Below are 144179 nucleotides of genomic sequence, written 5' to 3' on the forward strand. Positions count from 1 at the left end.
AGCAAATCATTTGTGACTCTAACGAGAGCTGTCTCGGTACTATGGTACGGTTTAAATCCTGACTGAAAATCCTCACAGATATCATTTATATCTAAAAAGGAACACAGTTGTGAAGATACTGCCTTTTCTAGTATTTTTGACAGAAAATGTAGATTCGAGTTCAGTCTATAATTGACAAATTCTTTAGGATCAAGTTGTGTTTTTAAAAAAAAGAGGTTTCATAATAGCCAGCTTAAAGTTTTCGGTACATATCCTAATGACAAAGATGAATTAATGATATTAAGAAAAGGATCTATGACTTCTGGAAGCATCTCTTTCAGTAGCTTAGTCGGTATAGGGTCTAACATGCATATTGTTGATTTTGATGATTTAGCAAGTTTAGACAATTCTTGATCTCCTTTAGCAAAGAATGAATGGAATTTTTCGGTAACACTTTATAATAACTCCACGCAATTAAGCATTAGTAAACAATTAATTCATCATTTATAAAGCATTAATAGACATTAAAGGCAGGGTAGGCAGGATTTTTCTAAAAAAAACTTTTTCCAAAATTTGTTTAAACTGTCTTTATATACCAATACATAATTAAAATGTAAGTACTCTGAAAAAGAGAGTATAAAAATCGAGTGTCTATAGTCCTCTCAGAACTGCAATAAACACAGCTACTTATTCCATTAACTCCACCCCCTCTCTTCTGGGCTCCTTCCAAAGCCACACCCCCAAAGCACATGAACGCGCGATGCCGACCGCTCAGCTGGAGGACGCGTTTGCCAGCGCCGAGCGGAGAGGAGCGCAGTGCATGTAGTGACATCATGTCAGAATCACATGTAATAAAATACCTAACTTTATCATTATGAATATAAACATGGCTGTTAGTACTCACTATCAAGCTAGCATATCCATACTGGTAAAGTTTAAAATATATTGAGTTTGATTCGGTAACGAGCTAGTAACATAAGGCAAAGCTAACAACAGGTTGCATTGATACTCGTTTTCCCATTACCATCAGTTACACTGTGATGAAGGTGAATGTCGTGTAAGATTCATAACATATACGGTGTTTTGCATGTAAGAGCTTCCACGATGAAAGCACTGTTGGCTCTGATGAGGAGGACTACACTGTATTGACTCTCGTCTGACTTCTTGCTTTATCCAAAGAATTTTGGCCATAGCCTTTTCGAATATTGTCTTCCTTTTTTTGCCTTGTTTGCCTTCGCTGACTGTATATGCAGGTACTGGGAATTTTGACTGCTCTTTCTCTGCCATAATTGTGATTCTTCCTAGCTTCCGTGCCTCTCTCCGTACCTCTTCCCCTCCTCGAGTCAAACGGGTGCGCGCATGTGGGCAGCTCCTGTAGCCGCGGGGGTGGTAGCCATGGTAGCGAGGGAGAGTGACAGTCGCCCAGCCAATCATTTCATTCGTTCTGAATGGAAATAAGTAGCTGTGTTTATTGCAGTCCTGAGAGGACTACAGACACTCAATTTTTATACTCTCCTTTTCAGAGTACTTACATTTTAATTATGTATTGGTATATAAAGACAGTTTAAACAAATTTGGGAAAAAGTTTTTTAGAAAAAACCTGCCTACCCTGCCTTTAAACACAGTTGTCTCTTCTGAAACTCAGCAGTGTTTACCTGGCCGCTGGTCCTCTTTGTAGCAGCATGAAAAATAGGCTAAAACTTTTATTCAAATTGTGAATAGCTAAATTAAATACAAAAAGCGAGATCCCTTTACTATAATCACTATAGCTTTCAATCAGATGCAGCGCGATTGGCTACAGCGTTCAGCGCTACAAATCGTGAACGGTCTTCAGGTCTTCAGACAGAGCATGAACACAAATAAGCACGGGACCATTTGAAAGCAGCTGTCAAATGCACCGAATTGAGCTGAAATAGTCTTGGTGATTGGACCCGAAATCCACCCGTGCCTACTGCGCATCCGACCCACAGCCGCACCGCACACATTATGCCACCTGTTGCATCAAATATTAGCGGGTCGCCCGACGAATACTCGCGGGTACCCGCCCGCATGCGGGACTCTGATCTAGACCCCTTGCATTCTTACTATCTTCGATTTACTTTACTTTACTTTACTGTTTATTTTTACAGGGACAATGCACAATTAAGAGTAATTGCACCAGAGTTAGCTAACAGCTAATTTAGATCTGCTGTCCCTGGGCAGGTAAAAAAAATAAAAATAACAATACACTATTATATATACACCACATAAAACATCACAATACATATGTCCAGGAATGTAAGATTTACAAAATCAGTATATAAAACAAAGAATTTACTACACAGTCATTAGTGGGTGCAGATTTGTTCTGATAGTAGCCAGTACTTAAGCTTGGTTTTAAAAACTGTGAAGCTATCAATAATTCTGGGTAAGGAATTCTATATCCCCACTACTCTAACCGAAAGAATCTGTTTGACCAAAGGCTGTTTTTCTATACTGCGGTACCAAATCTCCATTAGCAGATGCTCTAGTCCTACCGGCACTTCCGTTATGGGCCAAGCATCTCTTAAGAGTTTTGTACATCAGGCATACATCAGTGTAAAATACAAAATAGTAAATAAAAAAAAATAAATTTAACTTTTTCAAGATAGTACAATGATGATAGTCCCTTGGTTTAATTAAAGTTTGGATGCATGTCCATAGTTCTGAAATGATGAATGTGGCACAATGAAATGTGGCAGGCAGTGCAAGTGACAATAACAGGAGAAGATGACATGACTTATCGTGTTTGTTGACTGATCCAACTCACCACAGTTGTTTGACTGACTCATAAAAAAGTACATACGGTAAGCACGGATGGCAGGTTAACAGGCTAGCGAAATGCTAACATGCTAGCAATACTGATTTAGATTAAAAGCTAGCGATGTCAGATTAATGTTATAGGCAATATTAGACTATACCAGATATATGTTGATGAGTAAGTTATATTTAGCAATATAAATGACAAGGAATAATAGTAAATTGAGATTCAAAACAAAGCTATATGGAGCTACAAACAAGAACCACTCAGCAGTGAGGCAAGGGACCTTCTGTCACAGGTGATAAAGAAGTTGTGGGTTTCCTGAAGTCTAGTCCCTCAGCCAAGGTTGTCGAGACCATTTTAAACTATAGAGCTGTCTCCACGAGGAGACTTTATGCCTTACGCCCGGTTCACCCACACTTTCACTCTGCAGGAGAATGTGGTCCAGCAAAGCGCTCCAGGAGCGGACCGCATACAGAAGTGCAGTGATCGTGGAGCAGATGGGGAGTCGGACTGATGCTGGGGAGAGATCTGTGTCATTGTGGATATCAACCTACAGTCATCCAGAGGAGCAGTCCAGAGCTGCGGCCAGAGAATGGGCTTGGCTGTGGTGGGGGAAGAACTCTGTGGCTGGGACTGTCAGGACTGTCAAAAAGGAGATGGATGAGTTTCTTTATGCCCCAGTGAAACCAAAAGTCCTGTTCAGGGCTGCTGTTACAAATATGCATCACCAGTGTTCTAGTGTGGCCACGTAAGCGGAGATAATGTTTATACTAGCCACTGTTGTTATCATTTTCATATCCATGTCTGCCTTTATGTATATGTTCTGTTCTCTATCTGTAATTCAGTTCTCTAGAATCTATTTACTAGAAATAGAGCCGGCATTCTGGAAGAGGCAGCAGCAGCAATGTTTCTTTTGCTTGCTTTTAGTAATCTAAAGCATATGCTTTGTGCCGGCTGTTTTGGATAATTATTCCAGATCGTCTCATTGTGGAGTATATTGGACATTGTGGATTCCTTCCGAACAGTGCTGCATGGATTTAAGCTCTTAGACTCTCCATCCCTACCGGTGAGGTCGACCTGAACTCTCAGTTGTATATAGACATTGCGGCCACGCCACATGTTGGAAAGCCACACCGTATCCTGACAGAACACCAAGAAAGGATTATAAAAACAGAAATGGATGAAATTTGTGAGACAAGGTGTGTGAGCTGGCAACAATGTCCGTTGAGGAGGGAATCTTAGGGGAGTACGACAGCATGGAATGAAGCCCTGCCTATACTCCCGCTGCTGAGGCTGAGCTGTGCCAGGGCCCTATAAATGGTTTGATAAATGTTATCATTCCCCAAAGTCTGCCGCCGCTGATGGTTTCACCAAACTCCAAGTCTCCTTCGTCGCTGATGGCCCACCAAGCCTCCTTCTCCCGCCTCCTCTTCCAAAGCCATCCTGTTGCCCGGCCCTGCCTCCGCTGGCTGCATTCAGGCCTTCGGCTCCTCATTTGGCGGCTCCACTCTGCTGCTTAGATTTGCCTCGGGCCTTCCATTCTCCAGCTCCACTTTGGCCACAGAGTCCATTACTCCACCTTGGCCCATCAACCAGTCCGCTCCACCTTGGCTCCTCGCTCCCTCTGCACCTTCCGGCTCCACCTTGGCTCCTCGCTCCCTCGCTCTGCCTACGCCATGGACGTCCCGGCCTTCGGCTGCGCATCGTTATTATCGCTACTAATTATGGTTTCATTGATACTTATTCATTCAGTCATTAAAATGAGAGTAAAACCCTTGTTAATTTGTATAATTTCCTCATGCTACAAGTGGAGTGTTACAGTGTCACCTGCGCAAAAAAGGATAAAGGCTTTTGAAACCTGCCTCCCCAGAAAGTCTGTTGCTCATTAAAGGGGTTATATGTCCCAGAGACTGGTTTATGTTGGTAGATTTGAAAGATGCATATTTTCACATAGGCATCTAGCCATCACACAGGAACTTCCTCAGGCTTACCTATCAAGGGACAGCCTACACATTTTTGACTGTTCTTTTTGGCTTTCATTAGCCACAAGAGTGTTAAGCAAAAGTGCTGAAGCAGCCCTAACACTGAGAATTGCGGGTCTCAAAGTATCAGCTTATTTTGATTGCTCCTCTGCACTCAGTCACAGCAGCAAGTGAAGATGGATACAAAGGTTCTAGTGTCTCATTTAGGAGAGCTTAGGCTTCATAATAAACAAGACTAAAACACTGAAACATTTTGTGCAAACTGATTGTGTTTTCATTAATTATGGGCAATGCATATCTCAGGAATAATGAATGCTGGGATGGCTCCCCTGTCCAGTGGGAATCCTCTGTATGGAGATCGGACTCTCCATCCCAGGAGGTGAGCCAATTGTGGGAGAGATTTGGTTGAGCTGCCGTAGATTTCTTCGGCATAAGTTTTCTGCAGAAACTTATGGGGATTGTCACTAATTCTATTGGCCAAGACCCACTCGTACAAAGGTTTATGAGAGGTGCGCTGCATATGAACTGGGTTTCAAAGCCACTGATTTCACAGTGAGATTTGTCTGTGGGCCTGAACACGTTGTCTCAGCCTCTTTTTGAGCCTATAGACAGTATTGATTTAAAGCTCCTTTTGCTAAAGCTTATTGGAGCTTGGATTCATAACGCCTGAGGAGGTTCCCATAGTGAGATACCCCATTCATTTTATCAGAGAACCTAGTTTATGTAAGTAACCTAAAGTTTGTGTTCAGGAGGCAGATAAGAGGACAGATCCTGCATAAGACAAACAGCAGTTTCATTCCTCCTACTGTTGATGTTCATGTCAGTAAACAACAATTTAATAATATAGCCATAAAGTCTGAATTTGTTCACCATTTTATCTATTTAAGTAAGTAAATGTAAGTAAAGATCCCAGTCCTTTTTTTTTTTTTTTCATTTCTGTTCCATGACCACTGTCTTTTGATAACAGATCATTTTCTTTTTCAGTGAAATATGAATCTCTGTATTCTGATGTCTGTTTTGATACCTGCTGTTCATTGACTATATCTGTGTAAATTATTCAGGTTTAGTCTGATGATAAAGGGATGATATACGTTGCCATAAGGGGAGCAAAAGCTGAAGGCCATCGAGATCTTTTCTCATCCACCCAGATAAATATCAAAGAGCACAGTATTCAATTAACCATCACAACAATTTAACAAAATAATCCTTACATTTTCCAGTAATTCCCAGCATTTCTTTTTCCAGATAATTAATTGCATGCTACTACAGTATCATTTTTGATAATTTATTAAAATATAAATGGGTTCAAAAAATATAAAAATATAAAAGCTCAAACTTTCAAAATAAAAATATATATAAGCTATCCATTGCTAAGTAACCACAGCACTAGTTCATCCCATACTGAGAATATGAGATGCATTTTTGACACAAAAATAATGTTGGAAATGTCTTCATCACACAGTCATAATTTAACATAACAGAACTATAACAAGAACCAACAACCCCTTTAACCAATAATGCCGTGCAGTAACTTTTCGTTCGTGCAGTAAGTCGTGAATTACTGCTCAACCGTCTGGACAGCCAGAGATGACCACTGATTGAGAAAGTGTGGTCAAATTAAGGAAGTTTTGAGCATAACAGATTTCTCAACAGTAAAAAAAAAAAAAGAGGACCTGCAACAAGAAATAATATTGCAAATACTAGTCATTTACAAAATGTTCAGCACAAATGAATTTAACAGTAGTTACTTGAAACTCTTTTTAAGAAAAAAAAAATGGTGTCATTTGGGAACTTTGACTTAAAACATACTGTTATTTAATATATTTTTTACAAGCTATGAGAGTTTGCAGGTTGCTATATGTAAATGTACAAAGTGGAATAATGAGAAGTATGTAGTTGTATGCAGAAGTATGCAGTAGGTGGTAAAATGAGAACATTTACCGCAAACTTCACTTGAATTGCTCTGATGGTAGGAAAAGCCTTTTTCACAGAAAGTATGTACAGCTTGATTACATTAGATGCATAAACAATATATTTTTTATATAATTACATTAAAATAACAACTCTAATACTGCCACGGGACCAATCTTCAAATCAGTCACTTCAGCCAGTTTGATCCTGTTTTCTTTTGCATGTGGTGCAACTGCATTATATTGATACATTACGCATTATTTGAACCATTATTACAAATAATTTCATAAAAACATTTCATGCTGTAGAAATGAAGAAATATAGACTAGATTACATTTTTAAACATTTTATTTATAAACATACAGTATATTGTAAAGCCGTTGCGTTTGAACATCAAATTAATCTATTTTTGGATAGTATAGATTTGGGATTTGAATAACACAATAAATATACCTTAGATGTAATATATATTTTCCAAGGTAACTATTTCCCTCCTAAACAACATATAACTTGCCTGGCAAACGCCTCGGCCCTGTGTCAATCTAAAGTTATGATGAAATAAACATAAAATACATGACCAGACCCGAAGCACAGAAACACGGGCTAAATAAATCATGACAGAAGATTAAACAGCCAACATGGTCAAACTGTTTTCCACAATCATAAAAGCCTTCCTTTCACCCTTCTGTTCGGGTACACATTATGAATGTGCTAACATTGCTAGGCATAAAACTACAGAGCCACTAAAGGGACATGTATATTTAAATGCTTCTACGTTCTCTCGCAAATGTTTGTGTTCCAAATGTTTGAAACTCAAAAGTTTCTTGGGGCGACACAAACATTTGCAAGAGAACGAAAAAGCATTAACATTAAGTTTCCTCCCATCTCATATTCTTTCATCTCATGTCCCTTTAGAGGCTCCGTATAAAACACGTTACATTAGCCAGTGAGTGTGTTATGATAAACTAAAATAAGATAGTTATTTTATATACATATTTATGTGAGTTTTTCCAAAACCAGGCTTAGGTCTCTTTATAGCCAAAACACATTTTGGATTTAAGGGGGGAAAAAAATTCAGAAAAGGATTGTAGTTTTGGCCATACATTTAAATTTTGCATAATACTATTGCTAGGAAAAAAGATGTACAATGTGCTGTGAAAAGGGCAAAACTGAGATATTTAGGCAAACACTCCATTATTTCAAAGAGCAAGGTGCAACTTGATCCATAAGATCATAAATGAGCAAAAATATATTCCATTTTTCATATGAGCGTAGAAACAGTCTTTGCATCAAACACTTTCTCGTAGACGTCGCATCTCTCCTAAGGCACAACTTCCCAAACATCAATGTATGAATATGTCTGTTGTCTTAACCAGCAGTCAGTTCACATGCATTTGCATTTTTATCAGCTCAAATTTACTTTTTATGTATAAAAATACATAATTTCCTCCATATAGTTCATAGAATGATTACAGTTACTGTGTTCCCATGATTACAGGCTTTCTTTTATCATGAGGCACTATGAATGCTAACATGTTATGTTTTGAAAATGAAGACAATATAACTTGCAGACAGGAATTCTTGTGATAGTTTGGACAGATTTTGGTGTTTTAATCCACACAGAAAAATAACTATTAAAAAGCCATCACTCTGAATGTTCAGCTGTAGTTGAAGAGCAAATCAAGCCAGATTTAATAGAATACTCTGATGTAAGAAACATTTTAAAACTAGATGCGTTTACAGCATGAGGATGAATGGATTCAGACAAATTTAAAGCGAAGTGGAGTCATAGCAGGAATTCCTCATTAGTGTTAATGATCTATAGGTGACTCCAACCGTCCACATGTCATCAAGAGAACGCTCTTTTCAGCTAAAACACTGTCAGTTCAGCCAGAAGCGTGGTTTTCACTGCAGCCGTGTTGGACTTGAAGAAGTTGAAGTGGTTTGATTTTAAATGTGCTTGTATTCACATACGTGAAGATTGTGAAGATTGTGGGCGAGAGAATTATGGGTAGATTTATTTTGCTCCTACAATCAATGACTTCATAGAGTGGTGGGCTGACCAGCAGCTAAAAGACAAGAGGAAGACAAAACGATAATGAGACATTAACAATGATCTGAACTCTGAATTCAATACATCATACATTTATCATGTATTTGAGGATATGCCATGACTTTTCCTCATCTGCTACCCTGAAGGAATGTCAGAATGGATAGAGAGAAAGAGTGAAGCGAGCGTGTGTAACTCACAGCGGGAGCGGATATAGCACTGATGGCAGTTGAGCAGACCGTTCCTGATCCGCACATCTGTTCCTGTGCTGGTGTCGCCCAGCTGGCCCTTACAGATCCCACACTGACAGAGAGAGAAAAACACTTCAGAGGATGAAAACACACACAAACACTGTAAAGAAAATGTTCTCATTGCTTCAACCTGCTCCATCCAGCAATCTGTTATTTTCAACCTTCAAATGTCATCACTTCCTTCATAAAGGAATACATTGAGAATGATTTCTGAAGGATCATGTGACACTGAAGACTGGAGTAAGGATGCTGAAAATTCAGCTTTGATCACAGGAATAAATTACACTTTACTATATATTCACATAGAAAATGTCTCAGTTACGTATGGTAACCCTCGTTCCCTGAAGCAGACATACAGCAGACATACGTCGGAGGAGACCGACAGAAATGGGATCTTCACAGAGAGACCAATCTACTTTGAGTGTAACGAAACAAGCCAATGCACATCGGCATACGATAATTGCGCCAGCTGCTTCTATCACGTAGTGTGGGTATATAATGAGCAGCAGGTGCAACGCATCTTCAGTTTTCGCTGAGGATCCGAGACAGAGACCCGGCCGCCAAACGGTGGTACAGCAACATGAGGCGTACGTCTCAGTTCCCTCCTTCAGGGAACAAGGGTTACCATACATAACAGAGACCTTCCCTTTCAGTCGGTATCTCCTACGTACGCCGGAGGAGACCGACAGAAATGGGATCCCTACTCAAAATGCCATGCTCTTGGCCCTTCCAGTGCCCTGCATAAGCCTCACTCTCCCTCTGTTGGGGGCAGAAGCTTATGCGGGGAGTATCAACCACTGATGTTCCCTATGACCCACTCAGTGAGAACATTGGATAACACTGGGAAAGCGTGCCATTCCCAGGGGAAGGGGAACACTGCGGACACCACATCCTGCCCGGAGGGAGGTAACATGTGGAGAATACACAAATGGATTAGCCAAGCAGGGTAGTACAACATATGGAAGTCTCTGGGGTGGTTCCAGCCTAAGTCTAGGGGGGAAGCGGACCGACAGAGAAGGTAGCCGTACCGTGTAAGAAAACACATATGGGGTCACCGCAGGGACCGCTACATATGGGACCCAGCCTAACAAAGGTTCCTCAATGCATGTGAGTGTTAGGCCTGGCGTCAGACGCTCCACAACGTCTGACTGCCGCAGGGGTGACGAAGGAACTCAACAGGGTTAGCCGTTTCCGGGTAACTTGCTGGAGCAATAAACGCATGTATCTGGCCCACCAGGCGAGAATGGCATAATAAGCATAATAGCATAATGGCATAATAACCCCCCCCCCCCCCCCCCCCCCCAAATAATTTAAATTAGGTTAAAAATAGAGCAAAGGTATTTAAAATCCACTGCATGGAAGGCTGATTGAAGACATTTGATGGGAGAAATCAAGGAAATCACATGTAATATCATGATGTCACCACTAGATGCCTGTATAGCCCTATATTAATATACATACAGGGCTGTGTATTGCATTTGGAGATGTACTGTATTCAGACAATTCAGATAAAGTAGTACATTTTAAAAATGTCAAAACATAACATTTTCGGTCTAAAATGACCAAAGACCACCAGAGGATTCAGTGAAATTGATCATTTATTTGAAAGATTAACACATATTCAGTTACTGTTCTTTTAGTAAACCTAGTTAGTCGTCTACCTAGATGGCATCTGAAGTAATCGCAGGCTCACTCTCGACACAAAGCCTTTTCCAGCCAGTTAAGATCTTATTTTGGCTCAATTCCTTAACTGAGAAAGTAATCCCATAATGCACTGGGACAAGCTCAGTGAATAAAATAATCCAAGATGGAAATAGTTCTATTCCATTCACATTTATTAATATACCCATAAAAAATGCATATCTGATTAAAATGAACGGATGGAACAAGTACTGATATTTTGTATATTAGTTTTGCTAGTTTAGCAACACGTAAAATTCAAACTGTGTACTTCAACCAGAATAGACAGAAACTTGGACAACACATCTACAGACTCAAAATGTTGATATTAAATGCACTGTAGTAAGATATTTTAAATAACTAATTTAATAACAAAATAATAATAATATGTTATCCACATTTTACTGTGAAATTTCCTCCCATTTAAAAACAAAAGAAAAGACATTGTGTCGTCCTCAGAGTGTCATCATTCAGCCTTTCTAAACGAGTCCTCAGCGAGACGAGACTCACCCTGAAGAGACTGCAGTGGCTCCCCTCGTCCTCGTCCTCTCGGACCCACCGACACACAGCCTGGCTGAGGAGAACTGCTGTGGAAACATACAGAAAACAAGATCTTTAGGTATTATGATGAGTTTGAAAAAGTTTTAAAATGTTTAAGTTCACTCAAAAATTCTTCATGTTGTTCCAAACCCATATACTGTTATTTTCCATGCAACACAAACTCTTCATGTGGCTCTTTTCCATTAAAGGTCACATGTTATGCCCCTTTTCACAAAACGTAATATAAATCTATGGTGTCCCCAGAATGTGTCTGTGAAATTTCATATAGCTCATTTATTATAGCTTGTCAAATTTGCCCCTTTTTTGGGTGTGAGCAAAAAGGCTCAGATTTTGTGTTTGTCCCTTTAAATGCAAATGAGCTGCAGCTCCGCCTCCGTTCAGAAGAGGGCGGAGTCTTTACACGAGCTTCAGATACTCTGGCAATAACAAAACACACCAGTGCAGCCTTACGGAGAGACTCGGGAAGAGTTTCACTTTTAGGGGCCGTTCACGTATCACGTTTAAAAATGTGTGGAAGGTGCAGCTATGCTTCTGTCTCCTTCTTTCCAAAGCGCTTGTGCTCCCGTGGCGTCTGCCATTGCTATGCAACCATGAACAGCGACGAGGAAGTTTCTGTAATGGATTTCCACCCCCGAAAAACTCTTGCTGTAGCTCTGCTACAAGATTTATTTACAGAGAAGAGAAAAAAACCCTGTAATGTTTGGGTGAACCCCATCCTTCCTGTTGACTGAGCTTTTAAAGGAGAAGTTCACTTTCAAAAAAACTTTTGCTGATAATTTACTCACCCCCATGTCATCCAAGATGTCCATGTCTTTCTTTCTTCAGTCGCAAAGAAATTAAGGTTTTTGATGAAAACATTCCAGGATTTCCCCCCATGTAATGGATTCTATTGGGACCCAAACGGTAGAAGGTCCAAATGACAGTTTAAGTGCAGCTGCAAAGGGCTTTAAACGATACCAGACGATGAATAAGGGTCTTATCTAGCGAAACGATCGGTCATTTCCAAAATAAATAAAAAAGTTTAAGTTTTATAAGCACAAATGTTCGCCTTGCTCTGTTCTGTGATGCGCGTTCGTGACGTCACGTAATACGCAATTACGTTGAAAAGGTCACGCTTGAAAAATTTCTGTCCTGAAGAAAATGTTCTTTTTGGCTTTTTAATATTAAAACACCCAGGATACGCACACGAAATGGGCATTTTAAACGATAAACTGACACAAATACATTTGAAAATGTGTATATGGTCCTCCTTCTGCACATTTGTAAACACGTCAAGCGTGACCTTTTCAACGTAATTGCGTATTACGTGACGTCACGAACGCGCATCACAGAACAGAGCAAGGCGAGCGTTTGTGCTTATAAAACTTAAACTTTTTTATTTATTTTGGAAATGACCGATCGTTTCGCTAGATAAGACCCTTATTCATCGTCTGGTATCGTTTAAAGCCCTTTGAAGCTGCACTTAAACTGTCATTTGGACCTTCTACCGTTTGGGTCCCAATAGAATCCATTACATGGGGGGAAATCCTGGAATGTTTTCATCAAAAACCTTAATTTCTTTGCGACTGAAGAAAGAAAGACATGGACATCTTGGATGACATGGGGGTGAGTAAATTATCAGCAAAAGTTTTTTTGAAAGTGAACTTCTCCTTTAATGTTGTTACTGAAAGGGTGAAGCTGATTGGTTGGTTCTTGTCACATGACTGGCGGCAAACTGAAACCAAACATTTTCAATAAAACATCAATATCTAAAGCTCTGTTAATTCTCAATAAGAACTTCTGCAGATGAATGGCAGAAATAAAGTCAGTCAGGTCATTAATAAGTGAAGCTGGTAATGCTGTTTGTGGAGTTGTTTAATCCTCCTCTGCTGAGATCTTCACAGATGTAATGTCTTCTTTTATCTTCAGTTGATGTAATCTAAGGCTGGTTGAAGTCAGTTGTAGTTCTTGAGTTTCTCTTTTTCTGTTCTTGTTGTTTCTCTTTCCTTCAGTGATTCTGCTTGTTAACAGCAGGTGTTCATCACTAATGCTCAATCATCACTTAATTAATCTCTTAATTATCATTAACTTTAACTCTGATCAGAGTTACTTTAACACTCTTTAGAGTGGGACCATATGTACTCTGAGCAGAGTTAATTTAACTCTTTGCTGTGTAGAAAAAAGTAACAGCTTGAAAGTGTGGAATGACAAATAATGGCAGAATTCAAATTTTTGAGTGAACTTTTCCTTCTAGTTGACTGCTGGAGTTGTTGTCCCAGACCTTACTGTCATCTGTAAACTCTGTGTGTGTGTCTGCGCTGCTTCAGCGATGCCGTTTTCCCTTTGTCTGCAGTTCTCAGAGCTCTGCTGGAGGAGAACACAGTCAGTGTCGTCTACACACACATTAAGCTCTTCATTTAACGTCATTCATTGAAGTCTCACCGTCTGGTTCTCCACTGTTCCCAGCCTGTGTTCCCGCTCGGGCTGCGAGTGCAAAGTGTTTTGTGTTTTGGGAAGGACTGGCGGTGCCGTCGGTGAGTGATGATGAATGGCAGGTGGAGGGGTCAGGGGGGTCAGCGGGGTCAGCGGGGTCAGGGGGGTCAGCGGGGTCAGCGGGGTCAGGGGGGTCAGCGGGGTCACAGGGGTCAGGGGGGTCAGAGGAGTCATAGGGGTCACGGTCTCCTCCAGAATCTTCCTCTACTGTATCGACCACACAAACACAATCAGTGGCAAAGCTTCTATGAGCAAACAAGTAGCGAAACTTTTCACATTTCAGTGGTGTGATGATCTGTAAAGTATCTTACAACGATTTACCATGGTAAGCATGCTTTCACACTGTTTGAGGATCTCAGATTCATGTATTGGTCTACTCTGCTCTGATTGGTCAGATGACCCAGTCTGTTGTGATTGGTCTACTCTGCTCTGATTGGTCAGATGACCCAGTTTGTTGTGATTGGTCTACTCTGCTCTGATTGGTCAGATGGTCCAGTCTGTTGTGATTGGTCTACTCTGCTCTGATTGGTCAGATGACCCAGTTTGTTGTGATTGGTCTACTCTGCTCTGATTGGTCAGATGGTCCAGTCTGTTGTGATTGGTCTACTCTGCTCTGATTGGTCAGATGGTCCAGTCTGTTGTGATTGTCTACTCTGCTCTGATTGGTCAGATGACCCAGTTTGTTGTGATTGGTCTACTCTTCTCTGATTGGTCAGATGGTCCAGTCTGTTGTGATTGTCTACTCTGCTCTGATTGGTCAGATGGTCCAGTCTGTTGTGATTGTCTACTCTGCTCTGATTGGTCAGATGGTCCAGTCTGTTGTGATTGGTCTACTCTGCTCTGATTGGTCATATGACCCAGTCTGTTGTGATTGTCTACTCTGCTCTGATTGGTCAGATGGTCCAGTCTTTGTGATTGGTCTACTCTGCTCTGATTGGTCAGATGACCCAGTTTGTTGTGATTGGTCTACTCTTCTCTGATTGGTCAGATGGTCCAGTCTGTTGTGATTGTCTACTCTGCTCTGATTGGTCAGATGGTCCAGTCTGTTGTGATTGTCTACTCTGCTCTGATTGGTCAGATGGTCCAGTCTGTTGTGATTGGTCTACTCTGCTCTGATTGGTCAGATGGCTCAGTCTGTTGTGATTGGTCTACTCTTCTCTGATTGGTCAGATGGTCCAGTCTGTTGTGATTGGTCTACTCTGCTCTGATTGGTCAGATGGTCCAGTCTGTTGTGATTGTCTACTCTGCTCTGATTGGTCAGATGGTCCAGTCTGTTGTGATTGGTCTACTCTGCTCTGATTGGTCATATGACCCAGTCTGTTGTGATTGGTCTACTCTGCTCTGATTGGTCAGATGGTCCAGTCTGTTGTGATTGTCTACTCTGCTCTGATTGGTCAGATGGTCCAGTCTGTTGTGATTGGTCTACTCTTCTCTGATTGGTCAGATGGTCCAGTCTGTTGTGATTGGTCTACTCTGCTCTGATTGGTCAGATGGTCCAGTCTGTTGTGATTGTCTACTCTGCTCTGATTGGTCAGATGGTCCAGTCTGTTGTGATTGGTCTACTCTGCTCTGATTGGTCAGATGACCCAGTCTGCTATGATTGGTCTACTCTGCTCTGATTGGTCAGATGGTCCAGTCTGCTATGATTGGTCTACTCTGCTCTGATTGGTCAGATGGTCCAGTCTGTTGTGATTGTCTACTCTGCTCTGATTGGTCAGATGGTCCAGTCTGTTGTGATTGGTCTACTCTGCTCTGATTGGTCAGATGGTCCAGTCTGTTGTGATTGTCTACTCTGCTCTGATTGGTCAGATGGTCCAGTCTGTTGTGATTGTCTACTCTGCTCTGATTGGTCAGATGGTCCAGTCTGTTGTGATTGGTCTACTCTGCTCTGATTGGTCAGATGACCCAGTCTGCTATGATTGGTCTACTCTGCTCTGATTGGTCAGATGGTCCAGTCTGTTGTGATTGTCTACTCTGCTCTGATTGGTCAGATGGTCCAGTCTGTTGTGATTGGTCTACTCTGCTCTGATTGGTCAGATGGCCCAGTCTGTTGTAATTGGTCTACTCTGCTCTGATTGGTCAGATGTCTGAGTATCGGCGCGTCCCTAGCAGGAAGTAAGGCTGGAATTACTGATGACACGTTTCAGACAGTTCAGAATCATTTTTTTCTTTTGGGAGGCAATAACTTTATTTATCTGAACTTTTATCTTTAAAACTTTACAGACCTTTTACATTCACAAACAGCTCTATGACACACTGCATGAAAGGTCATATCTGAGAAAGCATAATAGGTGCGCTTTAAGTATGTGAAAAAAAGTATGGAAGAAAACCAATATCTATTCAGTATGCAAATATTACAATGCCGTCAGAGCTATCGTTTACATTTTGAATGGTGGTAAATATTGTAACGATGTCAGTCAATGGGAGATGTGTAAACTTCAAGACCTGCAAAGAGAGAAACTTCACCTCCTCATGGTAGCGCCTCTCCTCCTCTTCCACTTCCTTCTGCGCCTGCTCCCATTCCTGCTTCAACTTCTCCTGTTCACGCCGATATTTCTCCTGTCATCACACACATGCATTTCATCCATTAATGCAGAATACACAAATGCCTTTAGGAGACCCTCTAACACTTGAAACTCCAAATGGCTCTTTAAAGCTACAATATGTATTTTTTCGCCGCTAGGGGTCGCTAACCTCTTACAATAACAAAGGCGTAGGCTGATGACGCAGTGATAAGCGGAATTATGCATCTTGTCGTCATGCTGAAGGATCTAATAATGTTTATGTATGAGTGAATACATTGTTGTTTTTAACATGACTGTGGAATGAAGCAGAGCGCGAGTGCTAATGGTAGACAGATATCAGCGCCACACGCGAGTCCCGCGGATATAAAGGAATGAGGACATTTGATTCTACCGAAATAACTTACCCGCAAGTGCTGAATAAAACTCACACAGGCCAGTTTATCAGACGAATGAAACTTGTGAGGTAACGCAGCGCTGCTTCTCTTGCTCTACACTATCACACTAAACTGCATTTGAGTGTGTTGAAAGTTATAATGTTATTCTATGTGTTAGTTTGTCTGTATGAGACTAGCAGTGAGCTAGATCAACATTAGAATAACATACTGATCATGTTATAACATTTCATCATGTTGAGCTATATAACATTGATTAGTTTTATGTATATTTGCTCACCTGTCTAATAAAGCACATGCAAGAGCGGCGTCTCTGTCGAGTCGAAGTTAGCCGCGGACGCTAGCTCTCGGCATCTCGAAAACGCTACGCTGATATTGATCCTCGTTTTAGTTCTCCTTTTGTCCCAAAGTCTGCTTGCCATGGTCCATAATGTCTGAACGAAACTACAACAGCGTGAGCGTGCCGCTAGACGTAATGCAGTTGTCCACGTCTGTCGCCATGGTTACTATGGCAGTACGAGCGGAAACCAGGGATAACGTGGATATTACGTCATTGACAGGCGACACTGAACATGGACGAGCCATTATTTAAAATTGTGAATTTTCTGAATTTACAAATTCTTGGAAACATTTAGGATAATGTAAGAACACAACTGAAAGAAATATATAACTCTGTGCAAGTGGTTTTTGGATATTTTGATACAAAATTCTTACATATTGTACTACCTTTAATAGCCGTGTCTTCTTTATATCATTAAGCTCTTTTACATAGGTATAGAGTAAACAAGGTTAAGGCAAAGTGCTACTTTTTTTACTTTGTTTGAAAAGATTGACAAGACAGCAACATTTTGACACCCAAAAAATATGTACCACTTGAAAAAATGATCTCTATTTAAAAAACAACAACAACATTCTAAGCAGTAATATATATCTGTGTGATTGTGCGTTCAAATATCTTGGCATCTGCAGTGAAAAGCTATTTTCTCAAACAGGCAATCATTCCCCCTGTACACACTCACTCACGCATGCACACACACGCACACACTCTCTCTCTCTCTCTCTCTCTCTCACACACACACGCAGGGGTGTCTTTATCTTAAGCAGCGACTCGTGTATCATGCTGGGTTTTAGTTATGCTTTGTGTTTTGCTGCTGTTGGAAACTTTTACTTCGTCAAAGCAGAGACCAGGAGACGTTGGGATATCTTTCAACAGAAGTTACTCTTTATTGAGAACTCGTTGTGTGTTACTGTAGTCATCAAGTCAAGTCTAACTCAAACAGTATACATTGTAGTTTATATACATTCCAAGGGGGAGGGATTTACATAAAGGGGGCATGTAAATGAAATAGCCTACATGAGTCAGCTCGTTTACAGAGATCTCATCAGCATAACAAATGACATCTCACGGCAGTTCGTGATGTGGTCACGTAATTTAATCTATTTATTCGTGGCAGGGACACGTTAATTTCGTTATTTTCGTAACTCCAGCACGTTTTTTAAACTAATGCATTTCAACTGGATGAATCTTTCGTGCAACAGCACGATTCTTTCTGCCAATCGGGCTGGAGCACAGAAGCTGTTTAATCAACATTTATTCACGAGATCTTATCACGGTTTATATATTAATTATGTATCATTATTTCGGTCTTTTTCGGTTATTATTTCAAAGCTGGATTGCTTTGCTGTTTATTTATTTAACTTATGTTTATTGATATTTATAAAACTATAACGCTACATCTATCAACATTTATTTAGATGTCACCATTGTATTCATTAATTTCTTTATTTTAATAATATTATTTCGGTCTTGAAATATTACAGTAAGCCAGAACACGGGCCGAGCGTTTTAAAGAAAAGTGTGCACTTTGCTCATGCGATCAAAGGGTTTATTTCTTGCAAGTGAAGACATTAGGACAAAAGTATTGTAATTTTCCTATAGTGTAATGTAAAATATACTTTTGAAATATTAATGTTCATTTATTAGGCTATATGGATTTTATATAGGAATAATTATATAAATCATTATTATATTATTATACTAATTGTTTGGCATACTAAAACACCAGTGATAATGTAGACTGAAACTCTATATCATAACTAAAAAATATGTTTGAGCAGTGGTGGACAGTAACGAAGTAAATGTAATTCGTTATTGTACTTAAGTAGCTTTTTTGCGTATCTGTACTTTACTGAAGTATTTCAATTTGGGGAGACTTTTACTTTAACTCCACTACATTTCAAGGTCAAATATCTTACTTTTTACTCTATTACATTTTCAAAATCAGTCGTTCCTTTTTATTTATGAGTGGATAAAAACGTAACTGGTCAAACGAGCCACCAATCACAGCACGCGTTTAGTTTTGAACTTGTTTTACTTGCCCCTGTTGGCGCCTTGGCAACAGCGCGAATATAGGGTTCAACGTGAGTGACGTGACATCACATCAATGCAACAGGCATAACATTGAGCGCCAGTGTCTTGATAAATGATGGAAGAAACTAACGTTACTGACTCTAACATGCCACAACACCCATGGCCTTATTTACGCACTTTTTTTGAAGTTATTGAAAAGAAGAACGAGTCCTTCATTTTTAAGTGCCTTCTCTGCCTGCCTCGGCCCTGTACAATTTCGTCATACAAGAATTCTCCTTCCAATCTAAGGAAACACGTAGAGGTAAGCCATTTTTTTTTTTAACAAGAAATCTAACAATAGCTTGCAGAAAACCGTTTCATTGTGTATGTTAAAATTATAGACTATGTGACGTCACGTCACCATGAACATTGTACACGTCGTCAGCCAAGTTAGCTGTTTCACCGTATTTCATAGTATTTGTTTTTGAAACTTTTCAAGCTGAGGGCTCTGATATTGTGAAATAGCAATCAATCGATGTTAACATGTTATGTTGGAATATAAATTCTATTTTGAATAGTTTTACATGCAGCGTATTCAATTCCATTTATTTGTATTAGCATTTTTCACAATACATATAGTTTCAAAGTACCTTTACATAAAGTATGTGTCTACATTACAATTTAGAGTGATCTGTTATCAGAGGTGACTGTGTCCAAGTTATCTATGTCAGAAATTTACAGTTCTAAGATAATAAAAATCATGCTGTTATTAGCTAACATCTTATTTTAATTTAAAGTAAACAATGAGCTAATTAAAGTAATTATTACAAGTTGGGAACATAATGATTACATTATACGAAGATTTAGCATTGGTGCATGTATGATGCTAAAACAGTTGACTGGTGGAGTGCTCCTTATTAACAGTGATTGTTATTTTCAAAAGTTCAGCTTCCAAAGACTGTGATCTAACTAAGCCTATTCTGAAAATAATGTACACTGTAGCATACATCTATGACATGCTAAAAGCACATGAAATGCTTATTTTATTTAATCAAAGAGAGGAGACTGATCTCTGGTTTAACTTAATGTTTTGAATGTTTCCTTTTTGCAGAGAAAACATGGTAGCCACATGCAGAGATATATTGCCCTAACAGCGCCAAGGAAAAGAGAAATGGAGAGCGAGGAGGCTCCTTCAACCTCCAGACAGTTGAAGTTGAGAGAAACCAAGCTAGTCACACAGAAGAATGTTGATCATGCAGTGTTGAATTTTGTGACCCAGACTCTACAACCCTTTAGTGTGGTGGACCAGCCATCATTTCAAGCTTTAGAATAGAATAGAATAGAATCTGGCATTTATATAGCGCTTTCATATGTACTACTGTACACCCAAAGCGCTTTACAATCATATCAGGGGATCTCTCCTCGACCACCAAGCTTTCTTGCATGAACTTCAGCCTAACGCCTCTCTCATGTCAAGGACCACTCTGCGACGTAAGATGGATGAGGCAGTACTTGAAATGAAGAAAAATCTAAAAAGAGCAATGTCAGGGATCGATTTCATAGCAACGACAACAGATTGTTGGAGTTCAAGGAGAAGAGGTTTCATCGGTGTCACTGGCCACTGGGTTGATCCTAACAGTCTGGAGAGGTGCTCAGTAGCACTAGCATGCAGGCAGCTCAAAGGTTCGCACACTTTTGATGTTTTGGCTTGCACACTAAATGACATACATTCTGAATTCGGCATACAGAATAAGGTTGTTCGAACTACTACGGACAATGGGTCAAATTTTTTAAAGGCATTTCGTATATATGGACAGCAAGATGAGAACAATAACTCTGCTTCAGGTGAGGCTGAAGATGATGAGATCAATGACGAGATGTGTGGTGATGATGAGGACGTGGATGGTGTTGAGGTGGACTTTGTAGAGGTCACAGCTGTTTTAGATGAAGATGATGGCTTACAATTCCAACTTCCGAAACATCATCGATGTGCCTGCCATTTATTAAACTTGGTTTCCACAGTGGATGCAGCAAAAGCCTGTTCAAATGAAGCCTACAAGAAGCTGTCCCGATCAGCATTCGCTAAGTGTCATGCACTATGGAATAAGTGTGGCAGATCTGCTGCTGCTTCAGAGATTATAGAAGACACTTGCAAAATTCAGCTGATCCGCCCCAACGCAACAAGGTGGAATTCCTTATTTCTCGCCATTGAGAGAATTCTTCGAATAATTAAAGATCAGGGAGAGGGGGCTATCAGAACCGTCTGCACTTCATTCAAGTTGCCAATGTAAGTGCTGTTGTTTTTTCTTCTATTTCTTTAAATTCATGTTCCAGTAATGATAATGGTAAACACCATGTTTGTTTTTTTAAACGCATTACTTTGAATAGTTGTTTGACTACTCCATGCTCAGTAAGGATTGGATAGGAGTAGATACTGGGAGAAGTACAAGAATTTATGACTCTTGAGGGCCTAGTAATTCCACTGTTTGTAAAATGACACACACACACACACACACTTAAAATTGTAATGACATGAAATTATTAATTGTTGTTGTTTCAATGTGTGATAGGCTGAGTCCAGTTGAAATGGCCTTTCCGGAGGAGTATGCCAGGACCATGAGCCCCGTTGCCAAAGCCCTCAACATTCTTCAGGCTGAAATCGATGTTCAGATGGGATGGCTTCTGCCTACTCTGACCCTCCTCATCTCGAAACTTGACCGAACTGGCATTACCTCCAGGTACTGCAAACCTCTGGTTGGTGCCCTACAACAGTGGTTCCCAAACCTGTCCTGAAGGACCCCCAACACTGCACGTTTTCTTTGTCTCCCTAATCAAACACACCTGATTCAACTCATCAGCTCATTATCACATGGGTTAATGAGCTGATGAGTTGAATCAGGTGTGTTTGATTAGGGAGACAAAGAAAACGTGCAGTGTTGGGGGTCCTTCAGGACAGGTTTGGGAACCACTGCCCTACAAGAAGGCCTGCAGCAGCGGTTTGGAAACATGCTGGTAGAGCCAGAGTTTATTGCGGCTGCAATACTTGTCCCGAAATTTAAAACATCCTGGACATCGGATGAAAACATTGTCAAACTAGGTAAGATTATTTTATTTTTATTTTTAAAAGTGTCATTAGTTAAAGATTCAGAGAAACTGAGCCAAATGTTTTTTTTTTAAGATATCCAACTAAAATTTTATCTTGACATTCTCAATTTGTTTAGGTTTGTTTAAATACTGTTCTTTTGATATTTTAATCTGGAGAAATGTGTGATTATAGTAAAGTTTTGATTCTTAGCATCTATGCAAATGTCCATTTCAGGCCTGGACTACATCAAGGAGCATCTGGAGGAAGAGACTTTGAATCAGCCGCCAGCTGATGGTTCCAGTGGCTCTGAGGAAGAGGACTTCTTTGCGAGCATGAAGCCTACTCATGGTCAGGAAGGTATCAAGCAGTTAGATGGCGACCTTGCCTGCAAAGCTGATGACAAAGACATTCTCAAGTCCTTCCCATCAGTCTGTAAGTTGTCTTTGAAGCTCAACACTGCTTTACCCGCCTCTGCAGCTTGTGAACGTCTTTTCAGCACAGCAGGGCTTATTTTCAGTCCCAGGAGGGCAAGAATGGACTCACACAACTTTGAGAATCAGCTCCTCCTCAAGCTGAATAAAAGATATTGCCACTTTAGTTAGATCATCAGTGCCATACTGTACTAGCATGCTCACCAAAAGTACACTTAATGGAATGCTGATTAATAATGTTTACTGCCACAACTATTGTTCATTGCCATTTGAGGCTTGTTATTTTAGTATGTCACTTGTGATGACAGGTTATGTCATTTGTTTTGAGATTTTCACACTATGCTGAGGTCACCTTAGTTGATATATTTTATTCATTTATTTAATTGAATTTTTTTACCAAGTATCACCAGGTTTCATGTGAAGCAGTATAGAGTTAATAATACACAAATACTGACAATTACATGTAAAAGCATTACTAAATATTGTTCCTGACTGTGTGGGGAAATTCATAACTGAAATAGTATTATATACACCTACTGTATGCAGTTGTGACTGGCAAGTGCGTTTCTTCTGATCACAAACACTAGTTCCTATTACAGTGAATCTGATATGGCCAGTTTATATTTATACACAGAGACATTCAGATATGATAAAGTAAAGGAAAACTCATGTGAACCTGTGTTTTGCAAGTTTAAGTTTAAATAAAAACTTGGATAACTGTTACAAATAAATGTTAAACTGAAACTACCTGCTCTCAAGTCCTGTTATTTCATTTAGTTCTAAAGGAATTTTTTGTGCTTATGAATTTTTTTTATAGACATCAGTGTCTGACTAATTAATGTCATTTTATTAATAGATTGGTGTGCCAAGAGTGACATTAGAGTCTTTATGTAGACTGAGTTAAGGAAGAGTCTTGTGACAAAAATGATAATAGGACATTATAGCCATAAAAAAAGCATTGTACTTGGATACTTAAGTACATTTGAAGGCAAATACTTTTGTACTTTTACTCAAGTGAATGTTTAAAGGCAGCACTTCTACTTTTACTTGAGTAATATTTTACCTTGGGTATCTATACTTTAACTCAAGTACATGGTATGTGTACTTCGTCCACCACTGTGTTTGAGCCACCTTCAATGTCATACAAGTCAATGTTTTTTCTTTGTGCACAGTTCATGGGTTGAAGCCCGTTGAAGCTCTTAATTTTGAGCTCTCAAAGAGCACCAGATTGATGCATTTAACCTTAAAATGTACAAAATTTTCTTGCGGGGGAGCATGCCCCCGAACCCCCTAGAGGGACAGAGGTCCACTCATCATAGTTTTACAAAATCCTATGGGAAAGAATGATCATTTATGAACTTTACTCCAGCATAGTACAACAAAGATCCTTTTAAGTCAGTAAACTAAAACTGTTAATGCAAAATTAAAATGTCCTTGGACAAACTATACATTTGGCATGCCTAAGGGGGGGCCTACAAGACATTAATTTTCAAACCCTGGTTACGGCCTTTATATATATATATATATATATATATATATATATATATATATATGTGTGTGTGTGTGTGTGTGTGTGTGTGTGTGTATGTATATATATAGGCAAATTTTACACAAAATTTGTTTATATATATTCATTGTAAACTTTGATAATCATAATTAATAAATCGCAATTACAATTCGAAGGGAATAATCGGCAATTATGATTTTTGTCATAATCGTGCAGCCCTAACTTAGGTGAAGAAACCTGTTTATTGTTTATTCATTTGATTTTGCAACTGTTCACTGAAATAGCTGGTTTCAATAAAACTACTTGTGACATGTCATGTTTGGCTTTGACTGAACATTTGCTCTCACTTTGCGGAAAAAATATCGGGATATATATCGTATATCGATATTCAGCCTAAATATATCGGGATATGACTTTTGGTCCATAGGAAGGCTCCGATGTATCGGAGATCGATGGAAGTTTAAAAAACAAATGGAGATGGGCTTGGCTTGGCTCAGCGAAATGGGGGGATAATGGCAAGCCTTTTAGTTCGTGGACTAAAAAAATCAAACAGCCAGGTACGTGTCTTTGCACAGTATGTCACAGGAGACTTCAAATATGGCAATAATGGCAAAAAAGTGCTAGGTCACCATCAATCAGAAGCTAGTCACAATTAATGCTGCCGTTCGTGCTCTACAGTAGCCTACATGCTCCCTGCCTGGTTTTCATAGATTAAAATAGCTTTTAAAATACGCCTACTGGCAATATTAAAGCGGTTTAAAACGTCTCCCCTTAAAACGCTATTGGTCTCGACTATGTAAAAAGTTAAAGGAATATGACTTGTCCTAAAAAAAAATTTCAGTCAGAAGAATTTTTTTCACTTTAATCCCCGGCGCGGATGACAGTTCACCTCTGGGTCTCTCCCAAATGGAACGGACAAGGGGGGGGAACGGGGGATCCATATAGTTATCTAAGTCAGTCACACCTCAACTTTCTTCCAAATAACGCACATTTCATTCAGAATATTATAAATATTATAAATACAGGCCTCTATATTTTAGAGGAAATCTGTTGATTGTCGATGTCGAGTGCCAAATAAGAGATGGACAAGAAAGGTCAAAGCCATCAGGTGCCCAATTTAGAAACGAGCGAAAGATAAAGGTATGCAACTATGTTTTCTCTGTATGATTACGGTATCCATGTCATGAATGAAGGGGCAATATTAATTGGTGGGTATAACTCTTATTTGTTAGCCTTTTTGCTATGATTCTTGCTATGCTTAACAATAATTCGGTTTTAACTCAAACACGAGATCTAATTTCACCATAATATTGTGCTTTGCAACAAAACTGTTACAAGTTCAGTTATTACACTGCAAAAAATGCTTTTCTTACTTAGTATTTTTGTCTTGTTTCCAGTCCAAATATCAAACATTTCTTAAATAAAGATGCATAACGTTATTTTACTAAAGTAGTAAAATGACATAAGATATTAAGTATAAAAATTGAGTTTGGATTGGGGGGCGCTCGAATGGGGTCTCGCCCAGGGTGTAATTCAATGTAGAACCGCCACTGGGAATGCATAGCTGATATAAAAAATTGGATGACTCGTAATTTCCTACTACTAAACTCTGAAAAAACAGAGATTCTAACTATTGGACAAAAAACTTCCTCACGTAATAATCTAGAATACTGTCTAACACTTGATGGCTGCTCTGTCAAGTCCTCGTCGTCAGTTAGGAACCTGTGTGTGTGTGTGTGTGTGTGTGTGTGTGTGTGCTCTTTGATACCAATCTTTCATTTGAAAGCCACATTTCTAGCATCTGTAAAACTGCATTCTTCTATCTTAAAAATATATCTAAACTATGAGATATGCTTTCAATGACAAATGCAGAAAAGTAAGTTCATGCGTTCATGACCTCAAGGCTGATTATTGTAATGCTCTACTGGCTGGTTGCCCTGCACGCTTAATAAATAAACTGCTCAATTCATATGGATTAGTTTTACGATCTCTTTATGAACCTTTTGAAGCATCAAAGTGTCAGTTGCATAGATGTCTATGAAGGGACAGAAATCTCTCAGATTTCATCAAAAAGATCTTCATTTGTGTTCAGAAGATGAACGGAAGTCTTACGGGTTTGGAGCGACATGAGGGTGAGTAATTAATTTTTGGGTGAACTAACCCTTTAACGATAACTGCATGTGAATGAGGAACAGATGTGACATCCCAACAGTCTTGGATTTTAGCAGAATATATTAAATATATCTGATATATATATATAAATAAAATAAAAAGGCTGAGATGAATTTTGACAATTTAGTGGAATAATGACAGACAAAATCAAAAAGTCATCAAAAGACTGATAAAAATCAAGCAGTCAAAAAGATTTACATTCACATCTGTTAATTATAAACAGGCCTATAGCTTTAACTGAAGTATGTCATAAGCAATAGATTATGAATTCAGAGTAACAATGTTACAGTGTCCTTTTTATACATTTTACATGTACTTACAATCTATCTCTCATTTTCTCTCCCTCTCTTTATATATCATTTTACATAACTTTTAATAATTCAGTTTAAAGCAGTCTATGCCTTTAAAATTCCTATCTATAAAAATTCATATATTTATAGTTGCCAAGAGGGTGGTTCAATCAGTATTATTTACATCACTATGTCTTCTGGGTGTCCTGACCTCTTCTTCTATTATCTGTGAATAAAAGCACACCGTTATATCAAACCTCTCATATAGTATCATGTGGTAAGAAGACTGATTAACTCTTGAATATATTTCAGATGGTGTATATGTGACTTTCTGATCACAGATGTTGTAAAGAGTCTCAAATCTCACCAGCTCTCCTTTCACAGATGATCCATAGGAGAATAACAGTAGGAGTAGTTAATACTGCGATCTCAATGATAAGTATAATCACTACAGCAAAGAGACAGACTCATTCAGATAGAGGTTACAGCACAAGACAATAAACAAACTCAATCCATGAAACTGTAAATGATGATAAATGAAACAACAATGACAACAAATGTTCTCAGTATAATGCACTGCAATGTGTTAAAGACATTTCATACCTCTGAGTGATAATCCAGCTAAAGTCTTGTTGTCTGGTGAATAGATTAAGAGGAATAAACAGTTGCATCAGACACAGAGATGGAATAATATAATAATAGTATCACAAGATAAATATGATTATAGTCAAAGTAACTGACGAACTGATCTCTTCAGAACAGCATTATTTATATTTACAGACTTATAGAGGAATATTCATACAGAATGTCCAGCATTGAGCTGAATATTGACATTGGCAGACATTTAGTTTTCTTACCCAAGTACGTGACAGTATATCTGACTGAGGTCTTGACTTCAGTTCCTTTAGTAATCTCACATCTCCACTCAGTGTTGTTGTCTTCATTGAGGAGTGTTGTAGTCAGAGAACTGGTACAGTGTTTAGGAGAGAATGAGATCTGATATCTGGAGTCTGACTGCAGATCCACATCAGTCTTATTCTTCCAGACCAGCTTAATTCCCTCTTTATAGAAGAGATCATCACAACTATATACAGCATGTACATACAACTGACAGGAGAGAGTGAACGAGCGTCCAGGTCTAATCTCAGTCTGTGTGGATGATGGAGAGACTGAAACAGAAATCACACAGACATATATTTCAGTAAACGTGTGAGTTTACAGAGAGAATTATGTTCTTTTATCATATAATGAACAGAAACACTGACCATGAAGAACATGCAGAAGAACATTGTTAACATCATATCTCTGTGTATTCTGTTGTTGCCAGCAGGTGTAATGTCCATGATCTTCAGTTGTGGCTTTATAGATGTTCAGAGAGCAGTCAGACCCCAGACTCAGTCTCTCTATATCTTTCTTCTTTATCTCTTCTTCAGATAATACAACTGTCCCTGAAGTAATTTCTCTGTTATATATCCATGTAGTTGATTTGCAGTCAGTAAGAGCATTTCTACAGGGCAGACTGACGTTCTCACCATCACTGCTGAACACACTGAGATGTGTGTTCTTCCCACTGGTACCTGAGACAGAGAAGATGTGTGTTCATATAGGGCTTTATATTAAATATTTACATTATCAGTGATTAAAAATGATCCACAATCATTATTTTGGCATAATCTATTCCCTATATTTTAAATATATCGCCTACTGATATGAAGTACATTTTCTGAGCTGTATTTTATTTCTTCTGATTTAATTTTAAATGTATGATTTCTACATTGCTCTGTCATTTTCTGAAGAGGATTAGTTACACCTGTCATTTTCTTAAGTTTGAATTCTTACATAAACTTGAAATAAACTGAATTATTTCATTATCAGTGTAAAGCTGACACAAACGCAAAACAATGTTTTGTGAGAATAATACAGAATGAACTAAACACACACTACTATCACACTCCATAGAATGTTACTAAGAATATAATTAACTTTTCAACTTCTGCTTTACATTTGATTCTAACTAATTCAACTAAACAATATCTTAAAAACCCAGAGAAACTTGTTGTCAGTTCCACAGATGTTTTCTACAGGTTCGCTTACCTGTGAGCAGCGAGCAGAGAATCATCAGTCCCAGCATGTCTATACGACACATGTCATCTGTCTCTGTCAGTCTTCCTCTTTCCATCAGTATAGTGACTCTCCGGCCCGTCCTCTGTGTGGTCACTTCCTGTGAAATGTGGTAAAACATCGTGATGCAATAAAGAGACTGTAGCATTCAACTACTCTGTCTTTTTGTGAGTTGTTATATGCCACTGACTTCTGAAATAGACATAAAGCCATGCCTGTGTGAGCATGTGGTGAAAAGCCACCAAACTGCATATACAGGTGTGGCAGAGCGGGTTAGATCCCGCTTTATTATTGGTGGTTGTCACATGAGTGACAGATGTGACAGCCTATTGGCCGCTGTCCCTGGCCTATTTAAAGACTGTGTTTATACCACCTGGTCATGCGTCACTGTTAGCTCCGCCCCTTGGTGCGGGCGCGCTGCCGTTCAATGCTGGACTTGTGTTTGGTTTGAGACTCTGCGGTGGTGTGCAGGCTGTTGTTTTCCCTCTCTAGGTCGTCCTCAGACGACCTAGCCATCGTTGCCTCCAGTCATCCCGATTCTCCATGCATCTGGCCAGTTCGTTGGTGCTCTGGGCTCCTGCATCCCTCTTGAGTATGTCCACGTATGTTAGCGTGGGACGTCCTCTTGACCGATGGCCATGTGTTGGTTCCCATAGCACCAGCTCTCGATGCCTTCGGCAATGTCCTGCAAGTCTCATTCTCCTCACAGCAATCTTGTTGCTCACTCTTGGTACTCCCTCATACAGGATTTTGTTGGTTACATGCGCACTCTTGCTGATGTTAAGCACTGCACGCAGCATCCTGGTGTAGCACCTGTCCAGGGACTTCTCTAGGGTTGGATTCAGGGTCCAGCATTCACTGCCATAGAGGAGAACGGACTCTACCGTCGCGTAGAAGAAGCTGAGTTTGATTTGGCGGGAAAGGTTGGAGTTCCATACACTGTTCATGCCGTTCAGGGCCCTCCATGCAAGTGCCTTCCTCATTTTTAGATCTTGCTCTGTTGAGTTGACCCATGCGCCCAGGTATTTGAAGTCCTCAACTTCTTTCAGCACAGTGTCTCCTGCTGTTATCAGAGGTTGATGTTCTAGTGGAACGTTGTAGGTCATGACCTCAGTTTTCTTTGCATTTACCCTAAGGCCAACCTTGGTGCACTCTAGCTCTACCCTGTGTAGTAGTTCCTGTGCTTGTTCCATGTTGTCGGAGAGCAGACTGATGTCATCCGCATAGTCAAGGTCTGTCAAGACTACTGCCGGGTGTCGACTTGACTTCCTTGGTGTCAGCGTGAAGCCAAGTTCCTGCTCTCGCCCACTGATTGCCTTCTTGAGCGCATAATCAAGGACTATGATGAAGAGGAAGGGGGCTAGTGTATCCCCTTGCATAACTCCAGCCAGGATGTCAAACTCCTCGCTGTTGCCATCTGGGGTCACCAGCCTGGCCCTTGTTCCTGAGTACATGGACTCTATTGCCCGGAGTAGGTTCGGAGGAATTCTTTCCCCCAGGTAGGTTAATCAAATATTTGTTGATGTGGACTCGTGCTGGTTGCGATTAATCCGCGTGCTTTTCATTCCAGTTGGACTGTTTCCATGTTTCATTCATGTGTGTAAGCTGCGTTGAGCAATCGTACGTCTATGCGGTCCCGTGATGATCACCTGGTACGTAAAGTCGTTCTTTTAAATAAATAGTTTACTCAATTGAACTAACCAAATAATATCTGATGTCTTTTAGCAGGATAATGATTCCTTTGAGGATGCTCTGTCTTAATTTGGGCGTTGGGCTGATCGTTTTCTGCATAAAGGCCATTTAGACGGCGCTGCTGTTTTGCTGCTGTTTTATTGTTTTTTTTTGTATGTTTTGTATGTTCTTCATGCTACAACTATTTTGATCCGTTCACTGCTGCATGTGCCGCAGTTGTGTATGTGGGCTCTTCTGTCATAAGCATTGGCTGCATGTGTGCTAATTTGTATTTCTTTACTTTGTTTTTGTTTTAGTTTGATGTTAATTATTTTGTAATATAAGTTGCAACCTTGTTGCTCTGTGATCTATTTTGTTTTGTCTACAAGTCAGTGTTCCCTTTGTGGTGAGGGTTTTGCATCACCAACTGATCAGAATTGTTATTATTTGTGTCTAGTATCATTCGTTCAGTGTATTAATCTTTTTGTTGTTTATTTTAGGCTGATGGACCCCGGGTTGGGAGGCTAGCTTTTCTTGCCTTCTGGTGGTGGTATTTCAAGCACTGAGTGTGGTTTGCCGCTTATAACCGCTTACACCTCACTGAGCGTGTGTGTGTGTGTGTGCGTGTGTGCGTGTGCGCATGTGGCTTTTGGATTCGATACCTAGCTAGCCTACCCCGCTACGGGTAAGCCTCAGCCACCTTAATTACATTTTTCTTTTATTGTGTGTGTTGCTGAACGGTGCTGTACTGGTCATTTGAGTGACATTCTGCCTTGCATTAACCTCAAAGTTTTTATCTATTGATGTGAACATAATAAACTAACTTTTGTACTGATATCCACATCTCTTTGCCCTCCATGGTAACGAACATGTGTGCCCTATTTTTAATGGGTAGTGATTTTCCCCTTTCTCTGAAAAGGGGTGGCGTAGTCAGCTTGTCATATTAAATTACCATTATACGATCTGGTATTTATCAACCGTTTACCCCCACCACCACGCTACACAGGCTATTTAAAGTTAGTGCAGTGGTTGATAAAGTTTCCTAGTGTTGTATTACACATTTATTAAATGTGTAATTTAAGTTCCAATACAATAGTATATAAACTGAGAAAGTTTAGTAGACTGAATTTAGCATTTGAGGTATAGATGATGAGATTCAAAGAAGATTAAGTCAAGCAATCCAGGTGTCTGACATTAACCTTTTGTCTTTTGTCTTTATGCACCTCCTGAACAGTGTCATTGTCCCAAGTTAAGCTATGATAATGTGAAGGTATGGGTGATCCTGTCAGGCTGATTGATCAATTGAATGACAGTGTTATGCTGATGAGATCAGGAAATCTCTGTAAACGAGCTGACTCATGTAGGCTACTTTATTTACATGCCCCCTTTATTTAAATCCCTCCCCCTTGGAATGTATATTAATTGCAAGTCAACGTTCCTTAGTTAGACTTGATGACTACAGCAATGCACTGCGAGTTCTCAATAAAGAGTAACTTCTGTTGAAAGATATTCCAACGTCTCCTGGTCTCCGCTTTGATGAAGGAAATGTTTCCAACAGTTTTGGTGCCGTGACCCGGATAGAGCTCCTCACCTGAATCCAGATTGAAACTTAAAGCTCAGCAAAGATCTGACTGTGTTCCAGACTGAATCTTTCTATACAACCAAGGGTTGGTGAGTGCCACTCTATCCAATAGAACCTTTAAGACCAGTACAAATTTTTTATCCTCTGCACCATCAGAGAAGAGTTAACAGACAGCTGTAGGGTTTGGTTAACTAAGTTATCCTCTAAAGTGTTCTTTTAGAGATGAAAGTTATCCTCTGTCCAGACAGGAAAGATTAGCATTACATGTTAATATTCGTTTATCCTCTGTGTAGTCAGAGAAGATTCATCCTCTGTTCAACCAGGGAAGATTAGCATCATGTGCTAATATATTGTAACCTCTGTTTCAGGCAGGGAAGATTAGCGTAAAGTGCTAGTAATTTGTGTTATCCTTTGCTCTGGCAAGGAAGGTTAACAATAGTTGATCTGTGTTAACAAGTGTACCCTCTGTTGATCAGAGAAGTTTTAGTGTTTTTGATTGTGTGATAACAAAAAAACTCACAATATGTTTAGAAAGAATGCTAGACTGATCCCCACAACTGAAGAAGGTGGTCTTGCGACTCCTTTGTGGTCAGATAGTGAATTCAATCACTGTTAGGAGTACAAATGAACCACACAGAAATATGAATTTCATCCAGACAAGACTTGGTCGGTAGATGAGTGTAAAAAGGTACTAGGAGCAAGTATTCGCAAGAACAATGTGAAAGGCATTATCTGCTGCCACAGAGAATTTGGTTTAGCACTAGCTACACAACAGTCTCAGTATAACTCAGAGCTAGAGAAACAGAACAAAGAGCTGCGTGCTAAGGTATCCTCTTTGACTAAGAAATTAAACCGCAACAAAGTTGAAGAAAAAACTGATGTGGAAGAAGTTAGTCAGCCTGATACCACTTATCCTAACTTACAAGCTTTCTTTGAAACCGATGTAGCCATCCAATCAGTAACTGATGAGCCTGTAGATTCAGTAAAGGTATGTGGCGCTAGGAGAAGATCTCAGGGAATTGAGGGAACTGAAAGTGTTCCTCCCAACTCTTCTGTTGTCCAAATACAAACTGTTGCCAAAGCGCTAGGACCTAAAGATATAGAGAGACTATTCCAGAGTTTACCCTCAGCACGCACACATTTTTCTGAATTTAGAAGAGTATTGATCAGCAAAATGCATCTCTACATGTCGTTGGCAGAAGTTACGCAGCTGATGTCACAAATTCTAACTGAATCTGAATTTAACAGTTTTGAGTCTGTTGTTACTTCTGAACTACAACATGCCAGTAAAGGCGATTTGAGAGAAGGTGTTTTGAAAATTCTAAAGAACATCATGGGACCCAAAATAGACTGGTCCAGAATCACTAGTTGTGTACAGAAGAAGGATGAAACTGTTAGTGAGTACACTGAAAGATTTTGTCAGTCAGCTGCAGCATATAGTGGGATAGCTGACACTTCAGAGAAGGTGCTAAATGATAATGGTCCCCTAGTTCGCACATGGTTTGATTGTCTTTTGTCAGAACATAGGAATGCATTGCCTTTCTTAGACTTAACATGGTCCAATAGAACCCTGCAAAACAGCTTGGAGAGGTTAGCTACTTGGGAAAGAGACTCTGATGTCAAGGCAAGAGTAAAAATTGCAGCAGCATCCTTTAAGGTCAACACACTCAGTTGCAAATATCTACACAGATTCCAGGTATGCTTTTGGGGTAATTCATGATTTTGGTGTCATTTGGCAAAGCAGACAGTTTTTAACTTCTGCTGGATCCCCCATTAAGCATGCTGGATTAGTGAAAGATCTAATGTTTGCCATGAAACTTCCAAAGAAATTAGCGGTGATCAAAGTGAAAGCACATCTCACAACTAATACTATGGAAGCTTAAGGTAATGCCCTTGCTGATGTAATGGCTAAACAGGCTTGTTCCTGCACAGAAGACAATTCTGCCTCCTGAATCAATCATTGATCTGTACAAAGATGTTGCTCTATGAAGCATGGACATGGTTAGACAAAGGAGCCACTGTGGATTCATCCGGCTGCTGGACCAAAGGGGGAAAGTATGTCGCTCCCGAATCACTTCTGCCATATTTGGCTCAACAAATACACAATTTGGGTCACAGTGGTCCAGCAACGATGAATCACAAGTTCTCAAATCAATGGTGGAATCCAAAATTCAGAAAGGTAGCCACCGAAACAGTCAAGAGATGCATTACATGTCAGAAAAATAATGATGTGCCAGCAGCAACTACACCAGCAGCACATACCCCAGCTCCACCAGGACCATTTCGTCACCTGCAAGTTGATTACATATCATTGCCTCGTTGTAAGGGAAAAACTGACGTTTTGGTAGTAATAGACAAGTGCTCAAGATGGATAGAAGCTTAACCAACAGGGCATGCTACAGCTGCACATACTGCTAAATGTCTTGTCACTGATTTCATTCCCAGATGGGGATTAGCAGATTGCATTGACTCAAGGTACACACTTCACAGGACAGGTAGTTAAAGAAGTGTCTAGAATGTTGAAGATTAAGCGGACTCTTCACTGCCCATATAGGCCACAAGCATCAGGACAGGTTGAACGATCGAACAGAACAATCAAAACCAGGCTAAGCAAAATGCATCAGGAAGGAGAACCATGGGTCGAAGCGCTGCCAGCAGTACTGTGTAGTATGAGAGCGTCACCTAACAGATCAGTAGGACTGAGCCCTCATGAGATTATTACTGGATGCCCGATGCAGATGCCAGGTGTGATTGATCTTAGAAATGCTGATGTACACATTGCCTCAGATGCCCTGATTGCTTACTGTGAAAATCTCACAAAGGCAGTACAGAGAGAGAGTTGAGTCTTGTTGGCAGACTCCACTAGAAGGTGGACACACAATCATCCCAGGTCAGTGGGTCATGATAAAGTCATTCAGAAACAAGCCATTAGAGCTTAAGTGGCACGAACCACATCAAGTGATGTTGATTACAGCAGCTGCAGTATTGTGTCAGGGAAGGAAAACCTGGATTCATGTGTCACACTGTAAAGTTTTTCCCCCACCTACAGGAATAGGATAGGACACGGACCAGTGAGGAGCCCAGGGAAGAACCGAATGCAACAGGCTTTGGGCGCTAATCCTGCGGTGAAGACTCCCTCATAGGCCTTCCCAACCACTAGTCCATCCTTACCTCACTGTTCTTTAAGTGTCGCTGGAATTAAGAAATAGGGAAAGAAGGAACAACAATAACAGACTCAGAAGAGGATATAACCCTAGTGTTTGAACAAATACAGCTCTATCTGTCTTTTGTTTTCTTTCTTACTCTGTGCAGATACCACTTGATGGCTGTCCCGAGACCCATATGCACCAACCTCCTCACCTGCTTATGAAGCCACAACCTCAAGAAAACAACTAGACACACTGCCGAGCCAACTATCACAAAAGAAAAAGAAAAAAATATACACAACGCAGAGACTCACATACGGGAACTTCAGTCATCCTTCAACATGATCAAGATTGCTGTACCATCATGGACATCGCACAAAGTGTAGACTCCAGAAACAACATATTCTTAGAGCTGATGAATATGTCAAAAAAACCCTCTACATCTACAAAATGCAGCTCCTACCACAAACAAAGAAGATGGTTGCATTCTAGGACTCACTTGTGCACAAACATGGTGGTCAAGAACTCTTGCAGCATTAATCCCGTCTTATGGTGCCTGCACCATTATCGTCCCTGAGTGCTTCACCGGGTTAATGGATCCAACAGAGAACTTGAACAAAATCCAACAAGACATTCTTGATCTTTCAGAAAAATTACATCAGATGACTGAAGATAATTCTTCATGGTTCGGAAACTTGTTAGGTAAACCCTGGCTGTGGATCAAGGAAATAGCAATTCTGCTGTTGTTTCTCCAACTGGCGTACCATCTATGCGTACACAGTATCAAGTGTTTCATTCAACAAATGACTCACGCCTCTCACGAGAAAATGACAGTTCCAACCAGAAAAGACTATATCCCGTAAGAACTTCACGGACCCTAATTACATGTTTGTTTCTGTGTCAGCATGCAATTACATATAAGCAACACAGAACATGTGTTATGTGCCTGTACTGATCACAAGTTAAAAGAATGAACTTTTAAGTGTCTAAATTTGTATTTTGTGAGAGTTATTAGAACTCTCAAAGGGTGAACTGTTGTATTACACATGTATTAAAGGGGGGGTGAAATGCTATTTCATGCATACTGAGTTTTTTACACTGTTAAAGAGTTGGATTCCCATGCTAAACATGGACAAAGTTTCAAAAATTAAGTTGTACGTTTGAAGGAGTATTTCTGTGCGAAAAATACTCCTTCCGGTTTGTCACAAGTTTCGGAAAGTTTTTTTCGAGTATGGGCCTGTGTGACGTCAGCTGGAGCGGAATTTCCTTATACGGGTCCTAAGGGCACTTCTCTCGGGAGGGCGCGCGCGCACCCGTCGACCAGAGCGACGAGCAGAGAGCGAAAGCAGTAGCAGTACGCCCATCAAAGCGCTGTGCTCGCGATGTCAAAGAAAGAAGTGTGTTTTTGGTTGCCAGGGCAAGACAATCTTGCACAGATTCCCCAAGAACCCAGCGTTAAGGGACCAGTGGATGGAGTTTGTTTTTCCAGAGCATCAACGGAGTTCCCTGTTCCCTGCATTTCGACGATGATTGTTTTATAAACAAGGCCCAGTTCGACGCCGGATTTGCAGATCGTCTAATGCTTAAGAATGGAGCAGTCTCAACGATAAAGGTTCACGGTCGCGCGTTGGAACCGTGAGTAAAACTGCTTCAAATGTCTGTGTGTTGTTAGCTATCGGCGCGTAAGCACAGCACGTAAACAGTGAATAACAGCGCTCGTGATTCTTTAGCTCCGCCCACACGGCACGCCTCCAGCCGCTCGTTTTTTTCCGGAAAGACTCGGTACTGCCTATCTTTCTTTTATAAATATAATAAAACTAAAGACTTTTTGGAGATATGAAGGATGCAGTACTACTCTATAGGTACTCAAGTTTAACATGAGATTGACTGAAACTGAGTGTTTCACCCCCCCTTTAAATGTTTAATTTAGGTTCCAATACAGTAGTATATAAACTAGTAAGTAGACTGAATATACAGTGGGGCAAAAAAGTATTTAGTCAGCCACCAATTGTGCAAGTTCTCCCACTTAAAAAGATGAGAGGCCTGTAATTTTCAAAAAAAAAAAAAAAAAAAAAAAATCCAGAAAATCACATTGTCTGATTTTTAAAGAATTTATTTGCAAATTATGGTGGAAAGTAACAACATGTGCTTTGTGGATTTGGAGAAGGCATTCGACTGTGTCCCTCGTGGCATCTTGTGGAGGGTGCTCTGGGAGTATGGGGTCCGGGGCCCTTTGCTAAGGGCTATCCGGTCCCTGTACGACCGGAGTAGGAGCTTGGTTCGTATTGCCAGCAGTAAGTCAGACTTGTTCCCGGTGCGTGTTGGACTCCGGCAGGGCTGCCCTTTGTCGCCGGTTCTGTTCATAATTTTTATGGACAGAATTTCTAGGCGCAGCCAGGGGCCGGAGGGGGTCAGGTTTGGGGACCACACGATTTCATCTCTGCTCTTTGCGGATGATGTGGTCGTGTTGGCCTCATCAAACCAGGACCTCCAGCATGCACTGGGACGGTTTGCAGCCGAGTGTGAAGCGGCTGGGATGAGAATCAGCACCTCCAAATCCGAGGCCATGGTCCTCAGTCGGAAAAGGGTGGCTTGCCCGCTTCAGGTTGGTGGAGAGTTCCTGCCTCAAGTGGAGGAGTTCAAGTATCTCGGGGTCTTGTTCACGAGTGAGGGAAGGATGGAACGGGAGATTGACAGACGGATCGGTGCAGCTTCTGCAGTAATGCGGTCGCTGTACCGGTCTGTCGTGGTGAAGAAGGAGCTGAGCCGCAAGGCGAAGCTCTCGATTTACCGGTCAATCTACGTTCCTACTCTCACCTATGGTCATGAGCTTTGGGTCATGACCGAAAGGACAAGATCCCGGATACAAGCGGCCGAAATGAGCTTTCTCCGCAGGGTGGCTGGGCGCTCCCTTAGAGATAGGGTGAGAAGCTCGGTCACTCGGGAGGAGCTCAGAGTAGAGCCGCTGCTCCTCCACATTGAGAGGGGTCAGTTGAGGTGGCTCGGGCATCTTTTTCGGATGCCTCCTGGACGCCTTCCTGGGAAGGTGTTCCGGGCATGTCCCACCGGGAGGAGACCCCGGGGAAGACCTAGGACACGCTGGAGAGACTATGTCTCCCGGCTGGCCTGGGAACGCCTCAGTGTCCCCCCGGAAGAGCTGGAGGAAGTGTCGAGGGAGAGGGAAGTCTGGGCATCCCTGCTTAGACTGCTGCCCCCGCGACCCGGCCCCGGATAAGCGGTAGAAGATGGATGGATGGATGGTGGAAAGTAAGTATTTGGTCAATAACAAAAGTTCATCTCAATACTTTGTTATATACCCTTTGTTGGCAATGACAGAGGTCAAACGTTTTCTGTAAGGTTCTCACACACTGTTGCTGGTATTTTTGCCCATTCCTCCATGCAGATCTCCTCTAGAGCAGTGATGTTTTGGGGCTGTCACTGGGCAACACGGACTTTCAACTCCCTCCAAAGATTTTCTGTGGGGTTGAGATCTGGAGACTGGCTAGGCCACTCCAGGACCTTGAAATGCTTCTTACGAAGCCACTCCTTCGTTGCCCGGGTGGTGTGTTTGGGATCATTGTCATGCTGAAAGACCCAGCCACATTTCATCTTCAATGCCCTTTCTGATGGAAGGAGGTTTTCACTCAAAATCTCACGATACATGGCCCCATTCATTCTTTCCTTTACACAGATCAGTCGTCCTGGTCCATTTGCAGAAAAACAGCCCCAAAGCATGATGTTTCCACCCCCATGCTTCACAGTAGGTATGGTGTTCTTTGGATGCAACTCAGCATTCTTTCTCCTCCAAACATGACGAGTTGAGTTTTTAACAAAAAGTTCTATTTTGGTTTCATCTGACCATATGACATTCTCCCAATCCTCTTCTGGATCATCCAAATGCTCTCTAGCAAACTTCAGACAGTCCTTTGACAGCTCTTTGGTCTTGGCCATAGTGGAGTTTGGATTGTGACTGTTTGAGGTTGTGGACAGGTGTCTTTTATAATGGTAACGAGTTCAAACAGGTGCCATTAATACAGGTAACGAGTGGAGGACAGAGGAGCCTCCAAAAAAAAGAAGTTACAGGTCTGTGAGAGCCAGAAATCTTGCTTGTTTGTAGGTGACCAAATGCTTATTTTACCGAGGAATTTACCAATTAATTCATTAAAAATCCTACAATGTGATTTTCTGGATTTTTTTTTCTCATTTTGTCTCTCACAGTTGAAGTGTACCTATGATGAAAATTACAGGCCTCTCTCATCTTTTTAAGTGGGAGTACTTGCACAATTGGTGGCTGACTAAATACTTTTTTGCCCCACTGTAAAAGTTTAGTAGACTGAATTTAGCATTTGAGTCATAGATGATGATATTCAAAGAAGATTAAGTCAAGCAATCCAGGTGTCTGACATTAACCTTTTGTCTTTATGCACCTCCTGAACAGTGTCATTGTCCCAAGTTAAGAAGGTATGGGTGATCCTGTCAGGCTGATTGGATCACTTGAATGACACTGTTATGCTGATGAGATCAGGAAATCTCTGTAAACGAGCTGACTCATGTAGGATACTTCATTTACATGCCCCCTTATGTAAATCCCTCCCCCTTGGAATGTATATAAACTACAATGTATACTGTTTGAGTTAGACTTGACTTGATGACTACAGCAACGCACAGCGAGTTCTCAATAAAGAGTAACTTCTGTTGAAAGATATCCCAACGTCTCCTGGTCTCCGCTCTGACGAAGGGAAAGTTTCCAACAGCAGCAAAACACAAAGCATAACTAAAACCCAGCATGATACACGAGTCGCTGCTTAAGATAAAGACACCCCTGCGTGTGTGTGTGAGAGAGAGAGAGAGAGAGAGAGAGAGAGTGTGTGTGTGTGTGTGTGCGTGAGTGTGTACAGGGGGAATGATTGCCTGTTTGAGAAAATAGCTTTTCACCGCAGATGCCAAGATATTTGAACGCACAATCACACAGATATATATTACTGCTTAGAATGTTGCTGTTGGTTTTTTAAATGGAGATAATTTTTTCAAGTTTTCAATTTTTACATATTTTTTGGGTGTCAAAATTTTGCTGTCTTGTCAATCTTTTCAAACAAAGTAAAAAAAAAAAAATCAAAGATTTTTTCATGTGACAAGAACCAACCAATCAGCTTCACCCTTTCAGTAACAACACTGAAAGCTCAGTCAACATGAAGGATGGGGTGCACCCAAACATTAGAGGGTTTTTTCTCTTCTCCGTAAATAAATCTTGTAGCAGAGCTACAGCAAGAGTTTTTCAGTGGTGGAAATCCATACAGAAACTTCCTCGTCGCTGTTCATGGTTGCATAGCAATGGCAGACGCCACGGGAGCACAAGCGCTTTGGAAAGAAGGAGACAGAAGTGTAGCTGCACCTTCCACACATTTTTAAACGCGATATGTGAACGGCCCCTAAAAGTGAAACTCTTCCCGAGTCTCTCCATAAGGCTGAACTCGCTACTGGTTATTTCTGGGATTCTGGATGAGTGACATGGTGTGTTTTGTTATTGCCGGAGTTTCTGAAGCTCGTGTAAAGACTCCGCCCTCTTCTGAATGGAGGCGGAGCTGCAGCTCATTTGCATTTAAAGGGACACACACAAAATCTAAGCCTTATTGCTCACACCCAAAAAAGGGGCAAATTTGACAAGCTATAATAAATGATCTGGGGTATTTTGGGCTGAAATTTCACAGACACATTCTGGGGACACCATAGATTTATATTACGTTTTGTGAAAAGGGGCATAACATGTGACCTTTAATGGAAAAGAGCCACATGAAGAGTTTGTGTTGCATGGAAAATAACAGTATATGGGTTTGGAACAACATGAAGAATTTTTGAGTGAACTTAAACATTTTAAAACTTTTTCAAACTCATCATTATAACTAAAGATCTTGTTTTCTGTATGTTTCCACAGCAGTTCTCCTCAGCCAGGCTGTGTGTCGGTGGGTCCGAGAGGACGAGGACGAGGGGAGCCACTGCAGTCTCTTCAGGGTGAGTCTCGTCTCGCTGAGGACTCGTTTAGAAAGGCTGAATGATGACACTCTGAGGGTGACACAATTGCATAGTAAAATGTGGATAACATTATATTTTTTGTTATTAAATTAGTTATTTAAAATATCTTACTACAGTGCATTTAATATCAACATTTTGAGTCTGTAGATTTGTAGTCCAAGTTTCTGTCTATTCTGGTTGAAGTACACAGTTTGACATTTACGTGTTGCTAAACTAGCACAGCTAATATACAAAATATCAGTACTTGTTCCATCCATTTATTTTAATCAGATATGCATTTTTTATGGGTACATTAATAAATGTGAATGAAATAGAACTATTTCCATCTTGGATTATTTAGTTCACACTGAGTTTGTCCCTGTAATGGCTGTTTCAGAGGAATGAGAGTGGGATCCAGATGCAGCAAACATTTATTCAAACAAACATAAAAGTAAATCCAGGCAAAACTGATAAATGCAGACACTGGCAAGGAAGGCAAACAAAACTGACGGCAAGCACATACATAACATCCATAGAAGGACAACACCAGACAAAGAACATGAGAAACACTTGGGTACAGATACACTCAAGGGGAGATTGGCGAACAAGACACATCTGGGAACAATCATGAACTAATCAACAAGAAAAACTACAAAGGACTACAAAACATGGCACAGAACAGGAAATAACATAAAAGTTCATTCAAGACAAGGGGAACACAAGACAGGAATCATGACAGTCCCAGTGCATTATGGGATTACTTTCTCAGTTAAGGAATTGAGCCAGAATAAGATCTTAACTGGCTGGAAAAGGCTTTGTGTCGAGAGTGAGCCTGTGATTACTTCAGATGCCATCTAGATAGACGACTAACTAGGTTTTCTAAAAGAACAGTAACTGAATATGTGTTAATCTTTCAAATAAATGATCAATTCCTCTGAACCCTCTGGTGGTCTTTGGTCATTTTATGTTTTGACATTTTGAAAATGTACTACTTTATCTGAATTGTCTGAAACGTTTTGTGGCACTTTCTATATGAACAAAAAAATAAATAAGTCATGAACATGATTCAAAACAGCTAAATGGTTTAAACAATAGTCTGCCATTGAAAATACAGAGCAATGTTGGGGAGTACAATCTACAATTGGGCTACAGGAGTCATTAATAATATGTAAACATACAGTACATCTCCAAATGCAATACACAGCCCTGTATGTATATTAATATAGGGCTATACAGGCATCTAGTGGCGACATCATGATATTACATGAGATTTCCTTGATTTCTCCCATCAAATGTCTTCAATCAGCCTTCCATGCAGTGGATTTTAAATACTTTTGCTCTGTTTTTAACCTAATTGAAATTATTTTGGGGGGAAAAGTATTATTTGAAAATAATATGAAATGTTTTTTATTCAAATTTTTTATAGACCTAAATTCTGCTTAATTTAGAGGTGAACATTGTCTACTACCATAAAATATTAAATATTTAACATTAATTTAATTTAAGAAAAAAATATTCTGCTGTCAAAAAAGGCCGAAGACAATAAGCGCAACACCACCGAGAGTCACAATGATCCTAACCCAGTTGAGGCTGCAGTGTGTTATGAACACGGTTTGTTTCTTTACTTGTCTATGGTTTGTTTGATATTTTACAGATACAGCACTGGGCAATAGAGGGCAGAATGACACCTGGAACAAGAATACATCACAACCAAAACCTGGTGGACGCAAGAGGTGTGTGTGTGTGTGTCTGAATGTATGTGTGTGTTTGTGTCTCCATTATGTGTTCTTTCATTGATTTATGTATTCATACACAAGCTGCAATGTGTGATTTAAAGTTTAAATGATTTTATGTTTGTGGTTTTGTTGAATTCATCCTCATGGCTGAAGCGTAGTGATTCCGAGCGTGTGTGTGTGTGTGTGTGTGTGTGTGTGTGTGTGTGTGTGTGAGATGAGGGCTGAACACTGCATGTGACTCTTCATCCTCAGGTTTGACTCTATAGAGAACATTCGGCCAAATCCATCATCCTCACCTTCATTCACAGACACACAAACACCTCCATCACCAAACAGGTACAGCACAGTTTCTCTGACCTGAGCAAAACACACACGAGTCAAATGATCACTTGTTTCTCCCCAGCCCAGATCAGATGTGACTGTAAGTGAAATCATTAACTGTATAATATGATCATATCAACAATATAGAAAGGCTCATTCTGCTCTGCAAATATCAGCATTGATAAACCCATTTAAGTTATGATCAGCTGTATGAGGTTATGAATGATACTGTCGGCCAGCGGTGGCTGCAATAACACTATTAAAATAGAAAGAGGAATCAAGGTTGTGTAAAACATTGTTGTTCTTTCTCTGCTTTATTTAGTATCAATAGAACTTACACTTCAGCTTAAACGTTTTGGGTCAGAAAGATTTCTTGAGGTTTTTGAAAGTTTTCATTAATTTAATCAAAAATACAGTAGAAAAACAGTGACATATTATTCCAATGTAAAACAGCAGTTCCCTTTCAGTCGGTCACTCCTACGTTTATCGGAGGAGACTGACAGAAATGGGATCTTCGCAGAGAGACCAATCTACTTCAAGTGTAACTAAACGAGCCAATGTACATTGGCATGCGATAATTGCGCCATATAATGAGCAGCAGGTGCAATGCATCTTTGCATTTCGCTTCGGAGCCGAGCTTGCTGATGTTCTGCTCTTTTTCGAGTGTTCTTTCTGGGAAGAAGACCTCTCAACATTTTGGTGTCACGGCGCGCTGCAGCAGAGATTGCGTCAGAGCAAAAACAGCTGTTTTCACAGCTCTGAGCATTGGTTTCGGTTTGAGTGCCTGCAGCCCGCACTATTTTCCCGCTGTTGGCCGCGGACATCCCCCTTTGCGCTTCAGCACTACAAAGAGCAGTTTTTTCCTAAAAGAGCTAACACCCGTGTGTTTCTGGATGCGATGGCTATTTGGCTCCGGTTGACGATCGTTTTGGGCATTGGACGGTCTCGTGTTTGGGCATTCAGCACACTGAGGCAGCTTTCGTGGATGATCATGTTCTCACTGCAGGAACATGACCATCACGGTGCTGCGATCGAGACTCGAATACCTCAAATGAGGTAGAGTCCCTTTGACTATTCCCCTACTTCAGCTAATAGCATTGGTGATCTGAGGGTTACAGTGTTGGCTTCCCCGCCGAGACCACCTCCTCGGGCCCAACACTCGCACCGAAAACCGCAGGCCCTTCACAAGCTCCCGTTCAAGATGCAAACGCAGAAACACATTTTTGAATGCATCCTTCCCCGAGATTGGTTTGCAGCGATCGGCCTGTCCAGTCGGTGTTGAACTATTTAAACTCGTTCAAACGCAGAATAGCAGGCTCCTGGGGCATATGCATCTGCAGCCACAGTAATTGAGTGGTGCTCTTCCCACCGGGAAGACCCCCGAAGATGCCCGATCAGTGTTGTGCTTTCCTTCCTGCAAGATGGGTTGGAGCGAAGGCTGTCTCCCTCCACCCTCAAAGTGAATGTCGCTGCTATTGCTGCGCATCATTATGCAGTTGAAGGTAAGTCGTTAAGAAAGCATGACCTGATCGTCAGGTTGCTAAGGGAAGCGAGGAGACTGAATCCGCCTCGTCCTCCCTCTATACCCTCTTGTAACTTGTTTCTGGTGCTCAGCGCACTGCAGAGACCTCCCTTCGATCCTGCGACCCCGGCCCGGATATGTGCCCAAGGATCCTACCACGCCTTTCAGGAACCAGGTAGTGAACCTGCAAACGCTGCCTTTAGAGGAGGCAGACCCAGCCCTGGTTTTTCTCTGTCCTTTGCACTTCTTGCTCTTCTACGTGGACAGAACGCAAAGCTTTAGGACCTCAGACCAGCTCTTCATCTGTTACTCAGACCAGTAGAAGGGAAAGGCTGTCTCCAAGCAGAGGTTGGCCCACTGGATAGTGGATGCTATTGACTTGGCGTACCAATCCCAAGACGTGCCTTGCCTGTTCAGGTTGCGAGCACACTCAACTAGAAGTTATATTTCCTCCTGGGCGCTGGCTCAAGGTGCCTCGCTGACAGACATTTGTAGAGCTGTGGGCTGGGCGACACCCAACACGTTCGCTAGATTCTATAGCCTTTGTGTAGAGCCGGTGTCCTCCCGTATACTCACCCTAAGTGGCCAGTAACGCGGGGAACCCCCTCAAATGTCAGCTTATTATGCCATTCTCGCCTGGTGGGCCAGATACATGCGTTTATTGCTCCAGCAAGTTACCCGGAAACGGCTAACCCTGTTGAGTTCCTTCGTCACCCCTGCGGCAGTCAGACGTTGTGGAGCGTCTGACGCCAGGCCTAACACTCACATGCATTGAGGAACCTTTGTTAGGCTGGGTCCCATATGTAGCGGTCCCTGCGGTGACCCCATATGTGTTTTCTTACACGGTACGGCTACCTTCTCTGTCGGTCCGCTTCCCCCCTAGACTTAGGCTGGAACCACCCCAGAGACTTCCATATGTTGTACTACCCTGCTTGGCTAATCCATTTGTGTATTCTCCACATGTTACCTCCCTCCAAGCAGGATGTGGTGTCCGCAGTGTTCCCCTTCCCCTGGGAATGGCACACTTTCCCAGTGTTATCCAATGTTCTCACTGAGTGGGTCATGCGGAACATCAGTGGTTGATACTCCCCGCATAAGCTTCTGCCCCCAACAGAGGGAGAGGAGTGAGGCTTATGCAGGGCACTGGAAGGGCCAACAGCATGGCATTTTGAGTAGGGATCCCATTTCTGTCGGTCTCCTCCGGCGTACGTAGGAGAGACCGACTGAAAGGGAACGTCTCTGTTACGTATGGTAACCCTTGTTCCCTGAAGGAGGGAACTGAGACGTACGCCCCATGTTGCTGTACCACCGCTTGGCGGCCGGGTCTCTGTCTCGGATCCTCAGCGAAAACCAAAGATACGTTGCACCTGCTGCTCATTATATACCCACACTGCGTGATAGAAGCAGCTGGCGCAATTATCGTATGCCGATGTGCATTGGCTCGTTTAGTTACATTCAAAGTAGATTGGTCTCTCTGTGAAGATCCCATTTCTGTCGGTCTCCTCCAACGTACGTCTCCGTTCCCTCCTTCAGGGAACGAGGGTTACCATACGTAACCGAGACGTTTTCTTTGTGAATATATAGTAAAGTGTAATTTATTCCTGTGATCAAAGCTGAATTTTCAGCATCCTTACTCCAGTCTTCAGTGTCACATGATCCTTCAGAAATCATTCTCAATGTATTCCTTTATGAAGGAAGTGATGACATTTGAAGGTTGAAAATAACAGATTGCTGGATGGAGCAGGTTGAAGCAATGAGAACATTTTCTTTACAGTGTTTGTGTGTGTTTTCATCCTCTGAAGTGTTTTTCTCTCTCTGTCAGTGTGGGATCTGTAAGGGCCAGCTGGGCGACACCAGCACAGGAACAGATGTGCGGATCAGGAACGGTCTGCTCAACTGCCATCAGTGCTATATCCGCTCCCGCTGTGAGTTACACACGCTCGCTTCACTCTTTCTCTCTATCCATTCTGACATTCCTTCAGGGTAGCAGATGAGGAAAAGTCATGACATATCCTCAAATACATGATAAATGTATGATGTATTGAATTCAGAGTTCAGGTCATTGTTAATGTCTCATTATCTTTTTGTCTTCATAGGGTGAGAAAGACAAAAGCTAAAAGTGACAATACATTGATCATGGCCAAAATACACCGCAGTTTTACCAAAAAAGCGCATTGATGATATATTGTGTTTTAAACAGTCAATCAAATGACCAACATCAATTTAAAAAGAAAACAAATGTCCAAAAACAAACTTGTTGCCCGAACAATAAAAACAAAGACGAACCAAAAGTTATATAAATGAAATGATTAATAAAATAAGCTTCTTGACAAGTCTTTTCTCTTAAATGTATTTGAAAACGAAATAAAGCAATGCCAACTTACCCTGATTATAGAGTAGCCTACTCTGTCTATACACACGCCGCGGTTCAGCCAAACAAACGCTGCCAGTGTGAAAGCAAAACGCTCGTGTCCTGCTCCTGCTCACCATATGCACTGCTCCTGCGCTGCTTACGCTCTGCTAATGCGTGCAGTGTGAAACCGGCGTAAGGTGTGTTCGACATCGGCTGCGGCTGGATGCAACCGATCGGCGAGAGTAGCCGCGTGCAGGCGGGGAGGAGCTGCAAACGGAGATGTTATGAACTGCTCTGAGACTTGAAGGTTGGGATCCAGACGCAGCTTTATTTGAGGGCAATCCAGAGGCGTAATGCAAAGTACAGGCTAGGGTCATACACAGGCAGGCAGTCAAAACAAAGAAACAAACAAAACAAACTAACAGGCAGGGACCAGAGGCAAGAGAGTAATCCAGGGACCAGAGGCAAGAGAGTAATCCAGGGAACAGGGCAAGATATCAAAAAACCAATAAACAAGAAAACCAGGGAAACGCTCAGAAATGCAGTGAAACACTTAACAAGACTTCGCGGTGAGTGAATGAATGAACAAGGTATATATAGACTGAGACTAACAGGATGATAAGACAAAGGTGAATGCAATCAGTGAATGAGGTACAGGTGAATGTGATCAGTGAATGAGTCCAGGCAGTGAGTTCTGGGAAATGTAGTTTGAGAGTGATAATAGTCTTATGTGGAGTGCCCTCTGATGGCTCTCAATGGCAACTCCAGCTGGTGATCGTTACATAGCCCCCCCTTTAAGGAGCGGATTCCAGACGCTCCTAAAACTGTCCAGGAGGGAGGTGGAGCGGAGGCGGATCCGGGGGCGGGATGGAGGGCCAGGCCCGTGCAGCGGAAGGGGACCTGAAGACTCCGGCAGGGCAGAAGGCCAGGGCGGAGCAGGCTGTGCAGGCGACCAGGCAGGGGCAGACTGTGCAGGCGACCAGGGCGGAGCAGGCTGTGCAGGCGGCCAGGGCGGAGCAGGCTGTGCAGGCGGCCAGGGCGGAGCAGGCTGTGCAGGCGGCCAGGGCGGAGCAGGCTGTGCAGGCGGCCAGGGCGGAGCAGGCTGTGCAGGCGACCCTTCAGGCGGCCGGGGCGGAGCAGGCTGTGCAGGCGACCCTTCAGGCGGCCGGGGCGGAGACGACCCTTCAGGCGGCCGGGGCGGAGACGACCCTTCAGGCGGCCGGGGCGGAGACGACCCTTCAGGAACATGAACGGGCTCAGGGGATGTGGTGGCCATCTTGTCCGAAGACACAGGCGTGAAGTCGGCCATCTTGTCCAAAGACACAGGCGTGGAGTCGGCCATCTTGTCCGAGGACACAGGCGTGGAGTCGGCCATCTTGTCCGAGGACACAGGCGTGGAGTCGGCCATCTTGTCCGAGGACACAGGCGTGGAGTCGGCCATCTTGTCCGAGGACACAGGCGTGGAGTCGGCCATCTTGTCCGAGGACACAAGCGTGGAGTCGGCCATCTTGTCCGAGGACACAGGCGCAGGAAGAGGAACAGATTCAGGATCAGTATCAGGATCAGATTCAGGCTCAGGAACAATTTCAGTCTCGGCGGGACGAGACTCTGGACGGGCAGACGTGACGTGAAGCTCTGGCTCTGGCTCGGCAGGACTGACGTGAAGCTCTGGCTCTGGCTCGGCAGGACTGACGTGAAGCTCTGGCTCTGGCTCGGCAGGACTGACGTGAAGCTCTGGCTCTGGCTCGGCAGGACTGACGTGAAGCTCTGGCTCTGGCTCGGCAGGACTGACGTGAAGCTCTGGCTCTGGCTCGGCAGGACTGACGTGAAGCTCTGGCTCTGGCTCGGCAGGACTGACGTGAAGCTCTGGCTCTGGCTCGGCAGGACTGACGTGACGCTCTGGGCTTGACGGGACCAGCGGCGGAGAGGGCTTTGAGCTGGACAGGACCAGCGGCAATGAAGAAGGCTCTGTGCTGGACAGGACCAGCGGTGAAGGCTCTGTGCTGGACGGGACCAGCGGTGAAGGCTCTGTCTTGGCGGGCATGTCGCTTGCTGTCTCAGGCGCGGCGGGCATGACGCTCTCAGTCTCAGGGGTGGCGGGCATGACGCATACTGCCTTGGCTTCGGCAGATCTGGCGTGAAGTGCGGGCTCGGCTGGACTGGCGTGAAGTGCAGGCTCGGCTGGACTGGCGTGAAGCTCTGGCTCGGCAGGAAGATACTCAGGCAGGACGGCCTCGGCGAAACAAGATTTAGGCAGGATAGTCTCAGCGGGACGAGACTCATGCATGTTGGCCCCTATGGCAACACGTACTGACCTCAGCGGGGAATCGGCCATGCTGGATACCAGCCCTGGACGGTAATAGACCGATCCGGTGACCAGCTTGATGGTTGGCATGATGAGAAACTTCTCAGGCCGGACGGACGGGACGTGAACTGAATCAGGCTCGGGGGGTGCCAAATTGCTCAAGGAAAGGGCCAGGTTGATATACCCTTCTAGGGTCCAGCCGGTATTGTCATCCGGCATCATCTGAGCGATCGCCTCATCCAGTCCACTCCAAAACAGGTCCATGAGCTGAGTATCATCTAATGACGCTAAATGACAGCAAGCCAGAAAATCCCTCACATACCTCTCGATAGGTTGACCATCCTGATACATGGAAGATAGCCATCTTATTAGAGCTCCATTACTGACAGCTGCTGGATCCATGGCGGCGAAGTCTTCTGTTATGAACTGCTCTGAGACTTGAAGGTTGGGATCCAGACGCAGCTTTATTTGAGGGCAATCCAGAGGCGTAATGCAAAGTACAGGCTAGGGTCATACACAGGCAGGCAGTCAAAACAAAGAAACAAACAAAACAAACTAACAGGCAGGGACCAGAGGCAAGAGAGTAATCCAGGGACCAGAGGCAAGAGAGTAATCCAGGGAACAGGGCAAGATATCAAAAAACCAATAAACAAGAAAACCAGGGAAACGCTCAGAAATGCAGTGAAACACTTAACAAGACTTCGCGGTGAGTGAATGAATGAACAAGGTATATATAGACTGAGACTAACAGGATGATAAGACAAAGGTGAATGCAATCAGTGAATGAGGTACAGGTGAATGTGATCAGTGAATGAGTCCAGGCAGTGAGTTCTGGGAAATGTAGTTTGAGAGTGATAATAGTCTTATGTGGAGTGCCCTCTGATGGCTCTCAATGGCAACTCCAGCTGGTGATCGTTACAGGAGACGTGAAGTCGGACACTTTCTGGTTCCCGCAGTGACCGCTCACGTGGTGTTTGCATACTTTACCACAGCTGCAGTGAAATAAATGCAATATTTGCCAAATAATACACAGATGTTTCAGAGACATTTTCATTCAATACTTTATGCACAGCTTTATACAGCGTCTGTTTGAACAAGAATAAAGTTCAACATAAGGTACTATCAATGAAGTGGAGTCTACGTTTTTTAAGCAGTTTTAATTTGATAAACATGACACAATATAACATGACAACGACATGAAAAGAGTGTTTACTGTTATAAAAAAAACTGATTTGAGAGCTTTAGAGGAACTAAATGTGTTCGAAATAAACACGAAACACACGTGATCGTTGTCATGCGGTGAATCCGGCCAATCGTGGAACAGCTGTGTCGTCATCAGCCCACGTGCAGCCCATTGCAGCCGCTCTTGAGAAGCTGCGCTGGCTGAGTTCTCCGGCTACTCTCGAATTGCTCGCGCGGTACTTTGATGGCATACGTCACAGTCACGTGGCGTCGGCGCTGTATCAAGTCGGACAAAATTTCTAACCGGCATGCACTGCTTCAAGTCAGCCGCCGATCGGTCTGCGCAGAGCTGCATGAAGTCGAACAAGCCTATTATAATGCCGTGTCGTAGTGATGACGCTGAAGCGCGGGATCGTTCGCCAGCTGTGAAACGGTATGCAATGCGCAAGTTTATGATCGAATCAGAGAGAAAAAAAATGCACAAGCATGGTCATAAGCAAACTTAAGACGCTGCTGAGACATTAAAGTCACATCGATGTCATGTGTCTTTACGGGATTTTTACGGGTTGTGTGTGAACGCACTCTCTTATTCCGGAAAATCACTGGCAGTGTGAATGAACCTAAATCAAACTAACCCGAGTCAAATCCCGGGTCACTTTATCCGTGTATTTTCCGGAATCTCTGTGTGAAAGGGGCTTTGGTCACACACCCTGACGAAGGCTCATTAGCCGCAACGCATAGGTGTGCAAGTAGCCTAGCTAGCCTACTTGTCACCTGATTTTAAAATATTAAAGCCATGATGAAATAAAGGCTTTCTATATATTTTTAATAATATTCGAGTGCCTTGGATTAATGTTTTTTTTTATGATCTGAATAATCCCTTACATACAAAAGCACAGCGAAAAACAAAAAAATCTTGAAAATTAAAATCGGGTTAACTGTAATTTAATAATAATTAATAACACATTGGTACAGAGTCTACCGTTCTCTGGGATCTGTTTTCATGATAATCAAATGTAAAGAGTTTTATCTCTAAAAACTGATTAGCTTATAACACTAGTATATAGGGCATAGAGTAAGTAAAAAGAAATCGCTAATACCACTAACAAGCACCCTCATTACCGTGTTAGTGTGGGGCTATTTTGAGCCTTGTTAGTGGTATTAACTAGCGATTTCTTTTTACTTACTCTATGCCCTATATACTAGTGTTATAAGCTAATCAGTTTTTAGAGATAAAACTCTTTACATTCGATTATCATGAAAACAAATCCCAGAGAACGGTCGACTCGGTTCCCATGTGTTATTACACCCCAGGTTCATTTTGCGCCGGAGTTGTCCTTTAATAGCATAATAGCATGTGTACAGTGTCTAATAATTGGATAGTTTTTGGGGATGCACATAAAAGATTGTAAAAAGACACCTACACACAAAGAAAAAAAGCATACAGACTTTCGAACCGAACCATGCATACACAAATAAACAAAACAAAAATTCAAACTTGCAAGCACAACCATGCACACATGCAAACAAACAATACACTCTTCACTCATACACACGCACACACATTCACTCACAAATATTAATGAATCAATCACACTCAATCAAATCACCTCTCTCTCTCTCACACACACACACACACACACACACACACACACACACACACAGAGAGAGAAAGTCAAACACAACCATGGACATGCAAACAATACACCTTTCACTCATACACATACACATGCACACACATCATTCACAAATATTAATAAATCACTCACTCACACAGATTAATAATGTACAATAGTCAATCCACCTGATTGACAGGTGTAAGTTTTGTGTCAATTCAATTATTACTGTTTTTTTCTTGTTATTCTTTTGTTAAAAAGGAAAGATCTAACTTGTTGTTAAGGATGTGTTCATGTTCCATAAAGGCGATGCCAGTTTGAAGAATGCCATTTGGTGGCATAGGAACCATTATACTTGAATTGTGAATTGTTTAATATCTTTTAATGGTCTACTGCAATGTTTGAGGCATATTTATTTTTCATGCTTTAATGTTGGCCTAATTTCAGTTACATTTACATTTTAGGCTATGTAGTTTGAAATTTTATTTCTTTTTTAGATTTTTAACCACTCAGCTGTATGTGGAAATGCATATTTAAAAAAATGTTGCAAATAAAACCATAGTCCACAACTATAGTTTTAACTTATCTTAATATATAAATTATGTGAAATCATCAAACGTTTGTATGACTTGCCAGTGACTTGTGACCCAAGCTACGACTTGACTTGACTTGCTTGACATAAAGCAGTGACTTGACTTGACTTGACTTGCTTGACATAAAGCAGTGACTTGACTTGACTTGACTTGCTTTTCACAAAATTGACTTGGACTTGCTTGAGACTTGCACATGTGTGACTTACTCCCACCTCTGCCTATAGATCATTAACACTAATGAGGAATTCCTGCTATGACTCCACTTCGCTTTAAATTTGTCTGAATCCATTCATCCTCATGCTGTAAACGCATCTAGTTTTAAAATGTTTCTTACATCAGAGTATTCTATTAAATCTGGCTTGATTTGCTCTTCAACTACAGCTGAACATTCAGAGTGATGGCTTTTTAATAGTTATTTTTCTGTGTGGATTAAAACACCAAAATCTGTCCAAACTATCACAAGAATTCCTGTCTGCAAGTTATATTGTCTTCATTTTCAAAACATAACATGTTAGCATTCATAGTGCCTCGTGATAAAAGAAAGCCTGTAATCATGGGAACACAGTCACTGTAATCATTCTATGAACTATATGGAGGAAATTATGTATTTTTATACATAAAAAGTAAATTTGAGCTGATAAAAATGCAAATGCATGTGAACTGACTGCTGGTTAAGACAACAGACATATTCATACATTGATGTTTGGGAAGTTGTGCCTTAGGAGAGATGCGACGTCTACGAGAAAGTGTTTGATGCAAAGACTGTTTCTACGCTCATATGAAAAATGGAATATATTTTTGCTCATTTATGATCTTATGGATCAAGTTGCACCTTGCTCTTTGAAATAATGTGTGAAATAATGAGTGTTTGCCTAAATATCTCAGTTTTGCCCTTTTCACAGCACATTGTACATCTTTTTTCCTAGCAATAGTATTATGCAACATTTAAATGTCTTGCCAAAACTACAATACTTTTCTGAATTTTTTTCCCCTCTTAAATCCAAAATGTGTTTTGGCTATAAAGAGACCTAAGCCTGGTTTTGGAAAAACTCACATAAATATGTATATAAAATAACTATCTTATTTTAGTTTATCATAACACACTCACTGGCTAATGTAACTTGTGTTTTATTGCTCCGGAGCCTCTAAAGGGACACAGGGATGAAAAAATATGAGATGGGAGGAAACTTAATGTTAATGCTTTTTCTTTCTCTTACAAATGTTTGGTCGCCCCTAGAAACTTTTGAGTTTTGGGGAACGCAAACATTTGCGAAAGAACGCAGAAGCATTTAAATATACATGTCCCTTTAGTGTCTCCGTAGTTTTATTCATAATGTGTACCCGAACAGAAGGGTGAAAGGAAGGCTTTTATGATTGTGGAAAACAGTTTGACCACGTTGGCTGTTTAATCTTCTGTCATGATTTATTTAGCCCGCGTTTCTGTGCTTCGGGTCTGGTCATGTATTTTATGTTTATTTCATCATAACTTTAGATTGACACAGGGCCGAGGCGTTTGCCAGGCAAGTTATATGTTGTTTAGGAGGGAAATAGTTACCTTGGAAAATATATATTACATCTAAGGTATATTTATTGTGTTATTCAAATCCCAAATCTATACTATCCAAAAATAGATTAATTTGATGTTCAAATGCAACGGCTTTACAATATACTGTATGTTTATAAATAAAATGTTTAAAAATGTAATCTAGTCTATATTTCTTCATTTCTACAGCATGTGAATGTAGAAATGGCAGGTTAACAGGCTAATGTATCAATGCGTAATGTATCAATATAATGCAGTTGCACCACATGCAAAAGAAAACAGGATCAAACTGGCTGAAGTGACTGATTTGAAGATTGGTCCCGTGGCAGTATTAGAGTTGTTATTTTAATGCAATTATATAAAAAATATATTGTTTATGCATCTAATGTAATCAAGCTGTACATACTTTCTGTGAAAAAGGCTTTTCCTACCATCAGAGCAATTCAAGTGAAGTTTGCGGTAAATGTTCTCATTTTACCACATGCATACTTCTGCATACAACTACATACTTCTCATTATTCCACTTTGTACATTTACATATAGCAACCTGCAAACTCTCATAGCTTGTAAAAAATATATTAAATAACAGTATGTTTTAAGTCAAAGTTCCCAAATGACACCATTTTTTTTTCTTAAAAAGAGTTTCAAATAACTACTGTTAAATTCATATGTACTGAACATTTTGTAAATGACTAGTATATGCAATATTATTTCTTGTTGCAGGTCCTCTTTTTTTTTTTTTACTGTTGAGAAATCTGTTATGCTCAACACTTCCTTAATTTGACCACACTTTCTCAATCAGTGGTCATCAATTCACGACTTACTGCACGAACGAAAAGTTACTGCACAGCATTATTGGTTAAAGGGGTTGTTGGTTCTTGTTATAGTTCTGTTATGTTAAATTATGACTGTGTGATGAAGACATTTCCAACATTATTTTTGTGTCAAAAGTATGCATCTCATATTCTCAGTATGGGATGAACTAGTGCTGTGGTTACTTAGCAATGGATAGCTTATATATATTTTTATTTTGAAAGTTTGAGCTTTTATATTTTTATATTTTTTGAACCCATTTATATTTTAATAAATTATCAAAAATGATACTGTAGTAGCATGCAATTAAGTATCTGGAAAAAAAAATGCTGGGAATTACTGGAAAATGTAAGGATTATTTTGTTAAATTGTTGTGATGGTTAATTGAATACTGTGCTCTTTGATATTTATCTGGGTGGATGAGAAAAGATCTCGATGGCCTTCAGCTTTTGCTCCCCTTATGGCAACGTATATCATCCCTTTATCATCAGACTAAACCTGAATAATTTACACAGATATAGTCAATGAACAGCAGGTATCAAAACAGACATCAGAATACAGAGATTCATATTTCACTGAAAAAGAAAATGATCTGTTATCAAAAGACAGTGGTCATGGAACAGAAATGAAGAAGAAAAAAAAGGACTAGGGATCTTTACTTACATTTACTTACTTAAATAGTTAAAATGGTGAACAAATTCAGACTTTATGGCTATATTATTAAATTGTTGTTTACTGACATGAACATCAACAGTAGGAGGAATGAAACTGCTGTTTGTCTTATGCAGGATTTGTCCTCTTATCTGCCTCCTGAACACAAACTTTAGGTTTCTTACATAAACTAGGTTCTTTGATAAAATGAATGAGGTATCTCACTATGGGAACCTCCTCAGGTGTTATGAATCCAAGCTCCAATAAGCTTTAGCAAAAGGAGCTTTAAATCAATACTGTCTATAGGCTCAAAAGGAGGCTGAGACAACGTGTTCAGGCCCACAGACAAATCTCACTGTGAAATCACAAATCAGTGGCTTTGAAACCCAGTTCATATGCAGCGCACCTCTCATAAACCTTTGTACGAGTGGGTCTTGGCCAATAGAATTAGTGACAATCCCCATAAGTTTCTGCAGAAAACTTATGCTGAAGAAATCTACAACAGCTCAACCGAATCGCTCCCACAATTGGCTCACCTCCTGGGATGGAGAGTCCGATCTCCATACAGAGGATTCCCACTGGACAGGGGAGCCATCCCAGCATTCATTATTCCTGAGATATGCATTGCCCATAATTAATGAAAACACAATCAGTTTGCACAAAATGTTTCAGTGTTTTAGTCTTGTTTATTTTGAATGAGACAGAAGGAATCCACAATGTCCAATATACTCCACAATGAGACGATCTGGAATAATTATCCAAAACAGCCGGCACAAAGCATATGCTTTAGATTACTAAAAGCAAGCAAGAGAAACATTGCTGCTGCTGCCTCTTCCAGAATGCCGGCTCTATTTCTAGTAAATAGATTCTAGAGAATTGAATTACAGATAAAGAACAGACCATATACATAAAGGCAGACATGGATATGAAAATGATAACAACAGTGGCTAGTATAAACATTATCTCCGCTTATGTGGCCACACTAGAACACTGGTGATGCATATTTGTAACAGCAGCCCTGAACAGGACTTTTGGTTTCACTGGGGCATAAAGAAACTCATCCATTTCCCTTTTTGACAGTCCTGACAGTCCCAGCCACAGAGTTCTTCCCCCACCACAGCTAAGCCCACTCTCTGGCCGCAGCTCTGGACTGCTCCTCTGGATGACTGTAGGTTGATTTCCACAATGACACAGATCTCTCCCCAGCATCAGTCCGACTCCCCATCTGCTCCACGATCACTGCACTGCTGTATGAGGTCCGCTCCTGGAGCGCTTTGCTGGACCACATTCTCCTGCAGAGTGAAAGTGTGGGTGAACCGGGCGTAAGGCATAAAGTTTCCTCGTGGAGACAGCTCTATAGTTTAAAATGGTCTCGACAACCTTGGTTGAGAGACCAGATTTCAGGAAACCCACAACTTCTTTATCACCTGTGACAGAAGGTCCCTTGCCTCACTGCTGAGTGGTTCTTGTTTGTAGCTCCGTATAGCTTTGTTTTGAATCTCAATTTACTATTATTCCGTCGTTTATATTGCTAAATATAACTTACTCATCATCATATATCTGGTATAGTCTAATATTGCCTATAACATTAATCTGACATCGCTAGCTTTTAATCTAAATCACTATTGCTAGCATGTTAGCATTTCGCTAGCCTGTTAACCTGCCATCCGTGCTTACCGTATGTACTTTTTTATGAGTCAGTCAAACATCTGTGGTGAGTTGGATCAGTCAACAAACACGATAAGTCATGTCATCTTCTCCTGTTATTGTCACTTGCACTGCCTGCCACATTTCATTGTGCCACATTCATCATTTCAGAACTATGGACATGCATTCAAACTTTAATTAAACCAAGGGACTATCATCATTGTACTTGAATTGTATCATCATTGATTGTATCTTGAAAAAGTAAAAAAAAAAAAAAATTATTTACTATTTTGTTTTTTACACTGATGTATGCCTGATGTACAAAACTCTTAAAGGATGCTTGGCCCATAACGGAAGTGCCGGTAGGACTAGAGCATCTGCTAATGGAGATTTGGTACCGCAGTATAGAAAAACAGCCTTTGGTCAAACAGATTCTTTCGGTTAGAGTAGTAGGGATATAGAATTCCTTACCCAGAATTATTGATAGCTTCACAGTTTTTAAAACCAAGCTTAAGTACTGGCTACTATCAGAACAAATCTGCACCCACTAGTGACTGTGTTGTAAATTCTTTGTTTTATATACTGATTTTGTAAATCTTACATTCCTGGACATATGTATTGTGATGTTTTATGTGGTGTATATATAATAGTGTATTGGTTTTTTTTTTTTTTTTTTTTTACCTGCCCAGGGACAGCAGATCTAAATTAGCTGTTAGCTAACTCTGGTGAAATTACTCTTAATTGTGCATTGTCCCTGTAAAAATAAACAATAAAGTAAAGTAAAGTAAAGTAAATCGAAGATAGTAAGAATGCAAGGGGTCTAGATCAGAGTCCCGCATGCGGGCGGGTACCCGCGAGTATTCGTCGGGCGACCCGCTAATATTTGATGCAACAGGTGGCATAATGTGTGCGGTGCGGCTGTGGGTCGGATGCGCAGTAGGCACGGGTGGATTTCGGGTCCAATCACCAAGACTATTTCAGCTCAATTCGGTGCATTTGACAGCTGCTTTCAAATGGTCCCGTGCTTATTTGTGTTCATGCTCTGTCTGAAGACCTGAAGACCGTTCACGATTTGTAGCGCTGAACGCTGTAGCCAATCGCGCTGCATCTGATTGAAAGCTATAGTGATTATAGTAAAGGGATCTCGCTTTTTGTATTTAATTTAGCTATTCACAATTTGAATAAAAGTTTTAGCCTATTTTTCATGCTGCTACAAAGAGGACCAGCGGCCAGGTAAACACTGCTGAGTTTCAGAAGAGACAACTGTGTTTAAAGGCAGGGTAGGCAGGTTTTTTCTAAAAAACTTTTTCCCAAATTTGTTTAAACTGTCTTTATATACCAATACATACTTAAAATGTAAGTACTCTGAAAAGGAGAGTATAAAAATTGAGTGTCTGTAGTCCTCTCAGGACTGCAATAAACACAGCTACTTATTTCCATTCAGAACGAATGAAATGATTGGCTGGGCGACTGTCACTCTCCCTCGCTACCATGGCTACCACCCCCGCGGCTACAGGAGCTGCCCACATGCGCGCACCCGTTTGACTCGAGGAGGGGAAGAGGTACGGAGAGAGGCACGGAAGCTAGGAAGAATCACAATTATGGCAGAGAAAGAGCAGTCAAAATTCCCAGTACCTGCATATACAGTCAGCGAAGGCAAACAAGGCAAAAAAAAGGAAGACAATATTCGAAAAGGCTATGGCCAAAATTCTTTGGATAAAGCAAGAAGTCAGACGAGAGTCAATACAGTGTAGTCCTCCTCATCAGAGCCAACAGTGCTTTCATCGTGGAAGCTCTTACATGCAAAACGCCGTATATGTTATGAATCTTACACGACATTCACCTTCATCACAGTGTAACTGATGGTAATGGGAAAACGAGTATCAATGCAACCTGTTTTTAGCTTTGCCTTATGTTACTAGCTCGTTACCGAATCAAACTCAATATATTTTAAACTTTACCAGTATGGATATGCTAGCTTGATAGTGAGTACTAACAGCCATGTTTATATTCATAATGATAAAGTTAGGTATTTTATTACATGTGATTCTGACATGATGTCACTACATGCACTGCGCTCCTCTCCGCTCGGCGCTGGCAAACGCGTCCTCCAGCTGAGCGGTCGGCATCGCGCGTTCATGTGCTTTGGGGGCGTGGCTTTGGAAGGAGCCCAGAAGAGAGGGGGTGGAGTTAATGGAATAAGTAGCTGTGTTTATTGCAGTTCTGAGAGGACTATAGACACTCGATTTTTATACTCTCTTTTTCAGAGTACTTACATTTTAATTATGTATTGGTATATAAAGACAGTTTAAACAAATTTTGGAAAAAGTTTTTTTTAGAAAAATCCTGCCTACCCTGCCTTTAATGTCTATTAATGCTTTATAAATGATGAATTAATTGTTTACTAATGCTTAATAGCGTGGAGTTATTATAAAGTGTTACCGAAAAATTCCATTCATTCTTTGCTAAAGGAGATCAAGAATTGTCTAAACTTGCTAAATCATCAAAATCAACAATATGCATGTTAGACCCTATACCGACTAAGCTATTGAAAGAGATGCTTCCAGAAGTCATAGATCCTTTTCTTAATATCATTAATTCATCTTTGTCATTAGGATATGTACAGAAAACTTTAAGCTGGCTATTATGAAACCTCTTTAAAAACACACAACTTGATCCTAAAGAATTTGTCAATTATAGACTGAACTCGAATCTACATTTTCTGTCAAAAATACTAGAAAAGGCAGTATCCTTTGTGTTCAGAAGATGAACGGAAGTCTTACGGGTTTGGAGAGACATGAGGGTGAGTAATTAATTGTTGGGTGAACTACAAGTAACCCTTTAACGATAACTGCATGTGAATGAGGAAGAGATGTGACTTATCCCAACAGGCTTGGATTTTAGCAGAATATATTAAATATATCTGATATATATATAAATAAAATAAAAAGGCTGAGATGAATTTTGACAATTTAGTGGAATAATGACAGACAAAATCAAAAAGTCATCAAAAGACAGACAAAAATCAAGCAGTCAAAAAGATTTACATTCACGTCTATGAATTATAAACAGGCCTATAGCTTTAACTGAAGTATGTCATAAGCAATAGATTATGAATTCAGAGTAAAAATGTTACAGTGTCCTTTTTATACATTTTGCAAGTACTTACAATCTATCTCTCACTTTATCTCTCTCTCTTTATATATCATTGTGGCGAGGGGGGCGTGGTTTTGCGAAGTCTGTAGCGGGAGAGAAAGGAGGGGGTCGATCGGTGAGTAAGTAGGTCAAGTGCAAAATGATGAACACCTGTGTCTGATTGCAGTGATTGGCGTGGAGAGACCGGATATAAGCCAGCATGCGGGAGGAGATGAGAGAGAGAGTTGGACTGGAACCTCACACGTATGCTGTTGTCTTTGAGTGGAAGCCGTCTTTGTTATTTGTATTTTGTTATTGCTGTGCGTGGCACGGTGAATGCGCTACGTGCGCCCCTTTTGTTTATTTGTTTTCTTTTATAATAAAGTGTGAGTGTTTCAGTCACGCCGACCCCTGTCTTCTTCCTTCCTTGCAAATACAACTTTGAACCTCGTTACAATCATTTTACATAACTTTGAATAATTCAGTTTAAAGCAGTCTATGCCTTTAAAATTCCTATCTATAAAAATACATATTTTTATAGTTGCCAAGAGGGTGGTTCAATCAGTATTATTTACATCACTATGTCTTCTGGGTGTCCTGACCTCTTCTTCTATTATCTGTGAATAAAAGCACACCGTTATATCAAACCTCTCATATAGTATCATGTGGTAAGAAGCAGAGATGGGGGGGTAAGAAGCAGAGATGGGGGACTCGAGTCATATGACTTGACTCGAGTCAGACTTAAGTCGCAAATTTTAGGACTTGAGACTTGCTTGACAAATATTAATAAAAGACTTGACTTGACTTTGACTTGATATTCATGACTTGAGACTTGACTCGGACTTGAGGTAAATGACTCGAAATAACTTCCGTCTTTTTAAAAATAAATATCTGTATTTGAACGCACCGCAACAATCACGTGACGCAGCAGGAACGCGCGCTGTGTGAACAAAAGCCGTAATAATGCAGTGTCGTAGTGATGACGCTGAAGCGCGGGATCGTTCGCCTGCTGTGAAACGGTACGTAATGCGCAAGTTTATGATCGAATCAGAGAAAAAAAAAATGCACACGCGTGGTCGCAGCTCATAAGCGAACTTAAGACGCTGCTAAGACATTACATGTCTTTACAGGTTGTGTGTGAACAATCTCTGATTCCGGGAAATCACTGGCACTGCCAGACTGGCAGTGTGAATGAACCTAAATCAAACGAACCCGGATCAAATCTTGGGTCACTTTATCCGTGTATTTTCCGGAATCTCTGTGTGAAAGGGGTTTTGGTCACACACCCTGACAAAGGCTCATTAGCCTTTGATAAAATAAAGGCTTTCTATATATTTTTAATAATATTCGAGTGCCTTGGATTAATGATTTTTTTTATTATCTGAATAATCCCTTACATACAAAAGCACAGAGAAAAAATATTTTCTTGAAAATGAAAATGAAAATCGGGTTAAAATATGTTAAAATATGCCATATTCCAGTTTTTCTTACCTGCATGCATCCATTTGTACTGTCTATATGCTACCAATATAGTCTGCTATCCCAGGGTTGACTTGAATGTTAAAAGAAATATAAAAAAATGTAACTGTAATTTAATAATAATTAATAATGCATTGGTACAGTCTGGGATTTGTTTTCATGATAATAGAATGTAAAGAGTTTTATCTCTAAAAACTGTTTAGCTTATAACGCTAGTATAGGGCATAGAGTAAGTAAAAAGAAATCGCTAGTTAATACCACTAAAAGATTGTGAAAAGACACCTACACACAAAGAAAAAAAGCATACAGACTTTTGAACCGAACCATGCATACACAAATAAACAAAACAAAAATTCAAACTTGCAAGCACAACCATGCACACATGCAAACAAACAATACACTCTTCACTCATACACACGCACACACATTCACTCACAAATATTAATGAATCAATCACACTCAATCAAATCACCTCTCTCTCTCTCTCTCTCTCTCTCTCTCTCTCTCTCACACACACACACACAGTCAAACACAACCATGGACATGCAAACAATACACTTTTCACACATACACATGCACACACATTCATTCACAAATATTAATAAATCACTCACTCACACAGATTAATAATGTACAATAGTCAATCCACCTGATTGACAGGTGTAAGTTTTGTGTCAATTCAATTATTACTGTTTTTTTCTTGTTATTCTTTTGTTAAAAAGGAAAGATCTAACTTGTTGGGATGTGTTCATGTTCCATAAAGGGGATGCCAGTTTGAAGAATGCCATTTGGTGGCATAGGAACCATTATACTTGAATTGTGAATTGTTTAATACCTTTTAATGGTCTTCTGCAATGTTTGAGGCATATTTATTTTTCATGCTTTAATGTTAGCCTAATTTCAGTTACATTTACATTTTAGGCTATGTAGTTTGAAATTTTTTTTTTATTTTTTTATTTTATTTTTTTATTGTAGTAGCCTAACCACTCAGCTGTATGTGGAAATGCATATTTTAAAAAAATGTTGCAAATAAAACTATAGTCCACAGCTTGATAGTTTTATCAATTTGTATTTATTTGTAGTTTTAACTTATTTTAATATATAAATTCAGTGAAATCATTGTATGACTTGCCAGTGACTTGTGACCCAAGCTACGACTTGACTTGACTTGCTTGACATAAAGCAGTGACTTGACTTGACTTGACTTGACTTGACTTGACTTGACTTGACTTGACTTGCTTTTCACAAAATTGACTCGGACTTGCTTGAGACTTGAAGGTTAAGACTTGAGACTTACTTGTGACTTGCACATGTGTGACTTACTCCCACCTCTGGTAAGAAGACTGATTAACTCTTGAATATATTTCAGATGGTGTATATGTGACTTTCTGATCACAGATGTTGTAAAGAGTCTCAAATCTCACCAGCTCTCCTTTCACAGATGATCCATAGGAGAATAACAGTAGGAGTAGTTAATACTGCGATCTCAATGATAAGTATAATCACTACAGCAAAGAGACAGACTCATTCAGATAGAGGTTACAGCACAAGACAATAAACAAACTCAATCCATGAAACTGTAAATGATGATAAATGAAACAACAATGACAACAAATGTTCTCAGTATAATGCACTGCAATGTGTTAAAGACATTTCATACCTCTGAGTGATAATCCAGCTAAAGTCTTGTTGTCTGGTGAATAGATTAAGAGGAATAAACAGTTGCATCAGACACAGAGATGGAATAATATAATAATAGTATCACAAGATAAATATGATTATAGTCAAAGTAACTGACGAACTGATCTCTTCAGAACAGCATTATTTATATTTACAGACTTATAGAGGAATATTCATACAGAATGTCCAGCATTGAGCTGAATATTGACATTGGCAGACATTTAGTTTTCTTACCCAAGTACGTGACAGTATATCTGACTGAGGTCTTGACTTCAGTTCCTTTAGTAATCTCACATCTCCACTCTGTGTTGTTGTCTTCATTGAGGAGTGTTGTAGTCAGAGAACTGGTACAGTGTTTAGGAGAGAATGAGATCTGATATCTGGAGTCTGACTGCAGATCCACATCAGTCTTATTCTTCCAGACCAGCTCAATTCCCTCATTATAGAAGAGATCAACACAACTACAGGGCTGCCAACTCTCACGCATTGAGCGTGAGACTCACGCAATTGACACTTTTCACACGCTCTCACGCCACACATCCATTTTCTCACGCACAGAAAAATTGTGGAGCAAAGAGGTACTTTTAATATTAAACTAATTCTCAGCTCTTAGATTCTGTCAATTTTATTACGAAATTCAGACAAAAATACCTTTGGCGCTTGTAAATGTGACGTGACAGATCGCTGAGCGCCTCAGTTCAAGTGCACGTGAACCGATCACCTGTTACTTTTTTATTTAAAGTCTGCGTGAACCGGAAGTTGCAAACGACTTTTCTCCAGTGTTGTGACGTATTTCCCAGTGAAAAGGAATATTGAACAGAGGGCAGGGTTTTACTCTAGCGCTCCTCCTCTCCATCTCTCGCTCATAACAGACTAACGGTTTGAGGGGAGTGGTTAAGCGTTTCCCAACCCAAGTCCTCAAACCTACGTCATCAGGGAAGGTCCTCCAATGCAGAGGGGAGGGGCATTTTCAGATTTTGATTAAAGATTACGAAGCCAAAACATTTTTTGTGTGGATTGACTTGCATGGATGAATTGTTCACCACAAAACGATCAATTTAGGCAAACAAAGTAAATATGGTCAATTTTGATTTCATGTGGACTTTATTTAAAGATGCAGTACAACTTACCGAAAGTATACATAATATCGACCAATTAGTGTTTTTCAACCGCGGAAAGAGGTCAATATAACAGCAGGAGAACAATTATGTCACATAACGTTACATTTACCTCAGGAAAGCCATTTAACGACCATAGCATGTTAATTAAATAGAAAAAATAGCTAGAGAGGAGATTTTGCTGAGCACTATATTACATATTTATTATATTTTTACTTATGTCATTAAATAATTGTTATTATAACAAAAACTGCATTATATTTAATTTAATATTATTTTTAACCTTTAAAGAGGCTATATGCAACTTTTTCCCCAAAATAAACGTAACAATAGCCTTTTTATTTGACCATTTATGACTCAAACATCTCCTGATGAGCATACTGATACCTTGTCCGCTCACAGTGGGTGCACCTATAAGCCTGTATCCTATTTTTCCTATTTTCTGTCGGGTCGGATTTTTCCCGCGCTGTCTGCGGATGTGGCGTACATGTTAAACGTTTCAGATCACTCTGCCACCACCGCTAGTCAGCAAGTAGCCTCCACTCGCAAGCAGTGCAATGGAGAAACTTACTCTTATCAGTGTAAGAGAACACTTATCTCAAACAATATATGTATTTGACTGTTCTTACCTCTGTAAACATAATGTTGACCTCCTTGCAGCAGATGACTTGTGAAGTGTGCACGTACGAGAGCGAGCAGAAAGGAAGAGCAGTTCTGTTTTTTGGCCACAGGTGTCAGTCGCGAGTTTAAATTTCAGAAAAACGCATATAGACCCTTTAATAATACCAGCAGATTGGGCCCTCTATGTTTACAGCATTAGGTGAGATTATTTTTTTAAATAAAATTAAAAATAAACATGTATCCAAAATAGTCAATATTGAATCAAAATCGGAATCAAATCACAAGAATGGAATTGAAATCTTGAAATTTTTGTCAAGCAATAATAAAAACTGTATCCTATACCAGTCATTGTACAATGTAAACATTGTAACATGTTGTCACTAAACTTCATAAAATTCTATTTAGTTACCAAATGTTTTGACAATCACAATTACACTTATTGTGATGCAATATTTGTTTTTACATACCCCCCCCCCCCCCCCCTCGCAAAAAAAAAAAAAAATCTCACTCCAAGCTAAACTCAAAAGTTGGCAGCCCTGCAACTATATCCAGCATGTACATACAACTGACAGGAGAGAGTGAACGAGCGTCCAGGTCTAATCTCAGTCTGTGTGGATGATGGAGAGACTGAAACAGAAATCACACAGACATTTATTTCAGTAAACATGTGAGTTTAACGAGAGAATACTGTTCTTTTATCATATAATGAACAGAAACACTGACCATGAAGAACATGCAGATTAACACTGTCATCAGTATCTATCTTTGTATTCAGCTGTCTGCAGGTGTAACATCCATGATCTTCAGTTGTGGCTTTATAGATGTTCAGAGAGCAGTCAGACCCCAGACTCAGTCTCTCACGTCTCTCTATGTCTTTCTTCTTCATCCCTTCTTTAAATAATACAACTGTCACTGAAAGTTCTCTATTATATATCCATGTAGTTGATGTGCAGTCAGTAAGAGCATTTCTACAGGGCAGACTGACGTTCTCACCATCACTGCTGAACATATTGAGATATGTGTCTCCACTGGTACCTGAGACAGAGTAGATATGAGTGTTCAGATTGTGCATCAGATACTTTCACTCTTAAACACGGCTTACAATTACATAGTTATAAAGTAGACGACATAAATCTACATGTAACCCGGTGTTGACCACATAAATATCAAAGAAAAGTGCTCTTATATATTCACCAATCCAAATTAAATCATCTTAACATGAAATACTTTTCTACAGACTATAGTGCAAACAATGATCATAATCACATTATAAATATCTTGTATGACACAGATTCATTTACCGTTGAGAAATGAGCAGAGAAAAATCAGTCCCAGCAAACTCTTATCAGCCATTTTCTGTCTCTGTCCGTCTTCCATGGTTCATTATTCACTCAGTTCTTCTTTTAAACAGCATCAGTTCCTGTGGTCATAACTTCATGTCATCAGCCTAATGTGTTTAGTCCTGAATCTGCTACAGCTGCTTCTCAATGACACAAAGTGTTGACCTGCATTACATTTAGATGGAAAATCATGTTCATAAAGTTTTAGAAAAACTCAGACGAACGGATAGATTAAAAAAAAATATATTAATTTAGCAGAAACTGAGGAAGTTCATTGGCTGATTCACTGGAACACATCATAGTATTTCAGGACTTACGACATCAGAAACCCTGACCCAGACCACCGTCCCACAGAAAACACCAGCCAGCGGTTTAAGTGCAAAACAGTGGAGAAAAAGAGCCAAATATTTTAGTAATATATCAGAAAGAGCCATAAACATGGTCATAATTTACATTAAGTGTTTGAAGAAGAGCTCTGTCTTCATATGTTTTGGAAAACTGTAATTCTTGTAGAAGTTTGTAGGGATGGGAGAAGAGACGTTAGGAGACGTCAGCTCTGTTTGAGGGATAAGAATACATCATTAATGTGTTTGTTGTGGACCGCTGGATGTTGATATCACTGGGAAAAGAGTCATCAGCGGGTGAGGAGAGCAGAGGCGAATCATCTCAACAGTTCGTGAGCGTCTGAAATGCAGATCTTCTCGTCTTGGTAGTGCATGCTCTGGGAAGCAGGACTGTAGACAGAAATGTTTGGGTCAGTGGGTCAACAAGAGAGAGAGTTAAAAGCAAGAGATCTGTATATATACAGTATGATGATGATGAATTGTTGAATTCTGTAGGGATGCAGAAACTTATGGACTCTAGAAGGCCATGAAACTGAGAGGAAATATTGAGGATGAGATGGAAGGAAGAGGAAGACACAGAAGAGAGCATTAAATAGAGAGTGGCCAGAGACTGAAAGAAGATTGAGTGATTAATAATCAATATATTATCTGATCAAAAAGATTTATTTAATGCAGTCCCAGACAGCAACATAGTGTCAGCCCAGATCCGGCCCACATCTGTATTCCACACGGCCCAGATGTGGGCCGACACTATGTTGCTGTCTGGGGTAATTCTCAAACTTTTTTGGGTTAGTGACCCTCTATCCATATCATCCTTACTGACCCCATCAGAACGTCTTTCCTGGGTGATAATGTTGATTATTATGCTGTGTTATTAATGATAACTACAAGATGAGTGGTGCTTAATAATAATAATAATAAGAATTAATAGCCTACATATTATTATAATCAACAATGCGTGACAGCATAAACAACACACAGTTACACTACACAGTTGAGTACATAGTGTATAGTGTGTGACTTGGACACATCTAAGTGCACTGATGCCCCGCTCTATCTCTGACACACTCCACACGCTTGCGCTTCTTCAACAACAGAGCGAATAGATCTGGAGCGTTCACTGTCATGCGTCCAGTGTTGACACGCTTAGAATGCTGCAAACCATATTCTTCTGCAAGAAGTTACGAGTTTCATCTCATCTCGTCGTGAATCTTTAGTGTAAACTCATTATCCATGTTATATTTCATCTGCAGCAACGGTTGAACTTTTATAAAAATATGAATTGCACAATAGTAAAAACATGTATTTGTCCATTAAATATGAAATGCATTAATATGCAAAAGTCATGAATGATTCACAGCTGAGCTTTTTTCTTTTTCTCTCCAATAAGGTAGAAAATATAGTTGAGTATAATAAATGAAATGAAATGTGAAGTGTGTTTATGAGGATTATGACTGTGATTGACAGGCCGGTTTACAGTGACTGACCCGTCCTGTCTCAGATGACACCCGAAACCCTCACAGTCTTCAGTTCAGACTTCACTGATGTAATAATGTGTGTGTGTGTGTGTGTGTGTGTGTATGTATGAATTTACATTTGCATAATAAATTCTACATATTCAATGACCAACTTTACAATATTTGTAAATATAAATACTTGGAATTACTTGGTTACTGTCACAGTTGTGTAAGACACATGAAGACAAAGGAGAATAAGAAAAATAGTCTTTAATGACAAGCTCAGGAGATCAGACATGTTACAGTTACATGGTTAAAGTCTTTAAAGTTGAAAGATTTTGTAAAATACAATAAAAGAATATGTGATTTGTCAATTCTCTTTAACCTTTATTTAACTGGAAAATGTACAAAGAAAATATTTCATGTTTCAAATATCATGTTTCCTCTGACCAACTTATTTTGTAATAAACATGATGGCTGCAACACACTCCAAAAACATTGGGACTGAGGCTAAATAAAAGTGAAAAGATTATAGAATATAGATTTTATTGCACTTAATAAAATGTCCCAACTTTTTTGGAAATCGGGTTGCAATTCACGCCTCAAAAGCATTCAATAACTTATTCTTTGTTAATAATTTGGTCAGATTCTCGATCACACGGGTTTCAGCAGAACTTCCTCCTGGCCTCCAGCTTTTGCTCCTCTGATGGCAGCATATGTCACTTTATCATCAGACTGAGCCTGAGAGAGCGACACACACAGAGTCAACCACCATGACAGACATTATTACAACACACCGTATTGACAAATGTTTCTAAGAATCAGATTTAGCATTGCATATTTAAACACCGCAGTTTCGACATGTGTCTGCCACTTATGATGTCAGTGTTATGCAGAAATATATTTCTATGTCTATTATTAGGAGGTTAAGAGAAGTTAACTGATTATCTGTTAGCAAACACACAGAAATGGAAGAAATTGGCCAGATTCCTTTACTCACATTGTGTCTTTCAGTACTCTTGTTTCTGGAAATAATGACCTCAGCATAAGCCACATCATCTGGATTCTCCTAAACATCAATAGAAACATGTAATGTGCAGACAATAGTGTAACTCATTTTTGATTTGTTTTATTTAATAAAAATGATGCTGTATATATTTTATAACTATTGTTCAGTTAAATTATATAGTAGTGTATAGCTGAACCAATGTTGCTTGTTCTGATGCGCTGTGGGTCAAATGTGTGTGTGAATCTATGAGCTGTGATCATCAGTGTTGTTCACTAACATGGACATCAGCAGCTGGCGGGGTCACCGGGGTCATCGGGGTCACCGGGGTCAAACTGCTGACCGCTGCCTTATCTGCCCCTTAATAGAACATTAACATTAGAACAGTTCTTCAATTAATCATGTACACTAAAACATTTACACAATAAAATAAATGAGGCTGGTAAGTTTCTAAAAGTCTCTTTCACTCACCAATCCTGCATTTATTTGATCAGTAAAAACAGTAATATTGTGAAATATTATTCTAATGTAAATCAGCTGTTTTCTATGTGAATATATAGTAAAGTGTAATTTATTCCTGTGATCAAAGCTGATTTTTCAGCATCATTACTCCAGTCTTCAGTGTCACATGATCCTTCTGAAATCAGTCACTTTTGATCAATTTAATGCATCCTTGCTGAATAAAAGTGTTAATTTTCTTAAAAGAAAATAGTAGCATAAGCAGTAAACTGGCGAATTACAATTGTCTCATTACTCTTCATTTTACAAATATTTGGGATGTGAAAGATACAATATAATTTTAGATTTACGTGAAATTATGCATGGAAATGACTCGAGGGCAGATTTTTGTTTTGTTTTTTAAACTAAATTTATGCGATAATGCATTTTTTAGGGATGATGTCATTACACACACTGTTTTACCTGTAAACGGCCAATTGGATGAAAACAGGCTGGAGACATAGTCCAGGCAAAGTAACTCATCTTGGAGCCAAAAATAGAATATTTTTTTCAGCATAGATCATTTCTATGAGGTGTTCAGAACAACATACTAAAAGTCCTAAGAAATCCTAGTTGAGGAAATATGTTAAATTCTCATCAATCCGAGATGTGTGCCAATAAGGCCAGGCAACAATACACCCCAATGGGGCTATTTTTTTTTCCTTTACTCCTATCAAAATGAAACTTTACACAATGAAAGTACCCATGAAAAGTAACATTTTTTGTATTACAAGTTTCTTTGAAAATGAATTTGAATATGCAAATGAGCAATATACTAATCGAATATGCCCAAAATACAATGGACTTATTTTTTCATTTACTCCTAACACAATCAAACCTTCACACAGTGAAAGTATACATGAAAAGTAACATTTTTGTTTTACAAGTTTCTTTGAAAAATCAATTTTAAATATGCAAATGAGCTCAACACTAGGCCTAATTGACTTACTGTATACATGCAGTCGGCATCTAGTCATAGTTGGGGGCGTGGCGAGGGTGGAGTCGGCGTGGGGGAAAACACTGCGAACATTGTGTGTATTTGAATGACAAAAATGTTGTATTGCGAGTCATTGACGCCTGCCGACCGGCAACGGTACATTGCAAAATTAACTGCAATAGGTTATGATTGCCCTTATTTAATTAAAAACTGGGTCAATGACCCAACCAAATGGCCGGAGGTGTCGTTTCCAGACATATTTTGTTATCTGGTTGAATCTCCAAGACATCGCGGCAGCTGTAGCGGTAACATTAGCCTATAACTCAATCAACTTTCGTATGCATACTACAACTCCATAAAACCTTGTCACTTACCAATTGTACGTATGCTTCACTCCAAACTATTAATCCTTTTGTAAAACGGTGATCAGTAGTACGAAGTTGCCGAGGGACTGTGCTGACAGTTATCCCTAAAGTCCTCTAGTAACTCACAGACTGCAGTCTGTATTGAGTGTAGACCTCGAACTACTCCATAGGTTCGCGACAAAACTAGTCCACCACTGCCTAATACGAGTTTAACACCCACTAACGTTAGCCTACTATATCACACAGGGATCTACTCACAGTAATCTCAAAAAAGAAAGCTCAAAAGCCATTTTGTCCTCCTTTCCGGTTCTGTGTGTTTATTAGGAAGGATGTAGAACTTCAATTAATAATTTGTTTGTTTATTGGCGGTACAGAAAACGACACAGCAACTCTTTGGCATGATTGTCCCGTGTATTTCAATTAACGCCAAGGCAATGTTTTCCCCCACGGGCTAAATTCACATCACGTGACGGGGCGCTCCCGGGGGCGTTCCCAGACCAACGTCTGTATGTATGGCCAAGATACCATAAAGTCATGAGTAGAAAAAACAGGGGCCAAATAACTAACACATTCATGTCCATTCAGTAATTTAACCTATGCATAAACACAATAAATTTAAAGAATTAGTTCACCCCAAAATGACAATTTCCTAATAATTTACTCACCCCAATGCCATCCAAGATATCCATGTCTTTCTTTCCTCAGTGGAAGAGAAATTATGTTTTTTGAGGAAAACATTTCTGGATTTTTCGTCTAACAATGGACTTCATTGATTACCATCGATTTTAAGTCCAAATCAATGCAGTTTCAAAAGTCTCTGAAGTGTTTAAACGGGCTGTACGCGATCACAGCTGAAGAAGAGGTTGTTATCTAGCGAAACGATAGGTCATTTTCCAAAAAAATTATAATTTATAGACTTTTTACCTTCAATAGTTCAGGGATCTACGGTCATCACAGACAGGGAACTACATCATCACGTTGAAAGGTCACGTCGGCGCCAGCGATACTATTTGAACTACTATTCATATTCATCAGAATGTTATTCATATACTATTCATATTCACTGAATATTATTACTATATATATAATAGCAAACAATACTATTTGAACTATCCTCCTACGTACGGTCGCATTGTAAACAGTGGGGCAGTACTTCCGACGGCGCCGGCGTGACCTTTCAATGTGATGACGTAGTTCCCTGTCCGTTTGTTGATCAGCTCAATCTGAACTATTGAAGGTAAAAAGTCTATAAATTATCATTTTTTTTTGAAAATGACCTATCGTTTCGCTAGATAACAACCTCTTCTTCAGCTGTGATCGCGTACAGCCCGTTTAAACACTTCAGAGACTTTTGAAACTGCATTGATTTGGACTTAAAAACGATGGTAACCAATGAAGTCCATTGTTAGAAGAAAAATCCAGAAATGTTTTCCTCAAAAAACATAATTTCTCTTCCACTGAGGAAAGAAAGACATGGATATCTTTGATGGCATTGGGGTGAGTAAATTATTAGGAAATTTTCACTTTGGGGTGAACTAATTCTTTAAAGTCACTTTCCACACTTACCTGGGTCACTTGCCACAAAAAGATTTGACCTTAAGAATTGATTGCACAATCTTGCCTCCAGTTGCTTTCTAAATTTTTTTTTTGTTGTTTTTTTTGTAAACAAGCCTTACCTAATGACATCCCCCCACAGATAACATCAGAAGAAAGTCAGAATAGCCATCTCATTCATTAGTAACATGGTGAGATTAAATTTTGGCCTGGTAGATTTACAAATGATTGGTATTGTTGGTAAAATTACGAGATTACAGGCAGAAGTCATTCTTACCAACTAAATGATTCACTCTCACACAGAAGACAGATGAAAAACCGGATAGACACACTTTCCAGACATTCCAGCTCTTTACAATAATTTTGCCAGACACCAAAACTGCTTCTCTTTTTGTAGTTAGCAAGTATTTCAGACCAGGCGGGCCACACATCAGACTTCCACCGTTTGTAAAGTAGCTATGCAGTGTTATGAGAAGCTAGCAACAGCAATATCTAGTTAGTTAAAGATAAACAAACATAAATAAATAAATAAAATAAAAAACACCAAAAAGAAACCTCCCCTGTTGTTGCTACCTTGTCGTGGTGGGGAGGCTTGTGTGCCTCCGTGACCCTGAAGACTACACCGGCGGGGGTTATAGTATACCCCTGGAAGGTACTACCAAGCCAGGCAGTTTTCAGGTTAGAGGCAAAAAAAAAGCAAAGCATTGCCATCACCCATTGGCAGTAGGATGATTGGATGAAGATTGGGCCGATGTATTTGTCATACATATGAATGGTGCAAACTAGGACATATTCAATAGGTGTGGCCCTCATGTGCATATTCTAATTCATTTCAAAAGAAACTTGTAATACGAAAAAAGTTACTTTTCATGTATACTTTTACTATGTAAAGTTTTATTGTGTTAGGAGTAAAGGAAAAAATTAAGCCTATTTGGGTGTATTTTGGGCATATTCGATTAGTGTATAGCTTATTTGCATATTCAAATTCATTTTCAAAGAAACTTGTAATACAAAAAATGTTACTTTTCATGGGTACTTTCATTGTGTAAAGTTTCATTTTGATAGGAGTAAAGGAAAAAAATAGCCCCATTGGGGTGTATTGTTGTCTGGCCTTATTGGCACACATCTCGGATTGATGAGAATTTAACATATTTCCTCAACTAGGATTTCTTAGGACTTTTAGTATGTTGTTCTGGACACCTCATAGAAATGATCTATGCTGAAAAAAATTATTTTACAATTAGTCTGTCGTAAAACGCTACTTTGCCTGGACTAACAGGAAATTTCACAATCTTATTTTTAAACACATATTCACTTTGTCCATAACAAAACTAATAGCGCAAAAAGTGGATGGAAACTTGTCATGACTGAAAACTCACCGGCTCTTTTTCTACAGATGATCCGAAGAGCGATAAGAGCAGTAAGAGTAAGAAGAGCCGCTACCGTAGCAGTTACAGCAGCAATCACTGCAGGAGAGACTACATGAAGAACAGTCAAACACTGGACACACACTCACACACATTTAACCACATTTCACAGAATTACTGTGTGATTCTTCCTTCATGCCCTCACAGCGATAAACCAAAGATGTATTTGTGTGTCATTCGAGGTGGAAGAGAAAGTTGCATGAGTCAAAGTTATTCTATTCTGTGAATATGAAATATTAGTACTTATAGAGGTATTAATGTTGACTATCCAACCATCAGTCAGCAGCAATAATCTTATATTAATCATGAGTGAAGTGAGATTGAGCACCTTGTGTTGTAGAGTGTGTTGCTGGAGTTGGGGTTGTGTCTGTGTTTCAGGTCATGTGTCCGTGTTTCAGGTCATGTGACAGTGCAGTTGATGTGTTAAGAGGAAGAACAGCAGGAGTTAGTTTAAACACACCACAGTAACCTCAGCTCACACTCCACACTTCTGCTGGTCAAAGGCTTATTTATTTATTTTAGGTTTACAAGTTGTGTTGCTGAAAGCCATCTGCACATTATGACACAAACCCTGATGTTCTTCACTTTGGCTGTTAAAATTTGGAGGATTTCATCATGACATAATTTAGGATGGATAAATTAAAGGATCAGTTGAGGTTAAGATTTAATGTGGACAATGGGCAAAAAAATTTATTTTAACCAGCAATTTTATTCTCAACTTATTTTTTTTATATATATATATATAAATCTTAGTTGCATAGCTTACCCAAGTATGTGACAGTATATCTGACTGAGGTCTTGACTTCAGTTCCTTTAGTAATCTCACATCTCCACTCTGTGTTGTTGTCTTCATTGAGGAGTGTTGTAGTCAGAGAACTGGTACAGTGTTTAGGAGAGAATGAGATCTGATATCTGGAGTCTGACTGCAGATCCACATCAGTCTTATTCTTCCAGACCAGCTCAATTCCCTCATGTTTGAAGAGTTCAACACATCTATATTCAGCATATACATACAACTGACAGGAGAGAGTGAACGAGCGTCCAGGTCTAATCTCAGTCTGTGTGGATGATGGAGAGACTGAAACAGAAATTAAACATTAGACATTTCAGAAATAAGACATTTATTTCAGTAAACGTGTTTAAAGAGAGAATTATGTTCTTTTATGTTCTTTTATCATATAATGAACAGAAACACTGACCATGAAGAACATGCAGATTAACATCGTCCTCAGTATGTGTCTGTGTATTCAGCTGTCTGCAGGTGTAACATCCATGATCTTCAGTTGTGGCTTTATAGATGTTCAGAGAGCAGTCAGACCCCAGACTCAGTCTCTCACGTCTCTCTATGTCTTTCTTCTTCATCCCTTCTTTAAATAATACAACTGTCACTGAACGTTCTCTATTATATATCCATGTAGTTGATGTGCAGTCAGTAAGAGCATTTCTACAGGTCAGACTGACGTTCTCACCATCACTGCTGAACACACTGAGATGTGTCTTTCCACTGGTACCTGAGACAGAGTAGATATGAGTGTTCATATAGGGCTTTATATTAAATATTTTCATTATCAGTGATTTAAAAATGATCCACACTCGTTATTTTGGCATAATCTATTCCCTATATTCTAAATATATCGCCTACTGTATTTATTTTCTTCTTATTTAACTTTAAATGTATAATTTCTACATTGCTCTGTCATTTTCTGAAGAGGATTAGTTACACCTGTCATTTTCTTCAGTTTGAAATTCTTACATAAACTTGAAATAAACTGAATTATTTCATTATCAGTGTAAAGCTGACACAAACGCAAAACAATGTTTTGTGAGAATAATACAGAATGAGCTAAACACACACTACTATCACACTCCATAGAATGTTAGTAAGAATATAATGAACTTTCTCTTTACATTTGATTCTAACTAATTAAACTAAACAATATCTTAAAAAAAAAAAAAAAAACAGAGAAACTTCTTGTCAGTTTCACAGATGTTTTCTACAGGTTGGCTTACCTGTGAGCAGCGAGCAGAGAATCATCAGTCCCAGCATGTCTATACGACACATGTCATCTGTCTCTGTCAGTCTTCCTCTTTCCATCATTATAGTGACTCTCCGGCCCATCCTCTGTGTGGTCACTTCCTGTGAAATGTGGTAAAACATTGTGATGCAATAAAGATACTGTAATATTCAACTACTCTGTCTTTTATGCCACTGACTTCTGAAATAGACATAAAGCCATGCCTGTGTGAGCATGTGGTGAAAAGCCACCAAACTGCATATACAGGCTATTTAAAGTTAGAGCAGTGGTTGATACCGTTTCCTAGAATGCTGTTAGACGTTAAATGTTGTTTTTATGTATCTTGTGGTTTATTTATTCTCTTGTGGTCCTGAGTAATAAATAATAGACTTATTCTAGTATTATTTCCCGTTTGTGTGTGTTGTGTACCACTCAGCGTGACAGAACACCGAACCCTCAAAACCTGGAAATGAGAAGAAAGGTGGACTTGCCGTTCAGGTCTTCTCCTCTTGGAACACGGTAGCGTTCCCTCGAGGACCACACAAGGGATTTCTTAGCAATCCAAGACAATCCTGCTTGTGGATGGTCCTCGGAGAGCTTTGCCGCATTCGTCGAGTGGGTGCTGGTTAATTGTAGATCCCTTTGCACAGTCTGCTTAGCAGATGAGGAAACACAACAGAGCCCAGCCAACCTTCATCCACGGCCATCACGAATTGCCAGCCAGAGCCCGCACCCGCTACGAGTCCAGTGTCCTGGCGATGAAAAAAGCTGCCTTACGATGTTAAAGTGTAACTTCAAAGATTTTCAACCCTCTTTTTATTGTTCCAATGACATTAATATATGCAAATGTATAATGTTACTTTTTCTCTGTGTTACCTGAACTGTGAAATACACATTCATTTTTTAACTTTTTGACATGGCTTTAATGAAAACTGTGGATTATACTTCTGCATTTTTGTTTCCCGGCCTATGGACAGTTGGATCAACAGATTATTGTTAACAGAACTGTTATTGTAGTGGTAGGTGGTAGCCCAGCACCAAGTGACCTTCGTCTCCCAACACCTAGTGGCCTTCGTCTCCTAACACCTAGTAGCTTTCGTCGCTCAACACCAAGTGACCTTCGTCTCCCAACACCTAGTGGCCTTCGTCTCCTAACACCTAGTAGCTTTCGTCTCTCAACACCAAGTGACCTTCGTCTCCTAACACCTAGTAGCTTTCGTCGCTCAACACCAAGTGGCATTCGTCTCTTTGGTCTGCCTTGCTGCTGTTTTGCGTCTGTTTGCTCCGTATAGCTCTGTATAGTTTTGAATCTCTATTTACTATCATTCCTTTTTGTTTATATTGCTAAATATAACTTACTCATCAACATATATTAGATATAGTCTAAAATTGCCTATCACATTAATTAACACCTCTAGCTTTTATCTAAATTGTTATCACTAGCACAACACGCTAGTATCTCGCTATAGCCTGTTAACCTGCCATCCAAGCTTGCTGTCCTTTTTTTCTCTCGCATGCTTTTTACGAGTCTATCAAACAACTGTGGTAAGTAGGATCAGTCAACAAACACGGTGAGTAATGTCTTCTCCAGTTATTGTCACTTGCACTTCGTATAGCCTTCTCTGTCAGAGCCGAGGGCTTTTCATGTGATAAATGCAGGGAGATAGTCAGGCTGATCAGGGTTCCAGACTGCGACCAAAATGGTCGCATATGCGAGAATGTGCGAGTTAAAATTGTATGTGGTCGCATTTGTGCGAGTGCATGGTCATGACATGTACTACTCAGTTAAATTCACGCATGAATTTTCCTGCATTGAACTTGTTTTAGCGCCCGCCAAAGTGAATTTTTGTCCCGCCAAAGTCTTATTTGATCGGTGAGTAATGTAGATGAACTGCTGTTCTTGTGACAGGGCGCATGTTTAACTGAAAGAACGAGCAGAGAGAGAGAGACGGTCGCGCGCGCGCACTCTCTGTGTAAACGACTTCACCGTCTCCAAACTAGGCGCTGTCTTGCTCTCTCTCCCTCGCACAAAATAAATCGACACGGTGGTAAAAGGTCGGAAGAACAAAGTTTCATGTGGAGCATTCGGAGATTTTTTTTCCTGAATTACCGCTGGTGTGAATTGTGCTAAATAAGTTGCCTTATCTTCTCTGAAAAGCGTTCCGGACATTCAGCTGACATAAAACAACACTTTAATTAAACGAAAAAAACTATCCAATGATGAAATGTTTTCTGTGTTGATACAAATCTTGGATGTCCATGTCCATGCTGGGATAATCACACAACGCGCATGACACGTCCAATTTGCGAACTAATGACTCCTTTGAACCAATTAATTTTAATGAATGGTTAAAACAACTGATCTTTCCAACAGTGAACTCAGGAGACGTCTGAATCGGTGTATAACTAATCAGTAACACTTTACAATAAGGTTCTATTTATTACATAAATTACATAAAAAGTACAGTTTGCTTACTCAAGCTTAAGATTTAAAATAAATAAAACCACTTGTTTTTTAGCAAGACTACGTTTTTCCACACAGTGCTATCAAGAATCGTTAAAGAATCGGATCGATAAGCAGAATCGTCAGTGGCATTATTATTGATAAAATCTTATCAATTCCCATCCCTATGTGAAGACAGTAAAATTATAATCAAACATTAAAGAACATACATGTTTTTTTAATAGTTTTTTTGAGAGTTAAAAGATTAAAACATTTTGCTAACATGAGGTCTTATTGTGTCACTGTCAGTCTTTTACATCAGTGCAAAACTAAAAGTAAGTCTGGAGCCCTGAGGCTGATGGAGAAGATTTCAGAACTAGAGGCACGCATCCAAACTTTAATCGAGGATGGTAAGAATGCAAGGGCTTTAGATACTGCTTTGGATGTGACTAGCTTAGTAAACTCTGTACATTGTTTGGTTCCAGCTGTAGTAGAGCCCGTGCAGCAGGGCAACTGGGTGACGGTGAGACGCTGTAGTCGCGGGACAAAACACCGCTCTTCCGTTTCCGATTACCATAACAAATAGATTGCTATTTGTTGTGGCATTGCTATTTTTAAATGAGTCAAGATTACTGTTATAAACATGGACCTCATCTGAAAGGCAAAGGGGGAGGTGTATCTGTAATTTATAGTAATATCTTCAGAATTACTGAGAAGTCTTGTTTTGAATATAATTCTTTTGAAGTGTTAATGTAACACTATCTAGTGTAAACGATAAATCACGTTTGACATTTGTACTGGCTACTGTATACAGGCCCCCAGGGCACCATACAGACTTTATCAAAGAATTTGCTGATTTTCTATCAGAGTTAGTACTGGCTGCAGATAAAGTCCTAATTGTTGGTGATTTTAATATACATGTGGATAACGAAAAAGATGCATTGGGATTGGCATTTAAAGACATTCTGAACTCTATTGGAGTTATGGCGCTTTTCCATTACCAGTGCCAGCTCAACTCGGCTCGGCTCGGCTCGCTTTTCGCTCCGTTTTCCATTGCAGATACTGTAGTACCTCCTGTAGTAATGGAGGAAATCGAGTGTATGCTGTTTTTGGATGTTTTTGTTTTTGTTTTATTCAGGATACTCCGTCTGGCACGTGCAATGATGACGCAGTGAATAGTGACGATTCTCTCTGACCAATCAGCAGTCTGCCCTGTTTTCACGTCACATTTTAGTATCGCCTCAGCTCGCTTAGAACCTCGCCGGAGGTGGTACGAAAAAAAGTACCTGGAACAGGTACAACTTTTACACAGTGGAAAACCAAACAAAGCCGAGTCGAGTCGAGGCGAGCCGAGGCGAGCTGGTAATGTGTAGTGGAAAAGCGCCATTAGACAACACGTGTCAGGACCTACTCATTGTCGTAATCACACTCTAGGTCCAATATTATCACATGGAATCAATGTTGATGCTGTTGAAATTCTGCAGCAGAGCGATGACATCTCAGATCATTATCTAGTCTCGTGTAAACTTCATTTAGCCAAGGCTGCAAAGCCGACTCCGTGTTATAAATATGTTAGACCTATCACTTCTACCACTAAAGATTGCTTTATCAATAACATTTCTGATCAGTTTCATCTCCTCAGCATCCCAGATAGCTTAGAAGAACTCGATATTACAACAGAAATGTTTAACTCTCTCTTTTCCAGCACTTTAGACACAGTTGCTTCTTTGCGCTTAAAAAAGATTAAAGAAAATAGTCCAACGGCGTGTTACAACGAGCAGTGTTCGAATTGAGGGGGGGCTGGGGGGATCCGGGACCCCCCATAAGCATCAAGGGACCCCCCATAAGGCCCAAAAAAATACCTCGTGGGGGTCCCCTGGTTTTTCATTAAAACTAAAATAATAGAAACATAATTTATTAGGTAATATAGGCTATATATTTTTTTTAATCAAAGTATTGCACTGCCGCTCCCATTGGAAAGTAATGACGCTGAAAAGACGCTCAAGTGCGCCACACGCTGTTTTCTGAAGGAATTTACAGACTGTTGAATTTATAAACAGACACATTTTATTTATCGTGCCATTTATACGCCAAAAATAGTTGTTGTTTTTTTGCATGTAAATGATACCCAAACCCCTTGAGTAGGATTAGGGGTGTGGAGTACGTGTGTATTACATGCCATAAAGTGCGTATCATATGCACGCAAAAACTATTTTTGGCGAATAAATGGTACGAGAAATAAATTTCGTGCTATAGATAAGCACTTTCACGAGAGTCTGGCAGAGCAGATCCTCATTTTCACCTCACAATGACGGTAAGATAATATTTCTTTCTTTTATGATTGTTTGGTAATTTAGAGATCTGAATAGGATTTCGACATTAACGCTTGTCCGGGACACGTGCGTGTGTTTTTTAAGGGACAAGTGAAAGAGAATTGTACTGACAGTATCCTCACTGACACCCTCACTGACTCATGTTCTCAGATTGGCTTGGAATAAAACTTCATCTTCCGATGAGTTTGGAAATTTCTGCACACAGTAAACATCGGAAAATCCCTTCTCCTGTCAATAAAAATGTCCAAATTTTTAAATCTTATCGCAGACACTCATTTAGGTGGTGTTTGTTCAACTCATTGACCACAGTACATTGAAAGTAAATAATAACCGTAAATAAGTGATATATTGTTTTCCAAACGGAAGTGCGTCACGGAGTTCAGTGCAAGTGGTCCATTCACCTCAGATCTTGAAATTAAAACAAATGGAAACAAGAACGTTAAAACTGTGAACAAACAAGTGTATTATTTGACAAAGATTGTTTTAGTAACTCAGTAGCCTATGTATTTTTTTAATGGTGTAATTTTTGTGAATTTGATTATGTAGCTACTTATTCATTTTCTTGTGAGTGCCGTCAAGATTACTCTCTAGTGCTGTCAGGGGGGTAATCGAGCTCTCGAATAGCGTACCACCCCCGAGGGCCGCCATTAGCTAACAAAGCCTTTATCCTTTTTTTGTGCAGGTGACACTGTAACACTCCACTTGTAGCATGAGAAAATTATACAAATTAACGAGGGCTTTACTCTCATTTTAATAATTGAATGAATAAGTATCAATTAAACCATAATTAGTAGCAAACCACTACTTATGGAGAGATGAGGCGCAGTCGAAGGCCGAGAAGTCCATGCCATAGGCAGAGCGACGACTGACCAAGGTGGAGCCGGAAGGTGCAGAGGGAGCGAGGAGCCAAGGTGGAGCGGACTGGTTGATGGGCCAAGGTGGAGTAATGGGCTCTGTGGCCAAAGTGGAGCTGGAGAATCGAAGGCCCGAGGCAAATCTAAGCAGCAGAGTGGAGCCGCCAAATGAGGAGCCGAAGGCCTGAAGGCAGCCAGCGGAGGCAGGGCCGGGCAACAGGATGGCTTTGGCAGAGGAGGCGGGAGAAGGAGGCTTGGTGGGCCATCAGCGATGAAGGAGACTTGGAACTGGACAAAACCATCAGCGATGAAGGAGACTTGGAACTGGATAAAACGATCAGCGACGAAAGAGACTTGGAGTTTGGTGAAACCATCAGCGGGGGGAGACTTTGGGGAATGATACCATTTATCAAACCATTTATAGAGCCCTGGCACAGCTCAGCCTCAGCAGCGGGAGTATGAGCGGGGCTTCATTCCATGCTGTCGTACTCCCCTAAGATTCCCTCCTCAACGGACATTGTTGCCGGCTCACACACCTTGTCTCACAAATTTCATCCATTTCTGTTTTTATAATCCTTTCTTGGTGTTCTGTCAGGATACGGTGTGGCTTTCCAACATATAGTGTGGCCGCAATATCTATATACAACTGAGAGTTCAGGTCGACCTCACCGGTAGGGATGGAGAGTCTAAGAGCTTAAATCCATGCAGCACTGTTCGGAAGGAATCCACAATGTCCAATATACTCCACAATGAGACGATCTGGAATAATTATCCAAAACAGCCGGCACAAAGCATATGCTTTAGATTACTAAAAGCAAGCAAGAGAAACATTGCTGCTGCTGCCTCTTCCAGAATGCCGGTATGCCGGCTCTATTTCTAGTAAAATAAAAAAATAAAACAGACCTTCTTTCTGCATTGTCACGTTACCTCATGTGACGAGAAGTCCCGAGTGGAGTATCGTGAGAATTGAATTACAGATAAAGGACAGAACATATACATAAAGGCAGACATGGATATGAAAATGATAACAACAGTGGCTAGTATAAACATTATCTCCGCTCATGTGGCCACACTAGAACACTGGTGATGTATATTTGTAACAGCAGCCCTGAACAGGACTTTTGGTTTCACTGGGGCATAAAGAAACTCATCCATCTCCTTTTTGACAGTCCTGACAGTCCCAGCCACAGAGTTCTTCCCCCACCACAGCCAAGCCCATTCTCTGGCCGCAGCTCTGGACTGCTCCTCTGGATGACTGTAGGTTGATATCCACAATGACACAGATCTCTCCCCAGCATCAGTCCGACTCCCCATCTGCTCCACGATCACTGCACTGCTGTATGCGGTCCATTCATGGAGCGCTTTGCTGGACCACATTCTCCTGCAGAGTAAAAGTGTGGGTGAACCGGGCGTAAGGCATAAAGTTTCCTCGTGGAGACAGCTCTATAGGTTAAAATGGTCTCGACAACCTTGGTTGAGAGACCAGATTTCAGGAAACCCACAACTTCTTTATCACCTGTGACAGAAGGTCCCTTGCCTCACTGCTGAGTGGTTCTTGTTTGTAGCTCCGTATAGCTTTGTTTTGAATCTCAATTTATTATTATTCCTTGTCGTTTATATTGCTAAATATATCTTACTCATCATCATATATCTGGTATTGTCTAATATTGCCTATAACATTAATCTGACGTCACTAGCTTTTAATCTAAATCACTTTTGCTAGCATGTTAGCATTTTGCTAGCCTGTTAACCTGCCATCCGTGCTTACCGTGCTTACGTTTTTATGAGTCAATCAAACAACTGTGGTGAGTTGGATCAGTCAACAAACACGGTAAGTCATGTCATCTTCTCCTGTTATTGTCACTTGCACTGCCTGCCACATGTTCAGTATAGCCTTCTCTGTCAGCGATGAGGGTTTCACATGTGTTAATTGCAGGGAAATAGTCAGCCTGACAGAGAAGATTTCAGAACTATAGACATGCATCCAAACTTGTTTACTGACATGAACATGAAACATCATCATTGTACTATCTTGAAAAAGTTTAATTTGTAAAATTTTAATAATTTTGTATTTTACACTGATGTATGCCTGATGTACAAAACTCTTAAGAGATGCTTGGCCCATAACGGAAGTGCCGGTAGGACTAGAGCATCTGCTAGGGGAGATTTGGTACCGCAGTATAGAAAAACAACCTTTGGTCAAACAGATTCTTTCGGTTAGAGTAGTGGGGATATAGAATTCCTTACCCAGAATTATTGATAGCTTCACAGTTTTTAAAACCAAGCTTAAGTACTGGCTACTATCAGAACAAATCTGCACCCACTAATGACTGTGTAGTAAATTCTTTGTTTTATATACTGATTTTGTAAATCTTACATTCCTGGACATATGTATTGTGATGTTTTATGTGGTGTATATGTAATAGTGTATTGTTATTTTATTTTTATTTTTTATTTTTACCTGCCCAGGGACAGCAGATCTAAATTAGCTGTTAGCTAACTCTGGTGAAATTACTCTTAATTGTGCATTGTCCCTGTAAAAATAAACAATAAAGTAAAGTAAAGTAAAGTAAAGTAAATCGAAGATAGTAAGAATGCAAGTGTCATGATTCTCGTAGAAGCAGAGACGGTAGTCGGATCTAAATGCAGCAGTAGACTTTAATTGACTCAGAACAGGATAGAGGGGGGGGCGTCCTGAAGTCCCAGACAGAGTAGCTAGAGACCCTGGATTCCGGGACGACATCGGAGCGGGTGGCCACAGCGGGGCAGGTCGTACGGGTAGCCACGGCGGGGCAGGTCGTGCGGGTGGCCACGGCGGGGCAGGTCGTGCGGGTGGCCACGGCGGGGCAGGTCGTGCGGGTGGCCACGGCGGGGCAGGTCGTGCGGGTGGCCACGGCGGGGCAGGTCGTGCGGGTGGCCACGGCGGGGCAGGTCGTGTGGGTGGCCACGGTGGGGCACCCTTGGACGGGGACCAGAGCGAAGCAGACTCAAACGGAAGCCCTGTCGGCGCAAACTCAGACGGGAACCAGGGTGGAGCAGACTCAGACGGGGACCAAGGCGTATGAAGCACAGAACTGGACGGGACCAGCAGCATAGAAAGTTCAGGCGACACAGGAAATTTAGGCGACACAGGAAGCTCAGACGTGTAAAGCCGTGCAAGATTTGGTACCGCAGTATAGAAAAACAGCCTTTGGTCAAACAGATTCTTTCGGTTAGAGTAGTGGGGATATAGAATTCCTTACCCAGAATTATTGATAGCTTCACAGTTTTTAAAACCAAGCTTAAGTACTGGCTACTATCAGAACAAATTTGCACCCACTAATGACCGTGTAGTAAATTCTTTGTTTTATATACTGATTTTGTAAATCTTACATTCCTGGACATATGTATTGTGATGTTTTATGTGGTGTATATGTAATAGTGTATTGTTATTTTATTTTTATTTTTATTTTTACCTGCCCAGGGACAGCAGATCTAAATTAGCTGTTAGCTAACTCTGGTGAAATTACTCTTAATTTTGCATTGTCCCTGTAAAAATAAACAATAAAGTAAAGTAAAGTAAAGTAAAGTAAATTGAAGATAGTAAGAATGCAAGTGTCATGATTCTCGTAGAAGCAGAGACGGTAGTCGGATCTAAATGCAGCAGTAGACTTTAATTGACTCAGAACAGGATAGAGGGGGGGGCGTCCTGAAGTCCCAGACAGAGTAGCTAGAGACCCTGGATTCCGGGACGACATCGGAGCGGGTGGCCACAGCGGGGCAGGTCGTATGGGTGGCCACGGCGGGGCAGGTCGTACGGGTAGCCACGGCGGGGCAGGTCGTGCGGCTGGCCACGGCGGGGCAGGTCGTGTGGGTGGCCACGGCGGGGCAGGTCGTGTGGGTGGCCACGGCGGGGCACCCTTGGACGGGGACCAGAGCGAAGCAGACTCAAACGGAAGCACTGTCGGCGCAAACTCAGACGGGAACCAGGGTGGAGCAGACTCAGACGGGGACCAGGGTGGAGCAGACTCAGATGGGGACCAAGGCGTATGAAGCACAGAACTGGACGGGACCAGCAGCATAGAAAGTTCAGGCGACACAGGAAATTTAGGCGACACAGGAAGCTCAGACGTGTAAAGCCGTGCAAGGGTCCATGTAGGCGCCGCCTCCATGGCCCTCTCAGGGTGCCTACTGCCCCCCCCAAAAAAATACTTGGGGAAATCCACAGAAAAAACCTCCAGGCTGTAAGCGGGCTCAAGAGAAGCCTCCCGGAGCTTAAGCAGCAGGGCCGGCAGGGCGAGGCGCAGAGGCGGGGCCGGCAGGGCGAGGCGCAGAGGCGGGGCCGGCAGGGCGAGGCGCAGAGGCGGGGCCGGCAGGGCGAGGCGCAGAGGCGGGGCCGGCAGGGCGAGGCGCAGAGGCGGGGCCGGCAGGGCGAGGCGCAGAGGAACGCCCTCCGGAGCCAATCGAGCCGAGCGAGTCCTCCTCTTCTTCCTCCTACGTCGGCGAAGGCGCGCCGCTGATGGCTCAGACAACTGGGCAGGGCTGGGCTCAGACAACTGGCCAGGGCTGGGCTCAGACAACTGGCCAGGGCTGGGCTCAGACAACTGGCCAGGGCTGGACTCAGACAACTGGCCAGGGCTGGACTCAGACAACTGGCCAGGGCTGGACTCAGACAACTGGCCAGGGCTGGACTCAGACAACTGGCCAGGGCTGGACTCAGACAACTGGCCAGGGCTGGACTCAGACAACTGGCCAGGGCTGGACTCAGACAACTGGCCAGGGCTGGACTCAGACAACTGGCCAGGGCTGGACTCAGACAACTGGCCAGGGCTGGACTCAGACAACTGGCCAGGGCTGGACTCAGACAACTGGCCAGGGCTGGACTCAGACAACTGGCCAGGGCTGGACTCAGACAACTGGCCAGGGCTGGACTCAGACAACTGGCCAGGGCTGGACTCAGACAACTGGCCAGGGCTGGACTCAGACAACTGGCCAGGGCTGGACTCAGACAACTGGCCAGGGCTGGACTCAGACAACTGGCCAGGGCTGGACTCAGACAACTGGCCAGGGCTGGACTCAGACAACTGGCCAGGGCTGGACTCAGACAACTGGCCAGGGCTGGACTCAGACAACTGGCCAGGGCTGGACTCAGACAACTGGCCAGGGCTGGACTCAGACAACTGGCCAGGGCTGGACTCAGACAACTGGCCAGGGCTGGACTCAGACAACTGGCCAGGGCTGGACTCAGACAACTGGCCAGGGCTGGACTCAGACAACTGGCCAGGGCTGGACTCAGACAACTGGCCAGGGCTGGACTCAGACAACTGGGCAGGGCAGACTCGATGAGCAGAATCAGCAGGACCCTCTTGAAGCGTTGGCTCAACGAGACTCATTTGTAGGGCTAGTTCGGCGGGATCTTCTCGCAGCGTTGGTTCAGCGAACCTCTCATGAAACGCTGGTTCGACGGAGAACATGTGTAAAGCTGAATCACTGGGACTCACGTGAAGCACGGACTTGGCGGAGCACGTGAGAAGCACTGGTTCAATGAAGCCCACGTGAAGCACTTGTACCTCCTCCGCTAAGCCCACTGAAAACGACGAACCGCTCATGGAAAGAGCCCACTCGATATACTGAATCAGAGTCCCGTTAGGCTCAGGCATCGATGAGTAGAGGGGCTCGGACAGTCCTCCACGGAAAAACAGCATCAAACAGACCTCATCCAGAGGAGTCTGATAAGCCAGTTCCAGAAAGTCTGTCACGTAGTCCTCGATGAGTTGATTCCCCTGACGGAGACACATGATCTCTGCTACAGGATGCATAACGGGGTCCTGGGAACTACCTGCTAGATCCTTTGTAGTGGTCAGTTATTCTGTCATGATTCTCGTAGAAGCAGAGACGGTAGTCGGATCTAAATGCAGCAGTAGACTTTAATTGACTCAGAACAGGATAGACTCAGAACAGGAAACAGGTACGTGCACACGAAACCTACTTACAATAACTGACCAGGAACAAGAGAGCACACAGGGTTTAAATACACAGAGGGGATCAGGGAATGAGACACAGCTGGGGCAAATGAGAACAACGAGAGGGACCATACAAACTGACAAGACAACACACCTGAAACAAGGGAACTAATAATTAAGCAAGCTAGGGATAACTGAATACAATAAGCACCGGCAGAATCAAGGAGACTGAATGAAATAAAACAAAGTCCAAACACAAACAAAAACACAAACCCGCGAGTACCTGCAGCGTTCTGTATGAGCTGCAACTGTCTTATGGTCTTTTTGGGAAGGCCAGTGTGGAGTCCATTACATCACCTGCTGGTGATGAAAGCATGCACAAGTTTCTTGTCTTGTCTTGTCTGGAAGTCTTTTCTGGAAACAAAGCATCTAATTCTTGCAATATTTTTCAGATGATAGTATGCTGATTTAGTTACTGCTTTGACAAGACTACTGAAACTAAGGTCTGACTCTAGTGACACACCAAGATTCCTGACTTGATTTTTAATTGTTTTACTCCTAGAGTGAAGGTATGCGTTCACCTTGAGAACTTCATCTTTGTTTCCAAACGCAATGACTTCAGTTTTGTCTTTGTTTAACTGAAGAAAGTTTTGGCACATCCAACTGTTGACTTCATCAATGCATTGGCACAGGGAGTCAATGGGGCTGTAATCGTTAGGCGATAGGGCTACGTAGAGCTGTGTGTCGTCTGCATAGCTGTGGTAAGCAATTTGGTTCTTTCTCATTATTTGGCTCATTGGGAGCATATACAGCAGGGATAGGCAACTCCGGTCCTGGAGGGCCACTGTCCTGCAGAGTTTAGATTCAGCCCTGATAAAAACTCACCTGCCTGTATCTATCTAGTAATCCTGAAAACACTGATTGCCTTGTTCAGGTGTGTTTAATTAGGGTTGGAGCTAAACTCTGCAGGACAGTGGCCCTCCAGGACCGGAGTTGCCTATCCCTGATATACAGGTTGAACAGGAGTGGCGCAAGAATTGAGCCTTGAGGGACTCCGCATGTCATGGATGTCCACTCAGACTTATGGTCTCCTATACTCACATAATAACCTCTCCCATCTAAGTATGACCTGAACCATTTTAGGACTATCCCAGAAAGCCCCACCCAGTTTTCCAGCCTGTCCAGAAGTATGTTATGATCGACAGTGTCAAATGCAGCACTGAGGTCAAGTAGTACCAGCACCGATAATTTGCCTGAATCAGTATTTAAGCGAATATCGTTTATTATCTTTATGAGTGCTGTCTCTGTGCTGTGGTGCGGTCGGAAACCAGATTGAACATTGTCAAAGTATCCATTCGAGCTTTAGAATTTGTTCAGCTTTAAAGAAGTTGATTGAAGACAACTTTTTCAATGATCTTGCCTATGAAAGGAAGATTTGAGATCGGTCTATAGTTGCTTAATATGGTCTTATCCAGATTGCTCTTTTTCAGGAGGGGCTTGACAACTGCAGTTTTCAGGGAGTTTGGAAAACTCCCAGAGAGAAGTGAGGAATTTACCACTTCTAGAAGATCTGCTTCTAAACTGTTTAACACACTTTTGAAAAAAGATGTGGGAAGTGTGTCAAGAGCGCAGGTTGATGTTTTAAGGTGCTGTACGGTTTCTTCCAAGATTTTGCCATCAATTTCTTTGAAATCAGACATAGTAACTACTTTCTCAGGTGGTCTGATCTGTCTGACCCCAGCGCAACTCAAGGATGTGCTGATCACCTTTCTGATATTATTGATTTTCTCAGAGAAGAAAGAAGCAAACTCACTGCACTTGTTGTCTGAGAGCATTTCACTGGGAATCTGGCTTGGGGGGTTTGTCAGTGTACAGTAGCAAAAAGAGTGCGTGTATTGTTTAAATTGCTGTTTATAATATTTGAGAAGAAAGTCTGTCTAGCTTTGCCTAGTTCCATATTGAAAGCATGGATGCTGTCTTTGTAGATGCTATAAAAGTCTACAAGTAAAAAGACGCATTGGGATTGGCATTTACAGACATTAAACTCTATCGGAGTCAGACAACACATGTCAGGACCCACTCATTGTCATAATCATACTTTAGATCTAATATTAGGCTTGTTTGAGATGAGCAAAATCTGCGGAGAATCAATCACCAGTGATCACAGCGAGATGGATACCGGTTAGAAATGTGTCCGAGTGTGGTCCGCCTTACTCTGATGTCATGCTGACGTACTGCATGTCTAAAACTCTAGCACAGTGAGGCGGACGTGTCGGATTCTGCAGTTTCTCTCCACTGACTGATGATCAAAAGCATGATGGGAAACTACTTGCTGACGATACAGCTTAATGCTCATTGGTTTAAACAGCCATGATGTATTGTTCTCTTTTAAAATGTTTGATTTTAAAACTGTGATATCATGTTTTTATTTGTATAAATTATGTGTGAATATTCCCGAACTCTCTGACAATGCGATCTATAAATGGGTTATTTGAATGTTGTCATATTTATAAAAATATATATATATATAAAAACATGTCTGTAGGCTAATTAAAATAAAAATGATTGATAAACACGTCTTTTGAATGGAAATAATATCTTGTTTATTATATTTATTTTCATATAAAAGCAACAGAACTTAAATTGCATCCAGTTTATCATCAACACTGTGCACGAGTGTGAATCCCACAATATCTGTCTTTGATCTTGCATGTGTGTGATCCACTGTGAGAAAAGAGAAACTGTTCGTCTTGCCTGTGCATTTTTCACTTCTCCTCTCACTGCAGCGCCTACTCTCGCCTACATTTCAGGCTAGACAAGGATTATCTCAAACAAGCCTATTGTCATATGGCCGTTGAAATTCTACAGCAAAACGATGGCATCTCAAATCATTATCTAGTCTCTTGTACTTCATTTAGCCAGTAAAGATTGCTTTATAAATAATCTTCATGATCAGTTTCTACTCCTCGCTATCCCAGATAGCTTAGAAGTCTCCTTAAAACTGCAGTGAATCGATTGCTCCTGTCTGCCTCGCTGCCTGCTGTGAGTTTGTTTGCTTCGGTGCTGAAAGCTCTGTCTTAGCCTTGTATTTCTCTCTGTTTTGAACCATCATTTACTATCATTTCTAGTTGTTTATACTACTAAATACAGTTTACCCAACATCTCAGATTAACCTGACATCGCTAGCTTCTGTTATTATTAGCACAACACGCTAGTAATTCGCTAGCCTGTTAACGCGCCACCCGTGTGCTCAGTTATTTTTTATTTATTTTCTCTCGCGCGCCTGCACTTTTGAGTCCATAAAGCTAGTAAGAATCAGTCAACAAACACGGTGAGTAATGTCTTGTCCTGTTATTGTCACCTGCACTTCATGTCACATGTTTAGCATAGCCTTCTCTGTCGGCAATGTAGGATTTATATGTGATAAATGCAAGGAGACAGTCAGGCTGACGGAGAAGATTTCAGAACTAGAGACACGCATCCAAACTTTATTTGAGGATAGTAAGAGTGCTAGAGCTTTAAATACTGCTTTGGATGCGCCTAGCATAGTGAACTCTTTACATGATTCGGTTCCGGCTGAATTAGTGCCTGTGCAGCAAGGCAAATGGGTGACAGTGAGGGATCGCTCTAGTCGCAGATCAAAAAAACACTATTCTGTTCCGATTACCATAACAAATCGATTTGCCCCGCTCAGTGAAACACCCACTGAGAATTCTGTTGATTGTGCCCTAGTAATTGGTGATTCGATCACACGGAACGTGAAAATAGAGACACCAGCCACCATAGTCACATGTTTGCCGGGAGCCAGAGCGCCTGACATCAAAGCAAATTTAAAAGTGCTGGCTAATGCTAATCGTAAATTCTCTAAGATCATTATTCACGTCGGCACTAATGATGTTCGACTCCGCCAGTCCGAGATCACCAAAATTAATATTAAAGAGGTGTGTGAACTCGCAAGTACGAGTGTACTTTGTACACTGTAATTTGCTCTGGCCCCCTTCCTGTTCGCAGGAGTGATGAGATAGTTAGTAGATTGTGTTCACTTAATGGCTGGCTGTCGAGGTGGTGTCCGCTTAATTATATAGAATTCATAGACAATTGGAAAAGTTTTTGGGGCAGACCTGACCTGTTGAAAAGAGATGGTATTCATCCCTCCTGGGATGGTGCTGCTCTTCTCTCTAGTAATTTGGCTCATAGTCTTAGAGATAAAAAATGACAAATTGGGGCTCAGGTCAGGAAGCAGACAGACTGGCTTAACCGACCGTCTGCTAGCGGCCTCACGTCACCAAGGTCAGATAAATCCCATCACATAGAGCCTCTTTCACCTAGATATCATCATATAGAGACTGAGTCTGTTCCCCGAATTTGGAAATCCAAAAAACGTCCAAACCCATCTAAGGTTAAAAATTTAATTGATGTTCAACAAATAAAAAACAGCTATAATACAAATGAGCAAATGATAAAGCTTGGGTTGCTGAATATTCGATCCCTTACTCCAAAAGCACTTATTGTTAATGATATGATTACAGAATATAACCTAGATGTGTTGTGTTTGACAGAAACCTGGCTAAAACGAAACGATTACATTACTTTAAATGAGTCCACCCCGCAAGATTACAGTTATAAACATGAACCTCATCTGAAACGTAAAGGGGGAGGTGTTGCTGTAATTTATAGTAATATTTTCAAAACCACTCAGAAATCAAGTTTTAAATATACTTCTTTTGAAGTGTTGGTGCTTAATGTAAAAATATATAGTGTAAACGATAAATCACGTTTGAGATTTGTGCTGGCTACTGTATACAGGCCACCAGGGCACCATACAGACTTTATCAAAGAATTAGTTTTCTATCAGAGTTAGTACTGGCTGCAGATAAAGTACTAATTGTTGGTGATTTTAATATACATGTAGATAACGAAAAAGATGCATTGGGATTGGCATTTAAAGACATTCTGAACTCTATTGGAGTTAGACAACACGTGTCAGGACCTACTCATTGTCGTAATCATACTCTAGATCTAATATTATCACATGGAATCAATGTTGATGCCGCTGAAATTCTGCAGCAGAGCGATGACATCTCAGATCATTATTTAGTCTTGTGTAAATTACATTTAGCCAAGGCTACAAAGCCGACTCCGTGTTACAAATATGTTAGACCTATCACTTCTGCCACCTAAAGATTGCTTAATCTTAATCTTAATTAATAATCTTACTGATCAGTTTCATCATCTCAGCATCCCGGATAGCTTAGAAGAACTTGATATTGCAACAGAAACTTTTAACTCTCTCTTTTCCAGCACTTTAGACACAGCTGCTCCGTTGCGCTTAAAGAAGATTAAAGAAAATAGTCCAACGCCGTGGTACAATGAGCACACTCGGGCCCTTAAGAGAGCAGCCAGAAAAAGGGAGCGCAACTGGAAGAAAACAAAACTAGAGGTATTTCGCATTTCATGGAAGGAGAGCTCGATTACTTACAGAGAGGCTTTAAAAGCGGCTAGATCTGCTTATTTTTCAACCCTATTAGAAGAAAATAAACAAAACCCTAGGTATTTACAGGTGCTGGTCATAAAATTAGAATATCGTCAAAAAGTTTATTTATTTCAAGAATTCAACTTAACAGGTGAAACTAATATATTATATAGACTCATTACATGCAAAGTGAGATATTTCAAGCCTTTATTTGTTATAATTTTAATGATTATGGCTTACAGCTTATGAAACCCACGAAATCAAAATCCCAGAAAATTAGAATATTACATGAAATCACACAGTAATTACACAGTAATACCATGATCATTGAACCAGGTTTTGGTTCTTTTGGCAGTGTGGGCAGGTGCAAATCCTGCTGGAAAATGAAGGAAGCATGAAGTGCTCTGAAAATGTCCTGGTAGACGGCTGCGTTGACTCTGGATTTAATAAAGCACAGTGGACCAAAGTCCTCTTTTCTGATGAGAGCAAATTTTGCATCTCTTTTGGAAACCAAGGTCCCAGAGTCTGGAGGAAGAATGGAGAGGCACACAATCCAAGATGCTTGTCCAGTGTGAAGTCCAGTGTGAAGTTTCCACAGTCTGTGTTGGTTTGGGGAGCTATGTCATCGTCTGGTGTTGGTCCACTGTGCTGTCCACTCAACGCAGCCGTCTACCAGGACATTTTCAGAGCACTTCATGCTTCCTTCAGCAGACAAGCTTTATGGAGATGCTGACTTCATTTTCCAGCAGGATTTGCACCTGCCCATAATTCATCTTTGTCTCTAGGATACGTACCAAAAACCTTTAAGCTGGCTATGATTAAACCGCTTGTTAAAAAAAACGCAACTTGATCCTACAGAATTAGTCAATTACAGGCCGATCTCGAATCTACCCTTTCTGTCAAAGATATTAGAAAAAGCAGTATCCTCACAACTGTGTTCCTTTCTTGAAAGAAATGATATCTGTGAGGATTTTAGTGTTACTTGATCTTAGTGCTGCATTTGATACTATTGACCACAACATTCTTTTAAATAGACTAGAAAACTATGTTGGCATTAGTGGAATTGCACTAGCATGGTTTAAATCATACTTATCTGACCGTTATCAGTTTGTAGCAGTAAATGAAGAGATGTCTCATCGATCACAAGTTCAGTATGGCGTACCTCAAGGCTCAGTACTAGGACCGCTGCTGTTCACTCTGTACATGCTACCATTAGGAGATATCATTAGGAAGCATGGAATTAGTTTTCACTGTTATGCTGACGATACTCAGCTGTATATTTCTTCAAAACGAAACTTACCAATTCACAAAATTAACGGAATGCATAGCTGATATAAACAATTGGATGACTAGTAATTTCCTACTTCTAAATTCTGAAAAAACAGAGATTCTAATTATTGGACAAAAAACTTCCACATGTAATAATCTAGAATACTGTCTAACACTTGATAGCTGCTCTGTTAAGTCTTCGTCGTTGGTTAGGAACCTGGGTGTGCCAATTGATACCAATCTTTCATTTGAAAGTCACATGTCTAGTATCTGTAAAACCGCATTTTTCCATCTTAAAAATATATCTAAATTACGCCATATGCTCTCATTGACAAATGCGGAACAATTAGTCCATGCGTTCATGACCTCAAGGTTAGATTATTGTAATTCTCTACTGGGTGGTTGCCCTGCACGCTTAATAAACAAACTACAGCTAGTCCAAAACGCAGCAGCTCGAGTTCTTACCAGAACCAGGAAGTATGACCATATTAGCCCGGTTCTGTCAACACTGCATTGGCTCCCTATTAAACATCGCATAAATTTTAAAATATTGCTGATTACTTACAAAGCACTAAATGGTTTAGCTCCGCAGTACTTGAGCGAGCTCTTAACGCATTATAGTCCTTCACATCTATTGCGATCTCAAAATTCCGGCCAGTTAATAATAATATCAAAATCAATGATCAATGATATCAATGATATCAGAATATCAAAATCAACTGCTGGCGGTAGATCCTTCTCCTATTTAGCACCAAAACTTTGGAACAGTCTTCCTACCATTGTCTGGGAAGCAGACACACTCTGTCAGTTCAAAGCTAGACTAAAGACACATCTCTTTGACCTAGCATTCACATAATACATTATAGACTTCTATAATTCAATGTTAGGCTGCATAGATTAGGCCAGCCGGAACCAGGAACACTTCCCATAAATCCTGATGTACTCGTTACATCATGAGAAGAATGGCATCTACGCTAATTTTAGTGTCTTTGTTTATCCCGAGGTTTTCCGCAGCCTGCCGGATCCAGGCCGTATCCAGATCTGACGAAGGACCTTCGCCTGGACCCGATGACAACGCAGTGCTGAAGTGCTAGTCTCTTCTAGTCTAGTCTACTAGTCTCTCCCTATGGAGGATCCCTTTACCACTCTACAGATAAAGCGTTGTCTGGAAAATTCGTTTTGCGTACCTACCCCGAAGTGACAAAATAAAATAAAATTCTGTATCAAAATTTATAAGGAAAGACCAGTACTTTGTTTAGGCTTGGTCTGTAGGGAATTCCAAACCTGCGCACATATATACAAACGCACATAACTATAGAACCAATTCTTAATGCGCATGTGAACGCCATCAGCATTTCTCACAGGTTCGCGTTTAAAGTCTGTGTAGAGAGTCTTAGCGGCCCCTAATTTAATAACAAATGATCGTTGCTGGAAAATAACTTTATTAAAGAACCGCTATAAAGCCAAAACAATCTCTGTTACCTTAAATTATACGTTTATCTCTGTAAAGCTGCTTTGAAACAATCTACATTGTTAAAAGGGCTATATAAATGAAGATGACTTGACTTGACTTGACTAGAAGAAATTAAAGCGTAAAGTTCTGCCAGGAAGACTCAATGTTAAGTCACTCATTACTTTCTGATCTATCCAATCACTATCTAATACTTGAGTATAAAAGAGTGTTACTTACACATGTTTGAGTTCGCAGATGATGACGCAAACATTCACCTCCATCCTCCCCACCACCACCAGGATCGTCCGTGTCCATACCTCCCCTTCATCTTCAGGCAGGAAATGCAGAGTCCGCTGCCTTCCGAATGTAAACTACGGACGGGGCCTGTAGTTGTAGATGGAAAATCTTTACCATCCGATATTTTTGTTTTCATTTTCTGGTCTATTAATTAATAAATGTCATTGTGATATCATTTTGCCTTCCGAGTCTTTCTGGTAGAACTCAATGTTGCAACAGGAACTTGTAACAAATACGACTTTGGGTTAATTTGAATTAGCTCAAGAATATAGGGAATTTGGGAAATATTAATAATTATGACTCATGGTCATAATTCATAAGTCGCATGTACATTTATTTTATCAATTATCGAGATTACCTTGTTCTGTAACTGGTCTGATCATCAGTTAAGAAGGGGTATTTACAAACTCCGAGAAAGTTTTATGTTCTGGCCACGAACATCAAACTTTCTGAGTTTATTAATTAAAACTACTGAATGTAGTCTGTAATATCGAGCTTGTAGCTTAGATCTTTTAGTTTCATTGACTTATAAGGTGGAATTTTCAAACACAGAGACAGTGAAAAGTATAAATGGATTTTAATAAATGTAAACTAAAGATTATATGAGCTACAAATATAAACGTACGTAAAAATGCAAACAATAAACACATAAACATTTAACCGAACAAGAACATAAAACAATAACGTGGTCAGAATACATGAAAGAAAGAAAGAAATATAGAGAGAAGGGAAAAGCTAGTAATTATTACATACAGAAACCTAAGTTCACGAGACACCTGGATAGGGATGGGAATTGATAAGAATTTAACGATTCCGATTCCATTATCGATATTGCTTATCGATCCGATTCCTTATCGATTCTCTTATCGATTCTTATTGGGTGAGGGAATAAGTACAAATTTGTTTGTATTAACTCGCTTTAATATCTGATCAGAAGACACAGCACAGAGTATACACAAATTATGTGTAGCAACCTCAGAACAAACCTAAAAGTAGGTGAGCTACTTCTCAAAGTAAAGTCCAGGGACCTATAGCCTAGGGCAGTGTTTCTCAACCAGTATGCCATGGCACACTAGTGTGTGCCTTGAAAGTTTATCAAGAAGAGTGCCTTAGGATTAGGAAATTGACAATTTTCACATTCATTGGTCCGGACAAAAAAATAAATAAAACTGCCATTTATGTGCCATAAAAACTAAAAACACAGACTGAAAACAGTTTAGGAAGAGCTTGTGTCTTTTGGAATATTAACAGTGCTCATTTGGATTAGGCTATTGAGTTACTAAAACAATCTTTGTCAAATAATACATGGGTTTTCTTCACATTTTGAACGTTTTTGTTTCCATTTGTTTAATTTCAAGATCTGATGTGACTTATCCATTGTTGTTTTTACAGCTACAAAGCTGGGAGCACTAAATGATATTCAGTCACTTTATACACGCTTTTAACATTAAATAAAGCACAAAAATAGTACCTGATATTATCATTGCCACACTTTGAGATTGTTGTTCCAGCGCGACGTCGCAGTAAAATAGGATCCGTTTCAAATAGAATCGTCGCGTGTCGCGGCTGGTTAAACTTTGATTAACATGGAAAATTATACTTTTTATCGCGTGTCGCGCCGTCGCGTCGCATGTAGTTAGGACGCGGTCAGAGCGCTTCTGCCTCGATGCCATGTTTGCTCATAGTGTTTGCTACGTTCTGAACCAAAACAACGCAGCACGTGTGTGACGTCGTGTCACATTTGAACGAGCGGAACCGATAAGCGGAATCGTTAAGCAGGCATACTAACGGTTCCAAGGAATCGATTCACTGGGCACCGGTTCTGAAGAAGAACCGGTTCTCGGTTCCCATCCCTACACCTGGAACAGCTTTTATCAGATATACTTGCGAGTTTGTCTTCTGTTCGGGTGATGCTGAGAGGCAGGAAAGCGCGGACGGTGTCCTGTTTCTGCTGCGTCTTCCGGTGTCGCGGGAAGTTTAAAAAGGCTCACTGGATGTAACGTTACCGAGAAAGTTCAGATTCGTCTTCCGGGAGGGAAGAGGCCGGAAATCTTAGTTGCAGAGGGAAATCTATGACTCGAACATGCGTTCGTTCGATAGAGAAGGCCAGGGCCCTCTTCAGATGTTCCTTGGAGAAGCGCTGCGCTGGAGAGGAGGAAGGGCGGCAGCAGGAGATGAGAAGGAAAGAGCCGGACAAGAGAGGGATCAGAGGGGGTTTCTGCCTTTTAACAGACCTCTGTTTACGCCTTCTCTCCGAGGCCCAGCGAATCAGATTGTCTTTCCTGAAGCGGGAAAAATTCTCTTTGTGTGAAGAAAAACACGCCTCCTTTGACCATGTGTTTTATGAGGGAAAGGATCATATTTAGAAATATGATATTTCCTGGAACAAATGCATATTATTGTACTTTGCAGTCAAGATTCGACTCCGTTAGATGGAGAGGATTACAGAGATATCAAAAATAGAATATAGACGCTGTAGCAATGCACAGATACATTATTATGCATTAGTATAGGCATTTTAGTGCTATTAATGTTACAATAGGACATATATGCTTTCCTATGGTTTACACACACCTCTTAACACAAAAAGGGATATATTTAGTACATTTAAGACTTTATTGGTGAAAAGTCTTTTCCTGTGGTGGGTTTCTGTCTGAAAGTCCACGAGTGTGTGTGTGTGTGTGTGTGTGTGTGCGTGGATGTGTGGAATGTCACGAGGCTGTGAGGTTGGGGGGAGTACCAGCCAAACTGGCGCTGGCAAATTGGTCCTCGTGGGGCAATTATTAACCAGCAAGGCCATCACATGACCACTTAATGCGAAAAACAGATGTCATTGTTGCTACAAACTATTGAGTCTCTCTTTTCTAGCACTTTAGACACAGTTGCTCCTTTGAGCTTAAAGAAGAGTGTTGTTGCAAACAGAAAGGCCTTAAAAACTGCTAGATCTGCTTACTTTTCGACTCTCTCAGAAGAGTACAAACACAACCCTAGGTATTTATTTGATACAATGGCTAAATTAACAAGAAATAAAGCTTCAACTTCAGATGTTTCCAAAACAGCACAGTAGTAATGACTTTATGAATTTCTTTACTTGCAAGATTGATACTATTAATAAGAAAATTATAACCATACAACCATCTACTACTGTATCACATCAGATGTCATGCTATAGACTTGTAAAGGCCACCCATTGGCCCAACGACGGAATACAACGGTGTGGGTGTAGGTATAATGCTTGTATGTCTTTTCAGCGCTCCAGTGAAGTTCACTTTATTTATTAGAATTTAGTTTCAATATTACTTTAGCTCTACGCTTAATCTAACTCCAGTGATAATCAAATTTAGATTATGTTTCTTATTAGAAAATAATCATAAATATAGGCTATGATTTAATTTAGATCTTTGATTATTCCCATACTTTCAATTATTCATTCATTAAAGGACCCGGTATCGCTTTGAGACGTCACATCGCGAATGTGCGCTCATGATCACAAAATAGCCAGTTCTGAAATAGTCAGAGGGTGCAGTGCGAACTATTTTACCCTTAAGCGGCCGCTCTCTGCTGACTCATGACAAAAGGTGTAATTTTTATGTTAGTCACGAGCTGTGTCAGTGATAGTCAGAAATCGGAAGGTCTCCTTAATGATGTGCTCCATGCTCCATTCATAGTGCCTTCGGTTTGATCTATCCTGGAAGAGATTTGCGGAAACACCAGACTACACTTTAATCTACTAGAAATAATGATTTCAGAATAATGCAGAATAATTCAAATAAAACATTTTATTTGTCAGGTAAAAATGTATCATGCCAATTACACAAGTAAATGATTTAAAGCCAATTCAGAAATAATAAATACATGACATCAATTAATCAAAGGTGACTCTAAGAGTAAGAAATGTATACCTGACAGAGACACACAGTGGTGTGTGAGTGTGTAAGCCTCGGGAAGACACTGACACTGCACTGCATTGGGGTTTTCTGGTTACAGGTTCCCCAAAGACTGCTCTGCCACTTACCCGTATATACCCAGACCAGAACAAAAGGCTTGTACAAATATTTTTTTAGAGTTGTTTTGGGTCTATTCATGTACCCCAGGGGGTAACACCTGGTTCTCGGGGGAGAGGGGAGATATCTTGAAGAGATATCACCCAAAGAGGAGGACAGAGTTCTCCTAAGTTTTCAATCTTTCTCATAATATGACTGCAATGAAATTAAGACCATTTTACCAATCGTACCAATGATACCAAACATAAAAGGGAAGCAACAATAGATACAAAAGATACATAATATGTAGTATGTAGATCTTCTTAGTGAACTTTTAGTGACTTGAATCAGGGGGAAAGGAAGGGAGGAAGGAGAGGGGGGTGCACAGATAAGGAAGGAGAAGGCTCTTTCTTTGAGGTCTTCTCTCCAGGGTGCGTTTTGTTGCTTTATTGTAGGGTGAGTTTTATCTCAACTTTTGTCTTAGCAGGAAAATCAAGTCTTACAGACTCCTAAAGAAAAATTCCATTCATTCTTTGCTAAAGGAGATCAAGAATTGTCTAAACTTGTTAAATCATCAAAATCAACAATATGAATGTTAGACCCTATTCCGACTAAGCTACTGAAAGAGATGCTTCCAGAAGTTATAGATCCTCTTCTTAATATCATTAATTCATCTTTGTCATTAGGATATGTACCGAAAACTTTAAGCTGGCTCTTATGAAACCTCTTTAAAAAAAAAAAAATTTAAACACAACTTGATCCTAAAGAATTTGTCAATTATAGACTGAACTTGAATCTACATTTTCTGTCAAAGATACTAGAAAAGGCACAACAGTGTTGCTTTTTAGATATAAATGATATCTGCAAGGATTTCCAGTCAGGATTTAGACAGTATCATAGTACTGAGACTGCTCTCATTAGAGTCACAAATGATTTGCTCTTATCATCCGATCGTGGTTGTATCTCGCTATTAGTGTTACTCGATCTTAGTGCTGCATTTGACACTATCGACCACAACATTCCTTTGAATAGACTTGAAAATTACGTTGCCATTAGCTTGGTTTAGATCATACTTATCTGACCGTTATCAGTTTGTAGCAGTAAATGAAGAGATGTCTTATCGATCACAAGTTCAGTATGGCGTACCACAAGGCTCAGTACTAGGACCGCTGCTGTTCACTCTGTACATGCTACCCTTAAGAGACATCATTAGGAAGCATGGCATTAGTTTTCACTGTTATGCTGATGATACTCAGCTCTATATTTCTTCACGCCATGACGAAACTTACCAATTCACAAAATGAGCGGAATGCATAGCTGATATAAAAAATTGGATGACTCGTAATTTCCTACTACTAAATTCTGAAAAAACAGAGATTCTAATTATTGGACAAAAAACTTCCTCACGTAATAATCTAGAATACAGTCTAACACTTGATGGCTGCTCTGTCAAGTCCTCGTCGTCAGTTAGTAACCTGTGTGTGTGTGTGTGTGTGTGTGCTCTTTGATACCAATCTTTCATTTGAAAGCCACATTTCTAGCATCTGTAAAACTGCATTCTTCTATCTTAAAAATATATCTAAACTATGAGATATGCTTTCAGTGACAAATGCAGAAAAGTAAGTTCATGCATTCATGACCTCAAGGCTAAATTATTGTAATGCTCTACTGGCTGGTTGCCCTGCACGCTTAATAAACTCCAGCTCATCCAAAACGCTGCAGAATTTTGGACTAAACTGCTCAATTCATATGGATTAGTTTTACGATCTCTTTATGAACCTTTTGAAGCATCAAAGTGTCAGTTGCATAGATGTCTATGAAGGGACACTCTCAGAATTCATCAAAAAGATCTTCATTTGTGTTCAGAAGATGAACAGAAGGCTTACGGGTTTGGAACGACATGAGGGTGAGTAATTAATTTTTGGGTGAACTAACCCTTTAACGATAACTGCATGTGAATGAGGAACAGATGTGACATCCCAACAGTCTTGGATTTTAGCAGAATATATTAAATATATCTGATATATATAAATAAAATAAAAAGGTGGAGATGAATTTTGACAATTTAGTGGAATAATGAAAGACAAAATCAAAAAGTAATCAAAGGACAGACAAAAAGATTTACATTCACGTCTATGAATTATAAACGGGCCTATAGCTTTAATTCAAGTATGTCATAAGCAATAGATTATGAATTCAGAGTAAAAATGTTACAGTGTCCTTTTTATACATTTTACAAGTACTTACAATCTATCTCTCACTTTATCTCTCTCTCTTTATATATCATTTTACATAACTTTGAATAATTCAGTTTAAAGCAGTCTATGCCTTTAAAATTCCTATCTATAAAAATGCATATATTTATAGTTGCCAAGAGGGTGGTTCAATCAGTATTATTTACATCACTATGGGCCCTATTTTAACGATCTGAAACGCAAGTGTCAAAGCGCAAGTAACTTTGTGGGCGGGTCTTGGCGCTGTTGCTATTTTCCCAGCGGGATAAATGACTCTTGCGCCAGGCGCAAATCTAAAATGGGTTGGTCTGAAGTAGCTTCATTATTCATAGGTGTGGTTTGGGCGTAACGTGAAATAAACCAATCAGAGCGTCATCTCACATTCCCTTTAAGAGCAGACGCGCTTTGTTCTAAAGCGGATTCATATTATAACGGTGGATTTGCCAGACGCGCGCCAGCGGTTCACAGCCAAGGAGAGCAACGCTCTCGTCAGGGACGTTGGGGATGGAGAAACCCACCCAAATTAACTTCGGTTAAAAAGGTGTATGATAATATGGGTAAATGTGTAAGCTAGATGTATGCTTTTATAATAAATTGTCTATCTATCTATCTATCTATCTATCTATCTATCTATCTATCTATCATAATAATGTATGATTTGCAAAAATGAAAACTGCTGCTTCTGTGTAGATGAGAGAATCAAAGTGTATGCGCGTTGTGCACACGCTACATTGATTAGGGCCAAGCATGCGCCCTTAAAATAGCATATGCAAGGGCGTAGATTTGGTTTGAACATTGGGGGGGTTGAAGTTTGGGTATGCCTCCTGATATTGTGATCATGGTATAAATATTGGGGGGGTTGTAATGCATAGATTTAAATATTGGGGGGGTTATCTCCCCCCCATCCCCCCCACAAATTACGCCCCTGAGCATATGAATAACATGCGCAACGCGCCACTGACTTTAAACTATTTTTTCCTGGTTAGTGGCGCAATTGTTTTCTAAACCTGCAAAATAGCATGAAGGAACGTTTGCGCCGGAACACGCCTCCTTTTTTGCACTGAACCGCCCAGGGAGTGCAAGTTCATTCCCTAGTTTAGCGACGTGCTTCTGTGGAGGGAAAAGCGCGCTTTGAGCGGGTGCAAAATAGGAATGATACATGCGTCAGTGTACAAAGTCAATTGCGCTGGGTGCAAGATAGGGCCCTATGTCTTCTGTGTGTCCTGACCTCTTCTTCTATTATCTGTGAATAAAAGCACACCGTTATATCAAACCTCTCATATAGTATCATGTGGTAAGAAGACTGATTAACTCTTGAATATATTTCAGATGGTGTATCTGTGACTTTCTGATCACAGATGTTGTAAAGAGTCTCAAATCTCACCAGCTCTCCTTTCACAGATGATCCATAGAAGCATAACAGTAGGAGTAGTTAATACTGCGATCTCAATGATAAGTATAATCACTACAGCAAAGAGACAGACTCATTCAGATAGAGGTTACAGCACAAGACAACAAACAAACTCAGTCCATGAAACTGTAAATGATGATAAATGAAACAACAATGACAACAAATGTTCTCAGTATAATGCACTGCAATGTGTTAAAGACATTTCATACCTCTGAGTGATAATCCAGCTAAAGTCTTGTTGTCTGGTGAATAGATTAAGAGGAATAAACAGTTGCATCAGACACAGAGATGGAATAATACAGTATCACAAGATAAATATGATTATAGTCAAAGTAACTGACGAACTGATCTCTTCAGAACAGCATTATTTATATTTACAGACTTATAGAGGAATATTCATACAGAATGTCCAGCATTGAGCTGAATATTGACATTGGCAGACATTTCGTTTTCTTACCCAAGTACGTGACAGTATATCTGACTGAGGTCTTGACTTCAGTTCCTTTAGTAATCTCACATCTCCACTCTGTGTTGTTGTCTTCATTGAGGAGTGTTGTAGTCAGAGAACTGGTACAGTGTTTAGGAGAGAATGAGATCTGATATCTGGAGTCTGACTGCAGATCCACATCAGTCTTATTCTTCCAGACCAGCTTAATTCCCTCACCATAGAAGAGATCAACACAACTATATACAGCTTAATTCCCTCTTTATAGAAGAGATCATCACAACTATATCCATCATACACATACAACTGACAGGAGAGAGTGAACGAGCGTCCAGGTCTAATCTCAGTCTGTGTGGATGATGGAGAGACTGAAACAGAAATCACACAACAGACATTTATTTCAGTAAACATGTGACTTTAAAGAGATAATTATGTTCTTTTATCATATAATGAACAGAAACACTGACCATGAAGAACATGCAGATAAACATTTTTAACATCATATCTCTGTGTATTCTGTTGTTGCTAGCAGGTGTAATGTCCATGATCTTCAGTTGTGGCTTTATAGATGTTCAGAGAGCAGTCAGACCCCAGACTCAGTCTCTCACGTCTCTCTATGTCTTTCTTCTTCATCCCTTTTTCAAATAATAAAACTGGCACTGAACTACGTTCTCTATTATATATCCATGTAGTTGATGTGCAGTCAGTAAGAGCATTTCTACAGGGCAGACTGACGTTCTCACCATCACTGCTGAACATATTGAGATATGTGTCTCCACTGGTATCTGAGGCAGAGTAGATATGAGTGTTCAGATTGTGCATCAGATACTTTTTCACTCTTAAACACGGCTTACAATTACATAGTTATAAAGTAGACGACATAAATCTACATGTAACCCGGTGTTGACCACATAAATATCAAAGAAAAGTGCTCTTATATATTCACCAATCCAAATTAAATCATCTTAACATGAAATACTTTTCTATGACAGGATCTAAAGTACTAACAATGATCATAATCACATTTTAAATATCTTGTATGACACATGCAGATTCATTTACCGTTGAGAAATGAGCAGAGAAAAATCAGTCCCAGCAAACTCTTATCAGCCATTTTCTGTCTCTGTCCGTCTTCCATGGTTCATTATTCACTCAGTTCTTCTTTTAAACAGCATCAGTTCCTGTGGTCATAACTTCATGTCATCAGCCTAATGTGTTTAGTCCTGAATCTGCTACAGCTGCTCCTCAATGACACGAAGTGTTGACCTGCATTACATTTAGATGGAAAATCATGTTCATAAAGTTTTAGAAAAACTCAGACGAACGGACGGATAGATAGATAACAGAGCTTTACAAGATTGTAGTTCTTTCCCACACTAAAGCCGTTAAGTTCACAGTACCAACATTATAATGCTTTTAAACAAAGTATCTTAAATGAGTGGTACAAGATGAGTGGTGCTTAATAATAATAATAATAAGAATTAATAGCCTACATATTATTATAATCAACAATGCGTGACAGCATAAACAACACACAGTTACACTACACAGTTGAGTGTAGTGTATAGTGTGTGATTGGGACACATCTAAGTGCACTGATGCCCCGCTCTATCTCTGACACACTCCACACGCTTGCGCTTCTTCAACAACAGAGCGAATAGATCTGGAGCGTTCACTGTCATGCGTCCAGTGTTGACACGCTTAGAATGCTGCAAACCATATTCTTCTGCAAGAAGTTACGAGTTTCATCTCATCTCGTCGTGAATCTTTAGTGTAAACTCGTTATCCATGTTATATTTTATCTGCAGCAACAGTTGAACTTTTATAAAAATATGAATTGCACAACAGTAAAAACATGTATTTGTCCATTAAATATGAAATGCATTAATATGCAAAAGTCATGAAAGATTCACAGCTGAGCTACTTTTTTCTTTTTCTCTCCAATAAGGTAGAAAAATATAGTTGAGTATCATAAATGAAATGAAATGTGAAGTGTGTTTATGAGGATTTTGACTGTGATTGACAGGCCGGTTTACAGTGACTGACCCGTCCTGTCTCAGATGACACCCGAAACCCTCACAGTCTTCAGTTCAGACTTCACTGATGTAATAATATATGTGTGCGTGTATATATGCATATATATATACACACACACATATATATATATATATATATATATTTACATTTGCATAATAAATTCTACATATTCAATGACCAACTTTACAATATTTGTAAATATAAATACTTGTAATTACTTGGTTACTGTCACAGATTGGTTGTGTAAGACACATGAAGACAAAGGAGAATAAGAAAAATAGTCTTTAATGACAAGCTCAGGAGATCAGACATGTTACAGTTAAATGGTTAAAGTCTTATTTTACAACCCCATTTCCAGACAAGTTGAAAGATTTTGTTGACATTTTGTAAAATACAATAAAAGAATATGTGATTTGTCAATTCTCTTTAACCTTTATATAACTGGAAAATGTACAAGCAATGAAAATATTTCATGTTTCAAATATCATGTTTCCTCTGACCAACTTGAGTGTATTTTGTAAATATAAACATGATTGCTGCAACACACTCCAAAAAACATTGGGACTGAGGCTAAATAAAAATGAAAAGATTATAGAATATAGATTTTATTGCATTTTATAAAATGTCCCAACTTTTCTGGAAATCGGGTTGTAATTCACGCCTCAAAAGCATTCAATAACTTATTCTTTGTTAATAATTTGCACAGATTCTCGATCACACGGGTTTCAGCAGGACTTCATCCTGGCCTCCAGCTTTTGCTCCTCTGATGGCAGCATATGTCACTTTATCATCAGACTGAGCCTGAGAGAGCGACACACACAGAGTCAACCACCATGACAGACATTATTACAACACACCGTACTGACAAATGTTTCTAAGAATCAGATTTAGCATTGCATATTTAAACACCGCAGTTTCGACATGTGTCTGCCACTTATGATGTCAGTGTTATGCAGAAATATATTTCCAGCCTATTATTAGGAGAAGTTAAGAGAAGTTAACTGATTATCTGTTAGCAAACATACACAGAAATGGAAGAAATTGACCAGATTCCTTTACTCACCTTTACTCACATTCCTTTACTTTCAGTACACTTGTTTCTGGAAATAATGACCTCAGCATAAGCCACATCATCTGGATTCTCCTAAACATCAATAGAAACATGTAATGTGCAGACAGTAGTGTAACTCATTTTTGATTCATTTTATTTAATAAAAATGATGCTGTATATATTTTATAACTATTGTTCAGTTAAATTATATAGTAGTGTATAGCTGAACCAATGTTGCTTGTTCTGATGCGCTGTGGATCAAATGTGTGTGTGAATCTATGAGCTGTGATCATCAGTGTTGTTCACTAACATGGACATCAGCAGCTGGCGGGGTCACCGGGGTCACCGGGGTCACCGGGGTCAAACTGCTGACCGCTGCCTTATCTGACCCTTAATAGAACATTAACATTAGAACAGTTCTTCAGTTAATCATGTACACTGAAACATTTACACAATAAAAAAATAAAATAAATGAGGCTGGTAAGTTTCTGAAAGTCTCTTTCACTCACCAAGCCTGCATTTATTTGATCGAAAATACAGTAAAAACAGTAATATTGAGAAATATTATTCCAATGTAAATCAGCTGTTTTCTATGTGAATATATAGTAAAGTGTAATTTATTCCTGTGATCAAAGCTGAATTTTCAGCATCATTACTCCAGTCTTCAGTATCACATGATCAATTTAATGCATCCTTGCTGAATAAAAGTGTTCATTTTCTTAAAAAAATAAAAAATAAAATAGTAGCATAAGCAGTAAACTGGCGAATTCTAGTTGTCTCGTTACTCTTCATTTTACAAATATTTGGGATGTGAAAGAGACAATATAATTTGAGATGTAAGTGAAATTATGCATGGAAATGACTCGAGGGCAGATTTTTGTTTTGTTTTTTAACTAAACTTATGCGAGTATGCGTTTTTTAGGGATGATGTGATTACGCACACTATTTTATCTGTAAACAGCCAATTGGATGGAGACAGGCTGGAGACAGGAAATTTCACAATCTTATTTTTAAACACATATTCACTTTGTCAATAACAAAATGTGTGCAAAAAGTGGATGGAAACTTGTCATGACTGAAAACGTACTCGGTTACTAACGTAACCTCGGTTCTCTCTAGAAGAGGGAACGAGTACTGCGTAATATCTTACGCTATGGGGAAATCTCTTTTCCGCAAGATACTGAAGCCAAAAATTATCCTTAATTTTGGAATAATGTAAAACGCGTTGCGGCAGCATGCAGACATAGGCGAGACAGCTCGCGCCTATTGGCTGCCCTGCGGCAACTGCAGCAGCCTATCGAAAGGCCCCATCGTGACGCCAGCTCCAATGGGGGCGCTTCACGCCCACTGCGTCACGTCCGGCCGAAATGGGCATGGCCTTGGGCTATAAATATAGCTTCGACAGGCTGGTTTAGCGGGTTTTTCATCGCCGGAGCGAACCAGAGCGTGTTGCTGGCACGGCAAAGATACGCAGTACTCTTTCCCTTTTCTAGAGAGAACCGAGGTTACGTTAGTAACCGAGTACGTTCTCTTACGAGAGGTTATCTCGTACTGCGTAATATTTTACGCTATGGGGAACACAGTGTAAAACGGCGTGCATGCTGAGATACAATACCAAAGTCCCCAGGGCAAGTGCCCGGGGCTCATATAGTACATGATCCTCAGGAACTCACAGAGAGTCCAGGAAGAGGGGCTAGAATAGCATCATTCCTGTAATAAACAGCATCCTTATAAGGAGCAATTATGCTGATAGTGTTCCACACAGCCAGGGCGAGCAAACTCGGCCTGGTCTGATGAATATTGTGGGTCTTACACACTGCCCATAGAGCTGCGTGATCGATCAGCGAGCGTTTGCTCAAGCAGTTTCAGTATTCTGGGCCGAAAGAATCGGGGCAGACAATACCGATTTATTAGACCGAAAGCAGCTTAGCCTGCAAAGCGGGAACCTCTAGGTTATAAAACCTTATAAATGTAGATGGGGAGGCCCAGCCTTCCGCCATACAGATATCTTGCAAGGCAATCCCACTAGACCAAGCCCACGACGAGGCCATGCCTCTTGTGGAGTGCGCTCTGACACCTAACGGGCACTGCAAGCCCTTTGAGGCATAAGCCAGCGCTATAGCATCAACTATCCATCTGGATAGACTCTGTTTCGACACGACTAGTCCCTTAGAACGTCCGTTGAACGAGACAAAGAGCTGCTCTGTCTGTCTGAAGACAGACGAGCGAGACACATAAGCCCTTAATGCCCTGACCGGGCAAAGGAAGCTGGCGTCCTTCTCCTCGTTAGAGACCGGCAGGGCCGACAGGGAAATCACCTGAGACCTGAACGGTGTTGAGGGATTTAGGAACGTACCCGTGCCTCGGTTTGAGTATGACTTTTGAGTCATTTGGCCCAAACTCCATACATGTCGCGCTCACTGAGAGCGCTTGTAAGTCCCCTATATGCTTTACTGAAGCGAGAGCCAGAAGAAACACTGTCTTGAAAGACAAGTGTTTGATATCTATTGATTGGACCGGCTCGAATGGGGCACCTTTCATGGCCTCCAAGACCGTAGAAAGGTCCCATATGGGAACTGAGGGAGGTCTGGGAGGATTTAACCTCTTAGCTCCTCTAAGGAAACGAATGACCAGATCGTTCCTTCCAAGTGACTGGCCAAGAGTTGGTTCAGTGAACGCTGCTATAGCTGCCATGTAAACCTTGATGAAACCGCGTGGATGGGGTTCTGCCCTTGTCCAGTAGCTCTTGCAGGAACGGAGGTCAGCGGGTACCCGTTGATGGCCCACGCATGCAGGGACCAAAGCTCCGGGCGAGGATGCCAGATCGAGCCCTTGGCTTGAGAGAGGACCTCTCACTGGTATCGGCCATGGGGCAGTGCTTGTCAGCTGCATCAGAACTGGGAACCAAGCCTGGTTCTTCCAGAACGGAGCCACTAGTAGCACTGAGCATCCGTTTTCCCTGTTCCGCTCTAATACCTGAGGTAGGAGCGCGACGGGGGAAAAGCATAGAGCGGGCAGCGGGGCCAGACGTGGGCCAGCGCATCCCTGCTCTTGGAGAAAAATCTCGGACAGTGAGCGTTTTCTTGAGACGCAAACAGGTCTACTTCCGCTCTGCCGAATGTCTCCCACAGCAGCTGGACTGTCTGCGGGTGTAGAGACCATTCTCCTGCTGGAACATTGTTCCTGGACAGTCTGTCTGGTCCCACATTCAGGTGGCCAGGCACGTGTGCTGCTCTGAGCGAGCGCAGATTGTGCTGAGCCCAGACCAAGAGGCGCTCCGTCAGCCTGTAAAGGTTTCGGGACCTGAAACCTCCTTGGCGATTTATATAGGCCACCACTGACACATTGTCCAAACGGACCAAGACGTGGTGTCCTTTTATCTGGGGACACAAAACGCCTCAGCGCGTTGTCGACTGCCATCATTTCCAAGCAGTTTAAATGTAGAAGCTTTTCCCGTTCTGACCACTGGCCGAAGAACGGTCTGCCCTCGAGCAGCGCTCCCCATCCCCAGGTGGAGGCGTCCGTAGACACCACCTTCACACTCGAGGAAGTCCCCAGGCTTACACCTGACCGGTACCAGTCGATCGCTCTCCAAGGTTTCAGAGCTGAGACGCATTTCTGATCGACCTTGAGGCGAGAAAGACCGGAGGTCCAATCTCGGCGCGGTACTTGCGCTTTTAGCCAGAACTGCAGTGGGCACATGCGAAGCAGACCCAACTGGAGTACTGATGATGCTGAGGCCATGACCCAGCATCCTTTGAAACTTTCTGAGCGGGACTATAGTGCCGCAGCGGAAGGTTTCCGTCTGCGCTGCGGCGACAGCTGTGCTGTCATAGACAGCGAGTCCAGTTCTGTGCCCAGAAAAGATATTCTCTGACTGGGAGACAGTGAACTTTTCGCCCAATTGACTTTGAGACCCAGATTCTCGAGATGTTCGAGTAATATGGGCCTGTGTTCTATGAGCTCTGAGTGTGACTGAGCTAGAACCAGCCAATCATCGAAGTAGTTCAAAACTCGCATTCCCCGAAGCTTCAGGGGTGCGAGCGCCGCGTCCATGCACATCGTGAATGCATGGGGTGCTAGAGACAGGCAAACGAGCTGTAGTACCGGCTTGTTTTCTGCTAAATACACTGGAACAGTCGCATTTTCTGGAACTGAACGAGCGGGAAGTTTTGGTGAAAGTCTGGCCGCAGCGGGACTTGAACACTGTCACTTTCCTAGGTGGGCTAGGAAGACTTTGAGGCCTCGTTTTTAGAAACGGTGTTTGGGTGCAGGCGAGCGGGTAGTACAACGCGCTCGTTGGCTGCAAAATACACATCTGCAGTCGCCTTTTAAGGGAACTTGACAGAGCGAAAGCCTTGACGGCATAATTTTATCTGCCGGCAGACCCGGGAATTGAACACGGGTCTCTGGCGTGAAAGCCTAAGATTCCACCACTGAGCCACAGGGGGAACCACATAAGCTTTCAGTTAGCGCGAGCATATAAGAGAGCGTCAACACGTCTTGTGACGCCGTTTGTTTGCAGGCGTGCATGTATTATAACAGGCTCGTTTACTGCAATATTGACATTTCCAGTCGCCTGAACTTCAGAGGGGACTGAGAAATGTGTGAGAAAAAGGAGGTTGGTCCGGCCTCTGCGGGACTAAAAAACACTCTTTCCTCCTTTCGCCGGCGACGCACGCGAATGGGCGCGAGGGGCGGGGTAGCTTTCTTGTGCGTAAAGAAAACTAGCCCAGTGACCGTCCGTTTCTGACATCCCTTGCGAACGGCGCAGTTTGCGCGGCACAAGCAAAGGGAGAGAGAGCGGGAAGAGAGAGAGCGTCATCATGTTTTGCTTCGGCGTTTGTTTGCAGGCGTGCGTGTATTATAACAGGCTCGTTTGCTGCAATATTGATATTTCCAGTCGCCTGAACTTAAGAGGGGACTGAGAAATGTGTGAGAAATGGAGGTTAGACTGGCCTCGGCGGGACTAAAACACTCTCTCTTCTTCTTACGCTGGTGAGTGACGCGTGAATGGGTGCAAGGGCGGGGTAGCTTTCTTGTAACGTAAAGAAAAACTAGCCCCGGGACCGTCCGCTCCTGACCTCTCTTGTGAACGGCTCAGTTTGCGAGGCTCGAACAGAGGGAGAGCAGGTATCATCCCCCACAGACGCGGCTTCTTGGTCGATATCCACGACGGAAGCGGCGGCAGACGGCGGCCGCTGTCCATCAGGAAGAGACTCTAGCGAAGCGGGTGAAGCAGGCGGGCGAACCGGCGAGCTTTTGCGGGTTGGGGGAGGTTCCGAGCACGCCGCTTTTTACGGCGCGGTACTGCGGCGGGCGGAGGTGCAGTCTCAGAAAAGGATGCCAGGCGAGTCCTCAGAGTCGCCATAGGCAGTAGCTCGCAGTGAGGGCAGCCGCCGTCAGTGAGCGCGAGAGCTGCGTGAACCTCACCCAGGCAGGAAAGGGGCATCTTGAAAAAGACGCCCGGCTCTTTTAGTGCAACGAGAGTGTGTGTCGCGGTGGTGAACACACACACACACAAAACACAGTAGCAGAGAAAAGGATATAACGCCGGATAGCGCAGCAGGAACGGCAGCTGAAGGCGGCGCGGCCAGCGGCTTCAGAAGCAAGGCTCGTCCCGCTGAAAGGCTTTTTCTGACGGCGCGGCTTCTTCTCTCAGGATCCAGCGATGCGTGAACTCCGCTGAAGAGATGAAAAATCAGCTAAACCAGCCTGTCGAAGCTATATTTATAGCCCAAGGCCACGCCCGTTTCAGCGGGACGTGACGCAGTGGGCGCGAAGCGCCCCCATTGAAGCTGGCGTAATGATGGGGCCTTTCGATAGGCTGCTGCAGTTGCCGCAGGGCAGCCAATAGGCGCGCGAGCTGTCTCGCCTATGTCTGCATGCTGCCGCAACGCGTTTTACATTATTCCATAATTAAGGATAATTTTTGGCTTCAGTATCTCGCGGAAAAGAGATTTCCCCATAGCGTAAGATATTACGCAGTACGAGAGAACCTCTTGTAAGAGAACTCACCGGCTCTTTTTTTACTGATGATAAGAGCAGTAAGAGTAAGAAGAGCCGCTACCGTAGCAGTTACAGCAGGAATCACTGCAGGAGAGACTACATGAAGAACAGTCAAACACTGGACACACACTCACACACATTTAACCACATTTCACAGAATTACAGTGTGATTCTTCCTTCATGTCCTCACAGCGATAAACCAAAGATGTATTTTTGTGTCATTCGAGGTGGAAGAGAAAGCTGCATGAGTCAAAGTTTATTCTATTCTGTGAATATGAAATATTAGTACTTACAGTGGGGAGAACAAGTATTTGATAAACTGCCGATTTTGCAGGTTTTCCCACTTACAAAGCATGTAGAAGTCTGTAATTTTTATTATAGGTACACTTCAACTGTGAGTGACGGAATCTAAAACAAAAATCCAGAAAATCACATTGTATGATTTTTAAGTAATTAATTTGCATTTTATTGCATGACATAAGTATTTGATACATCAGAGAAGCAGAGCTTAATATTTGGTACAGAAAACTTTGTTTGCAATTACAGAGATCATACGTTTCCTGTAGTTCTTGACCAGGTTTGCACACACTGCAGCAGGGATTTGGGATTTTGGCCCACTCCTCCATACAGACCTTCTCCAGATCCTTCATGTTTCGGGGCTGTCGCTGGGCAGTACGGACTTTCAGCTCCCTCCAAAGATTTTCTATTGGGTTCAGGTCTGGAGACTGGCTAGGCCACTCCAGGACCTTGAGATGCTTCTTACAGAGCCACTCCTTAGTTGCCCTGGCTGTGTGTTTCGGGTCGTTGTCATGCTGGAAGACCCAGCCACGACCCATCTTTAATGCTCTTACTGAGGGAAGGAGGTTGTTGGCCAAGATCTTGCGATACATGGCCCCATCCATCCTCCCCTCAATACAGTGCAGTCGTCCTGTCCCCTTTGCAGAAAAGCATCCCCAAAGAATGATGTTTCCACCTCCATGCTTCATGATTGGGATGGTGTTCTTGGGGTTGTACTCATCCTTCTTCTTCCTCCAAACACGGCGAGTGGAGTTTATACCAAAAAGCTCTATTTTTGTCTCATCAGACCACATGACCTTCTCCTATTCCTCCTCTGGATCATCCAGATGGTCATTGGCAAACTTCAGACTGGCCTGGACATGTGCTGGCTTGAGCAGGGGGACCTTGTGTGCGCTGCAGGATTTTAATCCATGAAGGCGTAGTGTGTTACTAATGGTTTTCTTTGAGACTGTGGTTCCAACTCTCTTCAGGTCATTGAGCAGGTCCTGCCGTGTAGTTCTGGGCTGATCCCTCACCTTCCTCATGATCATTGATGCCCCACGAGGTGAGATCTTGCATGGTGCCCCAGACCGAGGGAGATTGACCGTCATCTTGAACTTCTTCCACTTTCTAATAATTGCACCAACAGTTGTTGCCTTCTCACCAAGCTGCTTGCCTATTGTCCTGTAGCCCATCCCAGCCTTGTGAAGGTCTACAATTTTATCCCTGATGTCCTTACACAGCTCTCTGGTCTTGGCCATTGTGGAGAGGTTGGAGTCTGTTTGATTGAGTGTGTGGACAGGTGTCTTTTATACAGGTAACAAGTTCAAACAGGTGCAGTTAATACAGGTAATGAGTGGAGAACAGGAGGGCTTCTTAAAGAAAAACTAACAGGTCTGTGAGAGCCGGAATTCTTACTGGTTGGTAGGTGATCAAATACTTATGTCATGCAATAAAATGCAAATTAATTATTTAAAAATCATACCAAGTGATTTTCTGGATTTTTGTTTGTCTAAACAAATTGTCTCTCACAGTTGAAGAGTACCTATGATAAAAATTGCAGACCTCTACATGCTTTGTAAGTAGGAAAACCTGCTAAATCGGCAGTGTATCAAATACTTGTTCTCCCCACTGTATATAGGTATTAATGTTGACTATCCAACCATCAGTCAGCAGCAATAATCTTATATTAATCATAAGTGAAGAGAGATTGAGCACCTTGTGTTGCAGAGTGTGTTGCTGGAGTCATGGGCGTCAGTTTGGTTTGAAATGTGCTGGGGACAGAGACGCATTCGGAAGTGCATTTTCAGAAGTTCTGGGTACAATGACGTATTCATGTTTTTTCTCTCTTTCGCGCAAGTTATGTTTTGAAAGACGATGTCCTGTAGCTCAGGCACGGCCCCACTTTTCAACAGGCCCACCCAAAACTTTCCAAAACATTTTTTTTTTTACTATATTGTAGGGGCAGATACAAGCTCACACATCACTGATCTGCTGACATAATTCACTCATCACCGACACGCATGTTATTGGACATTTCCCCTTTAAGAAGACGTTCATGAGAGTTTGGGGGTGGGTTAATGCGCGTCTTTCTGACGCATCAGTTCAATAAAAAACACAACTGTTGTTGTTCTGACACTGCAATCCTGCCTCCATGTATTTTTGATAGCACAAAAGCTACATTGGTGACCCCGATGCAGAACAATTAACATACGATGTCGACGAATGCTGTATCTCTGAAGCTGCCGGAGTTTTGGGAGCAACAAGCGACCGTGTGGTTCGCTCAAGCCGAAGCTCAGTTCGCATTGCGAGACATAACCGCGGACGACACGAGATATTATTATGTTGTTGCAGCCCTCGGCAACTCCACGGCTGTGCGAGCGATCAGCATTCTAGAAAATCCCCCGAATCTGAATAAATATGCTACACTAAAGGCATACCTGTTAAAGACTTCCAGTTTATCAGAGACTGAAAGAGCACGTCGTTTGCTCTCACTGCCAGGCCTCGGAGATTCCCGGCCATCTGAGTTAATGGATCACATGCTAGCGCTGCTGGGTGAGCATAAACCATGCTTTCTGTTTAAAGAGTTGTTCTTACAACAGTTACCTAAGAGTGTTCGTACCCCTCTGGCAAATAGCACAGTGACTGACTACAGAGAACTAGCACAACTGGCAGATGTTTATCAGGCAGCATCACACAAGTGTACTACTGACTCAGTGGCTGCGTCTGTATACCCAGTTATGAGAGCTGCAGCACAGTGTTCAGAGGAACGGCCAACTTTTGCTGCGCGGCAGTCAGCGGAACAAGGACTATGTTACTTTCACGCCCGTTTCGGGGCAAAAGCCAAAAGGTGCCGTCCACCATGCACGTTCAAGGGGAGCCGTAACACTCCAACAGTCAGTAGCATAGTAGCTAAGGACAACGCTTACCTACTGTTCGTCATTGACTCCTTATCTGGCCGACATTTCCTGTGTGATACAGGGGCGCAGGTTAGTGTCCTCCCCGCATCCCCGGTGGACAGACGCTTGGGTGAAGCTGGCTCACCGCTCGAGGCAGCCAACCAAGGCAAGATACGCACCTATGGGAAACGGCTAATACCACTGTGCTTCAATGGACAACGTTTTACATGGGAGTTTGTCTTGGCGGATGTGAGTAGGCCCCTCCTGGGTGCAGACTTCCTGTGTACTAATGGACTGTTGGTTGATGTCAAAAATTGCTGTTTAGTCACTGCAGAAGGTTTTAATGTCTTACCCTGTTCGAGGAGCACTTTTCCCACAACCACCCTGTCTAGCGCATTGACAGGCGAGTGCGGGTTCGCCCAGCTGCTTGGTGAATTTCCTAATCTCACCAAGCCCCCTTTCTCATCGGCACTGGCCAGCCATGGGGTTGTACATCGTATCTCTACATCCGGGCCGCCAATTCATGCTCGGCCCCGTCAATTAGATCCAGTGAAGCTGGCAGTTGCCGAAGCAGAGTTCACAAACATGGAAAAACTGGGTATAGTGCAACGCTCCAACAGTCCTTGGGCCTCACCCCTCCACATGGTTCCCAAAGCAGACGGCGGTTGCCGTCCTTGTGGGGATTATCGTCGACTCAATGACATCACCACGCCTGATCGATACCCGGTTCCTCACATTCAGGATTTTTCAGCCCGCCTGGCTGGGAAAACTATTTTCTCAAAGGTGGACCTTGTTCGGGGATACCATCAGGTGCCAGTATTCCACGAAGACATCCCAAAAACAGCTGTGATAACACCATTTGGCCTTTTTGAATTTTTGCGGATGCCTTTTGGGCTCAAAAATGCGGCACAAACCTTTCAGCGCATGATGGACTCAATCCTACGAGATCTGGACTTTTTATTTGTGTACTTGGATGACATTTTAGTCGCCAGTACCTCTAGATCAGAGCACCTGGCACATCTGCGATTGATGTTCGCTCGCCTCAGCCAGCATGGCTTGATAATTAACCCCACTAAGTGTCAGTTTGGTCTGACTGCTATCGACTTTCTTGGTCATCGAATCACAGGCGAAGGAGCAGTTCCCCTACCAGACAAAGTCGACATCATTACACAGTTCCCTGTCCCCCAGACAACCAAAGGACTACAGGAGTTTGTGGGGATGGTGAATTTCTATCACCGTTTCATTCCTCGTACAGCCGAGCTCATGCATCCTTTGTACAAGGCCCTCAAAGGACATGGCAAGAACAAAATGATTTCCTGGTCAGAGAAGATGTCTGAGTCATTTGAAGGTGCTAAACTCGCTTTGGAGCAAGCCACCTTACTGTCCCACCCAGTTCCAGGTGCCCCCATTGCTCTCACTTCTGATGCTTCAGACCGCGCTGTCGGCGCGGTACACGAACAGCTGGTTGGCGGTGTTTGGCAACCCCTTGCATTTTTTAGTCGCCAGCTACGCCCAAATGAGCAGAAGTACAGTGCATTTGACAGAGAGTTGCTCGCACTGTACCTTGCAGTAAGACACTTTCGTTTCTTTTTGGAGGGACGTGTTTTCACAGCATTTGTAGATCACAAACCCTTGGTTCATGCCATGTCTAAAGTTTCTGAACCCTGGTCGACACGACAACAATGCCACCTGGCTTTCATATCCGAGTTCACGACAGATATCAAGCACATCGAAGGAAAAAGCAACGTGGTGGCGGATTGTCTTTCCAGGGCCACAGTGCAAGCAGTGCACTTGGGTATGGACTTTGTTCGGTTAGCAGCTGACCAGCACTCTGATTCCAAGGTACAGGCGTACAGAACGGCTGTCTCAGGTTTGAAAATAGCAGATGTCCGCTTTACAGAGGCAGGAGTTACACTGATGTGTGATGTCTCCAGGGGCTACCCTCGCCCAGTGGTACCTGGACAGTGGAGGCGAGCTGTTTTCGAAAAAGTCCACGGTTTGTCACACCCTGGACGAAAAGCTTCACAGAAACTGGTCTCTTCAAAATTTGTGTAGCATGGATTGAAGAAGGACATCCGAAACTGGGTTTCAGCTTGTGTAGCATGTCAGCGGGCTAAAGTACAAAGACACGTCAAGGCACCACTGGAAACTTTCGAGGTACCAGAGCGACGTTTTAACCACGTCAATGTCGACCTGGTGGGACCACTGCCACCATCCCGGGGGTTTACTCATCTTCTGACTATGGTGGATCGAACCAGCAGGTGGCCGGAGGCAGTACCTTTGACCTCAACGACAACAGCAGATGTAGCACGGGCCTTCATTGACACTTGGGTTGCACGTTTCGGCACACCATCAGACATATCTTCAGACCGCGGCCCCCAATTTACATCTGATTTGTGGACAGAGGTGGCTAGGATTCTGGGAGTGCAGCTTCACCGTACTACAGCATTCCATCCACAGGAAAATGGCCTCTGCGAACGCTTTCATCGTTCTCTTAAAGCTGCACTGAGGGCCAGTCTGACAGATGACAGATGGACCGAGCGACTACCTTGGGTTCTGCTGGGCCTGCGGACAGCTCCCAAGGAAGATCTACAAACTTCTTCGGTATATGGTCAGAGTCTGAGGGTCCCAGGAGATTTCATTCTAGACAGCACAAAGCCCTGGAGTCCATCTTCTGAACGCACTGCCCTCTTAGACAGGATCAAGGCTTTCCGACCTGTCCCTACCTCTCAACATGGACTGGCAGTGGCTTGGGTACCCAAAGGCTAAGTTCGTATTCATTCGTCATGATGCTCATCGGAATTCTCTGCGACCCCCGTATGATGGCCTGTTTCGGGTTCTGGAAGCTGGAGCCAAAACCTTTCTAGTCGATATAGGAGGACGCCCAGAACGAGTCACCGTCGATCGACTCAAACCAGCTCATGGGGAGCTGGGTCAGCCGATGGTTCCAGCACAGGTTCCAAGGAGGGGTCGTCCAGCCACCAAAAAGGAAGCAGCCTCCAGAGCGGAATCTCAGACTACGCAAGAGGTTCAAGCTGCTGCCGATTTGCGTCACTTCACACGTTCAGGGAGACAAGTTCGAGCTCCAAGCAAGCTACTGTTGCCGGTGTTGGTGAATTCTGGGGGGACCTGTGTAGGGGCAGATACAAGCTCACACATCACTGATCTGCTGACATAATTCACTCATCACCGACACGCATGTTATTGGACATTTCCCCTTTAAGAAGACGTTCATGAGAGTTTGGGGGTGGGTTAATGCGCGTCTTTCTAACGCATCAGTTCAATAAAAAACACAACTGTTGTTGTTCTGACACTGCAATCCTGCCTCCGTGTATTTTTGATAGCTCAAAAGCTACAATATTCTAATTTTGTCAAAAAATCGCCAATAAGCTCATAATTTGTGCTAAAATAGTGTTTAGTTTTAAAAACCATTTTAAAAAGCTGGTTATATTTTGATGTTTCTGCGCAAGTTCAGCAGACAGTGAGGTTCGGGTTTGTTTCAATCAGAGCTTGTGAGTGGAAAGCGCATTTCTGAATATTCCGCTCCGCTCGTTCATTCCGCAGGGTCGCTCGCTCAACCCAGATGTCCTGTTGCCTGGTTCGAAAATATGTGGAATAACCCAGCAAACATTTGGACGTTTAATGACCGTTGAAAAGACGTCCGTCCGAGACGTCCCGTCATGGTTGAAAAATAGTTCCAAAATGAAAGTTGAACCGACGTCTTTGACGTCGTCTGGCCGTGAATTCCACGTCTTTTCTGCGCGTCCCTGGACGTCTAAATGTTTGTTTGTTTTTTGTTCTTCTGGATGTTTATAAGATGTGTTGCTGCCAAATGTATGTGTATATAATCCTGCATATAAAATAATCACACCCATATTGTGTAACATCGTGAAAGGCAATCATTTAGGCTATTTTTACACATCTGAACTTGACAAAGGTTCTAAAAAGGTCCAAAATCTGTCAGGTCAGACCTGAACGTCTATAAAACCGTTTAATCACGTGTACATCAACACATTATTTGTGGACTAAAGCAAAAAATAGTGCTATAATTTAGCACAACATTTTATTGTGAATATTACATTTGAAATGTCTTCCAGTTGTTAAACAGCTACTATTCAAAAAAGATAATAGAAATAGTACAATGTGGTAAATTCTGTGGTAATGGCATTTTCTCTAACAGTTTCATATTAAGGTTAAGCAGACATTAATCAAACCAGAATATAACAAAAGTACAGGAACAGTCAACACATTCTATTATTAGAGTCGTTCTATAATATTCCATCACTGATGAATAGAAGTCAGAGCTGTGGCAGTACTAAGTTTCAGTTACTAACAGTCTTGCATTACAGTTAAACAGCCATAAATAAAAGTTTTTAGAGTATATGAAGTTTGTTTATGTTAGTATATGAAGCTGGGCTGCACGAGGGCTGATGACGACACAGCTGTTCCACGATTGGCTGGATTCACCTCATGACAACGATCACGTGTGTTTCGTGTTTATTCGAACACCTTTAGTTCCTCTAAAGCTCACAAATCAGTTTTTTATAACAGTAAACACTCTTTTCATGTTGTTGCGATGTTATATTGTGTCATGTTTATCAAATTAAAACTGATTAAAAAAACGTAGACTCCACTTCATTGATAGTAGCTAGTTTATGTTGAACTTTATTCTTGTTCAAACAGACGCTGTATGAAGCAGTAGCTACATAAAGTATGAATGAAAATGTCTCTGAAACATCTGTGTATTATTTGGCAAATATTGCATTTATTTCACTTCAGCTGTGATAAAGTATGCAAACACCACGTGAGTATGGAGGCAGATTAGTCTCAAATATAATTCACGCAAAAAACATGATTCACAAATGCATAGACAATTTCACATGCATGAAACCTAATTCACGTACACACAAAAAAAATCCACGTGCGTGAAAAAAAAATATATTCACAAAAAGCAATTCACATGCGCAAAATAAAATGATATACTCATAAAATACATTTCACAAATGCAAACCACAATTCGTAGATATACAACTGTGCACAAAAACCTTTGAATATTTAAAATGTACGAGTGTATCCTTGCATTTGAATGTGCAAATCGTCATTCACGTACGAATTGCCTTAGATGTGTGTGTGTGTGTGTTTTTGAGACTTTCCTGGCAGCATAACACTCGTAACACAGAGCAGTCGTACTCTTTAGCCAATCAGATTTAAGCTTATCAATCGACCAATCAGTATCACGTGAGGGCGGGCCTACCTACATGTTACGTCATCAGCTTTCGACCAGTTCATGGCTGAGCAGAGGTAAGTGCAGTTAATCGTTCATTTCTGTGTTTAGAAGTTAGAGATCAGTTGAAGCAATAGTTTATTAACTGCTGTTTAGTCCACATGTGAATATAAACATTTATTTTTAGTATTGATGGATTTTCATGTCCTGTCCACCACACATTCAACTGATGATAATGTATGTAATGACGTGCATATATAGGAGACATGTTTTGATCTGCATATATTATGTAGTTTTATTGTTTCAGATTTCCAAGACAGATGATGTATGAAGTTGCAGACAACCAGTACTGTGATCTTACCATTTCTACTGTAATTCTTTGAAAACAGTCATGTTGCAAGCCATCCACTTTGACAGTTGTTTCAACAAGTGGTTGAAAGTGATGCATTGTTACTGTATTAATTTGTCTCCTGCGGACTATATGTACACGCTTTAGGAATAAAGCCTTGCTATGCATGCATTATTAAATGTTCTTGTAAGAATTAAAAGATTCAGACATAGTTCAATTTGATGTACACGTTTTATTAATTTGAAAGTTTCCGAATCCTTTGGGAATAAAATATATAAAATGACTTGATCATGATTAATGTTCCTGTTACATATGAAGATCATGAACTGACAGTCTAAACTGTGAAGCACAATATTCAGTAGAGAGAAATATACGTCTCTTCAGGAGTTGTGAGATCCAGTCAGAGTGTACTTTGCTTTTAAAGTATATAAATATAAGTGCAATACATCAAGTGAAAAGTTAAAAAATGAATTGTGTTCAGTCCGGTCATCAGTAGACCTCTCTGTTAGGACATACAAGATTTTGTCCTGACATTTAAAGTACTAAAACCCTATAGTACAAGAGGTGCAGACAGAGGATGTGGGAAATTAAGTGATGGTATTTGAATAGAGTTTACTGAGTAATCTTAGTCGCATAATCTTAATTGCCTCTCTATGATAAGTACCTTTGTCTTATCAGCATAAAATCAGATTTGCCTATTTTACTAGGCAAAGTAAAATTAATGCTTCACAATATTGTCCTGTGAGACCTTAAAGGGGAAATGAAGCAGTCAATCAAGTTTACATGATTTACAAGATGGATTTCCACTTTAATCAACAATTATATAAGAAACATGACAAATGTAAACATATAAAAGAAAAAAAAGAAAAACCGTTATATCTTTTGCTGCCAGGGCGCTGCCATTGTGTGCAGTATTCTAACGTGTGACGTCACAGGGTTGGTTGGCTTTAATAAACCTGGCTGAATGTATTAATATCACAACGTCAAACTGTCTACACCACGGAGTTTTGACCGCGAACAACTAACGTTAGGTACAGTCATTATTAGCTAACAGCTGTAAGCATGAACTAGCTAACACTAACTTAGTGTTTAGCTAACTTTAGTGGAGTTTATTAGTACCAGACAAAAAGACGACGTCTAACGTTAACGTTAACAAACTGCACATGGAACCCAGGTAGCCAGCAGAATCGGGCCAATCGCGGCTGAGTGTCGGCACACTCGGCTGTGTACTGGCATCGGCTCACCGGAAGTGAGCCAGCTCTGGCCCAGTAATGGTTGCCAGATCCGGCTAGGTTTTGGCTGTGTGTAGCTGGGCCGATTGTGGTTGAGACATGGCGCATTAGGCACATTAAATTATAAAAATGCCACAATTCATAAACTTCAAAATGAGTTTTAAATTCATGATTGAATTTTTTTTTTTTATAATAATAATAATAATAATAATAATATTATATATATATATATATATATATATATATATATATATATATATATATATACATTTTTTTTTTAATAAGAATTGTATTTATGTAATGTTCTAATTCTAGATGTTTATGTTCGCTTTTTCAAACACAGGAGCGGCGTAGAGTCGCCATGGAAACGGCGGGCCACCACTGCAACTGATGAGCAGCAAAACCCTCTCTCGTGGTGTTTTTATTGCTTTCAGGTGAGTTTAGTTTCTTGAATCACACGAATAATACACACAACTGTGCTTGACATTTATCTTATTTGTAACTGACACGCTTCTGTTGAATATTTATTTATAGAAATGCTTTATTGTCTTCGAAAAACAATCCGTTAGCATCTCAACCGTTTTCAGAAAAGGTAACGTAGGCTAACTAGCTTGAGCTTTTGTTTATGAAAGTTTGGGGTTTTAATCACATCTTATATGTAGATTATATGTTTTTAATAGTTTTGTTAAGGGTTTTGCTTGGAAGTGAGCTAATTTATTTAACATAAACGTATGTATTATTTAACAGAAACATATGTGCTGTTAATCGGTGATGTCACTTACATGGAGCGCTAAAATTGGCTGAAACTAGCTCAATGGTAAACAAATATTGATAAACAAATGATCTGTGATTTCAGCAGCAACAAAATAACAACAGAGGGGAAGCTCTACTATTGCAACATTGCTGAAGAAAGCTGCTGCCAGAGAAAGACACAGGTAAACTGAGGAAGCCCATTAAATAACTTTAAATCCATTTTCTCACAATGTTTTTCACCTAACGTTATATCACCATGCATCTGTTTTCTTATTTATTTTATTTGTTTAATTTATTTTAAGAAGGTTTTGACATCCAAATGTAAGTGACACTGTTGGAGCAATATGAATAAGTAAACCTAAAAACATAAATTCTGTTATGCTAATTTAAAGGTGCTGTATGTAGTTTTCAGCGACCTCTAGCGGTGATGTTTCAGATTGCAACCAATAAGTTTTTAAGCGCGTGCTCGAATTTAGAGTAACCCCAGAGTGCAGTCTGGACGATGGGGCGGGGCGACACTTTTAGGCGGGGCGACACGTGTCGCTCCGCCCACACCCGATTTTATTGGCTTATAATACAGCAATCTAATTGGCGTAGACGCTTGAGGCATGAGCATGCGCATTCCTTTATGTACAAGTCAATGGTAGGAGTTTATGAATGATCTACGACGCTGTTTGGCCATACTACAGAAATATTAAGTGATGATAACCATGGGGATTTCCGATTTCAGTAGCCTAATGATCAATTGGATAATATTTTGCTGAATTTACGAATCAAGTTAGATGAAGTTACTGTCAAAATGTATTCGTATAGCGCTCAATTCACATCGTCTCAAGCAGCTTTACAAAAAAATCAATATTGTAAGCTTTAGGCTAATATTGAGCAGCTTTAGGGCTAGGCAATATCACGAAATATGTTGCTGATAAATTACTGTTTGAGATTTAGCCTAGATAGCCTATATTTATTAATTTACCCTGCAGATCAGTGCCACTTTTAGTGAGCAATGATCATGACAGCATGAAATTACTGGCATAGGCTATCAAAGGAGAGATAATTTCTATAGGCTAATAGACAATATTTTTCCGCATGTCATGCAGGGCTCCGGAATTTCAAATCATTCATAAATGCGTTTTTCGTTTTTCCATTAGGATCAGTGAATAAACACAAACTCGGGATTTTACACAAATTATGATAATTCACTGTATTTCAGTAAAACAAAATGATAAATCCGAAAGTGTGTTTTATTTTATTTTAAAGCAAAACCACAGTGACAAATAAGACAATAATAGGCTAGCCTACCAAATACTATACAAGCCCAGATCGATATAATAAATCTGTTTTAGTAAATACACATTTATTTATTTATTTATTTATTTTCACATTTCAGCACTAGGCCTATACGGTTTTAATTCTATTGTAGCCAACGCACAAAACCCAATGGCCCTGATGTCACAGTAACAGTATAATCGAAGTAGCCTACGGTTGACACTTATAGAAAACATGAATCTTTAAAACTATAACATAGGTATTTAAAGAACCAACAGGCCCTCATTTTATTAACAAAGAAACGTGAGTTTGCCATTAAACATTTTATTTGCACTTTGTAGCCTACCAAATAATGCACGCATTGGACAACATCTCGTTAAAAAAAATGACAACAAAAAACGGTCGTGCTTTAAAAATTAAAATCAGCTGCTTTTACATTCTTACAGTGAATTATCATCCTTTGCGTAAAATCCCGAGTTTGTAAAACATCTCCTTGAAGTAGGCCTGCGTTCGTTTTTAAACAATAACTTCATCCATTCTGTTTCTTAAGTACAATAAAACATTAGCCAATAGATCTTAACTAAAATTACCATGGTAAACCGACAAGATAGACATATAGCCTACGATTAAAGTTAGCATTTAATATTTCTTTAATACGGCCAAATCATTCATAAAATCGTACTTAAAGGAATGCGCATGCTCAGACCTGAATCGTCTACACCAATAAGATTGCGGTATTATAAACCAATTAAATTGGGTGTGGGCGGAGCGACACGTGTCGCCCCGCCTAAAAGTGTCGCCCCGCCCCATCGTCCAGACTGCACAGACAGTATATAAGTACCTTCAGTACCTTCCAGACTGAGACGCAACACACAGGAGAAAGCATCACACAAATATGCTGGAAACTAAGGTAAACTCCCACTGCAACGTTACAATAATAGGCTACTTTTATCAGCTTGACGTTGAACTAATGCTCCATGCTCGTACCATGATAAGTATGGAACCCTATCAACCGTGCCGAATTTTGCCACTGCAAGCACCACTTCATATTTTCTTCAGGAAATGTATATTCTAGGTTTGTAGATAAGGTTTATCCATGATTCAAATGCCCTGCCGATGTTGAGCCGTGTTTTTTCACCCGAAGTTCATCCGATTCACGTCTGGCCTTACGAGCTTCAGCAGAAATTTTGTTTTTTTGTTTTTATCAATATGTGGAGTTTGTGTTGGAGTCGGTGTTTTGCTGGGAGCAGGTCGTTTCTTAGTGTTATCAGACATGTCATAAGTTGCATAAGTCATAAGTCCATGTCATAAGTTGCAGTGTCGTCGCTGTTGAGTGCAAAGTCAGTAGACGAGGCGAGAGGCGAGAGGCTCGGGAGCGCGCGTGCAGGTGACGTCACTGGATTTCACGGTAAATCCGACCCGGGACCTTCACATAAAAATAAGAATACTTGCTTTCCGAGGTAATAGCAAAACCCGCAAAGTGGATCATTTTAATGTGAGATTACAACCCCTTCACACACAGGCAATAAAAAAAGGATTCATTTTAGTAGAAAAGTTACATACAACACCTTTAAGAAATTATTTTCTGTATGTTATTCTTTCTATTTTCCCTGCCTTTAAATAAACCTGGCAAGCGGTTTGTTGTGTTCCTAGATCCTTCCATGCTGATGGCCTGCACAATAGCAGAGTTGGAGCAGATCAACATCTCTATGGCGCTGTGAACCCTATGACTTGTAAGTAAAACTTTCAACTAATGTCAAACATACAGTATTGGTATTAACGGCATGTTAACAACACCAAACACACCGCCAAGATGACAACTGCCTTGATGAAGGTGTAGGTGATGGAGTGGCCAGTATGTCTCCAGATCTGAACCCTAATGAGCAACTGTGGGGCTTCCAGAAGCAGAAGGTGGAGAAGCGCCATGTGTCTAACAGCCAGCAGATCTGTGATGTCATTATGGAGGAGTGGAAGAGGATCCCAGCAACAACCTGTGCAGCTTAGTCTTAGTGATGGGAAGTCCGGATAATTTTACTGACTCTCTTGTTTGTTCTCGTTCATCAAAATGAACAAATCTTTTTTTCAAGTCATTTCGTTAATTTGAGGGGCTTTAAATGTTATACTTTTAAAGGTGCTCTAAGTGATGTTGGGTGTTGTCACTTCTTGTATGAATGTGCTCAGCACCACTGCTCACTATACACAGAATACGTGCGATTTATTACCTCTATTATTGTCAGTGAATTCAGTGTCTGGAGTTATATCCCTTTGTGGTGTGTATTCTTCTAATTTCAGCTCCTGAGTCCATTTTGGGGTGATGGTCAAGACAGAACCAAACGAAAGCTGGACTGTAACCTACTGGCCTATATGACAGACTTCACACTGACAGCTACTGGCATGGATGCTGCATCACATGTTTTTGAACAAAAACTTTTTTTACCTAGAATTTAAAGTGTGGTGAAGTATTCATCTGGCCTTCATCAGCCTCCATGAGGGGACTCTGTGTCTTATCTTATGTGATCTTATCATTTTAAACATTCTTAAAAGTACGGCTTATTTCTTCTGAATTTATTTTGTAGTATGTGTAAAACTTTTCCAATAAAAGAAAATAAACTTTTAGTAATGTATTGAAGTAATGAAGTAATTTCATTGTTAAGTAATGATCATGATTCAACAATAAAGATTGTTAATGGGACCTGTTAATGTAGTATGTACAGTATAAATTGCAAATGTATGCTTGTGTTGGGCACGTGTTTACAGGTTACCCAAGACATTTTAGAGGAGGTATGCTGATGCTGTGTATTTAAAGGTGCACTAAGTCATTTTTACTTGTAATAAAATAAAATTGCAATATGTAATTTATGTATATAATGTTTGTTTTTTGTGTAATAAAGTCTCATTAAATTGTAACTTGTCTTTGTTGTTATTTTGTAGATGTTTGTTGTAACTAGGCTTATGTGTAATTCAAGATACTTTAGTAAAACAATTTGTGGTACATGAAATAAAAAAAATCATAAAGGATAAATTTCCCTTTGGAACCCTGACTCGGGCCAGTACCGGCGAATTATACAATTTATGCTGGCATGATTATGGCCCGATTCCGGCAGCGTCGGCTCAGTTTCGGCACCCGGAATCGGGCCAGTGTACTTGGGCCGATTCTGGCGCGTCATTCATTGCCGCATTTCACAAGAGTCTGGCAAACGGAACTGGGCCGATTGATTTCTTCCGGCTTGCCGGTTCTGGGCCATTGTTGGCCCACATCTGTTTGGCTACCTGGGAAACATTGTTCGCGATGTCTGCCATCATATTCATGTCTCTTGTCAGCACCATGTAAGTTAGCATGTATTAATATATGCATTTGAGCCGATACGGCGTGGGAACCGAGCAGTGGTAAGTTACGTTGTTATGTCGAACAGCCGGTGGTGGTTTTGGGCAAAGAGCGGGTTGGTAAGTTGCAACGCGTGCGGCTGTTGTAATGCGATGCCCACCGTGTCAGAGTCCATCTGCTGTATATAACATCTAACGTTAGACTTCATTAGTTGTTCGCGGTCAAAACTCCGTGGTGTAGACAGTTTGACGTCGTGATATTAATACATTCAGCCCTATGATTCAGCCAGGTTTATTAAAGCCAACCAACCCCGTGACGTCACACGTTAGAATACTGCACACAATGGCAGCGCCCTGGCAGCAAAAGATATAACGGTTTTTCTTTTTTTTCTTTTATATGTTTACATTTGTCATGTTTCTTATATAATTGTTGATTAAAGTGGAAATCCATCTTGTAAATCATGTAAACTTGATTGACTGCTTCATTTCCCCTTTAAGATGACAATAAAAAACCTTATTTAAAAACCTTGACATTACAATACAGCATAAGGAAATGCATGTTGAATATATTGGTAACACTCTACAATAAGGTACAATAACTAAGTTAACATTAGTTCATGTATTAAATAACCATGAGCAATACATTTGTTGCTGTGTTTGTTAATCTTTGTTAACGTTAGTTAAAAATACAGCTGTTCATTGTTAGTTTACAGTGCATTTACTAATGTTAACAAGATTTTAATGAAGTATTAGTAAATGTTAACATTAACAAAAAATAATAAAGGCTGTTCACGTGCAGTTCATTATTAGTTCATGTTAACTAATGAAACGTTTTAATAAAGTAAAGACATAAATACAAAAAAAAAGTATAAAAGAGAATAAAGAAACAACATGAATTAAGATGTTCGTGACTGCTATCCAGATGTCACACCAAAGGTGAGTAATCCTGAAAAATGCAGGGAAACAAGTGTTAATAATAATTTAACATCATACACAAATGGCAAAAAACACTGGCTGCTCATTAAAATAGGTCTATTCACTATTTAAAGAACAATCTCGATGGGTATTGACCACAGATGATTGTTTTGCAATCATTAGCGTGATTGTAGCTGTGAGAGCTGTCTGTACCTTCAGCTAAAATACAACAAAACAAGCATCATTCTTCTTCATTTTTGACACGATATGGGACATCTGATTACAACAACACTTGCTTACATCAGTTAATAGTTCATAAACTATTGCTTCAACTGATCTCAAACTCTTTAACTTCAGTTAACACAGAAATGAACGATTAACTGCACTTACCTCTGCTCAGCCATGAACTGGTCGAAAGCTGATGACGTAACATGTAGGTAGGCCCGCCCTCACGTGATACTGATTGGTCGATTGATAAGCTTAAATCTGATTGGCTAAACAGTACGACTGCTCTGTGTTACAAGTGTTATGCTGCCAGGAAAGTCTCAAAAACACACACACTCACACATATCTAAGGCGATTCGTACGTGAATGACGATTTGCACATTCAAATGCAAGGATACACTCGTACATTTTAAACATTCAAAGGTTTTTGTGCACAGTTGTATATCTACGAATTGTGGTTTGCATTTGTGAAATGTATTTTATGAGTATATCATTTTATTTTGCGCATGTGAATTGCTTTTTGTGAATATATTTTTTTTTTCACGCACGTGGATTTTTTTTGTGTGTACGTGAATTAGGTTTCATGCATGTGAAATTGTCTACGCATTTGTGAATCATGTTTTTTGCGTGAATTATATTTGAGACTAATCTGCCTGCATATGTGAGCGGTCACTACGGGAACCAGAATGTGTCCGACTTCACGTCTCCGTCTGCAGCTCCTCCCCGCCTGCACGCGGCTACTCTCGCCGATCGGTTACATCCAGCTGCAGCCGATGTCGAACACACCTAATGTCTGAGTCTGTAGCATTTGGGCTCCACCTCATCACAGTATCTGAGGAAAGAGAATATGTTTTTTTTTTTAAAGAAAAAGGGTAAAAAAAATTCTAGGTAAATGACGTACTTTTATTTTTGAAAATGTCGGAAAATAACCATGTTATTTTACTGCATAATAATCTTATGCCAATAAAAGATGTTCTGCATTAAATGTGTTCGAATAGTGAAAAAAACAAACAAACAAAAAAAAACAGCATTTGCCCTCTTCAATACTGTGGAGCCCTTAAGAAAGACCCTTCAGTGAAAAGGACATTTCTGATAAAGACAGGTGGTCTTTTAAAGAATGTCCCCTGAATAGATAAAAGTTAACAATATAAAAATTACATTAATATTAGACAAGGAACAAGAGATTTTTTTTTAATGTCATAAGGCCAAAATTACCTTGAATTACATCGTACAAAGCGTTCGTGTAGCGTTGAATGACTTCTTTTCAATTTGGCCAACACTCCTCATATTGAAAATCGCCATTAAGGCATTTGACATGATTCTGTGAAAGAAATTGCACAGGATTACTTCACCTAAAAAAAAAAAAAAATCCAAGTAAAGGTCAATTTAGGGGAGACTGAATTGACAACGAGCGAAAACAATGGTATCAATAATCATTCAATACTTGGTTAAATACTTGTACTTCTAACAAAGGTTGACAACAAACTCCAAATAAGCCAGTGTTTTAAACACACCATATATAGTTAGATAAATTTTATTTCTGTGTCATGCCAAAGATTTGGCCCATCCCACAAGACACCACAAACTTATTTAGCAAACATCTTCTGGTCACATATACAAAAATACATGAATACAAATATATACATACACATATACACACACACACAGCATATACAAACAAATCCTCGTCTAACAGATCATCTCGATAAAGAGCTTTTTTCCTCTTCTCCCAGGCTTTCTCAATATAATTGGCTAATTTATATGTTTCACATGTTAACAGCCATCTCAGTCTTTGAGCATCATCCATATTTACCACATCAATCTCTGATTTTATCCTACAAAACAAAACAAAAATCACGCTGTTCACAATAATTAGAAATATATAATATTCCTTACTTTCACTTTCAGTTGACATGGGGTAAGCGCTCCTTGAGGGTCTGGTGCCAGCTATTTCAAAATGTAAAGATTTGTAAAATGTAAATTCAATTTTGGATAGGACAACCCCATGGCTGGAGAAGACCATTAACACACACACCGTCACTTCTGTGCTCTCTCCCGAATGCAGCGGTCAAGAGGCAAGACAACATTAGGAAATTCTGTTAATGAAAACAAAACACACAAACTTAAATAAGAGGGTAAAACAGTAAACAATATTGTTTTATTTTAACTACTTTGTGGATGTAGCAAAGATTTAGACTTCTTGTAATCCAATTGGACATAGTCAACTATTGTAGCCATATAATAATCATTCACAATGACTAAATCCAAGGTAGCCAACCCTGATCCTCGAGAGCCACTCTCCTGCTTGTTTCCAAACTATCCCTGCCCTACTTCCTGCTGACTAATAATGGATCAGGTGTGCTGTCAGTCAGAAGCTGGAAGGGCAGGAATAGTTGGAAAACAAGCAGGGCAGTGGCTCTGGAGGACCAGGGTTGGCTACACCTGGTCTACATATTTTAAATTGTGAAGTGATAAGACTGCTGTTCAAATGTACACTTCACAGTGTAATACTGCATTAGTTACTATTAAATTAGCTGGCTGTACTTTAGCTTTTTCTTGAGCAGTGACAGACATTATAGGCTCTAAATTTGTAACTGTATGAACAATTGTTTAGAAAAATGTATGTTTGTATTTAAGGTATATTGTGTATAAAATAAGATGCGAATCACAAAGTTCTCACATACAATGGGGTGTCCTCTGGGACTGGGATGATAATGCAGAATCTGGAACTGGAGACAATAGACATTAAAAACAAATGGGTGAAAAATATTTAAGGTAAGAAAGGACACCTTAATCAATAAACACCATAACTATAAGGTAAAAAAAAAAAACACACACACACACCTTTGTGAAGGACATTAAACAAGAAACAAATGCAATGTCTCTTTGGTTCTGCCAGATGGCCTGGAGAAGGATTCCTGAACTCTACGTCTGACAGATGGCTGTTCGTTATGTGACCCTGAAAGAAAAATTGCAACTTAATGTAATTTCGTCAAGAACAACAAACAAAATCACATTTTAAAAATTTCACTGAAGTGATTACAAAATTGGTAATCTTAGAGTATGGTTAGAGAGCAACTTTGTAACAGAGCAAACTGAGCCATTAACTGCCTTAATATAGAGAGCACATAAACTGCCCTCCAAGTGACAATAATACACTCACAATACATTCCAAATATTATCAAAAACAGAAGATTCATTCTTTGCATACAGACAGGATTTATATTCATTATGCAAAAAGGCACGGCCATAAAGCATTACTTACTTAAGTATTTAAAGCTGAGGCCATAGGTGAGGAATCAGGTAGTCTCCTTCCTAATACTTGCCTATTTTCATTGTGCATTACCTCACCTGCACAACTAGTTAATTTTATGGTAGTGTAAGATATAAACACAGTAAATCACAGAAACGTTTTGGGATATGTTAACATTTATGCAAAACACCTCCTGACTCATGAAATATCCGAAATGGTACGAACTAATAAACGGTCCGTGAAGCACAAACGAGTAGCGCAGTTTCGTTCCGCTTTAATTTTATTTATTTTTTACCATTCACTGCTGGGCAATGTTGCGGTCGCGCCAGGGCGACCTATAACAAAATGTAATAACAAAAATGTCTAATGTCACATTTATAATACAAAATTTACTTACCCAACAGCAGATTTTTAGTAATTCGGCAACACAACAATGCACCCTCAAATCCTGCTCGCCTCGTGGTTGTAGAAAAACGGGAAAATGGCTGCGTTATCGCTTTATCGCGAGATAATATATCATATCGTGGGATTTTGCAATATCGTGAGATTTGCTACAACATCTCGGTGGCACAGTTTTGACGTGTAAAGCACGTCAGTATACGTCTTTTCAGAACCTCTTAAAAACTACTTGGGGCACTTAAATTAATTATTGCAGTATCAACCAAGGTGTAAGCATAATTGCTTTTGCATATTTCATAAGGATTTCATATGGGTCATGATGGACTATGAATGCACGTGTAAAGGACGTCACCTACTGGACGTCCACTTAAAACGACTAAAATGCAGTGGCTTTGCAATCACTTAACCACACTGGGCACTTTGTGATTATAATTTATTTAAACAAGATAAAGTAAATATATTTACTTTGTATACAAATCGTGTATTTCATAAAGATAATTCCTGTTTTTTTTTCTGTCAAGCTTGACTAGACGTGTAAAAGACGTCAGTGGACGTCTATTCACAGCCTTGACTAGACGTGTAAAGGACGTCAGTGGACGTCTTCACAACCTCTTAAAAACTACTTGGGCAATTAAATTAATTATTGCAGTATTAACCATGCAAGGATTAAGCACAGCTTTTGCATATTTCACGAGGATTTCATAGAGGGTCATGATGGACTATAAATGCACGTGTAAAAGACGTCGCCAGCCAGGTGACGTCCTCTCACCCGATACACTATATATTGAACTACACGTAGCTAAAAGTCAAAATAACAAAATAACAAAATAAAAAAATACCGCGACTATTTTTGGCCAGGGACACGACGTTGCCGTCGGACCAATGTTTGCTGGGAAGGGCTGCTTCCGACTAAAAGTTTTTTTTCTAGTCGACTAGTAGGCTAGTTGTTCATTTAAGTCATTCGTGGACAAATCGCCCCTTTATATTAATTTAATTACTACAGGATAATGAGCGTTTACGTAATATAGCCGCACTCAAGCGCATGACCGCATGCATAAAGCTTGCCACAAATATTTTTCCCTCATAAATGCGAACAAGAAAAATAAAATAAAATTAATATTATAATGTTTTTATTTGTTGGGTCAGACAATGATTACCAAATTTCTCTCTCATATTGCTCCTCATAACCACTGAAAACGGTCAAAAAAATCGAACCAAAAGTCAAATTAATATGGACGGAAGTTAAAAGTGGTGGGTACAAAATGACTCATGACGAAATCTGGTGGGTACGCGTATCCACCGTCCCCACCGAAATCGCTAGTACTATGCTAGTACAATATCTTTGCTTCTAAAAAGTTTCTGTAATAAATCCGTAAATCAATCACAAAACGTGTTGATGTGTTGGCGAAAAAAAAATTAAATTGTCAATTTAAAAAAAGCAGAAACGTGTATAAAACCTGCTTCAATTACAGTTAACAATATCTGAACTGTGCTCTTTTGCATACTTCTAATTTTCTCATGCACCTTGTCTTGTATTTCTGCAATAGATTAATTGATCTGGCCATATATGTGACCAGACTAACGCAATTTCTCTGTCATTTCTCTGTCTTTTTATCTCTTTAAAATATTGCTACTTTTAGAAAAAATGACATAATTATGAATCAAATTATTATGAACAAACAATGAAACTGTGTCAAAATTCGACAACACGATAATTCAAAATTCAAGGCGATATAACGCACATCTCAGGTTAAATTAATTATATATGTTACGACCTGTGGCTCCAAAAGGGCGCAACAAAGGAAAGGGACACACAGTGCTATTACTTTTAACACGAAGTTTATTAACAAAAGAAGAACCGAAACTAAACCAAACAAGTGTAATATGGCATCAGCCAGATCAGTGGTGTAAAGTACAGTGTATGCATGAAATGGCATGAAACGTAATGTAGTGTAAGCTAATGTAATGTATGTCTCCAGAAGTCACAACACAAAACCCAGAAACGCAAAACAAAATAAACATGGAGCCCCGATGAGCAAGCAAAGGGCTTCTTTTAAAGGACAGACTGATTAGAGCATCCAGGTGGAACCCCTCAGGAAATCAACGGGGCGTTTCATACTGGATCGTCACACCCCTCCCCTTAAGACAGGGATTCTGTCAAGATCCCTGTAAACAAAGAACAAAACAATTAATCACCAACAGGGGCACGGGACAAAGCATCCGCCACCACATTTTCTACGCCTCGAATATGTCGGATGTCAAGACTGTACGACTGCAGAAACAATGACCACCGAATAAGCCTTTGATTTGGACACTGGAGGGAGTTCAGAAAGGTCAACGGATTATGATCCGTATAGACAACAATTGGTCTGCTTGAATTCAGATAGACAGCAAAATGGATCAAAGCCCAAACAAGTGCCAGGGCCTCCTTCTCCACCACAGAGTAGATGAGTTGGTAAGTGGTAAATTTCCGCAAGAAATAACTAACAGGATGTACCACGCCTGCTGAGTCAGGCTGCTGTAAAACAGCTCCCGCCCCCACCTGACTAGCATCCACCTGCAGGGAAAACGGCTTGTCAAAACCAGGTGCAGCCAGCACAGGTGAAGAACATAGCAAGGCTTTTACATTTTCAAATGCAGATGCACAATGGGAAGACCAGACAAACTTTACCTGCCCTTTCAATAGGTCGGTAAGGGGAGCTACCACGGTAGAAAAATTACGACAAAAAGAGCGATAGTAGCCCATTAAACCCAAAAACCTCATCAGTTCTTTTTTAGTGACAGGTACAGGAAATTTTTGAATGGCCTGGACTTTTGCATGTACAGGTCGAACCTCCCCATTTCCTACCACTTTCCCAAGGTAGGTCACGGTAGCCCGAGCAAACTCACATTTTGCCAGGTTAACAGTGAGCTTAGCCTCCGACAACCGTCTCAACACCGCACGAACTCGTTTAATATGAGTGTCCCAGCTATCACTAAAAACAACAAGATCGTCCAAATAGACTGCACAACCCTCAAGTCCTGAAATTACCCGGTTCATAAGACGCTGAAACGTTGCAGGGGCATTTCTTAAACCAAAACTCATAACCTTGTAGGAGTATAAACCCGTGGGAGTAACGAATGAGGAAATATCCTGAGCCCGCTTACTTAAAGGCACTTGCCAGTAACCCTTAAGCAAGTCAAACTTGCTCACAAATCTGGCCGAGCCCACCTGATCCACACAGTCCTCAACCCGAGGAAGTGGAAAACAATCGGGTTTAGTCAAACTATTGACTTTACGGAAATCCGTGCAAAAGCTCACTGACCCATCAACTTTCCTAACAAGAAGACAAGGGGATGCCCAATCTGAAAATGACTGTACCGCAATATAATTTTCCTGCATGTAATTTATTTCTGCCTCCATAAGCTCACGTTTATCTGGGGAGACACGATAAAAACGTTGCTTAATGGGTTTCGCCTCCCCAACGTCAATATCATGCTCTATCCAATCTGTACGTGAGGGGGTATCTCCAAACAAATCAGGAAAATTCTGCAATAGAGAAACTAATTCTGCACGTTGAACCGGAGGTAAATGAGCAAGACCGGAACTTAGTCTCTTCCAGGACTCAGAGTTATTTAACCGACCGCGCAACCTACCCTCATCAGGCTCAATATTCTCCTCACCCCCACCCACCAAGTTAGAGCTACCACGAAAAATTGATCCCACTGAGAGAATGGAATGAACCGGATCTAAATCCACTAAATGAGTCTCGCCAAAAACAGGGAACATTTTGTAAAAGCAAAACTGAACAAAATGCGTAATTAAAATAATTGTATTATGTTTTACCAAATATTTAATACCACTTCCCCATAATGATGTAATTAATTTTTACATCTGTCAAACTGTCAATCAGATACCTCTGATCATTTTTATTTTATTTTAGAAGTCATAACTGATTTGTGAATATTAATATTTAAAAGATTTACAAACTGTTGGCAAGACCTCAAGCCAAACCCGGACATTCTGAGACTAACATGGAAAAATCTTTATGCTTAATGCATTAAGACAGTTCAATTAAAATACTTATTAAAAAATGTAATGGCAATCAGATGCGCCCAAAATATAAATGCAACGCGTTGTGCTGCAACATTACCTCACAAGAAATATCTGCATGAATTAAGAATCTGGGTAAGTCGCATTATTTAAGACTTTCATTATGTTAGGATGATTTTGTGTATAAAAAAAAAAAAAATACTGCTGGGTTTTTACAGGCAGAGTCACGTGTATTATGCTCACACTAAATTCTCTGTTGCACTTAGTATAAATGCGCATTGCATGCACAATCATCTTAATAGTTGTACAAAAAAGTTATGCGCTGGCAAGAACGTCACTTTGCTGTTTCAAAAAAAAAAAAGCAATGTTAAATATTCTGCATGCACTCATCTCCTGGAAACCACAGCGATGACAAAGCATATATAAAAATTCGTAAACGTTGTCCATTACCCCTTTGAGTGTTTTAAGAGAAATCTTGTAAGGCTTTGAGTGTGTTGTTTTTTATGCGCCACCTGGTGGATATTCTGTGAAGCGAAACACATTGAGGGAATTTGTAAGTAGGCCTCCCAAAAGCACTTGCAGAATTCTGCGAGACGAATTGCCGAATGCTGCGGGAGAAAACGTGTGTTTTTAAAGGCCACATCTATACAGGGATAGGATAGGACATGGACCAGTGAGGAGCCCAGGGAAGAACCGAATGCAACAGGCTTCGGGGGCCAACCCTGCGGTTAAGACTCCCTCATAGGCCTTCCCCATCCACTAGTCCATCCTTACCTCACTGTTCTTTAGGTGTCGCAGGAATTAAGAAATAGGGAAAGAAGGAACAACAATAGCAGACTCAGAAAAGGTCTTTTGTTTTCTTTCTTCCTCTGTGCAGATACCACTTGATGGCTGTCCCGAGACCCATATGCACCGACCTCCTCACCTGCGTATGAAGCCACAACCTCTAGAAAACAACTAGACCCACTGCCAAGCCAACTATCACAAAATAAAAAGAAAAAAATACACAACGCAGAGACTCACATACGGAAAATTCAGTCATCCATCAACATGATCAAGATTGCCGTACCATCATGGACATCGCACAAAATGTGTCACATGTTGATCTAAACAATACCATTGCTATGCATACTTGACCTGTAGTGCTGAACCGGAAATAAAGTAATTGAGTTCCTCCCCAGTGCTATGACTGTTGTGTATATGACATGGTGTCAGAACAGAAGTCTATCGTTAATACAAAAGGATTATGACATTGAACAACGGATGAATATTTTACAATGGATGTTCTACATTTACACATTTACATTTAGTCATTTAGCAGACGCTTTTATCCAAAGCGACTTACAAATTAGGACTATATTAAGCGAGTCATCATGAAGAGGCAAAAACAACGCAAGAAGTGCTCAAAATATGAAGTTCAGGCATTATTCAGAGTAGCATAAGCCCGATAAGTGAGGTTTTAAAGGGAAAGGTTTTTTTTTTTTTTTTTTTTTTTTTTTTTTTTTATGAGGTTAAGTGCTCACGGAAGAGATGGGTTTTCAGCTGTTTTTTGAATGTTGTCAGGGATTCTGCATTCCGGATGAGGGTGGGGAGAGCGTTCCACCAGCATGGAACTGTGAATGAGAATGTTCTGGAAAGTGATTTTGTGGCTTTCTGTGATGGAACCACGAGACGTCGCTCGTTGACCGATCGTAGGCTTCTGGTAGGGATGTAGACTCGTAGGAGTGAGTGAAAGTAGGAGGGAGCTGAGCCTGTGATAGATCTGTAAGTAAGCGTCAATGCCTTGAACTTGATGCGAGCAGCGAGAGGTAGCCAGTGCAGAGAGATGAACAGAGGAGTGACGTGGGCCCTTTTGTTCTACACTATAAGCCACCCGAGCCGTTTGACTTCGACTGTCCTAATGTGAGCGCCGCGTGGAAAAAGTGGCAGCAACGTTTCGCCCTGTTCCTCACAGCATCGGGAAACAGTGACGCATCTTCAGCGAAAAAGGTTGCTATTTTGCTCACGATACTGGGAGAGAGAGGATATGATATATATAGTAACTTTGGATGGGCACCGGCTGAAGGTGATAGACGCACGGAAGATCGCAATGATTTTGATACGGTGCTCAGAAAATTCGAGTAGTATTCCAACACGAGGAATCCAGTGATGGCTCTCCGTGCACAGTTTTGGGCATACCAGAGACCTGAAGGACAGGGTCTAGAAGCATTTGTGAATGATCTCAGAACGATGGCAAGTAACTGTGTTTACTGATTTAGAGACCACGCTACGAGACAAATTATTTTTCTCCATAAAAGATCCGGCAATGAAAATGAAAGTAATGGGTGATGACGGCAATGCATCCCTTGAAGTAGTGACACAGCGAATGCGCACGTTTGAGAGCGCTAAGCGGGAACTGGATATGATACAAGGCAAGTCGCCGCAAACCCCGGACCAGTTAGTTCACACTCTAAACACCTACACGCGAGGCAGAGACCGTAGACGTTATCAAGGACGAGGAAAACAGCGCGCGCAGTCAGCGCGAGCCAGTAACCACCTGCAGAGTAGAGCTACTGCTCAAGCAACACAGCACACGTCCAACGCATGTAGCAGATGTGGCACAACGCATCAACCTCGCAACTTCCCTGCATATGGTAAGAAGTGTCGTCGCTGTAAGAAATTAAACCACTTTGCAGATCAATGTCAAGCCAGAATGCCTAGTTATCGTAGCAGAGGTCATTGTCGTGGAACATCAACTGTACACACAGTGGAGTCTGATTTTGAACATTTCTTTATTGACTCAGTGACACATGATATCAGCGACTCCTGCTGGTATGAAGAGGTAATGGTTAATGAGGACAAGATTGAAATGAAGCTAGATACAGGAGCAGATACAAACTGTATGCCACTGTCACAGTTTAAACAGCTAACAGGATACACCAGCATCCCTGTTTACAAGTCTACAGCCAGACTGTCAGGATATGGAAAGCACAGCATAAAGCATATAGGAAAAGTTCATTTAAAATGTGCGACGCGCAAGGGTGCTCAAGCAAGCTATGACTTTTTCCTCACTACTGAAGATGGACCAACCATCTTAGGTCGTCAAGCATGCTCTGGTCTACGACTCATTCAAAGAATGGACAACATTGAAAAATCACTAACTCAAGAAGATCTGATTGCACAGTACCCTGATGTGTTTAGTGGTCTAGGAAAATTCACTGAACCATATGACATTAAGTTGAAGCCCAATGTGACGCCAGTAATTCACCCGCCGCGCAGAGTGCCCTTGAGTCTTCATACTCGTCTTAAAGAAAAGCTTGATGATATGGAAGCAGCTGGCGTTATCCGTAAAACATCAAAACCCACAGACTGGGTCAATAGTCTTGTAGTAGTGGAAAAGAAAGATGGCTCACTTCGTTTATGCCTTGACCCTAAAGATCTGAATCGAGCCATTAGAAGAGAACACTTCCTGATCCCAACCAGCTCTGATGTGATCAGCCAGATGTCAAGGAAAATAATGTTCACTGTGCTTGATCAGACAAGTTCGTACTGGCAAGTTCCACTCACTGAAGCCAGTGCTGACCTGTGCACATTCAATACTGCCTTTGGGAGATATTCCTTTCAGCGGATGCCATTTGGAATATCAAGTGCCAGCGAAGTCCTACAGCGGAAAAACCAGATGGTTTTCGGGGACATCCCATATGTGCATATTATAGCAGATGATTTGATTGTCGCCTCACTAGATGAGAAACAACATGACAAGACATTACATGAGGTGATGCAGCGAGCTAAATCCATGGGCTGTAAGTTCAACAAAGAAAAGATCAAATTCAAGAGGTCTGAACTCGTGTACATGGGCCATGTGATCAGCAAGGAAGGTCTGAAGCCTGACGAGTCAAAAGTGACAGCCATAACTGACATACCAGACCCAACTTCAAGAGAGGATCTTCTAAGGATCATGGGCATGATCAATTACTTGTCACAGTTCATACATAATCTGTCCACAACGACAACGCCATTACGGAGCCTACTCAAAAAAGACACAACATGGACATGGGAACCGCAGCATGCAGCAGCTCTCAAGACGTTGAAGACACTTATCAGCAGCAAGCCAGTGCTTACGTTTTTTGACATAACCAAAGACACTGTGATACAATATGACGCGTCATCGACCGGTTTAGGAGCCTGTTTGCTGCAGGATAATCATCCCATTGCATATGCATCTCGTTCTCTGACCACAGCAGAACAAAATTACTCTCAAATTGAAAAGGAGTTGCTGGCGATCTGTTTCGCAACTGAAAAGTTCAACCAGTACGTGTGTACTTTTCTTAGTGTTGCAGCCAATCGCTGACGCGCTCAAACATAATTCCTCGAGTCCGTTTCATTCCATTGAAGTTTTTTATTGCATGTCGTGTGAATAATTGTACCTGTATTTCCAGTGGTTTTATTGTCCTACCGTACAGCAGGGAGGGTGATGGAGCTTTCAGTGCATAATCCCAAGCTTGTTACGGGATAAATGAGCGGTCAAAGAAAATATCCGGCTGCACCTCGCTAGCCACGACAAATCACTTTCAAAAAACCCTGAGCTCCATGTTAGATTGAACCCATAAAACAGGTGCTGCAGTCACCTGATTGCTGGTGGGCGGGTTCAGTAACGCACACCTCCATGTTGCACTCATAGAAAAACAAACCAAAGCAATATTAAAGCAAAAAAAATCTGAATATAAACAAATGTAACATAACCACACCAAACTATTGTTAACAAAACACATTATTATAATAATTCGACTCAAACCATAATAAAGAAAGCAAGTCTGGCTCCAACATACCGGCCCCTAATTGTTCTGTGAAAAAACAGTACAATTACAAACATACTATAGGAGACAGATAATATTTACAAAAAATTTACATCCAGTTTACCAACACACTCCTTTTTTTGTTAATTTTTTTTTTTTTTTAGTAGACGTAACGCATCAGTTCATAAAAAATCAGTTCATCAAAAATCAGTTCATCATGAAGAAAAAAGAAAAAAATGCTATTTACAGGAATCAGTGTAAACGTCAAGTGAAAGAGCAAGAGAAAAGAGAGGGACAGAGAGATAGAAAAAGAGATAGAAAGAAGGCTCGTCAGTCTCAGTCAGTGGCTTCCAGAAGTAAGGCAAGTTTTGAGATCGGCCTTATCAAGGTGCTGGTCTTGGTTTGCACCTCTACTTGTCTCACAAACCCCCTTCTATCTGGTAAAGTTCGGGTTACGCGGCCCATGAGCCACGAGTTCCTTGGAGCAGAGTCATCCACTAACAATATAATGTCTCCAACAGCAAGATTTCTCTGTTTTGTTGTCCACTTCTGTCTCTCTTGTAACTCTGGCAAATATTCTTTTGTCCACCTCTTCCAGAAAAGATTTGCCATGTACTGCACTTGGCGCCATCTCCTCCTGCCATTGCAGTCATTTGAGCTGAATACACCAGGTGGTAGGGAAGGCTTTCCTCTGAGAAGTAAGAGGTGGTTTGGTGTGAGAGGCTCCAAGTCTAGAGGATCGTCAGAAGCTTTGCAAATGGGTCTGTCATTGATTATGGCTTCAACTTCACATAGTAAAGTAGCCAATCCTTCCTCATCCAGAGCCTGTTCTTGCAACAGGGCTCTAAGAATGCGTCTGACAGTTCTTATTGGTCTTTCCCAAATTCCACCATGATGGGATCCAGTGGGTGGGTTGAAAGTCCAGGATATGCCCCTTTTAAGCAATGCGGCATGGATCTTTGAATTGTCCAGACCTTGAATGGACTCTCGCAAATCTCGTTCTGCTCTTACGAGGTTCGTCCCATTGTCTGATCTGATGGTCTTGACCATACCTCGTCTGGCAATAAATCGCCGTATAGCATTAATGCACGAGTCAGCGTTCAAGGTATGGGCGACTTCCAAGTGTACAGCTCTGATGTTTAAGCATGTAAAGATCACACCATACCGTTTCAATGTAGTCCGTCCTCTTTTGATTTCAAAAGGTCCAAAGTAGTCGATGCCTACATTGGTAAATGGTGGTTCGTCCGGTGATAGTCTTTCTTGAGGCAAGTCCGACATGTACTGTTTTACTCTGACACAGCTTTCTCTTCTGCAGTGGACGCATTTGCTGATCACCTTCCTAACTGCGGAGTTGGCCTTTGGTATCCAATACTTCTGTCTTAAACGTGAAAGTGTAAGGTTTCGACCACTGTGTCCGACAGTTTCATGAACATGCCTAATAATGAGTGTCGTCACATGATGGTGTCTTGGCAGAATGGCTGGATGCTTGGCTTCAGATGGCATTGCAGACCTTACCAACCTTCCACCGACTCTTATTACACCGTCTTGAAGAGTAGGGGTAAGCTTTTGTATGTGACTGTTCTTTTTCACAGTCATTCCTTTTGTCAGACATTCCAGTTCATGTTTGTACTCCATAGATTGACAGAATTGCACTATAGCTTTTTCAGCATCCTGCAATGTTTCCACACACAGTAAACCTTTACTGCATCCTTTCACTTCAAGTGGCTCTTTACTTTCCTTTTTCTTTTTGCAAATCCTTTTCAGTTCTTCCTTTATCATCAACATCCAAGCAACAGCTTTGCGTAGACGATGCC

The 144179-nt window shown here is 40.9% G+C and overlaps 2 protein-coding genes and 3 long non-coding RNA genes across 9 annotated transcripts; 2 read left to right on the forward strand and 3 right to left on the reverse strand.

The window, feature by feature from the left end:
* Positions 1–11138: 11138 nt before the first annotated feature.
* LOC311095541 lies at positions 11139–13714 on the reverse strand. The gene is made up of 3 exons (XR_014608857.1): positions 13618–13714; positions 13457–13539; positions 11139–11222 (listed from the first exon to the last, which is right to left on the reverse strand). It is a non-coding gene; the product is annotated as an uncharacterized lncRNA (long non-coding RNA).
* Positions 13715–21855: 8141 nt separating this feature from the next.
* LOC311095295 (uncharacterized protein) lies at positions 21856–23073 on the forward strand. The gene is made up of 2 exons (XM_084133765.1): positions 21856–22032; positions 22255–23073. The coding sequence occupies exons 1-2, from the start codon at positions 21942–21944 to the stop codon at positions 22620–22622; spliced, it is 459 nt and encodes a 152-aa protein (XP_083989891.1). The 5' UTR covers positions 21856–21941; the 3' UTR covers positions 22623–23073.
* Positions 23074–26240: 3167 nt separating this feature from the next.
* LOC311095065 (uncharacterized protein) lies at positions 26241–76955 on the reverse strand. Of its 5 annotated transcripts, none has more exons than XM_084133397.1 (10): positions 76699–76955; positions 76203–76329; positions 75662–75703; positions 75392–75556; positions 74959–75270; positions 74521–74559; positions 74145–74243; positions 69692–69771; positions 69406–69474; positions 68662–69146 (listed from the first exon to the last, which is right to left on the reverse strand). In XM_084133397.1, exons 2-10 carry the CDS (start codon positions 76309–76311, stop codon positions 69060–69062), a joined length of 1002 nt encoding a protein of 333 aa, XP_083989523.1. In that variant the 5' UTR covers positions 76312–76329; positions 76699–76955; the 3' UTR covers positions 68662–69059. The 5 variants fall into 5 exon arrangements, with proteins under 5 accessions (XP_083989524.1, XP_083989521.1, XP_083989520.1 ...); XM_084133396.1 differs by having other exon boundaries at positions 75392–75559; XM_084133395.1 differs by having other exon boundaries at positions 68656–69146; positions 69692–69765; positions 75392–75703.
* LOC311095596 lies at positions 40871–43023 on the forward strand. The gene is made up of 3 exons (XR_014608871.1): positions 40871–40949; positions 42604–42682; positions 42938–43023. It is a non-coding gene; the product is annotated as an uncharacterized lncRNA (long non-coding RNA).
* LOC311095070 lies at positions 65790–66633 on the reverse strand. The gene is made up of 3 exons (XR_014608762.1): positions 66566–66633; positions 65988–66299; positions 65790–65891 (listed from the first exon to the last, which is right to left on the reverse strand). It is a non-coding gene; the product is annotated as an uncharacterized lncRNA (long non-coding RNA).
* Positions 76956–144179: the final 67224 nt, after the last annotated feature.

The sequence above is a fragment of the Abramis brama genome, assembly GCF_963993115.1.
Source record: "Abramis brama genome assembly, chromosome: 13".
In the NCBI taxonomy this organism is placed as follows: Eukaryota; Metazoa; Chordata; class Actinopteri; order Cypriniformes; family Leuciscidae; genus Abramis; species Abramis brama.

Coding starts and splice junctions, on each gene's coding strand:
- LOC311095065 (XM_084133394.1), bottom strand. CDS start 76,311: ATGGGCCGGAGAGTCACTATAATGATGGAAAGAGGAAGACTGACAGAG. Junction 69,772..74,144: donor CATCTGTAGAAAAAGAGCCG/GTGAGTTTTCAG, acceptor TGTTCTATTAAG/GGGCAGATAAGGCAGCGGTC. Junction 69,475..69,691: donor CGCCAGCTGCTGATGTCCAT/GTTAGTGAACAA, acceptor ATTGATGTTTAG/GAGAATCCAGATGATGTGGC.
- LOC311095295 (XM_084133765.1), top strand. CDS start 21,942: ATGCTGGTAGAGCCAGAGTTTATTGCGGCTGCAATACTTGTCCCGAAA. Junction 22,033..22,254: donor TGAAAACATTGTCAAACTAG/GTAAGATTATTT, acceptor TGTCCATTTCAG/GCCTGGACTACATCAAGGAG.